Source organism: Oryzias latipes, chromosome 14 (genome assembly GCF_002234675.1).
Source record: "Oryzias latipes chromosome 14, ASM223467v1".
NCBI lineage: Eukaryota > Metazoa > Chordata > Actinopteri > Beloniformes > Adrianichthyidae > Oryzias > Oryzias latipes.
In genome coordinates, this window is record NC_019872.2 from 7,914,955 (window position 1) to 8,041,160 (window position 126,206).

Here is a 126,206-nt window from a genome sequence, read left to right on the forward strand (position 1 = left end):
ACCTGGTTCCTGAGCCACACTGCATCCTCTACACACACCAGCCACGACTCAACATCTGGAAAAGGAGAGCACTTTATGATTACAATCGCTTCAGCAGAAGCACACATGTACAACTCACCAATCTTTTCCAAATGTAACATTTAAAGTGGAGACACACCAAGTGCAGACTTCACTTCTCCGCAGAAGCCATCAGGATTTTCTGCAGCTGAGTGAAACAGGGGCCCAAGATAAAAAAAAACCTGATGTGCAGAATAAAAGTCAGATGTTGAAAGCAAGGAGAGGAAAAAAAGCAACAATAATAATAAAGACATTACGATGAGGATGTGGAAAGAATTCTGTGTGGTGTTTAAATTTTCCCCAGGGACACAAATACAAGGCTTTATGCAAGTAGTGGTCTTACTTCAGTCAGAAAAGTTTTAAACCAACAGGATTCTTAAGGTCAGAAAAATTATTCAACATCCTTTAAAAATATTTGCATTTCTAAATTGTAAACGAATAAGACAAAAGCTGCATATGTGAGCTCAGCTGATCATAAACTCACTAACATACCAATCCCCCTTAAACTTAGCTTTTCAAATGAAGTGTTTAATTAAACATAAAGATGGGATGTAAATAGACTTTATTGAGCTTTAGATGTGGCTGGCCTCACCACAGTCAAGAGTATTGGGAATAGTGCAGCAGGGACAAAAACTTCCCAACGCATTACCATAAACTCTCACACAAACAGGTTAACCTAGAAGAGCAGGAAAATTTTTATTGTGTATAATATAAATGTATAATTTTATATTTTCCGACCCCACGACCCTGAAAGGGATGCAGGGGGTAAAGAAACTGGATGGATGGATTGTGGAGAAATTCTATTCAGCTTTTTGATAATTTATTTGACCTATGGCTTTCAGTTTTCATGTAATTGAAATAATAATAATGTTGTTTTGTCAAAAATCAAATACGTTTTACGTCAGAATACAGAAGGTCTCAGTAATAAAAAAAAACATTCATTCTGGCTTTTATTTAGAGCACATTTATTCTAGAGAACTAATTTTGGGAAGTAAATATGGAACATGTTAAAATAATTCACTAAACATTAGTCTGAACATGACTCTGAGTTATATCTCTGGTTTTCTATAATACATTTTTATTAAAAAGTTAGCTAAAGAAATAAACAAGGATCTGCAACAGGTCCTGTGTACTCACTCTGACGTCATTTACGTGCATCCATGTCTTTATGACATCAGGTGACACCCCGAAGACCAGCAGCACGCTGCTGCAGCGGCGTTTAATCCTGCTCTGATGATCTCTTAACACAAATGTACACAACAAAAAAAACACAGTTACCACAGCAGTCTGTCCAACATTTCTCACAGTTCTGATGGGGTGTTTGGTACCTTGGTAAACTGTCACACCACACATACAAGCTGCCAACATAAAGACAGGCCAACAGAAGACAGCTCAACACACTCACCCAACACTTTCTGCGCTGCTGCACCAGGAGGAAATTTGAGGCCAGTAAACTCATTGTTATGTTCAAGAAACCAGTCAGAGATGATGGAAGTAGCCATCAGAAGATGGTTACACTGTGGTCATAAAGGGATGGACATGGTCAGCAACAATGCTCAGGTAGGCTGTGGTATTGTAACCATGCACAACTGGTACTAAGGGGCTCAAAGTGACTCAAGAAAATATCCCCTACATCATTACACCACCAGCAGCCTGAACCATTGATACAAGGCAGGATGGATCCATGCTTTCATGTTGTAGATGCCAAATTTTGACTCAATCATCCCAATGTCACAGCAGAAATGGAGACTCATCAGACCAGGCAACGTTTTTTCCAATCTTCTATTGTCTAGTTTTGTTGATCCTGTGACTTGCAGCCTTGCTTTCCTGTTCTTGGCTGAAAGGAGTGGCACCTGGTGGGGTCTTCAGCTGCTGTAGCCCATCTGCCTCAAGGTTGGATGTGTTGTGCATTCAGAGATGCTCTTCTGCAGACATTGGTTGTAACCAGTGGTCATCTGAGTTACTGCTGTCTTTCTATCAGCTGGAACCTGTCTGGCCATTCTCCCCTGACCATTCTCTGAAAGCTCTAGAGATGGTTGTGGTTGAGATTCCCAGTAGATCAGCAGTTTCTGAAATACTCAGACCAGCCTGTCTGGACCAACAACCAATATTTTTTGAGAATTTGAAAACTTTTATTTTGACACTTTGAAAACATTTTTCGAGTTTTTTCCACTTCCAGTAAACAATGTGCGAATTTATTATCTAATTAGTTTTACCACTCTATACGTCTTACCTTCCAAATCTGAAGTGATGATCTATAATTGACTTCTAGTCAGCTCATCACAGAAAGGGACTCCATGTAAAATATTGCAGCAAATGTTAATACAGTTTCTATTACCAATGAGTGGTAATGGTTATTGTTGGAAAAAAAAACTCTTTTTACAATTGAAATAAATAAGCAATCAAATTAATTTATTTGTTTTCACACATTCAAAAACATGCAGTCAGTTAAAACACAGAAACAAAGGAACACTTTCATTTCTCTTAACTCAGTAGATGTGAACATGACGTTCTGACAGGCAGTAGTTTGGTTCAAGTAACTTAACTGAAACAAAGCTTGAAGGAAAATCCCAGTCCAGCATCAATCAGTCCATTTTTGGACTATTTTTACAATAAAATAAAAGGATGTTCAGGGTCATCCTGAATTTGGAAAATTGTATTTTGGCTGCACATACTCTGGGTTTGAGTCACAATGGATTCAATTATATTATTCATTATGAACTTTATAATATTAGTTCATTTTTTTGGGTCCAGTTTGAACAGTTTTTGGAATAAAATGACCTTAAAGTAATCAGTTAATTTGGGATGAGCAAAAGTCTCTGCAAACTGTTTCTAAATAAGGCATTTTTTGGCTGAGTTTAATTTCATGTAGACGAGACTAATCAATACCATTCCTGAAACAAGAAAAAAATCCCAAACCAGTGTTTGAATACTGAATTATGTCATAACAATACACACAAACAAAACACATTAATTGCACACAAAATTGTGCAATAAATGTGACAAAATCTTTTTTTAATAAATAAAAATGGATCATCAGAGTCAAAATACTATTACACTGAGAAAAACTTAAAATAATATAACTTTTCAAGAACAAATTGCAGCTTTTCTTTTCTTTGGGAAATAAAAGGCACTCTGAAAATGTAGCTATCTGAAAAATAAGCGATCATTTTCCACATTTACAAAAAGTATTTTTCAGCTATTTCTATGACACCCTAAAAACCTGACCTTGTCATTGTAACACACATTTTTCTTTGTTGCTGTACTTTCTCCTCCTCATTTCTAGACCTCGCTCCAAGCGCGCATCCTCCTCCAGGGCTCTGCAAGCACACATGAAAATCAGTGTGAGCTTTCTAAAATCATGTCTGTAACACAGCAGTTATTCCCTTTCAAAAGAGGTAGTTAAATTAAATCACTTAGCTGTGTAACATACAAACAACAGTGTAACATATCTTTGGTTTTCTGAGCACGAACTCACCCTCTTTCCTTTGCATCGATGTCTCTGATGATCTCGTCTCGTTGGTTGACGAGTGACACCAGCTCCTGGAGGAGAAGCTGTTCTCTCTGCTGCTGGTTGGGTGACTTCTGCCAGTCTGCAAAACAGAAACTTCATATTATACTTAAAAAACAACAACAGAGATCTCAGAGTAATCACACTCAAGAAAATTGTGTGGTTGATGCCAATACTGTTGACATTGGTGCGGACCACTTGGATCTATCCTATCTTAAGAACCTGCTAAATCCTTGTTGGGGTCATGAGTTTGTTGGAGCCAACTCATCTACTGTTGGGTGAAGGCGGGCTACACCCTGAACAGGTCACCTGTCTGTTGCAGGGGCCTCACACACATTCACACTAAGGGTAATGTATGTATGTATGTATGTATGTATGTATGTAGCATGTTGTTGCTCAGTGGGAGGAAGCTGGAGTTCCTGAAGAAAACCCACACATGCACAAAGAAACATGCAAACTCCCCACAGCTTGTCAAAAACAAGCCTAAAGTCAAGCCTCTCCAATTCATTTCATGTTTAGAGCTTTGGTTCTAATTGTTATAGGATATAGAAGTGACTGGTTTGTTATGTTGAAATTTGTGTTAAATATTTTTTTTTTTCCGGAACAGTACAGACTGCTGTTAGTTTTGTTTTGAGGATGAGCTGGACCCTCTTTGCCATTGCAACTTCAGATGCAGAGGAACGGATGGGAAACTCAGAGGGTCAAACAGAAGCAAATGATGACAAGGGGTCCACAAAAAGAGCTGTTAAAGGATGTGTCATGGTCACAAAAATTAACACTTTTTTAGCAGACATTTCTATTCAAAATGAAATATATAGTTTCTATTTTAATTATTTGCACTGCAGTTTGGTGACATCTCTGAAATATTATACACATTGTTTGTAATTTATTGAAAAGAATCACCTAACAACAAAAATAGCTATGTAAAGGTGTTGCGTGGCTATGGGTTTTAATTAGGGTATTCCATATCAAACTTTTTTCCTAATTATTCATAAAAATGAAAGTTTTATGTCAATGAACTCAGGTGCATATTTTAATCTCTGCACAGTAAGAAATACTATAAGTGGACACCATCTATGACCAAACATGAACTTGCTACTCACCTTCAATGGCCATCATGACCCGCAGCTCTCTATTCAGAAGCTCAAATCTCCTTTCCAAATCATGCTCTTCTTGCCTGCAATGAGTAGAATATCAACTAATACATTGGATCTATGAATGAAAAAAGAACAATTAATGTATTTTTTTCAAATACAAACAATAGCTCCAGGTTATCCTGTCTGCGTATCAAAGCGTTCTTCTTGTTCACCAAAGTGAACCACTCCTGGATCAGCCTTTCCTCTTCATCACGGTCACTTCCTTTGTAAACATAAAATAACAGGCTTGACAACAGAATTTTTTTAAACACAAATCATGTAGATACTTCTTCACGGTTAAAAGGGTCAGATACACACATTTGTTCATATTATCCCAGCTTTTTAGGCTGATTTGAAAACCTTTTAGGTTTTCACCACATTTCAGCCTCGTTTAAAGAAATCCTTTCCACGTTTTTACTGAAGAAAGGACAGCTTATGAGTTCCTTAGAATGTGTGGATGATTCTACACTGCAAATTAGTTAAAGGATAGTCTCATGAATAAAGTAAAATTCTTTTTTTTTCATTCAGCTGTTTTTTTTTTGTCTGTTAACTTTATAAATATCTGTTTCTTTTGGAGATTTAAAGACCCCAAAATCGTGTTTTTTGGTATTTTTTAACACGTTCTTTTTTCATGATGGACATAGAAAACAAAGTTTAAATTTATATGTCGGAGTATTTCTTTTTCCAAATCATTGTGAATCAGGAGCACACAAAAAATGTCGTTTGAAAAAGCTTGTAGATGTGAAGTAAAATCTACAATTAGCAGGCCACAAGCTCCCTGCTCTGCTCCATTCTGATGCATCCACTTGTAGACGACTAGATCCATGTACGTCTCTGTTTCACTTGTCCGAGCTGGCATCTGGATCAAAACTGTACTGCTGGATAGCTCCAATATTGCTCACCATTTTCTTTTAAAACGTAATTTTTTGTTGTGGTTGTGAGGGGCTGTAAGCGAGCAAGCGAGATTGTAAACAAAGGGATAGTGGGAAGGAGGGGCAGGCTAACACCGTGCCAATGTTCCCGTCCACAACTTAGAGACAGATTTCTAATATACTACTATATCTATAACTGTACCCTAAAAAACTATTCAGGTTCTTTTTTCTTTTGGGTAAAAACACCATAATGATAATTAAAAAACCACTGGGAGCAATTTGCAAAAGATCAAAAGGTGATTGGAGTGTGTCTTTAATCAGTTTCTGCATGGCTTAGTCCACATTGGCCGAAACTGGCTGTGACTCACCTGTCTCCATAAGATTCCGCAGTCGCCTCTCCACCACAGCTGCTCTGCTGTCAATGTGCTTTTGCTCCGCCTCCAAAGCTGTGAGCTCGCTCAGCACATACTGGCTGGTGTCCTGCAGACACTGACCACAAGCCACACACATGGATGCAAACAAGGACAACCATGTGTGACAACAAGAACCAGGCAATGGATGGGAGCCACGACGTGATGGTGACAGGCGAAGCAAAGCAGTGTGGGAGTTAAAAAAAAAAGTGAGGGGAGGGGAAGAAAAAAAAAAGGAAAAGAGGGTCAAAGATTAGAGAAAGCCCAAAAAGTTGGAAAATTACCAGACATGAAATTGTTGTGACCAAGATGTGATTTAGTTTTTTCCTCAGTTTCATTCAGAGACATAGCTTCACCAGTGAAAGAAATAATAAAAAAGGGCAAAAAAATGAAATGCAGAACTGACCATAGTCTCTTCTTCCTGTTTATGAGGAAGAGTCTCAGCTGACCTCTGCAAATCTGAAATTACGAAAGGACAAGTACATAATTAGACAGTATATGGTACATAATTCTTACATTTCTGCTGGACTCATTACTCTGAAACTAACCTCTGTTAGTGTTTTCTGAAGAATTGCTCTTTGCATCTCCATCCTGAAGGTGACAAGTATTTAATGTCAGTAACTAACAACAGTATAATGTTATACTGTATGAGCTTAAAAACTATGTTTTTGTGGTTGAACACGTCGTAGATGCTTTTGAAATTGGGGAAAGCAGTTACCTGAGCCTGTGCACCTTTTGCCACTCTGGTGATCGACCTCGGGGGTGGAACTGGAGTTATTGACTCCTCCACTAAAGGTAAAAATGTGAGTCCAAGTTGGTTTATTTGCCTCCATTAAATATGTAGAAAACATACAATCAATAAGCTTAAAGATTGGGTCATGCCTTTAGCCACACGCTTGCTTCTTGGTGGTGGGACAACGAGGCTGCTGCTTCCCCCTTGCTCCAGGCTCACACCTTCAGTCAGTCTGGCCATGCAGAAAGCTGCAGCATCGACTTTGGTGGGCGCCATACCAGAGAGGGCCAGACCATAACTGGACTCGCTGCTGTTTTGTTCTATCTGCAGGACACTCAGCTCCTGGTTGGTGAAGTGGGACCGGATCTGGCTGAGGTATGTCATAACTATAAGCCTGTCGGGGACGGACAGGAGGACCATGTCTGACGGCTCCATCAGACGAGATATACCCAGTGCTTCAAAACCATCAAAAGCCTAATGAGATAATGACAAATGAGAAACACTGCAGTTAGTCTGGAACTGTCCAATGAATGTCCTCTAAGTCATGGACTTTTATATTTATGTAACCCCTCAAGTATCTTTATTTAGATTTGAAACTTGTTAAAAAATACTTTTTTATTCCTTTTCTTTTGTTGCATTCATAATAGGTTTTGTCATTTATTCGTTGTATTCTTGCCTTTTGGAGTTTAACAAATCTACATGCAACTCAGCTTTAAGTGACAATTTGATTTTTTTTAACTGTTAGGAATATTTTTCAGAAATAATTAACCCAAACAAAAAGCGGTTTTGATTGGCTAAACTTGTTCACCTAAAAAAAGAGAAAAGAAACAAAGTTGTAAAATAAATAAAAAATAGATTTTATTTATAAATAGATCCTTATTTATAAAAAAATTGCAAACTTTGTTAAAAAGAGCTAAACGCATTCATCCCTTAACATCTGGTCCTCACCTTCTTATTGTTGAGTTTGATGTCATGAGAGTCCAGCTGGTCAAAATCTCTGATAAAAAACAAACAACACACAAAAAAAACAGAACAATCATGTTGAAAACAAAATGCATGTGCAGTATTGAAGATAAAGATAACAGTGAGATGACAAACATTTTGTCCGGATGGAAGTGGTGCAGGATGGCACAGAAGGCCAGCCCATTTCTCCAGGATGTGCTGAAATTTGTGACCTTTACCCCCTGGTACCCACTGGTGACACTCTGACACCACTGCAGCAGCGACTGACTCGAGGTTACCAAGTCCTGGCACAGATGGAGGAGAAAAGTGTTATTTTCTTTCGTGACAGGGTCTGTGTGAGCGTAACTTTTCTTCTTCTTAACCTCAGCTGTATCAGTAGTCTCCTCCTCGGTCACCTTCACAGGATCAGAAGTTTTGACATCTGAAGGTTCCTCCTCTTCTAATGTAGGAAGCCGAGAAGTATTGATCTCACAATAGGACGTGATGATGGTGTTTACAGGCTGCCTCATCCCTCCACCATCAGGAAGATCGGATGGTTGGTGTTTTGCCCTATTGAGAGAGCAGAAAAAGCTTAGATGAAGGACAGAAGACAGTGTTTGGAAGAAGAAACTGCTATTTTGTTGCAAACGAGAGCAAGCGTAGCACATGAAGGAACAGGCTGAGCAGGCAGAGGTCAACAATGATTTGATGTTAGAGGTTATGAGACAAAACATGCAGGATCCAGCAATGGCTGTCGTATATTTATGTGTCTTCGTTTCTTCAAAATAGGTTGAGAAGCATAACTTATGCTGCTTAAAATGATCGAGCATCCCTGTGAACTTTCTTTGGCTTTACTTTTCAGACAACACAAACCCCCATCTTTGGATGACAGATCAGATCTATTCCACTGCATATCTTTGATTCCTTTTGTTCATGTCTTTTGCCTCTACATCCTACATTCTGCAAAGTGACTTCAGGCCTTGTTCAGGAGACTGCAGTGAACTTGATCTGGTTAGTTTTTCACACCTTTGTTTGGTTTGCTAGTAAATCACATCTTTTAGAGTGGACCATCTACCTAGAAAAACTTGCACTGTTTCAGCAGCTGCTTATTTGGGGCGCAAATGCCCAAAACGACTGTCTGAAGAATAAAAAAACATAAATGAGTACATTCTGCTAGATTTGATTAGTCTACTTAGATATGTTCATCCTTTTTTTTCGTCTGTTTTTTTTTCATTTAGAAATTTCTTCCAGTTACTTCCCTTTGTCTTTTGCATGCACTGGATAGCTCATCTGCATTCACACAGTAAAGCTACGTCCAAACTGTCCTCGGTAACTTACGTTCAAGTGACAACTTTCAATGAAAAGTACACGTAAACACACAACAAAACTCTCGTGTTCACACATCGCTATGCAAGTTTCTAAGACCGTTTTCAAGCTCTACGTACAAAACATGCAGCCACTGAAAAAACGCTGCAAGTTAAACCAGGTTGAACTTCAACCAATCAGGTTTTAAAGTTGGGCATGGAGGGGAAATTAAATTGAAATTATATGATACTAAGTATTTTAGATATCAGAATAGAGCTTTGAAAGAAAAAGCCTGGAGCAAGATTCACGAGATTTGGACGGCTTCAACATTTCAGACCAAGCTTCTTCCAACTGTAGGTTGCTGACATGCACTAGTAAACAGTAAAAGAAGAATAAACCCTTCCCTGCTTTGCCACTGTGAACACAACGGGCTTAAAGCATGTTCAAGAACCAGCATTTGGATTGTTCTTGAACGCCTGTCACATGTCCAGTGTGTCCGTAGCTTAAGTGAACCACAACAAGGTTCACTTGAAACAAATAGAGACCTTTGCATTTACTAGTGTGACCTGCATCAGAGGTCAAATGAGTGTTCACATCTGTGCTAACAAAGGAGACCAACTAAGAAAACAACTCTGGTCCAGATAAGAACAGAGTGTGAAGAAACCAAAAGTTTTGTCACTTCAGTAAAGTTTGCTAGTTGGTAAACAAACATAGGTTTTAGACTGCCTTTGTAAAGCACAAATATTTCTTTTAAATATTTAGCACAAGCACAAATATTTCTTAACAATCAGCCACAATGTCAGCCATGCAAATGTGTCATCTCACAGAGCAGCACGGCTTTACTGCCACTGCTGACTTACACTTCCTTCTCTTCCAGAGGCTCTTCTGTCTCATTTAAGGATATTTCCTGCAGAAGATCAAAGCAAGCAGCAATAGATTGCTGACTCTGATAAACATGACAGGTGGGGATGTTTGATTGGCTTGTAGGCTCTGTATCATCATAGTCTATATCACCAGGAGTTGGAATCAGTCTTTTCAAACTCCGAGGGATAGAGTGAGGGGATGTGTCGCTTGACATTTGGTGAATTTTCAACAGAAGGAATCGTTCTTCTTCTCTAAGCTGCTGTTCTTTGGAGAGACTACAGTGAAAATTGACCATCTGTGGATGATCGTTGTCCAATGTGTTTATGTCTTTGTTTGGGTGAATTTCAAGAGCTTCCTGTGAATGTGTGATGATTTTAACATCATCGTTGTGTCTTTTGGTTGTTGTTGACAGTTCTTCCTTATGAGACACAAGCAGATGTGTAGGATGTGAATCATTTGCCTGATTGATTACAGGAAGTTGAGGCGAGTTTGGCTGACTGGCATCAGAGGTTTGCTTGACAGTTTGTTCACTGCAGGGGGCTGAAGACAGCCGTTGGGCTCCAGCTGGAGACTGGCTGCTTGGGCTGAAGACAGAAAAGAAGAATTCATGGCTGAATGTACAGACTTTCAAGCTTCAGGCAAAAGCGATCAGCTATAGATCCAGCCTGTTTCCAGGTCATGCTCCATTCCAGCTTGGCAGAGTTCAGGGATTTCTTGGAAGAAACTTGAGAGTTTCAAGGGTAGATAACCACATTTTTACTTCAAAGCTGGACGGAAAAGATTTTCCCCCACGTCCCATTAAATGTTAGCGGACCAAAGGTCTTGCTATGTATAATAACAACACAAGTTTTTAAGGAGCTCCTGAACTGTTTGAATTGGACCAAACCCAATCCATTCATGCTCTGAGCCACAATGATAAATGAGCAATTGCTTCTGCCAAACCCATGTAGACTTTGGTGGTAATGAAGAAAAATGCAAGATGTGTCCAGTGCAGTCCTGTTCCCCATTAACACAATTCCTAACAAAAAAAAAATCATTCGTAATGATCAGTTACTAAAGATCACTTATATATTTATGAGTAGGCATTGGAAGCTTAAATACCCTCTCCGATAATAAATACAATGCATTGTGGTCTATATTCGCCAATCTAGTGAGCATCGATGCACACTGGCCTTTCACAGAGACTTCTGGGGAGTTTCAAGGGCACTTGATTTATTTGGTGAATGGTGAACGCACTATATAGTGAACAATGTGAAGGAATTCAGACACAACCTTGATGTTGCTTTATCCTGTGCCAATTAAATACAGCACATTTAAAAAAAATAATTTTAAAAGAAAATTGATCAGAAATTAAAAAAAAATCTTTTATTAAAGCTAACAATGGGAAAAACCATAACTGTCAGGGTCGCCACTTAAAGTAAAGTCTTTTTAGAGCGATATGGGTGAACCTTGGGTTATGGGGGAGGAGTTCCGGCTCCGACCAATGATGTTGGCCTAGCCTATTTTCTACATCACAAATTAGCTCTTTTTCAAACTGCATGTTTTCATCTGCTCCTAAATGACCACAATTTGAATAAATAAATTCTCAGAAATGCAATTATGAGCTAATTTTCCTATTATTTGTCCACCATCATGAAAAAACACCCTACAAGAACATGTTAAAAGCACCAAAAACACAGTTTTCATCTGTGTGAGTATTAACAGTTTTTCTCAGTCGCTTTAGTACAATTCTCAGATCAGAATGAAATTCCCAAAACTATTTGTTCAATCTTCACATCATGATGTCACTTGTGCACATCATATAAGCAGTTTCTCATTTCTTTGAACAAGTTGCAATTGCTTTGGTACATCCATGCAAATGATTATGTACAATTCTCTGCTCTTTGCTACATTATCAATTGTTTATGTCATGTTGATCAAAATGTATTATATAGTTCACTGTGCAATAGTCTTACTCCTCAAAACACTTAGTCATTAGTTCATCGTATAAGTCATTAACGGCAAAATGGTTGACCAAGTTGTCATAATGTGACAAACATATTTCGCTGCATTGCAAGAGAGGATATTCGCTGTGATGTGGATGAGAATTTGCGGCCTAACATACAGGAACGACAAGAGGTGTAGGAATACCACACCAATTCCTACTGCACTGCCTGTACTGTTGTACAGAATATTGTCCTATATTTTTTTCCCTTTGTGTTACTGTTTGCAGTGGGTTTTTTCTATGTTGGTATGACATGGTCTGTCAACAAATTACAATATGAACAATAAAAGATTAAATGTGAATCTTGTCCAGTCTCTTGGAATCAAACAAAAAAGGTGAAACTTACATTTTACAATAATTGTCATCCAAACTTTAGCCATAGTTTACATCAGAACCTCCCTTTAAAGTACACAGTTATATTGACAACATGACTAAGTAATTTGACTGTCTTGTTCGTAGACAATGACACAAGGACTTGACATTCTGATGGCACTGACATGTTCAATGACATGAAGACTTAGTTTTGAGAGATGCACTAAAGATTTTGAGCAAGTTACAGGCTTTTGCAAAAAATCCATAGTGTTTTGCTGTTTGTACAAATTGTTTTGAGAAATGCACACACGTATTTGCAAACTTCAATTCTGATCTGAGAATTGTACTAAAGCGACTGAGAAAAACTGTAAGTAAGGTTCATAATTGTTGATTATGCATCACTGATTTTGTAGTACTGTTACAGTTCGATGGGTTCTAAATAAGCTCAAAGAGAATACAATACAGCAATGCTGTTCTTTGGGCTTCCATGCAGACACACAACTCTGCAGAGGCTAGGCTTCGCACACCAATGCCAAAGTGACTGTGGGGACAAAAAGCTCACAGGCATGCTCACTGATTCACAGGAAGAAAAAGGAGACCTCTATTTCTCTTGTGTGGCCAGGTTACTCACCTCTTTCCCTGTTTCTATTGCCCCCCCCCCCCCCCCCCCACACACACATTCTTTACTCACCCTGCTCCCACATCCATATACAATTCATCCAGCCAGATGGAGCCCAGATCCTCCTGTCCTCTTTCATATTCTACTTCCTCCTCCTCTTCTTCTCTCAGCCACACAGGGATGCTGCCATCTTTAAGACTGGATCCCACTCTTTGGTCTGGTTTCAGATTCGTTTTTTCCACTGGTTTCTGAGTTCTGGGCCCAGGTCCAGCTACTCCAAGATCGGGTGTTACTGTACTCAATGGTTGGGGTTCAGATTTGTGCGGTCCATTGCTGCTCTGCATCATTTCATCACAAGTCATATCATCAATTTGTAAGCACTGAGCTCCTTTTAGTTCACTCAGGAGAGGTGGGACATTGGAAAGAGACTTCCTCCTTTCTTCTTGGTTCATTTCAGGTTCCAGCACCATCCTCTTCCTCTGTTTTTCCTCCTTTTTATTTTCCTTTTCTTCAGGTTGAATTTTTTCCACATTGTTTTCCATTTTCCCCAGGTGAGCAGATACCTGATCACCTGGCTGATACCTTTCTTTCTTCTCCTCCTTTTCCCCTTCTAGTTTACCTTTTTCAACATTCCTCTCCTCTTCTCTTTTATTTCTTTTTACTGTGTTCTGCTCATAATCCTCTGTTTTAAGTCTTTCTTGTTCCTTTTTCTCCTCCTTTTCCCTTTCCAGCCTATCTTTTACGTTTTTCTCCCTCTCTACTCTTTCAAGTCTTTCTTTTTCTTTCCTTTCCTCCTCCCTTTCAAGATTTGTCATTTCCTCCCCCTTCTGCTTTTCCTCCCTTTCCAGTCGGTCTTTTTCTTTCTCTTCCCTTTCGAGTCTTTCTTCTTCATTCCTCTCCTCATCCTCCTTTTCCAGCCTTTCTCTTTCTCTCCTCTCCTCTTCTTTCTTTTCCAATTGTTCTTGTTCCTTTCTCTCCTCTTCTCTTTCTAGTCTTTCTTGTTCCAGTCTCTCCACCTCTTCCCTTTCCAGTCTCTCTCTGTCCTTCCTCTCCTCTTCCTCCCTTTCCAGTCTTTCTTGTTCTTCCCTTTCCAGTCTTTGTCTTTCCTTCCTCTCCTCTTCCTCCCTTTCCAGTTTTTGTCTTTCCTTCCTCTCCTCTTCCTCCCTTTCCAGTCTTTGTCTTTCCTTCCTCTCCTCTTCCTCCCTTTCCAGTTTTTGTCTTTCCTTCCTCTCCTCTTCCTCCCTTTCCAGTCTTTGTCTTTCCTTCCTCTCCTCTTCCTCCCTTTCCAGTCTTTCTTGTTCTTCCCTTTCCAGTCTTTGTCTTTCCTTCCTCTCCTCTTCCTCCCTTTCCAGTCTTTCTTGTTCTTCCCTTTCCAGTCTTTGTCTTTCCTTCCTCTCCTCTTCCTCCCTTTCCAGTCTTTGTCTTTCCTTCCTCTCCTCTTCCTCCCTTTCCAGTCTTTGTCTTTCCTTCCTCTCCTCTTCCTCCCTTTCCAGTTTTTGTCTTTCCTTCCTCTCCTCTTCCTCCCTTTCCAGTCTCACTCTTTCCTTCCTCTCCTCTTCCTCCCTTTCCAGTCTTTCTTGTTCTTTCCTTTGCTCCTCTTCCCTTTGAAGTCGTTCTTGTTCTTTCCTCTCCTCCTCCTCCTCCCTATTTAGTCTTTCTTCTTCTTCCTTTTCCAGTCTTTGTCTTTCCTTCCTCTCCTCTTCCTCCCTTTCCAGTTGTTCTTGTTCTTTCCTCTCCTCCTCTTCCCTTTGAAGTTTTTCTTGTTCTTTTCTTTCCTCCACTTCCCTTTGAAGTTTTTCTTGTTCTTTCCTCTCCTCCTCTTCCCTTTCCAGTCTTTGTCTTTCCTTCCTCTCCTCTTCCTCCCTTTCCAGTCTTTCTTGTTCTTCCCTTTCCAGTCTTTGTCTTTCCTTCCTCTCCTCTTCCTCCCTTTCCAGTCTTTCTTGTTCTTCCCTTTCCAGTCTTTGTCTTTCCTTCCTCTCCTCTTCCTCCCTTTCCAGTCTTTGTCTTTCCTTCCTCTCCTCTTCCTCCCTTTCCAGTCTTTGTCTTTCCTTCCTCTCCTCTTCCTCCCTTTCCAGTTTTTGTCTTTCCTTCCTCTCCTCTTCCTCCCTTTCCAGTCTCACTCTTTCCTTCCTCTCCTCTTCCTCCCTTTCCAGTCTCTCTCTTTCCTTCCTCTCCTCTTCCTCCCTTTCCAGTCTTTGTCTTTCATTCCTCTCCTCTTCCTCCCTTTCCAGTTTTTGTCTTTCCTTCCTCTCCTCTTCCTCCCTTTCCAGTCTCTCTCTTTCCCTACTCTCCTCTTCCTCCCTTTCCAGTCTTTCTTGTTCTTTCCTTTGCTCCTCTTCCCTTTGAAGTCGTTCTTGTTCTTTCCTCTCCTCCTCCTCCTCCCTATTTAGTCTTTCTTCTTCTTCCTTTTCCAGTCTTTGTCTTTCCTTCCTCTCCTCTTCCTCCCTTTCCAGTTGTTCTTGTTCTTTCCTCTCCTCCTCTTCCCTTTGAAGTTTTTCTTGTTCTTTTCTTTCCTCCACTTCCCTTTGAAGTTTTTCTTGTTCTTTCCTCTCCTCCTCTTCCCTTTCCAGTCTCTCTCTTTCCTTCCTCTCCTCTTCCTCCCTTTCCAGTCTCTCTCTTTCCTTCCTCTCCTCTTCCTCCATTTCCAGTCTCTCTCTTTCCTTCCTCTCCTCTTCCTCCATTTCCAGTCTCTCTCTTTCCTTCCTCTCCTCTTCCTCCCTTTCCAGTCTCTCTCTTTCCTTCCTCTCCTCTTCCTCCCTTTCCAGTCTCACTCTTTCCTTCTTCTCCTCTTCCTCCCTTTCCAGTCTTTCTTGTTCTTCCCTTTCCAGTCTTTGTCTTTCCTTCCTCTCCTCTTCCTCCCTTTCCAGTTTTTGTCTTTCCTTCCTCTCCTCTTCCTCCCTTTCCAGTCTCAGTCTTTCCTTCCTCTCCTCTTCCTCCCTTTCCAGTCTCTCTCTTTCCCTACTCTCCTCTTCCTCCCTTTCCAGTCTTTCTTGTTCTTTCCTTTGCTCCTCTTCCCTTTGAAGTTGTTCTTGTTCTTTTCTCTCCTCTTCCCTATTTAGTCTTTCTTGTTCCTCCCTTTCCAGTTTTTGTCTTTCCTTCCTCTCCTCTTCCTCCCTTTCCAGTTGTTCTTGTTCTTTCCGCTCCTCCTCTTCCCTTTGAAGTTTTTCTTGTTCTTTTCTTTCCTCCACTTCCCTTTGAAGTTTTTCTTGTTCTTTTCTTTCCTCCACTTCCCTTTGAAGTTTTTCTTGTTCTTTCCTCTCCTCCTCTTCCCTTTTCACTCTTTCTTGTTCTTCCCTTTCCAGTCTTTGTCTTTCCTTCCTCTCCTCTTCCTCCCTTTCCAGTCTCTCTCTTTCCTTCCTCTCCTCTTCCTCCCTTTCCAGTCTCACTCTTTCCTTCTTCTCCTCTTCCTCCCTTTCCAGTCTCACTCTTTCCTTCCTCTCCTCTTCCTCCCTTTCCAGTCTCTCTCTTTCCCTACTCTCCTTTTCCTCCCTTTCTAGTCTTTCTTGTTCTTTCTTTTGCTCCTCTTCCCTTTGAAGTCGTTCTTGTTCTTTCCTCTCATCCTCATCCTCCCTATTTAGTCTTTCTTGTTCTTCCTTTTCCAGTCTTTGTCTTTCCTTCCTCTCCTCTTCCTCCCTTTCCGGTCTCACTCTTTCCTTCCTCTCCTCTTCCTCCCTTTCCAGTCCTTCTTGTTCTTTCCTTTCCTCCACTTCACTTTCAAGTTGTTCTCTTTCCTTCCTCCCCTCTTCCTCCCTTTCTAGTCTTTGTCTTTCCGTCATCTCCTCTTCCTCCCTTTCCAGTCTCTCTCTTTCCTTCCTCTCCTTTTCCTCCCTTTCCAGTCTCTCTCTTTCTTTCCTATCCCCCTCTTCCCTTTGAAGTTTTTCTTGTTCTTTCCTCTCCTCCTCTTCCCTTTCCAGTCTTTGTCTTTCCTTCCTCTCGTCTTCCTCCCTTTTCAGTTGTTCTTGTTCTTTCCTTTCCTCTACTTCCCTTTCCAGTTGTTCTCTTTCCTTCCTCTCCTCTTCCTCCCTTTTGGAACTCACTCTTTCCTTCCTCTCCTCTTCTTCCCTTTCCAGTCTTTCTTGTTCTTTCCTTTGCTCCTCTTCCCTTTGAAATCTGGGTTCTTCTTTTCTCTCCTCCTCCTCCTCCCTATTTAGTCTTTCTTGTTCTTTCTTTCCCAGTCTCTCTCTTTCCTTACTCTCCTCCACTTCCCTTTCCAGTTGTTCTCTTTCCTTCCTCCCCTCTTCCTCCCTTTCTAGTCTTTCCCTTTCGTTCCTCTCATCCTCCTCCCTTACCAGTCGTTCTTTTTCTTTCCTCTCCTCCTCTTCCCTTTCCAGTCTTTTTTGTTCTTCCCTTTCAAATATTTCTCTTTCCTTCCTTTCCTCTTCCTCCCTTTCCAGTCTTTCTTTTTCTTCCCTGTCTTCCACTTCCCTTTTTAGTCTTTCTTGCTCTTCTCTTTCTAGTCTTTGTCTTTCAGTCCTCTCCTCTTCCTCCCTTTCCAGTCGTTCTTGTTCTTTTTTCCCCTCTTCCTCCCTATCTAATCTTTCCATTTCGTTCCTCTCATCTTCCTCCCTTTCAAGTCTTTCTTTTTCTATTCTCTCTCGTTCCTCCCTTTCAAATCCCTCTTTTTCATTCCTCTCTTCATTTTCCTTTTCCAGTCTTTCTTTTTCCTGACTTTTCTTTTCTTCCTTATTTAGTATTTCTTTATATTTTCTTTCAGTTCCCTCCCTCATTAGTATTTCTTTATATTTTCTTTCCTCCTCCTCTTCTGTCTTTAGACTCTCTTTTTCTTTTACATTTGTGTCCTTTTTTAAAAAGTTTACCTTTTCTTCCTCATTTTCTATCCTAAATGTTTCTTCCTTATTTCTTTCCTCCACCTTGCTCTCTTTCTTGTTGCCTCCTTTTATCCCTGTTTTTCCTTCATCTGTATTGTCCTCTACCTGCTCTCTGTTTTGTTCCTGTTCAATGGCAGCCTGTCGCAGACTCTGTACAAAAGTCTGTTTGCCTTTTCCTTGTGGTTCCAGAGACAAATCTGTTTCGGATATCTCCTCTTCAGAAAGCATCTGTTCTGTTGTTTCGGAGAGGACTGTGGGTGGCGACATGCCCACATCTGTGACACACACGGGCTCATCATCTTCATACAAACATGGCTGGTCTTCATTATCTGTGAGCAGGGGTTCTTGTTCTGGTGAGGCCTGCAGTTGATCTGCTTTAGTTGTGTGCAGTAAGGAGGCCACTGTCTCGTAGCTAAGGGGCAAACACGGGGACAGGAAAACCGTGAGACAAGGCTGACCCTAAAACGACCACAGCTGAGCCCTGAGACAGGAGGCCAGACAGCAGGCTTAATTAAGCACTTCCTCCACAGACTTTGTTTTAGTAATCAACCAGATTTCTGTATTTTATAAGCTGTGCAAAACATACTGGCACTAAAATTCCCTCCAGCATGATTAAGAAAGCAGATAAAATGCATCCTGGCAGCAAACAGAGCTCAAATAGGCAAAAGACATGTTTACCTTAGTTTTTTTTACTATGCTTATAAAAAGGAACTTCTCTATGATCAGCTCAGATGTGCAGTATTTTCTTTAAGCAGAGTTGGATTGTCGATTTAACTATGCAACTACATGTGTAATTGACACCTCATTAAAGATGCATTCTTTATCTAATTAACTTTATGGCTTTATAGGAAAAATAATCACTTTCTACTCAAACATTAAACTGAGCAAATGGGGGGAAATGTAAAAGCAGAGAACGAAAAAATATCCACATATTTAAATCAATAATCTATTAGCACATAATGGGATTAATGAGTGTTGGCATGAGACTAGCAGTTATTGTGAAAATGTTACTAGATTAATATCTTTTAGTCAGCATGATGTGGGTGTATGTTCACTAAGAAGACTGGGGTTTGTCCATTGAACGATTTACATAGCTTGGAAACCCATTCCGATCAAGTTTTGATCTATTGTTAAAGCATTTCTAGTGGAATTCCAATTAGGATTATGCTGGTTTTAGCTCAAATTAAAACACCTGCCATTTTTTAGGATGTAATTTCGGCAGAGGGGCAGACTTTTAGTAGAAAATCATCTTTGAGTTGTTGGCGGGACCATTTTAGAGGAGCAACCCCCCGCCCCCCTTCCCCTCCCCGTTGCTGAGAGCTCGTATCAGAGAGCTTGCGGTCTGCCCAGCGTATTTTCTACGTCACAAAAAAGAGTTTTTTTTTTTAAACTGCATTTTTTATCTGTTCCTGATTTAAAACGATTTGAATAAAGAAATAATCAGAAATCCAATTTTAAGCTTTGTTTTCTTAATATAAATACTCCTTTAAAAATGCCACAAGAACACATTAAAACCCCCAAAAAACATAATTTTCTTCTGATCCTCCTTTGCCTCTGAGGTCTCGAATAAATATTATCCATCTGCAAAAAGATTCCCCAAAAGATCCAGAAAAGCGGGACAGTGGAAGAATTCAATTTCTGTGCAGAGCAAGAATAAGGCCTCTCAATATTAACTGGTGCCAAAAAGGCCAAATACATTGATGAACCCTGGAGTGTGGACATAAAAAAAGGATGCTGGGAAAATAATTGATGAAAAACAACAGGGCTGATATGAAGAAACACACCACTCAAATCCAAAATGAAGACCAAACTCAGATTGTGAAACATGGTGGAGGTAATGCCATGGTTTGGGTCTTTTCTATAGTATTTGGGCTATAAAACTACCAGCCCAAGTACTAAAATGATTATGACACAGCATGAAACTAACTGTAAGAACACAAGTTGTTCTGCCACAAAGGAGGTGTCTTGAAATTACATGACCAGAGGAAATTGTTCAGGGAAACCCATCAGAGACCCAAAATCATAGGCACCAAATGACAAAACCAGTTACTGAAAACAGAGCTTTACATGCTACAGCCATTCACAAATACTGTATGTTACTGGGGATTATTTCTCTCCAAACGGTTTTTTTTTATTGTAAAAAAAAAAAAATAAAGTCCTTCACAAAAGCTTTTGGCTTTGCATTCTGCTTCACATAAATGAAAACACAGGCAGGCAGAGAGACTCACCCCCTGTACAACACTCCCACCATTGCTGACATGAAACCAGCAGATGACACCTCCTGCTGCTCTGCAACACACACTTCTTCCTCTGTGTGTGCACATGTTTGGGCACTAGCACAGAAACACACACAGATGCATCACACAGAAACACATCTTAGTGCAAAGCTCGGATCAAATGGGCAGGTCATATGAGGTTAGACATTGATTAGGCTGCTGCACTGTGAAAAGATGTTAGCCAGTGCATATGCAGAGTGGGTTTTTTATGCAGTGTCACATACAAACGGTCACTGACTCACCCCCCTATTATACCCTCCTCCTTTTCCTGTTCCTGTATGGGGCTTTCAGTGCTTTCCAGTCCTCCTGTCTCTGCTGTGGTCTCCTCCACAGCTGCCCACAGCTGCTTCTCTGCTTCGCACACCGGCTCCTCGCTGATCACTAAACTCTCTGCCGATTTGTCCTCATGAACTTCCTCATGTTGTGGCTTATTTGATGGCTGGAGCTCTTTTGCCTCCTGTAGGTCTGACTCTGATTCCAGCACCAGGGCTGGCTGCTCACCAGATGGTTGAGTGGGCATTTCTGGCTCCCTGGGCTCCTCTGGAAGTGATGGTGAGCTAGGCTGAGATACTTGTGGGACTTTCTGATCAGTCTCTGAATCTTTCACATTTTGAATATGCTCCTCTTCACGGGTGTCCTCTTCAGCTTGTAAACTGCAAAAGAGTTAAAAGAAAGTGAGAACAGTTCATTTTCCCATCTGCAAAATCTTTTTAAAGTCAGACAATAAGCGGTGCGAAAAAACAAAACCGCAGAGGTTGGGTTATAGCAGAGAAGCCGACATGAAGATGTCCCCATGTCCATCCTTACCCTCTGCACAAAGGTTTTGCACTCTCCTTGGCAGAGATGGTTTCATTTTTTCTCTCTTCTAGCATTTTCCAAAGAGGAATCTCTGCCTCAGACAGCATTTGTGGAGGTGTCAGTGGGCTAAAAACCTCCACAGTTACTGGTTTAATCTGAGCAGCAGAGCCTGTTTTCATTTCAAGTTTATCAATGTTCAAGAGCGAGGGAGGAGTCGGGCTCAGACTGGAAAAAGGAAAGAGAAAGAGAAGAAAAAAGACAAAAGAAGTAGAGATTGAAAGAAAATAAATCAGAGAAGACCACCCATAATAATTTATACAAATAGGTTTTACAATAGAAGCTGGTAAAAGATAATCAAGATAAGGACAGAAAGTTTAAATGTATTTATATTTAGGACTGAGGACTTGATTTTTGAGGGGTTATTTTTGCTTAAAGCCTATGAAATTTTAGAAAATTAAAGATAAAATGCATCAGTAAACATATTTTAATGTGATTTCACACACAGCGTCCTCCTCACCAGTACTGGAATTTATCCTGACACAGATAGAAATAGTGGATCAAACATCAAAATTGGAAATTATAATGACCCACTCCGAGGAAAATCTAATTTTTGGTGTTTCTTTGTACTAAAATGCCAATATATTTGCATTTTAGTACATCTTTTTCAAAGGGGTAATGTTGTTGGGGTTGTGGGGCTGTAAACTAGCCCCTAGAATATATGAACATATATGCGTGACAGGCATGGGTGATGGGAATGGAGGCTGGGGTTGCTCCATGCCAACAGTCCCACCCACAACTCTGAATTTCTTTTGAACTACTGCTGCTTTGCAGACACTATATCCTAGAAAATGACAAAGGATTTTTTAGTTTGGCTAAAATGGCATAATCATGATTAAAAGACCACTGGGAATGATTATAAAATAGACCAAGAGATGATTGGAGGGAGTGGGACATTAAAACATTACTGTCTAGTCATCCTGAATTTAATTTATCTATTTTTAAATCAAAATCAAAACCTCTTCAATTAGGAATACATGGATCTGAAAGTATTTGATTTTTTTTCTTTATTTTAATTGATTCCAAAAGTTTAAAAAAAACTTTACTAACAAGTACTGAATATTTGTCAGATGCAAATTGTATAGGAAAGGTGAGCAAAAAGTCACAAACCATTTAAGAAAAAAATCCCAGATTACTTAGCAGAAACAGAAATAAAGACTTAGTGTGGAAAACAAACGAACGCATTGATTGAGTAGTGATGAAATCTGGCACATTCCACCAATCTCTTCATTACAGAAACAACAGTTTCTGCCTTAACACAAAAGAATAACAGACAGAAGGAACCAGACCACTAGGAGAACAAAGACCAACAGGCAAACCCGACCTCTGTAGGAAACTCACCGCTCGTCTGAGGCGGAGCTGGATTTAATAGATGATGGACTGGACATCTGTCTGTCTTCTGACTGACTGGAGGTTTGTTCAGGCAGCTGCTCGGTTGTAATACTGGTTTTGGCCAGCAGGGGGTAGTGTGAGGCAGAAAGTTGTGTTTTTTCATCTGAAGGTGAGTGGGAGGGTTTCAGAAGGAAAGAAGCTGCAGTTGTCATCTTGTCCTCATCTGACTTGTTGAACTCCTTCCTGCAGAGCTGACCTTGTCTCTCCTGCTCCTCTCGGTTTTGCTTCTCCTCCTCCTCCTTCTTTTCTTCGTTTACAGACATCTGCACTTCGGCCTTCTCTTTTTCCTCTGCCTGCCTCCTTTTTTCCTCATCTTCCTCGGTTTTCTTAAGGTCGGCCTCTGGTCTGATCTGCTCTTCTTGCAATTGTATTCTCTTTTCTTCGTCTGTCTTCATTTGTTCCTCTTTTTTTCTCCTCTCCATCATCTTCTCTCGTTCTTCTTGTAAGAGTTTCTCCTTCTCAACCTTTTTCTTTGCTCTTTTTTCCATTTCTTTCAGTTTTCTCTTATTTCTTTCCTCTTCCTCTTGGAGACACTTCCTCTCCTCGTCATCTTTCCTGTTCTTTTCTCTCTCTGTCTCCTCTTTTAGTCGTTCTTCCTCCCTTTCTTTCGCCTCTTGCAGAAGAATCTCCTCCAACCTTCTCCTCTCTTCCTGCTCCAACAGTTTGATCTTCTCCTCCTCCCTTCTCCTCCTTTGCTCTCTCCTTTCCTCAATCATCTGTTCCTCCTCCTCTATCATCTTCTTCCTGAATCTCTCTCTCTCAAGCTTTTTATCCTCTTCGATTTTGAGTTTCTCCTTCTCTTTCTCTTCCTCCAGGAGCTCTCTTGCTCGTTCTTGTTGCCTTCTTTCTTCCTCGTCCTGTCCTTTCTTTTCTTTATCTCTCTTCTCCTTTATAAGTCGTTCTTCTTCTTGCTTCATTCTTTCTTTTTCCCTCTTGTCCTCCTCTGCTTCCTGCAAAAGCCTCCTCTTCTCCTCTTCTACCAGCTTCCTCTTTTCCTCTTCCACTTGTTTCTTTAGCACATCTGCCTCCCCTTGTTTGTCCTCCACCATCACCATTGTTGCCCCGGCTACCTGTTCTGTCACTGAAGGCTTTTCTCCATCTTTCTTTTCACAAGTTTTCTGTTCAAGACTGCAGAGCAGACAAACAATGATCCTTATTCAAAAGTTTGTATGAGAAGCAAAAAGCTTGAAAACCTTGAAAACGTATTAATTATCACTTTAAAGTATGGCTCCATTAAAAACAATACTCACCAAGGAGGACACCTTTTGATAGAATCGTACTTAGAGTTATCCTCTTCCATAAAAAAGCCCCCTGAATTTTGACCCCAGCTAAACGACTTATTAACGTCAAATTCAGGCTCTGCCACGACACTCCTAAAGGGGTTTGAAGCTGACATTTTCAAATCGGTTCTCCCCTCAGCATGAGGCTGCTTAGCGGTGATAAATGCTGCTATGACACTGGTGGAGGACAGCTCAGAGGTGGAGGAGAATGGCCAAGGAGGGGGCGGAGCTATAATCAGCTCTGAGCGGGAGGGACTAGAAAATAAAACATCAGCAGTCAGGTTAAGAGCAGGGACAGCAGAGACTTTCAAATACGGACTGCATCAGGCCACAGACAAAAAAAGAAAGAACAAAAACGCAGAGCTGATAATAACTTACATGCGACATGAGACAAAGATAACAAAAGCGCTGAGGATAAGAAAATAGCACACAGAAGATAAAGTACAATGCTAGTTAGTTCAAGGCCAATTCGATTAGTGAGACTGCAAGCAGGATGTGAAGTATTCATGTCAGGGGTGGGCAACTTTAGGCCTCAAGGGTCAGTGTGGCCACATATTTTCCAGACATCATTAACCTACTCATGGCCGATTACCTGGATCAGGTGTGTCCAGCCAATCAGAAGACACCAGAGTGGGGTTAGAAAACAAGCACCCCCTGATTTATGTTGTCATCCCACCCTATCGTCTACTTTATTCAGACCACTAAAACGATAAAAAAGAGCTAAAATTCCATGACATACAAAAAATGTCAGAAACTTTTGTTAAAAGATCAAGAATATACAAGTTTTGTTTTTTTAATTTGGCACTAAAAATATTTGTTAAGGACTTTTGAAGCTTTAAGCATGATATTAAGTTTGTTTACCAAAAAATGTACTTCAAGAAACAGTAACTAAACTCATAAAGTCACAACAATAATGACTAAAATGTTGTAAACTGAGATATCTGAAGAGATTGGGAACTTTTGAAAGTTTTTTGCCGGCATTTCCATATTCTTCATAATTTAAACACATCACATGAATAAAACTTGCTTGAATTTTTATAGCTTTTTACAGTGAATTTTCCTTAGTGAAAGTAATGTACTTCAGTGTACTACAAATACACTTAAATAGACTTCGAGGCAGTATACTCAATGTTAACTTTTTATATACTATGTGAATTTAAAATGTTCCAATTCAGCCTGAAGAAGTATTCAGTTAGTATACGTCCTACACTACATGTACACGGACTATAGTAGACTTGCTAAACTTATACTGTAGTATAGTTTAGAAAATAAACTTCAAGTGTACTACTTTTTGTTCAGGGATGCTAACATCTGCATGCTTAAGATTGTATTTACTTTGTACTTGTGAATTTATTTTTTAAAGGAAATAATGTTTAAAAAGTATCAGAAAATAAAAAATGAGAACAATTTGTCAAAAATGCTAAAAGAAAGTTGAAGAAGGCCTCACACACACTGCCCTGTCACGTAATAAAACTGATCTAAAATCTTATCAGACCTCTTAACAGAAATGTTCCCTCCTTATATGCAATGACGGCTAAGCATGAAAAAGTGTATGATCTATCTATCTATCTATATACCCAGGCTGTGTCCCACCAAAGTGGGGTAGCCTAGACAGGGCACACATTCTTACCTCCCTCCTTCTCTTCCCCAAACCCTCCTCCTTCAGTGTGTGCGTGCGTGTGTGTGTGTGTGTGTGTGTGTGTGTGTGTGGGTGTGTGTGTGTGTGTGTGACTGGTCTGAGGCCTGGTCTGTCATACAAAACAAAAATGTTTTTGTATGAGTATCAACTAAAACTGTCCTGCTGTGCATCAGCAGGACAGTTTATTTGCACATTTACCATAGAACTACTTATTTTTTCCATGATTTTATTAAGAGTACCCCATCTGTGCAAACTATTTGACCAACAAACAACACAAAAAAGAGCACTAATGTCAATTGTTGTAAATTTAACAATAATTGTTACAAATCTATATTCGAACAGACCCACAAATCCACAGGAAAACTAGAGCAACTCATGGTATTGAAAGCTAACTCTTCAACCAAACTCTGCGGCTTGCATGTTACAATCAAACACGTGCACTGACTTCCTGTGAGGCCTCAGCCTTTAAGCATGCAAGTAGAAGGCTTCCTCCAAGTCTCTTCCAGCAGAGAGGTTTCTCAAAAAATCTTTAGTATCTAAGTCTGGAAATAACAATCTTCCTGTGCCATGCCTGCAGCCCATCTCAGTTTGTGGAGACATTTTTCCCAGAACAATGAGATAAAATCTAAACTTGTTTTAGTTTCTTGTAAATCTTCAGATGAAAGCAGTTCTGTTTTCTTGCTGGCTTTATAAGAGACTAGCTCTACTGTCTGCCTTTGCCCACACAGCTCCTATATCATTAAGGGACCTCACCTGATCTTTCCTTTGCTTTTTTCTTTGCCCATCTTCGAATCCAGAACTGGATAGTCAGATATTCTGCTTTTTTCCTCTTTATGGTTTTTCTGGGGGCTTACAGTTGTTTCTTCATCCACCCGAGGAAGAGAGAATGCTGGCCCTGTAAACAAATAGGGATTTATTTTTAATTTAATTTGAAAGGAAACTTAGAGGAAACAGATAGCAGCAAGATACTCTGCCTCATGTACCTGATTGAGCGGAGAGGCTCTGAGCAGGTGGAGCGGAAGGAGGAGTGACAGTACGAAGGGAGGAGATCAAACCAGGTTTGGAAAGAGAAGAGGAAGGGAGTGCAGGCAGTGAAAGGCCAGCAGAGCAGATGGGATTCTCTGGGTCACAAAGAGAATCGAGATCTGGGGAACTCAGTAAAGGGACGGGGGCAATGTCGCCCGCAAATGGAACAGAGCCAAGCCACAAACCCTGAGCACCTAAACACCATGGAGGAAATGCATGAAAGATGATCAGCAGACAGAAAAAGCAGAAACCAGGTGAAGATCACAGGAAACAGAAAGGTAGGTACCTGACTCTGATGTGGACAAGGTGGGGAGAGGTGGTGCTGAGGCGAGGGGTGAGGCCTCAGCAGACAGAGGGGAGGGAGAGGTGGGACGGGCAACAGGTTTTACCACCTGAGGTTGGAAAACGTGTGACTGTCCTGGTAGGAAGAGGGGTAATGACAGAGTATGGTAAAGGTTTTGGACTGGAGACATTATAGACAAACATCCCAGTCAGAACAGAGGCTAACCCAAGAAAGAAGCAGAGTCAGTTGCAGTCTGAATATCTGGGGGCCCCCGCTGGTGTGAGACAGGAACTAATGAAGCAAAAAGAGTGAAAAAAAAAGAGGAAAACTATGTGATAAACACTGAAGGTGGAAACGCAAAGCAAGGACGCATGCACTTAAAGACGGAAAATCGGGGCGGGATTACTCCACACCAACGGTCCTGCCCACAACTCAGCAAATTTCTGATGAACTACTGCCGCTTAACAGAAACTATGTCCTACAAAATGACACAGATTTGGGGATTTTGGCGAAAAATGGAAAAGTCATAATTAAAAGACCACTGGGAATGCTTTTCCAATAGATCAAAAAATGATCGGAGTAGAACTTTAAACAATGGTGCTACATAACAAGGACAAAAAAAAACAAGTATCGATAAGACCTTTTTTATTGCTGTGTTTTATTAAATGTGCTACTAAAATATGTTTTTTTTTATTGTGTGCTGCGTTATCATAGTTCCTTTTTCTTATTTTAAGTTGGTCACACAGAACCACACCCTAACTTTTTTTGCAAATTCAGGATTTTCCTGTCTCATGTGCAGACGCACCGAAAAGTCACGGTCAGCTTCAATAAATAGAGGAGAGTTGACAAAAATTAAATCTGCTTAAACCCGTCAGTGAACAAATATGTTTACTGTTTTTGAAATAATGAACAGCTGTTTGTCTTTTGCTGTTTCTCTGACAGATACTATTCAATGCCTACATAAGAAAAATTGCGATTGTGTGTTGAGGTGTTGCTTTTTTCTTAACTGTTGGGCCTCCAAAAAGAACATCTACATGCATTTAGTTTAGTTTTTTTTTTCATGACAGTACCCTGTGAAAAATTCCCACAAAAAGTTGAATCTCATTGTGGAAACATAAGGAAAACTGTTAGTAAGGAACACACTGCATGCCTATCTGCCAGTCAGATACCTTTAGCTGAACCTGACTGGAAGATTTTGGGCAGAGAAGGAGGCTGAGAGATGACCCATGTGAGGGAAGGCTGAGCGGAGGACACAGCGGGTTTTTGGGTGGAGGGATGTTTAGGAAGAGGCAAATGGGAGGAAGTGGAGATGGACTTATGGGTAAGAGTGGTGGATACAGTCAAATTTGGCATTTCAGGGGATGAGGTTGCAGTTTGAAGTAATGATTCGGGTGAATCTAAGGGGAAATTAGAGGTTGACTTTGGAGGAATTCCATCGTAACAGGAGATCACTGATGATGAAGGGGAAGTAGAAGCAGGTATGAGGTGATCAGGAGGTGGAGGAACATGGTGCACACCAGTTGGAGCGGACATCTTGTCAACAGGACTGGTTGGAGAGTCAGCCACAACAGAGGCCTCTGGAGGAGCAGGGATGGGGGATTTTTTATGCTTGGACCTGGGCGAGGGCTGAGGGGAGGGGCCAGGGGAAGGCTGCATGTCTGACTGGAAAGCGCCAGCGGCGAGGGGATGTCTGGAGCGACGCGGTGAGGGACGAGGGGCGATTGGCAGAGGAGGGCGAGAGTGGACTGCAGAAGTTGAAAAACCATCACAGCATCCACAGGTTGAAAATGAAAAGACAGAAGAAAAAGGCTCATGAAGGAGGACTGACAAAGAAAACAAAAAAACAGAAAGGGTAATGGAGATTATGGAGACAAATCTTGTCTTGTGACCTGCATGAACTAAAGTGAAAACAACACCTTTTTTAAGAATTAAGAAAGCTTGTGAACAATGTTGACCTTACATATTTTAACACAACATAGTACCTGGTCTTATAAAATCTCCACTGGCTTATTGAAGTGAAAAATAAAAACAATAATTTGAAATACAAGCCAATGCATCGTTAGTGTTTAAGGCAACAATGGATTAAGATGGGGATGCTTTTGATTTACCATAATTATGGTTTTAAAAGTTTGTTATTTTGTTTTGTCAACCTTGAATCTTTTTGTAGATTCTGGTTACAAAGCATTTTTTATGCAAAGTTTTAAAAAAAAAGATAGTCCAGTGAAAAGTTGTTTTATTTTTCATTAGTTTGACCACTATTGGTTTCAGAACTGATTAGAGAATTGATTAGTGTAGTTGTTTTTGTGAATTTAATCAAAATGTATCACTTTAGGTTTTTTTTGTGTCAACAAATATTCTGCTGATGAACTCAGTGGACTTGGGTCAAATTCACATGGAATTGAAACATTTCACACTTTGATTTAGGAAAGTAAGTCTTAACACTGACTCTCAAGAGCAAAAAAACCTGCTTAGAAATATTGTGAAGCTTCTTCGGGGCCAGTTTTACCCAGGAGGAAAAAAAATAGCAAAGATGAAACCAGCTAGTAAGTTTTTATTGCTTTTAACTATTGTTTTTTTATTTATTTATTTTTTATTTATTTATTTATTTTTTTTATTTATGCTTTTTGGTTCTCAAAATTCAACCTCTAGACTGTTTTTAATTCCTATAATGAAGATAAAAATGTTTCATTATGTTTTAATTGATTGATTTTAAGAAATAAAACATCAGAGACAAGTGTTTAGTCAGGGTAGATCATGTGAGCTCTAATCTTGCTTCATTTTCTGCTTTTAGAAGTTGTCACATCTCAAGAAAACCAAAACCTTTATGTTCAGCAAAAACAAGCCCCTAGGAATATGTCAACATTTCTAAAGATTTGAGACATTTTAATGAGTATTAAATGAGCAAAGAAAGTCTGTCAATGTGGTAAGTAAAGTGGCCTTACAAAGAATTCTTATTATAAAAAACATTCTGGTCTCAATTCTTATTGAAAATAAAATTCTAGTTTCTAAGACGCGCTTTCTTAGACTAAAATTATTTTGAATTTGAAAAACTTTCTTGATAGAACTAAATCTCTCACAAGTCAGAAAATAAGATGTTTTTTTCTGAATCAAAGGTAGTTTTACTTTCTTAAGATTGTGTTATTCCAGTGTGTTTTGCAGAGCAGGAACTATTCTTGCAGTAGGGGACATTTTTCTCTTTTGATAGGAGGAGTTTCCCATAACATGAGCCCCAGAGAGAGTTAAGGTGGTATGGATAGCATCACGAGGAAGGATAGAGGAGGTAGTATTAGGAGTATGTGAAATACTGCATACAGTTTCTGAGAGAAAATGCAGACAGAGCTTGTGTTCATGCCTGCTCCTCTCCAGCAAGGGAAAAGCTGAGAAATAGAAAGAAGAAGGTGGAAATACCTGAAGCAGAAATGGAAGCTCCAGCAGAGTGTCGCTGGTCAGGAGGTGGGGGAGCGGGGCGGTTTGGACGGGTAAGTGTGTGTGAAGCAACTATGACATCCACAACAATGAAAAAAAAAAAAAAAAGATCCAGAACAGGAATGAGAAGAAAAAGGGAAAGCTTGTGCAATGTCAGAACTAAAAAAGAGCTGCCTACTTGTTGAAGTCACAGACTTCCTATCCTCCTCTTCATCGCTCTCGTTAAAGTCATCCAGGTTGCCGATATCTGTGGGTTTGACGCTCATGAGGCTGGCAAGGCTCTGCATGTCTTCATCACTGAGAAGAAGAGATTTTTTTTCTAAGCTTTGATTTTCTACTGTGCATAAAGTAGACCAAGTTCTGATCAGTTCAACTCAACGTATTTCACCTATTGAAGAAGTACCATAAGAGCAAATGGTGTGGCAACTCTAACCCTTGTGCTATCTTAGATGACCCCACCCTTACATTGACGTGTTCTCCCTACCATGACAAAGGTGGATAAAGGTGGAAAGATTTCATGTAATCCATGGAGACCAGTGAAGATCACAAATCATTGAAGAAAAAAGGTTCAGAGCACTGTCTAGTGGTATTAGATGTCAAAGTGCCTAGGATAGCACAAGGGTTAAAAAAGGTGTGTGAGCAGTAACACAGAGGGAACCACTCACGTGGCTTTTCCCTCTCGAACGAACACACATGAGAGTGACAGCTTGAGAGTGGCCTCCACCACTTTGACCGACAGGGGCTTGAGGTTCAGCGTCAGGTCGGTCTGGGTCGGCGTTGGACTGGCAAAGCGTTTCAGGTTGATGTCAGCAGATGCCAGCACCTTACGGTGACCTTTGTTTTCCTTCACACAATCAGTCAGGGAAAATATGAGGCTCTGTTCTCATCGATATGAAATGAAATAAAGCTTAGCGATACCCACCCCTTCTATGACAAACGTCCATTCTTTGTCCTCAAACTCTTCAGCATTGGCTTCCTGCAGGCAGCAGTGATAAAAGGTTTTCTTTGTTTAGTCAAACCTTCTCTATTAATGTTAGTGATGAACATCCGTGTAACAGATGAAGCAGTATAATTTTAAATTCGATTAAACTCAATTTTTTTCCCCTCTGTTTTGACTTGAGCTTAACTTATTTAGAAGAACACAATGATATATGTTGACTCTTAGTTATACAAACAAGAAAGAACTTCTTGGTAGATGAAGTTAAAAATATTTCACAATATATAAAAAATAAAATGAACTGCTTTAAATAAAGTAAAATTCTTTTTTGGTTTCATTTAACACTTTAGGTTTCAAATGTAAACCCAGTGTCCTGAGTACAATAATACCTTAAAGAGGGTGACTGAGATGTCGATGTTTTCTGGGACGGGCCACACCACCATGCCTCTGTATGGGTTCTTGATCCCGGGTTGCCAGCTGTGGAGCTGCACAAGAAACAGCATGTGAACACAGCCTGTTGTTTATAGGTGCACTCATTCTCCAAGCAGTACACCTGAAGTAGGGTATATATTTGTGGTGCATCAGGGACTTTGAAATTTGAATGTCAGAAATTTCCTACAGGACAATTTCAACACAATTGTGTGTAGATTTTTTTGTTATTCTAACTAGCAACTCAAAATGACAGCACATCCATAAATAAAAGTATTTTTGCACTTGGGAAGTCTAAGCTAGCCCCCGGGCAAAGACACATCAATGCAACGTGTTTTCTAATTTACAGTTAAAGTGGAATTGATTGGTTGGGTTATGATTACTGGCTGGGTCATGATATGAATCACTGCCTTTAGCCTTGGTTCAATTCTTAATGAGACACACACAATGACAATTTCACATAGCAGCACAAAGCAGTGCAGGAAAAATACAAGAATGTAAAATTACAAAAAGAAAAAAACATTGCCTAACACAAAAAAGATAAAATAACCAATACTTCACAACAACTTGTGTTTAAATAATGTGTATTTGTATTTGCTAATCATGCTGACAACAGTTTTTAATTTTGCCTTAAAAACATTATAATTTGTGTAAATTTCTTGAATCTTTTGGAAATATTTATGATGAATTATATGATCTCAAAACAATTACCCTCTGTGACATTCAAATTTTAACCTGCATTTTAATATGCAAATAAGATAATAGTTAGAGGTTGCAAATAGCTGACCTATTTTAAAAGTCATGTATTTGTCTAGAATTGGTAGATATGCAAAGTGGATACGATGTGCGCGTCCATGAGACGTCAAATATGAAGACCCTAAATTCATTTTGTCAGTTAATGCTCTGCAGTGGGCCCAGTTTTGTACAGCCCAAATATGAAGTCTTTCCAGTTTGTTCATGAAACTCCTACTGGCCGCCTGTGTTTCTCCACACTGAGGTAATGTGGGTCACACTTCTGAACAGTAAGCCAACTAAAAGACTGCAGCATGTGGTGTCCAAGGAAGTTAATGGACTTGTTTAGTTTCACTAACTGCTTGTTACAGACTCTTTAATGTGTCAGATTTTGAATAATTTTTAAAAATGGAGAAAATTTAGAAAAAACGTTTTCTAAATATTACACTGAGTTTTAAATAAAAAAAATTAAGTTGAAAATAAAAAATAAAAAGTTGAAATCTTAAGGTCATAAACTGAAAAATGGAAGGAATTACAGCAGCAGAGGGTTCCTACAATAAGACAAACATTTCCTAAAACGTGTGTTTTTTCACCTTGGAACACATGCGTCTGTTCCTCCTCGTCCACACCACTCTCAACTTGTCTGGTTGCCTTGACAAACACACAAACACATAAAAAAGTTAATGGAATATTGCCTAAAGCTGTCAATCAAAAAATTATCCTTATTTCACACATTATTCACACCTAAACTCAGCAGGCAAATGATTCAAATGATGCAATTCTTTCCAAAAAAGATTTATTTTGGATTACTTTTAGGTAAAATCACCAAACAAAGTGGACACTGTGGAAAAATAGGAAACACAGGTTCTTTTACAAGGTCTTATGACTTGTCATTGCTGAGCATTAGCATGCTAGAGGAAAAACACTGTTAGTGGTGTGACAGACTGTGTTTACAGATTAGGCTTTGAGCACATGATGACATGCTTCATTTGTCTATAGCTCTATGAAATTAACCAACCAAGCAGGCAGCTGTTTATATGTAATTAGGCTACAGAGTATGTTTTTGGTAAACATGTGCCATTGCATAAGGTTCTATTGTATGTTTCTGTCTTATTTGACACAGGAAGTGAAACAGGAAGTCGTGTCGATGAGACCGGCCTAAAAGAGAAAGAAGGAACAACCTTAACATATAACCCCAACATCACACATGCAGATGTTGTGCACTTATGTGGAACTAATCATACGCTCCACAAACTTCAATACCAGCTCATATATATGGCTTTCTCCTGAGTCAGAGCTCAATATGACTTTATGTGCGCATGTGGATATGTGTTAGTGTCAGAAAGGGGAACAGAAATAGCCTGGTCAAGAAAGAGATAGGTCCATGGTAGGAAATGAAAATGACTAGTAAAGTCATCAGCATCAAATACTATTGTTGGCATAATATTGATTTTAGGGAATATTATATATTCCATTGTTACTTTGGAACACACCTCAAAGTCAGTTTTATCTCCTACATTTGAAATTAATACAAATGTTGGACTTCATTTGATGTATTCAAAAGGACATTTACTTGCAGCTGTTTCCTCAGAAAAACTTTGCACTTACTAATCGCTGTCACATGAAGCTCTGCTAGTGTGGTATAAAAATAGTCTTGTTGCAGACTCTTTAATTTTGTCAGTGCCTCTTCCCTGTCGCTGCAGAACAACCATCATTTTCAAACCGTTGTCTTATCTTTGACTCCCTGCTGTGCTTCTGTTTCCACTAAAACATGTTGGACCCTTATCTTTCATAGAACTTAAACTAGCAGAAAATAGCGACTGTAATCTGGCATTTGAAGCAGCATCATGTATGACGAGACCATGTTTTTTCCTGGAGACATTCCACATTAAGTTGCGATTCATCACTCGTGTAGCAACGCTAAAAATCAGTAAAAGAGGAGGTTATCCGCTTAGTTTAAATTCTTCATTAACTCTTCTGCTGCTGTGAAAATATTTGGCATTTTGCAGAATTATAAAAAGTTGAAATGCTTCGTGGAACTGTGTGTAAGAGGTGTCTTAGTGGCTCAAACCTTAGAGCTGAACAGGGAAAAAAAGCAGAGAATAAAGTGTATGCACACATGCAAATGGCGAAGAAAAGAAAACCTCCTGTGCTAGATTGTCGAAATTAAAAATTGTAAGAAACTTTTAAACTATTTAGAGACTTTTAAGTTTATTTATGTTTTTATTTTCTCTTATTTATCTTTAGCATTTTAATAGTTACAACCTGACTTCTGTTCATATGTTCATAACTTTTGTTTATATGTTCACATGTTCAAATCTGTCAATAAGGTCTGATTAAACCTATCCTTGACAAGGGGGCCCTTCAGCAGTAATAGTGTGTTTCTTATCAAGGATGTAATGACCAGAGTCATTCTTTATCTTTTAATGTAACCTCGACAGATAAGAAGGTGCAGCTGAGCCGGGACTCCCATGTGGGCAAAGGTTTAAAGATCGTGGAGAAACGTTTTCAGTTAATACAGCAACAAGAATTTTTAAAACGTAACCTGAAAAAAAAAATTCTGTTGTTGTTTAATTTTAAGCCATCAAGTTGACCCTTGTACTATATTTTACAGTTTATGTCAGAATGAAGTAGTGCTGCATAATTTAGCTGCTAAAAGTTGGACAAAATTATACAACAGCAAACAGATTCATGTATAGTGATTTGAATTTTAAGTTAATGATGGCTGATGTTGACAGTGCTGAGCCTTTGTTGAATCCATTCGATTTGCCACAAGTTCAGACCTGATTTCACTTTTAATTTAAAAAAAAATCATACTTTTTGGTGAAGAACAGTTTTCACTTGAAGAATGAGCAAAATGAAATTATGAATCCTTGCAATATAACATGAAACTATTTTTTTAACTAAATGAATTGGTTCAAACCAAATTGATGTTTTGATTCAGTGAACGGGGTTTAGATATGCATTTTAAGTGAACATAGGATTGACTCAATTAATATTATTTTTTAAAACTCTTGGAACATCGTGGACTCAAAAATAGTACTTTAATGACAAAACGCCTTAAGGACAGGCTGTGTTTTGTCACAAAGAAATCCACAGTTGTCAAGGCCGGGTCTCGAACTCGCAATCTCTCTCACTACTGAAAACTCAAAGAAGGACGACCTCACCTTTTAGCGTAGCGGAAAAAAACTGTCAACAAAAGTGATTGTAGCCATAAGTATGAGGGGCCGTATGAATGTGAATGGTTCAGAATAAATAATGTCTTATACGGCCCCTCATACATAAGGGCGTCCCATCATAATGACAACACGCAGAAGAGAAGGTTGTTTAGATGATAAACAGACATCGGAGAGCAAAATAGAAGCCGTTACCATTTCTTTGTACATTCCAAAACCAGTTCCTGATACGAGGCAACAAACTGAAACTTTGAAGCCTTTTTTCCAACTCGTTGTAACCGTTTCCACACCGAAGCCATGGCTTTAGTTGGTTAAAAATAAAAATGTGCGAAAGTAATCCAACTTTTGTCGCGGATCCTCCTTATTAGGACCTCCTCGTTGGTCTCTGGTGATGATGATGATGATGATGAAGATCTCACACTAGCGGTTCCTTGCGCTCATTTGAACTGAGGCGCACAGCCCGCATGCGGTGCGTCAGAAAAAGAGGAAGCAAAGGGGAACCGAAGCCCACAGAGTGACGCTGAAGGCTTGTCTTCTTCTCTAAGTCCACATGGAGACAGAGCGGCTTGCTCAACGCAGCCCTGCTTCATCTAGAAGTCTGCCCTCCCTCCGTGACAGCACGAAAGGCAGGGACAGGATATGCAAAAGGAGTCCCTGATGGAGCTTTAGGCTATGCAAAGTTCTTATCTGGAGTGTGAATGTTCAGTGGTGATCAGACTTTGATCCTACAACAACCTTATCAGCTGCTGAATGCTGCATTTAATCTTCTCTGCAAACCCTTGTAGGTCTGAAGGTGATTGTTTATAGATTCCTTTATGCTGATTTGGAACCAATTAATGACTAAGGTCAGGAAAAGTGAAGGGTTTGTTCCTGTTTTCCAGTCAGATCTGGGATTTTCCTCGCTGAGACAGAAGTTTATTTTTGGATGGAAGGATGGACAGAGGCAGCTGGGATGGAGGAGTGTGGGGCAGCAGCAGGGGGAGCAAATGTGGCATGACTCAGAGCTGGTCTAATATTACACCATGCAGGCTGCTCTACATTATTGTTGCAAGCATGCCACAAAAAAGACAACAGCTGATAGTGTGGTGCGCCATGCTCTCCTGGTTTATGGGATCATAAGTTGCAGGAATCCTGAAGTGATGAGTCGTGCATGTGCACAGACATGCATGAGACACGCCTAAGTTTAGGATTTCAAAAAAGGACAATAACTCCCATGGAAGAGACACAAAACAACTACCAAATATGAAATGCACGTCATTTGGGCTGTTTTACACCATGCTATTTATTTTCTATGTGTTTATAATAATTTGAACATTTGTAAACCCCATTTAAAATGATTGTGTTGCTCTTTTACTCTCGTTAGATGTTTTTGTGTCTTTCTATATTTGTTTCATCAAGAAAATGCATTAAACCACAAATCCAAACCAAACCTATCACTTCAGTAATAACAACAGTTTAGCATCTAGTTTTGGCTATTAATTCTCTGCATTGTACCACAAAGGCGTCTCCCGTCTTGTGTTTTGATTGCCCTTGTGGACCGGGTAGTTGTGTTAGTTTCTCTGCAGCTGGGAGGTATTTCCTTGCTTTAAGAGCTGATCTCACTGCAGTGCTCATTGTGCTGTAGCTCCCCCCTCTAACACGCCATTGTCCTCAGCAGCTCTGCTCTCTGGTATCCACTATGATGTCTATTTATTGTACCAGTCACTCACTGAAGTGCCCTGACAGTGTTTACAGAAACTGGGTCCATGTAAATGTTCATGTATGTCTGTGTGTGTGGGTGGGTGGGGAGGGGGAGGGGGGGGGGGTCAAACTTTCACTTTTTACTGTCTTACTGACAGAAAGCAAAATACTTCCAGTTGAACTGGTATGAGGAATGAGAGGAAGTCACAATAGAATAGAAAAGAATAGAACAGAATAGAATTTATCCCACAGAGGGAAAATTACCTTGTTGCCATAGCGCCAATAAATAGATAATAAACAACACTAAACAATGTAATAATTTAACATGTAATAATTAAAATGTAATGTTAAGCATCACTCCAAAGGAAACAGTTTCCAAAAACACAGCTGCTTTTTAGGTTGAAGGCGAAGGGAGCATTGAGAAGGAGCTTTTTCATGAAACAGCCCCTGCTGGTCATGATCGGTACTACAACCCTGGCATTTCAAATCAAATCAAATCAAATCAAATCAACCTTTATTTATATAGAACCTTTCCAACACATGTCACTCAAAATGACAAGACAAACAATGCCGACAACCCACCCCACGCACACACAGACACACAATACACACACCATGATAAAACGAGTGATAAAATGATGGAATGGTGTCACATTTTATATATCTTTAAAATCGACAACACAATTGTTGTGTTGCTATTTCAAATGAGTAATTCAGCCATATATAATGGTTAAAAAATACATTTTCTGTTTTGGAAACTGTTTCTGAATGTAATAAAAAAAATAAAAGTCATACTTTAACATCTGCTCTAAAACTACTGTGTTTTTTTCAGACAATAAAACAAATGCAGATCAGAGGAAAGTTTTTCATTTTGTAGCCACAAAATGCAAACTTGAAAAAATAAAATAAAATCTCAGAAAGTGCATAAAAGTTTTTTGTAAAGAACATCATGTCTGCCAGCATAAGATGTTTCACTCATGTTAATGTTACGCCATCCAAGCAGTTATTTTAGGAAGCTTTAACTACATTTCATAGACACATTGTTGGTTCAAACTGACATGTTGGAACCAAAGAAGGGTCTTGTAAGATGTCTGGGGAGAATTTCCAGGGTTTGTGTACCTGACTGTGACACCAATCACAGCCAGAGAGTCAACACACAAATGTTGGTTACACCGGTTTGAGGGGCATGTCAGGGCAGCACTTTAAGCATTTCTCTGCGAATGTTTGTTTTCTGGTTCTGCAGTTTAAATCTGTTTTCTCCTGAAACTGCATCATTCCAAAAATGATTGGTTGATGTCAATAACAATAAAGTTGTCAGTGGGCTGCTGGAAGTTTGAAGCTGGGGTAGCTTCAGTGCACTGGGGTTCTGTCCTCTTTTCTCATCTACTTCTACTCTCCTTCATTCCTCTATTCTGGATCATTACTTATCATTTAGTTCTCCATGCCTCTGTTTGGTGCATCGTGATTCATGTACTGTCCCTCTTTCCCTCTTTCCCCTCCTGGGGAGTGGGATTGTTTCCAGATTCCAGTTGGCTCATCTGTGCTCCTGTACCTGACCGTGTACCTCGTCTCTGGCTCGCTTCTACTACTGCTCCCACACCTTCATGTGGACACCCCTGAGGTTTTTTCCGGATTCCGTTTTTTTTAGCAGTTTTACTTACCGCCAAGGGGGGTCTAAGGGCAGGGATGTCCAGTTTAGTTTAGTCTGTTTAGTTAAAGTTTTAGTATTATCCTATTGAATTCTATGCATTTATGATCCTTTTTGATTGCATGTTTACCTTACAATTACCGGCACAAAGCCCATCGAGACGACTGTTGTTGTGAATTTGGGCTGTCCAAATAAAATTGAATTGAACTGAATTGAACAATTCAGTCCGAAAAAATCAACTCATCCTTCCTGAGGTTGTCATGAGCTCATCTTGTGAAAAGTTAACATCTTGACTCTTGATTTGAACAATCTACTCTCTTTATCTAAACCAAAAAAAGGGTTTTATTGAGTTTAAATGCATATTTCTCTATCTAAGGAAAAAAACATAATCTAAGGCTTTCACATAAGAGCATGAGGGAAATGATAATTTGACCTAAAACAGATAAACACAACAAAAAAAAGAACACTGGACACATGATTCAACTCACACACTTTTATAGCCTTCCCCCTGCGTTAATGATTTGTTAGCACAAAAATTCTTGGAAATATGTCTTGTGACTCAATTCTAAATCTAAGAGAAAGCAGCATGTTGGAGCATGTGATTGACGCAAAGCAAAAAGGCAGATCTGATCAGGCTCGCCTCCGACTTCATCCTCATTTAGTTGTTGCAGAGACAGAGATGTGACGTCATTTGAATCCCTTCAACCAATGACAACAAATGCACAGTTTTAGTCCTTCAGCTTCTCATGTTTGATGCTGAAACCGTGACAACTGAAAGACCCAGATAACTTCTACATTTGTTTTTCTTTTTACATGAACCTAAACAAAGAGTGTGGGAATTAGGTGAAGAGACATGTGCTAGCAGGCTGGAGGAAAGTGCATAAAGGGGCCTTAGGTGTGAGGCAGAATACAGATGGTGCTGTGAAATGGAGGTAGATGATTCGCTGTAGTGACAGCCAATCATCATAACATGGAATAAACTAAAAATAATAAAATAAAAAAGACTGTTTTATAATTTGTTTATTATGAAAATCTCTTTTTTCTAGAACAAAAGACACTACTGTGGTGACTCAGTCTGTTCATATTAAAAGTTAGTGTTCAGAGACCAACAACATCAGCAGAATTTCTCAGTTTGGTAATAATTTAAGACGGAAATAAAAAGTTTTCCTCTTTTAATCCACAGAAGTGGAAGTCACACAAACTGACAGAAGGCAGTAAATGTTTTGAAAGAACACGTGTTCTATAAAGATGTGCTGTAAATGCCAAACGAGAGATATGCAGAAATATAAAGGCTGCCTTTAGTAGAAGAAAAGCAGTTTTCAGTCGGTCTGGTTTGGCCCAAACTTGCACCGTGTGTAAACAAAAGTCCAAAGACTTGATGAAATACTTATAGGTTAATTTTAACCACAAACTTTGCTTCTGGATGAGAGAGGTGCTGTTATGTCATTTCTATCAGATACTAAAGGTGATATTTGGTAGGGAAATAGTTAGAATTACACCACTTGTTCAGCAAAAAAAAAAAACAACCTTCGTGGATCTTTTTGTAGCCGTTTCTTTTCGCTCCCAGACGTGTCTGACAGTTGAATTAAGGGGATTTAAGTTCATTCAGTTCCATTGAATCTCTGAGTTTACACAGCAGCATCTTTATTGTCCTGTTTACAAAGCATGTTAAACACGGTTCTTAGACGTCGTCTTGTAAAAACAAACCAAATTCAGCGTTTGAACAGGTCTGGCTTTATTTTGGGGCATATTTAGAAAACCAATTCCCTTTACACTGCATGACTTCTTCCATATGAAGTGCCGTTTATTGACGTAAAATCAAATGCTTTAACGACTAAAGAAATAAAACATTAAGTCGTGAAACTCATCTGAGCATTGCTGAACCTCATTTATCTGAAATTCTTAAGTCAAATAATTTACAACTTGAGTCAAACCCAATACAGGACAGAGTGAGATGGAAAGATGCCAACGGGGTTTTGGAGGAAGTCCTGCTGAAGAAGCAGCGTCTTCATCAGTTTGCTTTGGTGCTCGTCCTTCCATCCTGTTCGACTGTCTTTCATCTGCACAGATTCTTCAACAATGACTTTCGTGCAAATTTTGGGTGCAGCACTAATTTGAGGAAGACATATTTGAAACATTTAACACAACTCAAAAGAAAATTAAAAATATATGGATTTTATTTCTATTTATATAGTAGAAGTCATGGATGACCGTCAGCCAGCAAACTGTAGAAACAAGTCCGCTTTTCTCCGCAATACATAAAACATTTCACTGATTCACATTTTACTGGTCAGATATTTTAAAACCTTTTATGAATAATCGATGAACTTGTCTAAGATAATCACACAGAAATGAAACAATAGGTTTTTGTTTTTTTTTGCCCACTTTTGAATGAATCCGATTTCAGGCAGATGTTTTGACTTCAACGGGAAGCGAAGGTTTGGCCGGACTGGAAAGCTAAACCAGAGTCAGTCCTCTTTAAAGAGAGGCAAATAGAAACACTGTTCCTATCACTACGTGGTTAACATCAGTCCACTGGAGTTACTGGCTAAGCTCCTTGAGGCTGCGCAGGGAGTTGGCACAGCTGCTGATGAGGCTGCAGAGCTGGATGCTGGCCTCCAGAGATGCCGAACTCTGAAGCTGGGCGGTGGCCCAGCGAAGTTTCGTGAGAACAGCCTCCTCGGCGTCTTGCAACACCGGGCTGAAGACGGAGCTCTGTGGGGGGGCTGGGGGGCGAGCAGATGGTAGAGGTGTGGCGGGAACAGGAGCTGAAGGAGGAGGCACAGCTGGAGGAGGAAGAGGAGTTCGCCCCCCTGCAGCTGCTCCCTCGCAGTGCTCTGGTCGTGGCTGAGGAACTGAGCCGCTGGCTTGAGTGCTGCTGCTGCTGCTGCTGCTGGGACCGTCATTAACTTCAGGTGTCTGTGCCGCAAGCTGCCTTTCTCTGACTTGAGACAGAGCTGCTTGTGCGTTCAGAGCTGAAGTAAAAATAATAATAATAGTAGAGTTGAATTTCCAGGAAAGCAGAAACAATGGGTGAATTCTAAAAACCAATAGTCAAAATAGGGTGTCAACAGGGAATGCTTGATAAAAGTCGTTTTTGGAACAGGATTTATTACCCATTTTACAACATTTTGCACAGCATACAGGGAAATTTCTCCAACAACGCCATGCTAAATGTGCACTTCACCATGCTCCTCATGAGGCAGCAGATAATGTTAGTGTGCTGGTTACTGTTCCAAGATACTATCTCACCAGATAATTCAAATTTAGCAGTGGTCATAACCACAACCAACTCAAATACCACATGGGTAGAGCACTGTAGGAAAGTTACACTCAGATAAAATACAATGAATAAGATGAAAGGCTATACTATAATGATATGTACAAATCCATGATTGATTCCCCACATTAAATGTCCAGTTGTTGAGGTGCAGCTATCACTTAATTGGGTTTGGATGATATTGGTTTGCATTTGGGACAAATTGTGGGGTTGGTCCAGCTGGAACCGAGAAGGTTGGTGCTTCGTTTTAAAGATCCACTCCGAATATCTATAGAGCTGTTTTAACAGTATTCCCGGTGAGCTTTTGATTATGACTATGCCATTGAAAGAACTGTGTTGTTCTCTGGGACAGAGTTTCTGTAGAGCTGCAGTAATTCACTCGAATTTCGCCTTGTGGTCGGGCCTGTCTACATTCTCTCCCTAGCTTACAGCCCCTCACATCCCCAAACTACCATTACCGGTGCAAAAAGATCGTTGCGAAATATTGGAGCTGTCCAGTCGTTCAGTTTTTAGCCAGATTCCAGCTCGGACAAAGACGTAAAAAGGTTCTAGTCGTCTACAAGCGGACGCATCAGAATGGAGCAGAGCAGGGAGCTTTTGACCTGCCCATTATAGCTTCTACATCACTGCTACAAGTTTTTTGTAATTAAGAATTTTCATGATTTCCTGAGTCATAACAATGCGAATAGAGAAAAATACTCAGAAATACAACTTTAAGCAGAATTTTCTTTATATATGCCCTCCATATTTAGAAAAATACCACAAAAGAGTGTTAATAACACCAAAAACACTTTTTTTTAAATTGGAGCGGGTCTTTAACGACTTTTAAAGATAATCATTGTAGATTTTCAGACCCAAGAACCCTGCTGCAGGAGCTATTACTCATATGAGAACAGGTTTGGTGTACCTGGATTATCCTTGTCAATGTCAGAGTCCATCTCCTGACAGGAGACACAATAGTTTTTCTGCTGTCTGTCCTGAAGAAGAATAGTCTGGAACCACAAACAATGAATCACGTCACCATTTTCTGCACGCTTTAAAGCCACACAGACTCCCCCTTAACTCACCCCACACGCATCGCAGCAGTCCCCCAGCATTTTGTAGCCTTTCAGAAGGTAATCCCCCATCAGCCGGCTGATCTTGTCTTGCCGCTCCCTGCGAGCTTGAATCACCTTCATCTCAGCCTCTGTTGGAGGTTCCCACTCATAGTCTTCATCATCTGCAGGTCAAAAACTGTTACTTTATCGCATCTAAACAGACGCAGCTAGAAACAACAGCACTTGAACGGTGCTAAAAGAAAAAAGTCTGCTTATCTTCTTTATGCCAGCCCTACTAGACCAACTTAAAAATGTTTTTTAAAAAGCAATATTTTCCCTCCCTTGTCAACACGTTTTTAAGTTACATTTTTTTCTTTATTATTGGTTTTCGAAATGTTACCACATGATTTCCGTGAGGAAATGACAAGCTAGCTAAGCTTACAAACTAACTAACCGTAATGTCTAGACGCGTCTATAAACAGAGCGGGGGCGGTAGCCCCACAAAAATAAGATCAAAGAATCATACCATCAAAAAATAATAAATGCCTTTTTTTGGTTAAACACCAGGCTGACGGGGGAAACGTCAAAGTTTGCACATTGATAACAGTTAAGTTTACAAACCTCCATTCAAAGCCATGTTGCCTCTGTGCTACACGCTGTGCGTGATGACGTATGCGACGTCACGGGCCGTCGTCTTGCTCTTCGCTGATGAGAAACTGTTTTATCGCCCTCTAGCGGGGAGATGGTAACTGCACCTTTTTTATTGACAAAATCCAAAATTACAAATTTTTTCACATAAAAAACTGAAATGCAAAGCATAAGGCAGTGTAGCTTGTTAAAAATAGAAAACTAGAACAAAGTCTAAGCAGCAGATAAAAAATAAAGTAATAAGTAATAAAATAATAAAAAGTACATATATTATAGTTTAGTAGCAAAAAAACTAGTGTCAAATAAAATTAAAAGAAACAAAGGCATTGATCCACATAAACTAATAAATTAAAGAGTTATTGCTTTCTCATTATGGACTTTTAGAGGGATTTATTTAAAAGCATAAGATCGTTTTTGAAATACACAAAATCTGGCTTCTCTTTCAGAAAACAACATTTATAAATACAAAATGTCCCTGAAATAAAAAAAATGTGTTAAATACAAACGTAATATTTTTTTTTTTCTTTTTTGATACAACCAAATTAAATGTTAAGGTATGAATATTTTGGGATTGTGCTTTTGTTGAAAGCCACCTAAAATAAATCATTCCAGAAAATCCATTAATCTTATTTTGTTTATTGGGATTAACGTTCCTTTGCTGGAAATTCAAAGTAGGCAGGGGGCACCCTGGACAGGTCGCCAGTCGGTCGCAGGTTAGAGTGTCCACAATCACACACACCCACATTCACACCTATAGGGACAATTTAAATTAACCAATTAATGAAGCACATGCAAGAACATGCAAATTCCACACAGCAAGGTCCCCCATTGATGTGTGTTTTTTAAAGAAAGTTTGGGACAGAGTTTTCCTTCTGACAGGAAGAGGAAATAATTTAGCAGTCAAGGAGGCTCTTAAAACTTTATTATTGCATTTTTTATTTATAAATTCTTTATCATTATCAGAAAAATGACAGATTTTACATGTTTTCATTTGATTTTAGAAATTTTATTAACAATTAATTCAATATTGTTGGGTGTCGGGTTTCTTGTGATTTTATTTATTTATTTTGTTTTATGTTTTCTATTTATAGTACTATTTTTTATGTTACTATTATCTTTTTTTTAAATAAAAGCACTTTGAGATGCTTTGTAGCAGGAACAGTGCTGTAGAAATAAAGTTGAATTTGAACTAATAAAGTATCTCCCCATTGGTTTTTCCACATCTTCTCTTGAAGAAAAAATATTTGCGTCTTTTGTTCCATACAAACTAAAAATAATGCTTTCTTTTTGTAATGTATTTAAGTCCTCTTGAATTAATTAAATGAAAGAAAGTCTTGAACATACGAACATAATGAAGAACTATAAATGGATCAAACAGGAATGCAAACTTACACTAAAGATTTAGCTTAGTGTAAATAAGAACTGACAGAGCGGTCCCTCTGATAACTTATCATCTCAGTCTGATCACTGCAGAAACTCCATGCTCAACTTCAAGAAGAGATCTGGGTATTTTCTATCAAAGTCTGCTTTCTTGTTCTGCTACCGTGCCTCCTTCACCTTCGACCACAGAAGCCTCCTCGCCTCTCAGATAAGATCTGCAAATTTGATGCCTTTTTTTTTCGTGCAAACTTCACAGTTTTTAGAAAAGTTTCCAAATCACATCTCTGCTTTCTCTCCTCACAAACTGGATGATCAAGTGCCTCGTGCCTCTCTTTTTCCGATTTCTCTGGTTCCTTGCATTTTTCCTTGATGGTAATTAATTCTTCATGAAGTTTGGTCAGTTGTTATTCGAGCGACTCCACTCATCTCTGCTAGGGCGACACCGTGTTCCTCCATCAACTATTTTTTCCGTTTTACTTTCTTGTGCGTCAAATTCATCAGACAGTGTAGTTACCGCCTCCAAAATCTTCATCAACATTGAATCCTCCTCATCAGACTGTTTTTTTGTCTTCCAGCTTGTTCTTCTTTCTAGCTTGCTGCTGAAGCTGACTTGGAGTGGTCGGTGGGTTTTACTCGCCATTTCCTCCCAATAATCGTGGTTTGTTTGTTTGTTTTGTTGTTTGTTTGTTTGTGGAAGTTATCAACTTCTCCACCACAAAGAGAAAAAAACTGAATAAGCTGAATGGGATTTCAAAAATGGTTTGTTTTTGAAATGCTGAGGGGAAAGCAAGGATAGCACCTGAAAGCCGCCGCGCTGCTCAGAGCGCCATCCTGGCCGAACCCCCGGTAACTGCACCTTTGTGCACTATTATTTTAAAATAAAACCCACTCTGGTGAAAATTGTGTTTTCGGTGATTTTATCAGGCTCTTTTTCTCAAAATAGAGAACATCTATACATTTAATTAAGATTAAACAGTATTTGTCAGTATTTCTTTATGTGAATCAGGAGCAGATGAAAAAAAAAGCTTGTAACTGTGACGTAGGAGCTACAGTCTGTGGGCCATAAGCTCCCTGCTCTGCTCATTTCTGATGCATCTACTTGCAGACAAATAGATCCATTTATGTCTTCATTTTCCTCATCTGAGCTGGCAGCAGGCACAAAACTGTGCCTGGATAGCCTTTTTCTAAATTATGGGTTGTTTGTAAAAACAGGTTGAACACAAAAACATAACTCATTTAAAATAAAATGGAGAAAATAAGGGAAAGAAATACATTTTACAATTTTATTTTATTGCTCATGAAGGTGTGTGGTGAGTCCAATTTACCATTCTGGTTTAATTCAACAGATTCATTTGTTTACAGTATTTAAAAGCAACATAAATCGCATGGCTTCATGAAAATGCTTAATATTTACTGCATCCTTCAAAAAACAAAAAAACAAAAGAACTTTAGCACATCTACTTAACTGTGGGGAATCTTCCAACCTCATTTACTTTAATTGAGCTCATAAACAGTCTCTAAAGCTAACTGACATGGTTCAACTACAAAGACTTTGCAACAAAAGGAACGCAAGGGGACTGAAAGTTTGTCTTTTTTTGTTAAAAAGTAAAATTTTTTTGTCCATTGCTTTTTCAGGGAAACATTGACTTTCTTCTTCCTTTTCCTTCTGTGCAAATCCCTTTTGTTTTCTTCTTTGCTCTCTTTTTGGTGCCTGTTCCTGCAGGGTAACGTCTGGTCTGAAACAATATAAAAACAAAGAGAATTTAACTTTGTGTTGTTTATGACATCACTGCACCATAAATGGGCATTGTTTTTGAAAAAACTTTATTCAGAGTGACATTTGAAGAGTGGATCATTTTTCTCAACTATTGAAAAATCGTACCTTTTACAGTTTAGACATTAAAAAAAATATATACTTTTACTCCGTGATGCATTTAAAGGGTTTATTAAACAGGTGGTTTGCATCATTTTGTAAATCGTATCTAAAATTGCCGGTCTGCAGCTCCACCAATGAACAGACTACCAGCTAATTTAGTGCAAAAGAAGTTAAAATAATGATGTATGTTTGCATTTATTGAAAACTACATGCGAAAAAAACTTCAAATATAATATATTTAAAAAAAAAGTTAACTTGGAAGGTTTGTATGTGGAAGGTTTTAGTACTTACAGAGGTGTGTTGTCCCTACTCTGCTCAGTTTGGTTGGGTTACATGAAAAACATTTTGAGGAAAAATGGAAAACATCATTAGTGAAAGTAAACTAAAAGTCCTAAAATAATGTGTGCGTTTTCAGAAAGTTACCTGCGGGCTTTGGGTGCATAAGGTTGAGTGGCAGTTCCACTGTTACATCACTGCAAAGGAAAAAAATAAAAGAAGGAAATGATTACTAAACTAGAAAAAGTGACAGTCACTAACTAGACGTCTGCTGTAAACGATGATGCTCACCTGGCAGTAAGGCCACCCAGCAGACTGAAGGCGAGAAAAACACGGTAAATCAGCGTTTACACCTTTTAATCTGCTTCCTTTTTTAGTTTCTGTGTAAGAACCACAACCAAACAAACTCACCCTCCTCCGGCCACCATGAGGTTAATTTTAATCTTGTAGGAAACCAAGATGCCCAACACCTCTTTCTCTACACCTGGCCGTATCCTGCAGAGGAGGAATTACAAGGAATTAAGGGATTAACAGGTTTAATTTGGTGTGTGAGCATTAGCAATCAAACTACTGACTCCAAACTCCAAATGGCTTAAAACAGTAAAAGGAAGTTTCCCCCGTCTTTTTTTAGTAAAACATTCGGGCACTAACATGGTGGTGGAGGCCAAGTTTGTGTCCTCGTCCTTCAGCCGTCCATCCAGAGCCAGACCCCTCTTCTCCTTGTTTTCGGAGAGAGCGGGCTTGATGGTCAAACAAAGGTCAGCAGTGCTGGATGCATCTACTGTCTCCCTGTATGGAAAGAAACAAGATAATCAGATTTGAGCGCACCAAACCAAACACATAGGTTTGAAGACATTTGACTTATTTGATTTCTCAGTACCCAAACTCCTGGTTAAGAACAGTCTTGGTATATTTGTCTGCTGAGTAGAGGACGATGTCAGTGGTTTGGTCCACTGTTAGAGGAAAAGGAAAAGGTCGTTAGCGTTGTAAGACAATGACGGGATTCATTATGTTTGAACAAAACCATATTGGTCATAGAACCCACCAGTGATTTTAATTTTCTTGACTGTTTTGTTGCTCTCGTTATTGATTTTAATTTTAATTGGGATGTCTTCACCATGAAAGTAGAGCTGTGGAAAAACAGGACACACCTTTCTGTTTGCATATCCATCCATTTGGGACTCTAATGCGAAAATGAACAAACATCGGTGAGCTTACATCTTTCTCCATGGATGCCTCTAGGTGAACGGGTTTGTCAGACATCATGAAGCTTTTGCAGACGTCTGCCTTGGGCCCAGCGCCGACCTGAGAGGGGGCATACTGGATTTTACGGACGACGAGGCGAGCTGTATCCCTGCATAGACAGAGGGAGAGAGCGTTACAAGGAGATCGAAAGGTAGGAAGAAATGGACACTTACGGCTGGAACTAAACCTGTCCACTCACTTCTTATCAATCTTTTCATCCGGGTTGTTCTTCTCCTTGGCAAGGTAAGTTTTCACTTCAAAGTCAACTCCACAAGCCTACAAAGTCAGATGATATGTTTTCTTCTTTCTCACTGCAAGTGTATGGGTGGAGAAATGTGCATAGTCGAAGAAACATTTAAGAAAGCTTACCTTTCCCTTGTCATCAGGTCCAGGCTGCAGAGAAACTGAGCATGGCAAGTTGGTGGGAATCTGAAGAAAGAAAATAAAAAAGCTTTTATTTTTCAATTTTTACCAGTCATTAAACTTGGAGATTAAGAAACTGTATTCATGTGCCTTTAAAATGTCTAAATCGTCACAATTTTACATTTGTTAAAAACGACTTTTTTTTGTTTTGACCAATGGGGATATAAAATTTTTAAAGCTTGCTTACTTGTATTTTTTTGTAAAAAAGTTGCCTAATATTTAAGAAAAAGTGCAGCAATCTAGAGTACAAGAATTTATTCTTTATTTTTACCCAAAACTTGTCATATTTGCACATCCCTGAGCTCAGGTGTATCTGAGTTCTCACTACATACTTCGAAAGAGAAAGGGTAGGAATTGTCTCCAGCTTTCTTCAGTAAGGTGTCATGCATGGCGCTCAGCGCTGGTTTGCTGCTTTCCGGGTAAATCTGTATCTGCTGGATCCAGATGTCCTTCCTGAAGCACAGGCCCATCACATCCAGGTCGTCACTTCCATAACGGAAGGCACAGGCCATCTGCACGAAAGCTGTCCGCCAGAAAGGCAGCAGACATCTCAATTCAAACTGTTCTTTCCAATGAGAGCTGCAGGTTTAAAGTATTTTTTTTACCTTTTCTGTCTCCAAAGTCTGTAGTGTCCACCTTCACAACACCATCTGAAACAGAAGTGTTTATAGTTAACATTCAACATGAACGCCAGCAAAACAGACACAGCAAAACAGAAACTCACCGAGTTTTTCCACAGAGGACACGTGGTCCACATAGTCTCTCTTTCCCAGGTAGAGGGTCAGCTGTCAAGAATAAAACAACAAACCGTTTATTTAAATAATGATTGATGAAACATACAAAAAAAACCGAGGAGAATACAAACCCCTCCGTTTCCACTGGTCTTCTTGAAAATCCTGTAATGAAACAAAGAGAAATACTACTGTATATCTTGAGTTATGCCAGTTGAATTAATCAGTCATGTCTGCTTCAAGTTTACTTTCAATTTGTGCTTAAGCTCCCTTTCTTTGATATGTCATTAATAAATATAAAAAGGCAACAATTTACTAGGCACCATATAGAATTTTGTTCTGCAATAACCCACGAAAAGTATGAATTTGCTTCAGATGGAGAGGCTGAAGTTTATTTCCTTGCTTGCGGCAGGAGGCCCAGTAATTCCTCATTCTGCTTCATCCAGTTAGAAATAGCTAAGCGTGGAGCCGCTTGACCTCATCCTGCCCGGATTGAGAGGCAGAGTCAGGTGAAGGAGCGTCAAATGGTGCTTCAGCGTCTAAAACAGGCGATTACCTGAGCGATCAGAAGAAGCTCCTTACAGTTTTAATGTCTTTCTGCCACATTAGTAATATCACCACAAACTACATGTATTTTTTCATCGAAATACTCATCTTATCTTTTTTGTTTTTACTTTTTAAACCTTTTGCACAAAGACTGGACTTCATTGTTTTTTGAAATACCAATAAATCTTTTTTTAAAATGAAAAAAAAAAATCTAACATCTATTGGTGATACTTGGCTGTTAATATATGATGTTTTAATGCATCCACTTTGGGGGGTTTATAACATTTTGAACTGTTGATCTTCACACTTTGACTTATATTTTAAGTATTTTAAAATGATGTAAAAATTCTCAAAAAGGGGGAAGAATCTCAAATTACAAACATTTTTAACAGGATGACATTTTTTTTCCAACTCACATTTGTTGCATTTTTTTTTTTGATGCATTATACGCAAGGAGAGGCAATTGAGAGAAAGTTGTTTTTGACATAAAAACATACATTTACGGTGAAAAAAAATCACTTACTTTGCCATGACTGGAAGATTAAAGATGTATTCTGTTTGAAGACAAAACAAATGATGGATAAAAGTGAAGGAGGATCCAAGTATTTGTCATAAACTGTGATTAAGACATTCATCACCTTCTGTCGGCTCTTTAGCACCTTGGGTGACTTTTTTTGCGTTGAGGCTACAGCAGGTTAATCCTTTCTGATAAGATTACGCTGCTGGTGTTAAAGAGCATAGCCAAAGCTGGGACTCTCTATCTGCCAACTGGCTCTGCTCCATAATACACTCCTTACAACAAACACTCAAGATCTACCTTGACATCTTCATTATGTCACAATGTGGTAACCACTATAATGAAGTAGAGGAGGCAAACTTAAATGACGGCAAGAACAATCAAAAGGGATGAAGCTATTTTAGCAAATTGGGTTTCTATTTCTGGATTTGAGATGCATCAACAGTTCTAAAAGTATTCATCTGTACGACTCAAGTGACGCACAAACAGGTTAATAAAATAATACTTTCCTTGGTATTCATTTAAAGTTCAAGAAAATTGTTTTTACTTTTGAGCACCAACTAATTCTTGAACAATGTTTGCTCATCTCTTTTACTGAGTTATATAATATGAGATATGTTTAAAATGTCCATTTATGTTCAAACTAAAGTGTACGTTTGCGTTTCCCAGTTTGAATCAGTCGTTTCTAGCAGTTAAAAAAAACCCATAAAAACGCAGTTAAAAAAAAGTTTCTTAGGTATTTATTTTTTCCCTCTAAGTATTTACAACAAGATTGTACAACAGGTTTAATCTTTTTCGGTTTAACATTTTCCACAAAAGAAAATATGCATCAAAATATCAAAGTCAGTAGTTTGAAGACCATATCAAAACAATGCGTTATCAATAAACACTTCACATACTCAAAACTGGAGGAAAAAAAACATAAAATGTATAAAACAGTGTTAAGAAACAACTACAGTGATGTTTTTGTCAATCTAGTTTCAGCACCATGGAGAGATACAGCATTACTTGGGTGATCTACTCTCCCTATTGGAATGAATGACCAAAATGCACTGCAGCCAAAACTATGTGGCTACATAGCAGTCAAATATAAACAAAATGAATGTCTTTTCTAAAGACATTATCATCAGAATTCTTAGCCGAGCGTTTTTACAAAAATGTTAAAATGACTTCTTAAATAAAAATCTGCCATTTATAAAGATTTAAAACTCCTTTAAAGACTTAGAAGAAGGCAATATTATTATTATAAAATGTGAAAAACATGATGTCTAATCAAAAATAAAAAATGCACAGAATTTCACTCAGAATCCCAGTTTTCCCTTTACCCCTCCACCTATGTGTCCCTAAAGATGTAGAAGTCTTACCTGCTCTGGGTTGTCTGGACCTGTGGCAGGGTGTGTCAGGGATGAGTGTGGGTTCTGAAACACCTGTTCCCCCTTTTTATACCAGCCTCCCCCACTCCTATCATTCAGACTTAACCAGTTCAACAGGGCTGCCACCACCTCCGCCATAATCCAGTTAGCGGGGAGCTTTTTAGGGTTTAAAAATGTCACAAAGTTTAGATAAACAGCCGCTACACCTCTGTGGTTGTGCTCCAATAATCCGCCGCTTCACCAAACCGTTAGGAATAAAATCCACAAATATATGAAACATATCAGCGATGATTAAGTTTTTAATTTTCTGAAATATATACGTTTAAATGATGTAGAATGTCTTTGTTTTTAAAAATAGATTTGTATTTTTAACCTAATCTGAGATGGACTCATCAAGAACAAACTTTGTTAAACTCTCTCCGTAGAAATAGCATTAAGAGTCATTTTAAATAAAATAAAATAAAATAAAAGGTGAAGATGTGTGAATTAGAACAGCATAAAGAGTTGGTCATATGTCACATTGGGAGAGTTTTCAACAGAAACCCAGTTTTGATTTTGTAAAGTGAGCTTGACATGCACACTCCTAATTTTAGTAAAATGTAAAAATAACCCGTATAAGCGAGCTTTTCTCTGGAGCAGAGTGGAGATTCCCTGTACACAAGTCTGTCTGGACTGAGGCGATTAGCGACGCCATCACGTTACAAAACAGTTGATTGACGATCCAACGTAACTTCAAGGTAAGCTGTCTTGTTTAACACCGATTCAGTAACGTGCCAAAGGGGATCAGCTGCATTTTCTTCAACCTTTAAAACCCCATGAATGCTTTAACAAGACCACTTTAACAAGCTCACGTTAAAAAGAACAAAGACAGAACTGCAGAATTGCAGTCAGTTCTAAAGGATGGTTAAAAAAACAAATAAGAAGTGTCATTTGGATTCAAAAAAATGATTGATTAAAAGGGGAAAGGATGTGGCAGAAGGCATAAGCTGGTCTTAAGCCAAGAAATAACTGACAGGAGACCATCCCACCTCACAGGGCAGCAGGGGTCACTGTGTTGTACTGATAATTCCTTACCATGTAGTGAGCGTCTACCCACAGAGAAATCTTTTCAAGCAGTCACATCACTCAGGATCATTTGTGTTTCTTCACAAATTGAGACCATCAAACTTCCAGGGCAAAAGACTTTTTTAATAAAACACAACATTTAGATTTGAAAACAATCTCAGTATTTGTAGACTACACTTATAGTATTCACGTGGAGTTCCTTCAGGTAAGTGTGTGCCTCTTTGGCAGCACACAGACTCAACATGACAGATTCCCTCTGATAAAATCTTCTTATTTAACAGATGCCAAATAAACAGGCTCAGGGTTGTGTGGAGTCTTTTTAACAAGTTTACTGGAGCTATACTTATGTAAAATCCTCTAAGTATATTTAAGGAGGATGATTGACATTTTCTGATTACATTCATCCTATTTTATTTGTGTTAGCACCTGCTGCAAAATTCTGCAGTGTGTGAAGTAGTGGAATGGTGTTCATCGTTCCGAGGCAGAACACATCCCGTCTCTGATTTGCTTATGATAATTAAATGTGCACAGAAAATAAAAGAAAGTTATACCAAGAAGGAAAATAACTTGCTGGCAGCAAGTTGCTGCTTTATGTCATTCATCTTAACCCTGGAGGACCCATAGGTTCAAATTTGGCCCTCTTTTTTGTTTAATTGCTTTTATAGTGTAATTTCATTTCCATTTTTTTATATTTTTACTTTTAATTTTTTGGCTGCCGTTAATTGCTGCTTCCCAAAATGAACAAACAAAAACCAACTTTGTTTAACTTTTAAAGCCCTGAAGAACATTGTTGGGTGCTCAAGGTTGAATTAAAATGCACATTAATGCTCAAGTTAAAATGAACAAATAAAGAAAGCGTGGGGATCCGTTTTAGTGTGAAATAATGTCTATTCTGTGTCACATTTACTTAACAAGCTTTGTGTGTTTCTATCAACTCTAATCACTGAACAATATTGAAGCTTCAATAAATGTAATACTTTTAAAATTTAAAAACCAACCTGCCTCAAACAAAATTCTGAAAACATCAGAAATAGATGCTGTCAAGAACTGAAGCTGTAAGGACCCAATATGCAGGACAACCAAAACCTAAACATTGAATTTAAAAACAAAAAGAACTTGACAGTTTAACATGTTGTTGTTTCTCTTTCGGCTTTTCCCATCTGGGGTCGCCACAGCGAACGAGTCGCATGGGAAACTTGGCAATGTTTTACGCCAGATGCCCTTCCTGACGCAACCCTCTCAAAGCAACCGGGCTTGGGACCGGCATAGAGGTAGAGAAGGGAACAGGGAGCAGCCCGGAGTTGAACCTGGGTTTCACGGATGGAAGGCACTGCAAACCAGCACGAGCTAAACCGGCTCCCAACTTGACAGTTTAACATGATGAAGAAAATTAAAAAATGCAACCAAGGGGTTGACAAATCAGCTAAAAGACACCTTAATACTCTGAGGGTAATCACGTGAACTGAAGATAGCTGTGGATGATTCTGAAGCTAAATGGTCACACAATGACAAAAAGAAAGTATTAACAGATAAGACAGACATTGGAGGACATTTATTTTTTGGGTATGTTTGTCCATCCCTTTTAAATTTGATCAATCATCTGGACTAAATGCTAATAGTACATATGAATTTAGCTTTGCGTGAGTTTTCTTACTTCCACCGTCCAAAAACATGCTTCACGGGTTAATTGGTTACTCCATAGGTCTGAATGTGAGTGTGCATGATTGTGATTTGTGGCCCTGCGACTGACTGGCGTCCAGAATGCCCTCTGCCTTTGCCCACGAGTGGCTAGCATAGGCTCTGGCAGCCTTGTGACCTCAAAAGGGATGGAACGGCTTTAGAAGATGAATGAATGAATGAATGAATTTAGCTTTGTTCAATGTTCATAGTTGTTGGGTAGCTTCCAGAAAACCATGAATTGGTGAAGTGGTGATTTACAAATGAATAGAAATAAATGGAATTTTACTTCACAACAGTCAAACACTGCAGACTGAAATCTCAGGGTTTTGTTTGTTTGTTTTAAATAAATAAAGTTCTCGACTGATTACTTTATAATGGGTTGTACAAAAACAGACTGTATTGACATTATCATTATTGTTATTACTACTACTACTATTATTTTTATTAGAGGACTCTATTTCTGTTGCTCCACAGAACAGAAGTCAAAATTGTGACAAATCCAGTGACTGTTTCGGTGATAGTTAGACCCTTTAGTTTCCCCCATAGACACCTTTACATCTGCATTTCCTGTTTTATCACGCCACCTAAAGGATGTCTGAAGAAAATCCACTTTTACTTTTTTGTTTCAATTAATTGACGCAAAAAAGAATAAACAAAATAGATAAATAAAACAGTGAAACCATTCTTAAATTCAAAAAAGTGCAAATGCATCAAATTATTTATCTTATTATAAATGTGAGGATATTTTTATCGTTTGCCTAACTTTTTGTCATTTTTATTTATTAATTAATGCCTAATTTAAACAATATTACCCACACTAATATGATCTGGTACCACTCTGGATTTGACGTCAGGTGGGGGTGTGGAAACCTGCCCTCCCGCCCGTCCCGGTCCAGGACTACGTCGCTGAGGTGCGCACTCCGTTATCCCGCCTCGGCCCGCCCGGATACTGCAGTGGCGGCTCACCGGCACGTCGCTGCGGCTGCACGCGCCCCTCACAGCACGTCCCACTGCGGTCGAACCGGGCTCGGATCGACCACAGCAGAACCGGCAGGACATGGCCGAGTCCAACCCGATGAGGGGGTTCCCCCGTCTGCGCCGGGCCGCGGTAAGGGGGGGTGTGGGAGGCGGGGAGGATACTGCAGCAGAGGAGACTGGGATACAGGAGATGCGGCGAAACGGAGATGCTAAATATACGTCAGAGGCAGAACCGATTCCCATGAAAGTTCAGCTTTAGAGTGGGATTGTGAGCTGGGACAGGCCAATGACAAACCTGCATGTCTTAGAACTGCAGGCACGGAGCAGCAAGAAGCTGCATCAGCGATGCAGACGCGCAAAACCCGCCACCTATAGAAGTGTGTTGTAGGTGTGGAACTGGATGATGTTGGCTTTTGGTACCGAGATGCACTGCAGATGATCTCAGTATTCTCCATTACCCATTTAAGCTTTTATACGTTTGAGAAATTCTATATATTCTGTTTTTGCATAAAAATCTGCTGAAGGTTAAGCAGACATAGTGTGGAAAAGATCCCTAAACTAGGCTTCTATGTGTTTTAAACTTGGCTCAGAGATATGTAATCATAAGCGCTGATGATTGGTTGTTTTTAATATATGCAAACAGGATGGCAGTAAGGACAAGTTTGCACCAAACCAAGCAGGGTAGCACAAAATCTGGTGTCCTAAAAAATGTCGATCAGCTAAATAAACACATACTTTCAGGAATGGTGGAGCTTTTTGTTAATTGTTTGCATGTTTTGCAAACCAGGAAAAGGCTCAAAAACAATGTTTTTAACAAACCTTTTCACAAAAACAGACCAGAAAGTGTGCAGACGCACAGGTTCACTGATTGATGAGTGATCATTTAGCAGAGCAAGAAGAGCTGAAAGTGCAACTAAAGCTAGAAGATTTGCCAGACTGACACTGAGGGCTGCTGATGCTGTGTGGAGCTCTACTGGTTCTCCTGATGAACAGTAGCAGCTGTCAAGCATGCAGACTGACAGCCAAATACCCCAGATACCCTTTTTGTCTTCTACATTATATCAGGGAGGCGGAAAAAAGCAAAATGTGAAGTTTAAAAGGAGGTGTCCATCACAGGCTATTTTTTAAAGATCTTTATGCTTCTCATCACAGGAGCAGTTTTTATTTGCATGCTTTATGGGGTTTTCACTTCTTTTTCTGTTTTGGTGCCATAATTAAATACAAGTTTATGTATTACAAGATGTTTACTGTGCAAAGAAGTGTCTGGAGAATCACTTAAGTGGCAAAAACAAACAGCAGAAAAGAAGAAAACAGATTATCAGATTGAGGTTACAGATTTGAATGCTCATTAAGCTCAATGTGATCTCTCCTCCAGTCTTGATTTTCAAAACCAAACCAGGTTTTAATGTAGAAAGCAACTTCTTAGCTTACTGCTATTTCTAACAACCCCCCCCCCCCCCCCTATGTTGAAGGTCTTCTGCATACTTTGAGGAAGCTGCTTTCACACACTTGTTTTTAAAACTTGAATTTTGGAATTTAAATTTGTTGCATTGTAAACAGTTACCACGTGAGAACATAAAACTTGTATTGGCCATATTTATTCAGCTATGATGCAGCAAAGTTTGTTTAGTGCAGGAAATTAGTCCCCAGCCCAAATAAAGTACAGGGCTGTGTGAGGTAGGGCATCTGGCGTAAAAATCTCTGCCAAACCACGTGTGTGAATCTGTGAAAGCTGAAATGCTGTGGTGATCCCTGAAGGGATATGCAGAAAGGTGAAGAACAACAAGACTTGCTGCAGAGATTTGACTCTTTTTGGAGTTATCATCAGTACTTTTTTTAACTAATTTTATTTAAAATATAAAAATTTACTGAAATATTTAAATTAGTTCTATTTGCAGACGATACGGATATTTTCTGTGATGGGGACGACTTAAACAAACTGTTGGAAGATGTAACTAAAGAGATGAATAAGTTGAAAGTATGGTTTAATATTAATAAGTTATCATGGAATTTGAGCAAAACAAAAATTATGTTGTTTGGTAATTGTAAAAGATATATGCACATTGATGTAACGATTGATGGGGTAGAACTTGAAAGAATATATGAATGTAATTTCCTTGGTGTTTTAATTGATGACAAATTAAGTTGGAAGCCACATATCAAATACATACAATCAAAATTGTCTAAAAGCATATCAGTGCTAAATAAAGCAAAATTTGTCTTAAATCATAAATCACTTTATATTCTATACTGTTCCCTGGTTCTACCTTATTTAAACTACTGTGTGGAGGTATGGGGAAACAATTATAAAACATCATTACATTCACTGTTGATACTTCAAAGGAGGGCGATACGAATCGTACATAACACGGGTTACCTGGATCATACACATGCATTATTCCTACAATCAAAATTATTGAAACTTACAGATCTGGTGGAGCTGCGTACAGCACTAATCATGTTCAAAGCCACAGACAGCATACTACCAGCAAATGTACAAAAATTATTCATGAAAAGAGAGGAAGAGTACAAAAAGAAAACAGAATTTTTAAATTTACAAATATAGAAGATGTTTCAGTGTTTCTATTTGTGGAGCAAAACTGTGGAACAAAAGATGAAATAAAGCAATGCCCAAACATAAAACTGTTTAAAATAAGATATAAAAATATGATTTTAAAACGATATTCAAATATATGGGATGGATATTAGATGTATATATGTATGTAAGTATACATATGTAAAAATAGGCATGTGTAGATTATTCTTATTTTAATATGCGCATGGTATTTTTCAATAATAATTCATGCTCAGTATTTATGACAATACTCTATGAAAATTATTATACTTTATAGCTACATAGATTATATTATAAAACATTGTATATAAATAAAGAAGCTGCTTGCTATTTAATATTGATGAGGAATAGGGGGGGAGTTTTTATAAGTTTATACTTCTCACTCCTTTTCGAATATGTATAATTGTATAATTGTTTAATTGTATAATTGTTTATAATATATGTGTTCATATATGAAAAAAAGGGGGAAAAAAAGAAAATAAGTTCTGTTTGTATTTATAACGGTGATTTCTTTCTCTCTTTTTTTTTTCTTGAGCGTGAACGTTTTCTTTATATTCTCTTTTTTTAATGTGTGTGTGTGTTTTATATATATATATATATATATATATATATATATATATATATATATATATATATATATATACATATATATATATATATATATATATATATATATATATATATATATATATATATATATATATTATTCAAAATAAACTTGTTTCCATTTCCATTCCATTCCATTTATCTTTTCGGATTTCTACAATTTGGTGTTATTGCCTATATTACTTTTTTTATTATCTCAGAACAAAATTGATAATTTAATTGGTTCACTTCTAGATCTCCGTGGTCATCTTTGTGCCACTTGTTTGATTCCTCCATTGGGATATGTCAAAGACTGCAGCCCTTTGAATCAGAGTGAGATTGCTAAATAAATATATTACTAAAACACTCACACATACTAAAAGTACTCATAGAATTATCTAATGGTGGGATTTCAAAAGGCATTTGGCAGCAATGGATCTCAATTTAGGGACACATTTTTATTGAACGGAAACACTAATTTAATACCACTTTGCAGGAGTTACTCATCAGTGTGCAATCCATCACTGATGCAAAGGACTGGACACGTCTAATGACCGTGTTCAGTGTCACTGTGGGGAAATTGTAGTTGAATAAATAAACTCACAAATGTCTCCTTTAACATACACATGGCAGGGAGGTTTCATTTGCCTATCCTCTTTCATCCTTTAGGAGAATTGTTATTTTATAAAAATATGGATTTTGTTTTCCCTTTAACATCCTCTTAGCTGCTTAAATGTATTTATGTTTTTAGTTAATATTTTTAGCTTATGATTAAAGTTCAATTACCTGCATCATCCCATAGTTTTATTTATAGAAGGTAAGAGATGCTTGAACTGGTTTTCTTCTGTTTCAGACTTCATTTCCAGGTAACCTGCATCTGATCTTGGTGCTCCGCCCTAGTAGCTTGTTAAGTCCCGCCCCTAGTCCGTCTTCCAGCACTGACCTGGGCTTTCGCTTCAGCCAGGATGATTTCCTGTTAAAGATGCCGGTGAGCATTGATTAAGAGTGAGAAGTATCTCTGGAGCCTCAGGTGAACGTCACTCGGGCTCCACCGTTGGGGTGTCAAATCTCAGGTGTGTTTGACAGGTGGTGATGCTGCGCTCAGTTGGAGACTTGCTGCGCTACATCGATGAAAACCACCTGGCATCAGACTTCAGTGCAAAAGTGGAATACTGCCAGAGTGACTGGCTCATCCTTCGCTCGGTACGAACTGATGACGAACACAAGCTCTGCTAGACTGCTGAAATCTGAGGCATCCCTTAAAAGTCTGTGCATTTGTATCTGCAGTCCATTGAGAGCTTTGCTGTGACGGTGAAGGAGATCGCACAGCTGCTGCAGAGCTTCGGATCTGAGCTGTCTGATACTGAACTTCCAGATGAAGCTAATGCCATTGAGTTCCTTCTCCACTCGCACACTCACAGATACAAACAGATGAAGGTAACCATTTGCTCTTGCTTCTCTCTTCTGTTTTTGTGACTGACGCTGACTTTATGGGGCTTTCTTTTGTCAGGATGACATCCGGGGTGTGCTGAAAGAGGGTCGCCTTCTGTTTTCCAACCTGGAAACAGTTAAAGCAGCTAAAAAAGAAATAGAGGAGGAGAGAGAAATACAAGCAGATATGGAGACTGTTAGGAGGTGAAGTTCCCCCCTCCATAAAGATCAATTTGACGTGTTTCAGAAAGTAAACCATCTGTTGGCATGTGTGTTTTAGGCTCCTGGCTCAGCTCAGAGACATGGAGGAAGCATTTGACGGCTTCTTTGACAAGCATCATCTAAAGCTGCAGCAATACCTCCAGCTGCTTCACTATGAAATCAGCTTCCAGCAGGTAAGTAATTAAATCTTTATTTATAAAGATTGCCGTGGTTTCTGCGTGACACTGGACTGCTGTTTGCTTACAGATGGAGGAGGTGCTGGAGCGTCTCTCCGCTCAGGAGAAGGAGATCGCTTCTGTGGGAACCACAGTGGTTCAGACAGAGCAGCTCCTTAAAGATTTGGAGACGTTGGACAATCATGCTCAGGTTAAACCCCGCACACACATACAAGCTTTCACATGTCAAGATGAAGGGATGAAAATGGTTTGAAAATACAGTTATCAACTAAAAGGATCTTTGTCAAACTTCTTATTTCCTTTCCCCTTTTAACCTCTTATTACCTGGCGTCCACATGCATGGAGATCACAGTATGGGTTGTTTTACCACAGCAGTTACTTCTGTGACGACATGTTTAAAGGGTTAGCTCAAACATTAGCTCAGATGTAATAGGATCTTGTAAAATAATTTTTAAAAAAACGTCCTGCCATGGTAATTTTTAGACAAATACAGTTTGGAATGTACAAGCATCCATTGTGCTCATATTTATTAGGCACTGTAATCCAAACCATGTACAGTAATTTTTTACTTAGTTTCTAATCAATGTTCAAATTTCCTTTTTTTTAAACCTATTATTTTTGATTATGAAAGAAAATTTTCTAAAATAACCAGAGATTCTGACTAAATGGGACAAAGCAAACATTATATATTTAGTTCTATAACCCAATATTTGATATTTTAATTTAAAATATTGAATATATATATTTACCTCAGACAGTGGGGTTTTAAATACATTTTTTAACAGCAACAAATTGAATTTTCTCTTATTCTCAGTCAGAGTGAGTCAGTCTTTCAGATCAATGTAGAGGATTTTAAATTATTAAATTTATAGAAAAGCTTCAGCAGCTCATTGAAATTCTGATGTACAGCTTTCCTTCTGCAGTTGAACTAGGTTAGGTTTTGGACTTTGACTCAGCCATTAATCCATTCATTTTTCTAGCCAGTCTGGTGTTGGTTTAGCAATCTGCTTTTGGTCATTTCCTTCCTGCTTGACCTAATTTTGACAAACTCTAGCTGTTCTGTGGTTGGCCTCCTCACTCGGTCCCAGCAGAGCGATCACAGCCTCTGGGAACAAGGTCAGGGCAATTTAAGAGGAGCTACTAACTTTTATTCATTATTGTACACATAAACATACACCTAACTGAAAAATTGCAAGCCTATTGTTTGTTGAGTCTAAGGATGTTCGATTAAAAAAAAAAAAAAAAGATTTTCCCTCTTTGTGCTTTTAAAAAAGCAGAAAGAAGCTCTCTGATAGAACAATTCATGTGTTCCTGTTAGGAGGAGATGGCTCGAGCCCAGGTGGTGATACTTCATGGCCATCAGTTGGCTGCCAACCACCACTATGCCCTGGCTCTCATTGTCCAGCGCTGCAATGAGCTGCGACATCACTGTGATGTCATCACCGCAGCCGTCCGGACCAAGCGAGCTTCGCTCACCCGAACACGGGACCTGCTGCTACGTCTTGAGGAAGTAAAGATACCAAAGCTATGCATCCTAAAGTCCACACACAAACTCAGAATAGAGTGAATGATAGTTATGGTATTTGTATTTGTATTGTATTGGTATTGGTATTTGTGTTCCACTGTTTTTTTGTTGCCACTTTTATCCCACATGTCCTGTAAGATTCTGATTTTAAATCAAATGACCTATTTTGTCTGATCTTAAATACACAACAGGCCGATTTGTGATAAATTAACAATGATCTATTTATGAATTTGCATATCATAGTTCTGTTTTTTTCCAAACAGGCCCTTCGTTGGTGTGATGAAGGCGCCTATTTGCTGGCCAGTCAAATGGTGGACAAGTTCCAAACCAAAGAAGGAGCTCAGGAAGCGTTGCAGTACCTGAGCTGCCACCAGGAGAGGGCGCCATCTGCTGTGAAAAACTGCCAAGACTCTCTGAGTTTTGATTTTGAAGCTGTACTCACTCCACAGCTGGAGGTACCTGACCGCCACTGCAGCTGCCACTGTCTTAATGTCACAGTACTCATGAACATTACGATTTATGATTTGTTTACAGTCCCAGATCAACATGGTAACAGAGAAGCTAAACTCAGTTCAGTCTATGATCAGAAACAGAGAGCAGTGTTTGAGAAAACTGGCAGATGTGCAGGTTCGACCCATACAGCTGGTGGCTCCTCGGCCTGAACCGGACCAGACTGTACTGCGTTGTAAATCTCCCCTTTTCTCCCCTAAACACGGTAATCCCTGCATAATTTCTGCTCTGGAAAGTTTAATTTAAAATGATAACTCACGGTTTGCTCTTCCCCCCAGATATGCTGCTTTTATCTTTTTACCACTCAAAGCAAAAGCTTTTGGGTTAGATTTCTTAATATTTGCTGTTTTCTCTCCTTTTTAGGGGTTGATTTCAGTGTCCTAAATTCTAAGTTTTCCTTTGACCTGCTACCTGGGAAAAGAGCCACAAAGAAAAACAACAGCCAACGCAAGGTTTAAGTGTCAATATATACTTTATAAAACCTTAATAAAACCTGTTAATTTTTTTTTTAATATATTTTCCTGTTTATAATATAACTGTTCCTGCAAACCACTGGCTCTATGGTGTGTTTTGTAATTGTTCCATATGGCTTGTTTTGCAGATTGAGGTGATGCATGACTACCAAGGCAACCGCAGCAGTCTTTATGGTCCCATCCCAGAGACTGATTCAGAAACAGAAGACAATCCCGAGCAGGTCACGCGGTAAGGAGGCTTTAACCACCAGTCTAATCCTGGATCCAAAACATGACTGGAAATAATTTTTTTCTGTTGTCATGTTCCAGTCACATTATGAAAGAACTGATATCTACGGAGAGGATCTATGTTGATGAGCTGCTCTCCGTCCTTCTGGTGTGTTAGATTTGATCCAATATGATCATCTTTGATTATTATATTTTGGATTCCTAATTTCTTATGGTGCATCTCCTGTTTCCCTCTCTTCATCCATCAGGGCTACAGGGCAGAAATGGAGGACCCCTCCATGTCTAATCTCCTGCCTTCAGCTCTACGCAGCCAGAAAGACGTTCTGTTTGGCAACATGCCAGAGATTTACCAGTTCCACAGCAGGTGAGCCACACATACACACACGCACAGACTCACAAACCATCTGAATCGCTTTCTGTCTTTTCACTGAAATCCAGTTTCATTTGATTTACCTCTTGCTGTCTCAATGTAGGATCTTTCTTCAAGATCTGCAGGATTTCCTGGAGACGCCAGAGAGAGTGGGCTCTTGTTTCCTGCAACGGGTGAGTGAACATGATTGATGAAGACTTTGGAGTTTTATCCCTTTCATAGATGTTTTGCATTTGTGAAACAGTGTCCACAAATGAAAATATGTTTTGCATCTGCAAACAAAATGTGTGCATCTGTAAAAAAATTAAATCATTTTGTGCTTTTGTAGTATCACTTTGTCCTTGCATAAAAGAAGTGGTTGTAAAAAATATTTGGGCTTTCTTCAGCACGTGCATGTACAGCACTCTTATTTTCACAAGCAAAATCTATTTACATACAGGTATATATACATCATTTTACAGCTGTAAATCACAAATGAAAGGAATATATCTCCATATTTAAGGAATTCTGTAAATCCCTATGAGTGTGTTTTGTGTGTTTGAGCAGAAAGACAATTTCCAAGTGTATGAACGCTACTGCCAAAACAAACCTCGCTCTGAGTTGCTATGGAGACAGTGCTCTGATTCGCCCTTTTTTCAGGTAATTACACATAGCTGACATAATGACCCCCACTATTTAAATCTTCAGCATATTTCACATTGTCAACATTGGATTTTGGACTCAGTGATCAGTTTGCAGACATTCTGGGTTTGATTGCCCTGCAGGAGTGCCAGAGGAAGCTGGACCAGAGGCTGGGTCTTGATTCTTACCTGCTGAAACCGATCCAACGCCTCACCAAGTACCAGCTGCTTCTCAAGGTTTTAGTCGTGCACCACACAGATGAGTTAAATGCCCATCACATTGTGTTCACTTAAGTGTTACGAGACCTTAGAAGTGCACATTTGCATTAACTTAACAGCAATTATATGATGCATAAGACCTGGAAAACACTTGTCTAATCAAGCACAGAGAAAATTAAATTATTCAATGGTAGGAGAACTGGAAAAACGTTTGCTAATTATACTTTGATCAAATAAAGAACATACTCCTCACCCATCATCTGGTGCGTCTGCGTTTTCTCAGGAGCTTCTGAAGCAGTCCACAGTGGAGCAGTACCGCAGTGAGCTGCAGGAGGCTCTGAGCTCCATGCTGGAGCTGCTCAAGTCTGTCAATGATTCCATGCACCAGATAGCCATCACCGGATATCAGGTGACAACAAGCTAGAGGATCAAATCCTGCAGGGTAGTCGATCACATCGCCGGATGAGGGACTTGTGGTCCTTCTCATATGTAGTGTTTGTTGTAATGTGATGCCTGCTGATTGTAATTAAAACAAACCCCACTACTTTTTTTGCTGTTATTTACTGGTCGGTGTGTTTTGCGTTGCTGTGTGGGGTCAGGGGGAGCTCAGCCAGCTGGGCCGTGTAGTGCTGCAGGGAAGTTTCACTGTGTGGATCAGCTACAAACGGGCGGCGGTGCGAATGAAGGAGCTTGCCAGGTTCAAACCCATGCAGCGACACCTCTTTCTCTATGAGAACGCCCTCCTCTTCTGCAAGCGCAGGGATGAAGACAACCACGACAGGACGCCTTTCTACAGCTTCAAATCCTGCCTCAGAGTAACAAAACACACTTCAGTCACTCCACTGTAAACACTGGGCTACATTAGGATCAGATGGAGCAGTTTTCTAGTTGCAGACTCATCAAACTTATCTGTCTATTCCTTAAAAACTCACTCTGGGACAATCACTCTGAAATCGTGTTTATAATGTGTTCTTGTGGCATTTTTCGGATTATGGAGAACGTATATAAAGAAAATTAAGCATTTCTGAGTATTTCTTTATTCAAATTGGGATGAAGTAGGAGTAGATGAAAAAAGCCATCAGAATAGGTTTGTAGCTGTGATGTAGAATCTACTACGGCAAACCATAAGCTCCCTGCTCCGCTCCATTCTGATCCACGTTCGTCTTCATTTTCCTAGTCTGAGCTTGCATCTGGCACAGAAATGTTTGGCTGGATAGGTCCAATAATGCTCGCCAGTTTTGTTGCAATAGTAATGTTTTGTTGTGGGATGTGAGGGGCTGTAAGCTAGCAAGTGAGCGTGTAAGCAGATGTTGGGAAGTAGAGGGGGACTTGCACTTTACCAACCGCCCACAACTCAGAGGCAAATTTCTAACGAACTACTGGCACTCTGCAGAAATTAACCCAGTAAATCGACACAGGTTTTCTAAATTTGGGCTAAAGACACTATAATCATAATTAAAAGACAACTGGGAACACTTAAAATGGATCTAAAGATGACAGTAGTGGTACTTTAATAGAGGTGCTAACAGTAAAATGTGTCCCAGATTTGGTCATTTTAATAGTTACAGTGAAAATAATGTGTTTCTTTATACAGATGAACACAGTTGGACTCACAGAAACTGTGAAAGGAGATGTGAAGAAATTTGAAATATGGTACAGCGGCAGAGAGGTGGTGTATGTAGTTCAGGTATTCAGTCTTTCATATACCATCTTCTTTATTTATTTATTTATTTATTGTTAAACTTTCAGTGTCAAAGGAGGTCATGCTTTTGTATTTATGTGTGTCTGTCTCTTCAGGCGCCTACTGTGGAGGTCAAAGTTTCTTGGCTCACAGAGATTCGAAAAATTCTCACCAACCAGCAGAAACTGCATCAAGGTTTCTTTCTTTAAGATGATTTGTTTAAGTTTTTTCTCACTTTTTTGTCTTTTAATGAGTAAAAGTTCAATTTATTTAAAAAATAAGAGTTTATTTGCTTATTACTTCTCACTTGATTTCCTCTTTTTCTTCATTTTATGTTTGCCTTAACTATTTTTGTGTATTTCCATTTATCATGGTCTGTTTCTCTCCTCTTTTTGCCAGATGAGCCTTCCTGTCTTTCTCTTTCAGACAACCCTCTCTCTGACAGGTGCGTCTATCTGCATGACCTCTGTTTAATATACAAAAAACAAGCAGAAGACAAGCATACAAAATCAATTTTTTACATAATTAATCAATAATTACATTTAGAATTATTATTGACTTACATTTTGCAAAGTGTTTTGCCATTTAAGTAACCTATTAATGCATAGAGACTTGGTTGCTCTTTCCATCTACAGTATAAGTATTGACCCTTAAACTACTTATGATTTAATGACCAACTTGGTTAAAAAAAACCTGATTCATTAAATCAAATTTATTCTTGAAACAGTTTCATAAAAATATGTTTTGATGTAATCTTTATATATCATTTTATAGAATTTTATATACTGTAATTCTGCCTTTTTTTCAGTTGAAATCAACATTGTCTGTAGGAATGTTTTTTACAGCCAAAAAATACGTTTTTAATTATAATTCGACAAACAGATGTCTCTTAATTGAAATCAAAAATAAAATCTGAATGTGAACGTGTGAGTTGAATTCAGTTGATTGAGTATTTCGGCAGTGACAGTCAAAAACCTGTCAAGGCTATAGAATAAATGCTCTAAAGGTTTGTCAGCTGCAACATTTCATGGTTTGTTTGAGGAGTTACATCAAATAACCACAATTTCTTTTTTGTTGCATGCCTGCCTGCATGTTATGAGTTTTATGGTTGTTTGACTTTTGTGGGTGTCAAAGTTCATAACAATACAGTTCATTATTGAGAAAGCTTGTTGCAGTATTTTGCCTTTCAATGTCCATAATATTTCACTAAAAGATCAAGATACGTGTTGTTACTCAAATCTAGGGCCACAGACATCAGAAAGATGACTGTTAAAATAAATGATTTGTTTGTATAAATAATTCTAAGTCACTAAGTATTTGCGAATGATCCCTTTTGTGCCATTTTTAGCCAATATTTTCATTTTTCGAATTCCCTTCTGTAGTTGATTTCCTTTCAGGATGTAAGTCATAGTGGAAATCAGTTTTAGCTAATTGACTGTGGATGCGGTACAAGCTCATATGTGACACAGTGAATGCTGTTGTTCGTTCTGTTTGTTGTGCCCGTATCTTTTGTTTCCGTGGTGATGCTGTTCAGTGCATCAGAGGTGTGTGTTTCTTGGGACGGCCCGTCGGTGGGAGGCTGCTCAGCGTGTCTCCCTGTTCCTCACAGTTCCTCTGCCACAAGTCACTCTCACAGGTTTAGGGAGGAGGAGTCTACTTTCCTAAGCCCCACCCACTCTGAGCCCGTGGTCCATTCACCTCGACGCAGTAAGTCACTGAACCAAATACAAAAAGGGAGGATGTAATGATGTATTTTGATGTTGGCTAGAGGCAAAACACAAATTTAAATTTTCTGTTGCATGAACATTCCAACAAAATATTTCCAGTTTATACATGTATTTTTTTTTTTTTAAAGAATGCACACAGAAACCCTTTAGTCTCTGGTGGGTTAATTTTGTGACACTGCAGAGCTGTCTGTCATCTGCATCTGCAGGCTGGCCTGTCACCGCTCACTCAGTGGCAACCTGTGAGGGTCTGGAGGACTGGGGCTCGACAGACCTTTCTGCCCTGTCAGACTCAGAGGAAGAGGATCAACCCGCCCAACTAGTGAGACGACGTTAATTGAGGAGAATAAGATGTGCAGAAAAACCATATTTTGTCATGTAAACTGAGAAGGGGATTTAAAAAATGTGATCAGAGCAGGACAATGCTCATCTATTCATGTTTTTTTCCTCCTGTTGGGTGATGGGATTAGTTTTTGACAGCTCCACTGGGCTTTTTGTGACAAAATTGACAGTTTGGTGGGAAAACAAGACGCATTCTCTTTGGAAATCTTTTCTACTGCTGTCCTCCTCTATTCTCCATTTATCAAAATGAACTGAACTAAAGGTATTCATACAAATGTCTAAAAGTTCATTTTTACTTGACAAATTAAAGGAATTTTTTTTTTCTAAAATATGATATTTATTATTTAAGTTGTCATGTTGCTGCTCTATACTCTGAGCAGAAGTTTTTATGCAAACCTTTTTTGGGGAAATAATGCTGGTATTGACTTTAAAAAATGCATTTCATTTTGCAGGAAAATATCAAATTAATTCCGATCAATTGGATTCAATGGATTTTGAGCTGGCTTCTGGTTTTTTAAAGTTAATTTTAACTAAAAATATATTTGAAAACCATTAAAACAGGAGTGAAAAACACATGTCAGCACCTTACATTGTATTTTAAATTATGGGGAGAGAATTTTTTTAAACCTATAAACCAACACAGCACTGTCATGGTCAGAACACGAGACGGACCCAGATGCTGGAACCCAGTACGAGGAGACAGGTAAGTGGATAAATGTAATTTAATGTCACTGAATATGGCGAAGGCTTGGAGGAGCGTGGCTAGGTCGAGACTAGAAGGCGTGGCTTTGAGCGTGGTGGAGAAGCCCGAGCGAGCTGTAGCTCTTGCTGACAGAGGTGCAGCTGCAGCGCTACTGGAGATCTTGAGAGTGGTGTGACTGAAGGTCTTGAGGAGGGGTGTTGCTGGAGTTCTTGTGAGTGGCAAGGCTGGAGGACCAGTGTAGCCGGAACCAGTGCGTGCTGTGGCCGAAGAGTGTCGGCGTCTGGGAGGTAGCTGCAGCTCAAGGTGGTGTAGGTTCCAGGTGACAATCGTGGCATGACAAAACCTGAGGCACAAGACAAAAGAGGTTAGCGTGGTTCTAGACAAGGGAGCCAGACGTGGAGCACTGAATGACTAGGCACCATCAGGGTTAACGAACTGGCGAAGACTCTTGGAGTTGGGTCTCCTTAAGAAGCAGGTGAGTTGATGAGTTGATTGGTCACAGCTGGAGTCAGGAGCAGAGCAGGGCTGGAAGGGGGAGGAGACCGGCAGGCACCATGACAGTACCCCCCCGTCAACGACCGCCTCCAGGCGGTCCCGGACGCCGATCCGGGTGGGCACGGAAGAAGGCAGTGATGAGGGAAGGGTCGAGGATGAGAGAACGGGAGACCCACGAGCGTTCCTCAGGCCCGTACCCTTCCCAGTCCACCAAAAACTGGAAGCCACGGCCACGGCGGCGAACGTCCAAAATCTTGGAGACCGTGAAAGCCGGAGCGCCGTCAATGATACGGGCGGGCGGAGGGGAGACGGAAGGCGGGCACAAGGGACTATCGACAAAGGGCTTAATTTGTGAGACGTGGAATGACGGGTGTACCTTAAGGGCTGCCGGCAACTTGAGGCGAACGCAGGCAGGGTTGATGATTTTTTCAATAATGTAGGGGCCAATAAAGCGGGGAGCCAACTTCCTGGAAGTGGACTGCAAAGGGATGTTCTTGGCAGACAGCCACACCTTTTGACCGACCTGATAAGCGGGTCCCACCACCCTGCGACGATTGGCTGATCTGCAGTTTCGTTCATTGGTTCGGAGCAGGGCTTCTCTGGTCTGGTTCCACACCCGCTGGCAACGCTGTAAATGGTGTTGGATCGACGGAACCGCCAGATCCAGTTCCTGAGAAGGAAACAATGGAGGAGAATATCCGAGCGAGGCTTCAAACGGTGAGACCCCTGTGGCAGAGGAGATATGGGAATTATGGGCGTATTCAATCCATACAAGAAACTTCGCCCAGTCAGTTGGGTTTTGGGCAGCCAGACAGCGAAGGGATGCTTCCAGCTCCTGATTGGCCCGTTCCGCTTGCCCGTTGGTTTGGGGATGGTACCCGGAGGATAGACTGGTGGTGGCACCCAGAGCGGAACAGAAGGCCTTCCAAACTTGGGAAACAAACTGTGGACCCCTGTCGGAAACGATATCGCTAGGGATCCCATGAAATCGAAAGACATGTTGGACTAAGATATCAGCAGTACTGGTGGCGGTAGGTAGTTGGGGCAGTGGAATGAACTGAGCAGCCTTGGAGAAACGGTCAACAACAGTGAGTATAACTGAATGACCTTGGGAAGGGGGTAAACCCGTAACAAAATCAATGGCGATGTGAGACCATGGTCTGTGCGGCGTAGGCAGGGGCCGCAACAGTCCTGAAGGCGGAGAGTTGGAAGATTTGGACCGTGCGCAAGTAGCGCAGGCGGCCACGTACTCACGCACATCCTTCTCCATATTCGGCCAGAAGAACCTCTTCCTGATGAGATTGAGGGTGCGGTAGATGCCTCCATGACAGGCTATACGGGAATTGTGGCCCCAAACTAGCACGTCTGACCTGAGAGAGGTGGGAACGTAAAGGATGCCGTTAGGACAGGGATCATGGTCGGGTTCCTCACCTTGGGCATTAATGACCCGGTTCTCAATATCCCAGGTCAGACTTCCCACGATGCAAGTGGCAGGGATGATGGAAGCAGTATCATTAGGTCCGTCAGTGCTGAATTTCCTGGAAAGGGCGTCAGGTTTGACATTTCTACTGCCTGGCCTGTAAGTAATGGTGAAGTCGAAGCGATCAAAAAATAAACACCACCTGGCTTGGCGAGAATTCAGTCTTTTTGCGGATCTTAAATATTCCAGATTTTTATGGTCAGTCCAAACTATGAATGGTTGTTTTGCCCCCTCCAGCCAGTGCCGCCACTCTTCCAAAGCCAACTTGATGGCAAGCAACTCTCGGTTACCCACGTCATAATTTCGCTCTGCAGGTGAAAGCTTCTTAGAAAAGAAAGCACACGGTTTGAGTTTGCCAGAGGATGCTTCACGTTGGGAGAGAACAGCGCCAACCCCAGTATCGGAGGCGTCAACTTCGACCACAAACTGTCTATTCGGGTCAGGTTGGATGAGAATAGGAGCCGAAATAAACAATGACTTGAGTTTGTCAAAAGCAGCCTGTGCCTCTGGGTTCCAAATAAAAGGTTTGGAGATGGAAGTTAACTGAGTGAGGGGTGAAGCAATACTGCTGTAGTTGCGTATGAACCGCCGATAAAAATTAGCAAACCCCAGAAACTGCTGCAGCTTTTTACGTGACTCCGGTGGTTCCCACTGAGTGACGGCTTCTATTTTAGCGGGATCAGGACGTATGCTGCCAGCCTCAAGAATATAGCCGAGGAACTGGACAGAGGAAGCATGGAACTGGCATTTCTCCGCTTTAACAAAAAGTTGGTTCTCGAGCAATCTGGAGAGAACCAAACGGACATGGTTTTCATGCTGCACGGGATCAGGTGAGAATATCAAGATGTCATCGAGATAGACGAAAACAAAACGATTAATGAAGTCCCGGAGGATATCATTAACAAGTCTCTGGAATACTGCAGGGGCGTTGGTAAGACCGAAAGGCATGACGAGGTATTCATAATGACCCAGAGGCGTATTGAATGCGGTCTTCCACTCGTCGCCTTCTTTAATGCGGACTAAATGATAGGCATTACGTAGGTCGAGTTTGGTAAATATGCGGGCCCCCTGCACTGAATCGAACACGGAGCTGATAAGTGGAAGAGAGTATTTGTCCTTAACAGTAATTTGATTAAGTTCCCGGTAATCGATGCAGGGTCGTAGCGTTTTGTCCTTCTTAGAGACGAAAAAGAACCCAGCACCCACCGGGGACGAGGAGGGTCGAATGTGACCGGAGGATAGAGCTTCATGGATATACGACTCCATGGCTGCCTTTTCAGGACCAGACAGGTTAAATAAATGTCCTTTGGGTAGAGTAGCCCCAGGCAGGAGTTCAATGGCACAGTCATAAGGTCTGTGCGGAGGTAAAGAATTAGCCTTGAGTTTACTGAAAACGGTTTTAAACTCATGATAGCACGGGGGTACTGACGAAAGATCAATAAGTTCAGTAGTTACGTTGACGTCGGAAGGTACAGTAGGCATAGCTGAACGAAGGCAATTAGCTAGACAAAAAGCACTCCAGGTAACCACTCGGTGAGAGGCCCAGTCCAAACGTGGGTTGTGCAGCTTAAGCCAAGAATAACCTAAAACCACTGGATTTTGAGGAGCATGCGTGACATAGAATTGTATAAACTCGTGGTGATTGCCAGAGGAAACGAGCTGAATAGGTCTAGTGCGGTGAGTGATAACAGCGAGGTGCTGACCCCCCAACCCTGTGGTTTTAACTGGGTTTTCTAAAGGTTCCACGGGCAGCGACAGTGATTTCACTAAATCAGAATCAATAAGACTTTGTTCGGCCCCAGAATCAACTAAAGCATGGATTTCAGTGACAGCGGACTTGAAACATAGCTTGACAGGAACATAGAAAAAGTTCTTGGACGTGGGAAAAGCAGTCTGACCCGCCCGCGGCCTGTCGTCTAGCGGGGGGTCTTGGAGTTTAAACGGAGCCTGCATTGAGAAACCTTATGATTCGGATCACCGCAGTAGAAACAAAGACCTTCGTCTCTACGCTTCTGACGTTCTTCAGCTGACAGTTTTGAGTGCCCAATCTGCATGGGTTCCTCGGAGCTGCTACGTGACATGGCCGGGGAAAAACCAACTGGATCACCCGGGGGTGCATGTGGTTTAGCTAATGGCGGCTTGCGGGGTTGTGAGTTACATTCGTGTTGACGTTCTCTGAGGCGGGTATCAGAGCGTAGCGCAGCAGCCACAAGATCTTCAAAAGACTGAGCTTCGGGCTGAGTGCATAAATGATCCTTGATGGCGTCATTTAATGATTGATAGAAGATACCACGAAGTGCCGGATCAGACCAGCCTGCTTCTACCGCTAGAATACGAAAGTCAATCACGTGATCGCTGACAGATCGATTACGTTGGTTGAGCCTCAGTAATCGTCTGGTGGCTTCTTCCTGTTTTTTCGGCTGATCAAATACGAGTCGGAACTCACCAATGAAGCTTTCGAAGGACAGATGAGTGACGGGATTGGCGGCGAGGAAAGCTTGGGCCCACTGTAGCGCTTTACCTCTGAGTGAGTTGACTAATAAAGTTATCTTGCTGTGATCCGAGTGGTAGAAACGAGGCGCTTGTAGAAACAGGAGTTGACACTGCAGTAGGAAACCCCCGCATGCTTCGACGTCGCCATGGAACTGCTCTGGCTGGAGACGGAAGTTTTCCGGAAGTGAGGTGGAACTAGAGACAGGCGGATCGCTGGAAGGTGGAAGTGACGCTGGAACAGCAGAGACGGATTGTTGCCCGGTTAGTTCTAGCAAGGTTTGTGTCGCACTTTCCAGCCGGCAAAATAAGTCTTGGTGCACGGAGGCCATCTGTGTAAGCGCTTTGGCTTGATGCTCCAACATGACGCCCTGTTGTTTGACTGCCAGGCGGAGTCCTTCCGGGTCAGCTGGGTCCGGATGATGGCCAGTTCGTTCTGTCATGGTCAGAACACGAGACGGACCCAGATGCTGGAACCCAGTACGAGGAGACAGGTAAGTGGATAAATGTAATTTAATGTCACTGAATATGGCGAAGGCTTGGAGGAGCGTGGCTAGGTCGAGACTAGAAGGCGTGGCTTTGAGCGTGGTGGAGAAGCCCGAGCGAGCTGTAGCTCTTGCTGACAGAGGTGCAGCTGCAGCGCTACTGGAGATCTTGAGAGTGGTGTGACTGAAGGTCTTGAGGAGGGGTGTTGCTGGAGTTCTTGTGAGTGGCAAGGCTGGAGGACCAGTGTAGCCGGAACCAGTGCGTGCTGTGGCCGAAGAGTGTCGGCGTCTGGGAGGTAGCTGCAGCTCAAGGTGGTGTAGGTTCCAGGTGACAATCGTGGCATGACAAAACCTGAGGCACAAGACAAAAGAGGTTAGCGTGGTTCTAGACAAGGGAGCCAGACGTGGAGCACTGAATGACTAGGCACCATCAGGGTTAACGAACTGGCGAAGACTCTTGGAGTTGGGTCTCCTTAAGAAGCAGGTGAGTTGATGAGTTGATTGGTCACAGCTGGAGTCAGGAGCAGAGCAGGGCTGGAAGGGGGAGGAGACCGGCAGGCACCATGACAAGCACAATTGAGAATGATTATTTTTACATTTTAATTTTTGAAATGTATGTGTTACAGAAAAAATTCCAAGAGCTATTGATTGTAACAGATTCTGTCTTTTGCTTTAGGTGTCTGGAAGGTACAGAGTGATGGTGGAGAGTAGCATGGCCAGCTCTGATGATATTAGCTTTGAATGTGGCGATGTCATCCAGCTGCTGCATGAGGAATCGTCAGGAATGTGGTAATCTTTTCATGAAAAAACTGCAGAATTCTACTGCAAATTTAACCTTAAAAGTAGAAAATGAAAGTTAAAAAAATGTTTTTTTTTATGCCTCAGGAGGGTAAAGAATATCAGTCGTGGTGAAGAGGGTCGTGTTCATCCTGAGGATTTGCACAGGATTCTGGGAGAGACCAGCTGAGAGGCAATCATAAGAAATGTATGATGACACAGTGCTTCTGATGAGTGCACTCTTTTTCTGTTTGTGTCACTTATTTGGCCCTCTCGTTGCTCGAACACCCCATTGCGCTCACAGACCTCCATATTCCATCAACATGCTAAATAAATGTGGGCGTCTGACTCAGCTGGCTCAGACTGAAGCACACTAACAACAGCAGTTCCCTTCAGAAGGCTGTAAACACCAGAGTGGAGCTCAGACCGCTGTACTAAAGCACATGAAAGCCGTACGCCTTTTCTGACAGACACTTGTTCGAACAGTAAAGAGTGGCTCTCGTTCATATGTGTAAAATGGACTTTTTCTTTAAGGACTTGTATAATTTCTATTTTCTTATTAAAAATATATCACAGAAAGCAAACATATCGTTTGTGTGCCAAACTTCTAAAGCAGCTGTGAGATGTACAGAAGACATACTGTAAGTTTCATCGCTTAGTAGCCTTTTTTTTGGAAGCCTCCTTTTAACTACAGAAGCTAGCTTTGTGGTTAAGAGCACGTGTGGGAAAAATTTCCCCCTCTCAGTGACAAATGTGAGCAGTTTTAGATGCATTAAAAAAAGACAACAATTATATGCTTTTAGGTTGAGATTAGGTCAATGCTTTCCTCCCTATCCCTAAATAACTACTGGAAGAATGTACTCAAAAAAGTGAAAAGAATCAACAGTGATGCTATATTCTTTTCAACTTGTAATGTCAGGTAAAACATTTCTGAGAGACGCATGAAAAAAAAAGGGATGTATTTTACCTTCTTTTTGTTTAAGTCCCACGCCAATCATCTTTTGATAGATTTTAAAAGAGTTCCCAGTGGTCTTTTAAGTATGGCAGTGCTGTTTTTCGCCAAAATCCAAAAACCTGTGTCTTTCTCTAGGACATAGATTCTGCACAGCGGCGGTAGTTTGTTAGAAATTCGCCTCCGAGTTGTGGGCAAGACCATTGGCACGGAGCAACACCGCGCCCCTTACCCTCCCCATTGCTGAGAGCTCTGAGCAGGGAGCTTGAGGCCAGGCCAGCCTATTTTCTACGTCACAAATAAAAAAGAAATACCCAGAAACATAATTTCAAGTTTAATTTTCTTATATGTCTTCCATCATCAGAAAAATACCACAAAAACATGTAAAAAAACACCAAAAACAAGACTTTTATCGGAATGCTTCGTTAAAGAAGATGAGAGAAACTTGCCAGATGTTACAGTGATGACTTGCATTTGTTAGGAATCCATAATCTGTTTACCAAAAAGAGCGTTTCAGACCAGATTCTTTTCTATTTTGCTTTAGTTAAGCTCACAAACATTAGCCTGCAGAAACTACTTTCACAATGTCTTCAAAAAGTGCAAAATGGACATCCCTCATGCAGGCTATGATCAAACCATGGAGGATGTTCAAAAAGACAGGAACTTAATCTAGCTAATCATATTCGTATCATTTTTCCCCCAACTTTAATCCATTTTACACTACTGTTACAACATCAGCAAAGTTCAATGCTCGTTAAAGATCTCTATTTGAATTGTTCCAAGTGTTTTCATGAAACCAGGGGAGCTGAACTGATGCAGAAACAAACGTGCCAGAGGGAACACGCAAATTTAACTGCCTGTTTTAAGGATGCCCACTCTTTATGTTTCTGCATTGTGACTCTGAGCTTGTTCATCAACTGTTAAGAGACTGTCAACATGAATTGTGAAACACAGTCATCAAAAAACAGCCACTTTACTGCCAAAAAAAGCCATGGGTTAATTAATCTCTGTGGGTAGACCAACAGATAGAAAGGATAAAAAAATCGGTATTTTTAAATAAAGTAGTTAGAAGCTTAGAGCCTTCATACTCATAAAGTGGCAACATTTAGAAAGATGTATGCAGTATTTATTGTTTCTTTAAAGCACTGAACTGTAATCAAAGGTGATAACACTAATTTAGAGATGTAGATTCAGTTGCACAGTGTTAGCAGCCATGCTGGGTTTATTATAGTTATTTGATAGTGTCATCAGTTATCAATACTGTTAAATAACACCTGATCATGCAGTTGAATGGAAATCTCAATGCTGGCTGTGACCTGAACTATAAATTCAACATTTCAGTTAGGGGTCAGTGTGCTTCCTGTTGTACCACTCTGTTTGCTGCTTTTGCTCATTTGCACTTTTTGATATTTTGATATTCATACAGAAAGCGTGTATTATATTGCATAATGTATATGATTATTTTCTGAAATATAAGCACACAAATGATCAGATTCATCCTGAGTGGCGTGTTTTGTTAAACCACTGTCTCATGCTGCAGACTTGCTAATTTAACCTGACATTACATGAAAAAAAGAACAGAATCACACCAGTGACGTATCTAATATGGGAAACCTAAAAAGGCAAACCAAATGGGTGGGAACCTGGCAATCAGCTAAAAGAATCATGGACTTGAACAGACAGAGGGGGTGATTGACGGAAACCCAAGGAGTTGTGGACGATTGAAACTGAAACCGAGTGACTATGGGGAAACAGAAAACCTAAAACAGAATGTAACATGAGCAAAAAGAAATAATGATTTAAACATGATCAAAGAAAATGAAACACAAAAAATTACAAATCAGTCTGTTATGAAAAAGCAAATAGATGGGGGGGTTCATAAAGCTTGAGATGATTTATACATATCTGTTGTCATCTCTTGGATTCAGGATGAAAATAAGAAAGAAGTGCGTTGAGCACAATGATTGCAATGACAGAGCAGAGTAGAGGGAATTTGTGGAGTCCACCTACCTGCTTAACATAAAAAGCCCCAAAATTTGACAATTTAGAGGTCTAATAAAGCACTATAAAAACACCACCTCCCTCCTCTTTTTCTCTTTCTCCTCAGTTGTAATGAATAGAAAATAAAACACTCAAGTTTCGATGTAATGCTGGATGTTTTAACGTTGGAATCAATAGGAAATCTGAAACCAGTGATCTCTTAAAGAACTGCAACATTTGCTTTTAATCCAAAACGGCTTGGAAAAATGCAAAGCATTGCACTGTTAACTTTTTGAGAAATTAATAATTTTACTACCAATTGGGGTAAACTGGAGCTTGTTTTCTAGCAAGAAGGACACTGCCTGTGAATCCAGAAGTAGAGACGAAAAAGGGACATGGAATGAGTCCCATACAACCTTACAACCTAACTTCATAGTTTTGGTTAGTTTGAGAAAGCCAGAAGACTTGGAGAAGACCAAAGAAAGCAGAATTTGAACCAGATACATTTCTGTCATGTGATATGCACTACTCACTAGATTGCAAGCAAATAAAAAAGACTGTTGTGAACACAAGCAGGAGAGATTGAATTAAAAAAAAAAAGGATCATACCTTACTCATACTTCAGCCAGACAAGACAAAACCACTGATCACATAAAATCATTTGGTAAATTTGGTGAGTGTAAGGGTTTACGTAGTTATCATTTGCTTACACGCTATTATCACCAAAAAATGATTGTGTCTCAGTTCAGTCTCACAGTAAGAAAACACTGACGTCCTTTCTGACTATACAAGACATGATGTTCCTGTACTGCTTGATTAAATGACCCACTTTTATGTTGTCAACACCGGCCACCAATCAAACCAGACTGGATACAGTGGGAAGGGAGAGTTCCTCTGTGACAGCCTTGCACTGTGACAGACGGTTCTCCTTCTGCAGAAGTCTAACAGAAACTCTTGTTTCCTGTATGGTTCTTCTCTTTGCTAGGAAACAGTCATGACCCTGACAATGAGCTTATTCTTTCTTTGAAAAATAAAGATCTATTGGGTTCTCTTATCTTATCCCAGGAATTCAACTTTTTATTATTTGGTGAAATTAAAGAGGTGAAAATGGTAGGCTTTATAAAATTATACATCAGCTGTTTATTCTACTTAATGCAACGCATCCATCTATCCATTTTCACCCACTGAGTCCGGGTCAAGGGGCTGCTGGAGCTACTGTGAGGCAAAGGCAGGGTACAACCTGAACAGATCGCCGGTCTGTTGCAGGGCCACAATCACTCACCCAAACACACTCGCATTCACACCTAGGGACAATCCAATGACCATTTAACCTATTGAGCATATTTTTGGATGGTGGGAGGAAGCCAGAGTCCCCAGAGAAAAGCCACGCATGCACGGGGAGAACATACAAACTCAGAACATGCAAACTCAGAACATGCAAACTCCACACAGAAAGGTCCCCCATTGGTGTTCTGTTTCAGGTCCCCCAGCCGAGACTTGAACCAGGACTTAAACTGATGTAAGGCAAGGGTACAAACCACTCCAGTAGTAGAGAGTAGACAATAGGGATTTATTGTCATATGCACAGCTTACACTGACATACGAAATGCATTCCAGTACAACCCAAACAAGATCAGACAGACAACAGAAATACACACATACAGTTCAAAGTTGACTAAGCGCATTAAAGGCCATGGTAGGTGAACCTTGCTTAAAAAACAGTACCAAATTAAACATTTATTAGAAATTGGACAAGGGTTTTTATTTCTGAATGTTCCATAAGAAACATGGAAAAACTCAAAAGAAGTAGTTTTCTTTTTTTGGGAAAACAAACTGTAGCTAAAAGTTCTGCAACAATTTTAGATGATTCTGATTTTCAGAAGGATTCACAACAGGAGGAAACATCAGGTGGTCATTCTGATTCCTGTTTTCTGTACAATCCAGGGGTAATAATGCGAAACCCTTGTGTAGATGCCATACTTTCCTTCTTTGGCGCATTCCTCCCCCCAGCTGACGATGCCTGTCAGGAACCATGTGCCCTTGTAGTTGGTGGCATGTGGCCCGCCACTGTCTCCTTTGCACGAATCTTTCTGTTGGTCCCGGAAGCCAGCACAGAACATGAAGCGTGTGATGTGGTCACTGCTGCTTTCCTTACACACTTTACGATCCACGTAAGGGATCGCCAGTTTCTGAAGCTTGGTGGCTTCTGGGCCGTAGAACCTCAGTTTTCCCCATCCACTCACAAGGGAGCTGGTGGCCTCCTCCACAAGGGTCTCTATAAAACCTTTTGGGCCAAGGCAAATGGGGCGCCTCTGGTTGGACAGCTCAACGGGACTGGCAAGTTTCAGTAAGGCAATGTCATGGTTGTAGTCAGATATCCTAGGATCATAGGATGAGTGGACGTGCCTCTCTGCCACCGCATGGTCCCTCTCAGGACCCTCATCCACGTTCACATCATGTTCACCTAAGAGTATTGATTACATTTTCAAAATAAAAAGCTTTTTTCTTGAAAGCACGAAGTTGCATTATCAATGGTTTTCATACCAACTCTGACAAAGAAATCCGGTCCCATGTTGTTTAGACAGTGGGCAGCAGTGATGACCCATAAGTCACTGAGCAGAGATCCACCGCAGAAGGGCTGTGCTCTTTTCTGACTTGGCGGGCGGGTCATCAATGTCACCTGCAAGTACAAAAAATATCAGAAATCTGTGCCCACAAATCTTCACATTTCTGGTACTTGAGGATTGTTTCTAGAAAAAAATGTCTTATTTTTATGTGAAATTTTATGTGAAGTAAATTATTTAAGCTTCAGTTTAATTAAAAAAAGATACTGGGATTGCTATTTTTTTCTCTACACTGTATTTATCCCATGAAGGGAAATTCTTCTCCTCATTTGACCCACCTGCAGCAGTGAGCTGCAGCTGAGCCCTGCTCGGGAGGCAGTAGCGTTAAAGGTCTTGCCTAAGACCCCTCACTGGGTGATGTTAACTGCTCACCATTGATATGGTAATTGCCCCCAGTACCATTGCTCATTCCCCTGCGGAAATCGAACCCTGGTTTCCTGCATGGTAGCTTCCCACCTTACCAACCGAGCTACCCAGCCGGCATAACTTTTTACTACATTGCCTGTTGAACATCCAGGTTATAAGATTGTTGCAGGACCACACAGTCCCACACACAAACCTAGGTTAACTAGAGTCCACTCTTAAAGCATGTTTTTGGAGTGTTGGAGGAATGAGCATGCAAACTCCAACTAAAAGGGTCCTGGCTGGGTTTTGAACCAAAGCCACCATGCAGCTCATGGATTCTTCTTCTGAGTACAAAAAAGTTAACCTTTTCCCTCTTAACAAAATAATGGTTGCAAATTAGAAGGCCAAAGGAAGATTGTACTTATAATATTTATAATACTTATAACGTTAAATCAACTAAACTTGAAATCTCTATTAAGAGGTTTTGTTTATTTGAGACGCACTTGACTTAAAATTTAAATTTACACAAACAACAACATAAGTGAGAGCTTATTCAGTTGAATAATACTAATACATTAAAACAACAAAAATGTCAAAATGCAATTAACAGTGTACTGCAGCACTACTACTCACACTAGCTTGCATTCTTGTCAGCACATTAGTATTTTCTTTTGTCATTTGTGCAGAAGCACTTGGATTCTCATCTGTCTGTGCAGGCTTACCTTAATATATATATTTAGCTTTTATATTTTTTGAAGTCATTTATTTTATTTCTCAGCTGATCATTGCTGAAAATCGTACTTAATGATGAACCACTGCTGGAGAGCAAAGAATATTTAAATACAGTTTTTCTTATGACAGCAGCATCAGGAGAGTAAAAGAAATATTCATTCAGACCTGCCAAGGAATTTCTCCGGGGTACGCCACATCGCCTCCTACAATCCTCGTCTGAGTGACTTTTTTTAGTTTGATGGGAGCCATTGTGGGGAACCCCCATGAGTAGTCTTGTTCTGTCTCAAGGGGAGTTTCTGCGGTGCCTTCTGCCACACCTTCAGCTTCAGTAGAGAGACCTGAATCTGGCTTCACAGAACGCACTTTAACCCTCGCCTTATGGGAGACGTTAACCGTGTCTGATCCATTCAATAAAAGGTCGAAGTAATCACTCAGCTGCATCTTATCGTCATCATAGTAGTCTTCCTCCTGGGGTGCGGAAGAATTTTGTACAGATCTGGGGGTGAATGTGTTGTTGGAAGTCTGCTGTGTTTGGATGGACCTGGTGTCAGAACCAGAGGACCGACTCACACGACCACAGCTGAACTCCTCTGAGGGAAAAAAAAATCAAACAAACCAGATAGAATCAACTATAGCTGGTCAGACAATATTAGAAATCCAAATTGTGTCATTTGAGTCTTTTATATTAAACCAGGAACAAGATGTTGCAATTTATAAAAATAAAGTAGGCATTGTTCTGCTTACATATAATTTTGTATGTCATATTTTGATTAAATGCTTGTACCGGTAACTGCTTTAAAAAGGTTGGTAATCAATCTTCAATGTCCAATTAAAAAGTAAAAGACTAATATAAATCTAACCTAAACCTTTGATTTGTAAACTGATAAGCAGTTTTTGGCTGTTTGGAAAGTTGAAAACAGTTTTTATAATTTTTCTGTCGTAATGGACTGAGGGATTAATCCTGTTGCAAGTTTTAGAACTTTCTTTCCATTTTGTTTTCTTCTTATTTTCAGTTCACTCAGAAGAAGAAACATACAGTTTTAAGGCATTGATCAATAGTAATAACAGAAGTCCGAGTTACATATAGATCTATATAAAGGAGACTAAACGCTTTTATGGGGTTGTGTGGTGAAGCAACCTGGTTGTGTGGAAAGAAAATAGAAATAAAAATGCACAGATGAATACGACCTGAATAATTATAAATGCTCAGTTCTGCATACAGTTTCTTACCAGTTGGTTCACAGCTTGCTTTATCTAGACCAAGTTTGTAACCAGCTGCACAGTAACAAACCGCTCGCCGCGCCTGCATCACACATAAATGCATGCAGCCACCATTGTCGATGGAACACCTTTTTATTTCTGTTATAAACAGAGAAAAAAAATCAGACAACAATTTTATAAAAAGAACAGTGGCTCATTTTATCAACCAAAGTCTTTGATGTCTTGTTTGTCGTGCAAGTCTGTCACATTTACCAGTTTCACAGTTTTTGCCTCTGAAGTTGGGTTGGCACCAGCACACGTAAGAGCTCATCCCATCTTTGCACACACCTCCATTCAGGCAGGGCGGAGGGTCACACTGGTCACCGTCTACACACCACACATAACAACACACTCCACAGTATTAGTGCAGAACTAGCACAGGGTGTGGAAACTCACGTCTGATGTTCCTCACCGATATAGCTCGCCCAAAACTTCAACTGAAACACAAACACTGATGTTAAAGGCAAATCATTTTCACTCATTTCTATCAAGCAAGAAGACAAATCTAATGATACGTTGATGCACAACCTACAGTTTCCTCATCATTCTCAAACACCTCCCTGGCTTCTTCCATAGTGCAAACCTCCTCTTTACATTCACGCTCCAGGTTATCTTTCTGGAGAAATTCCTCAAGATGGCCGGTGTTGTATCTGCGCTGGCGATGAAGCACCGTGTGGGCCATCTGCTGGGACACAAACACTGCCTCTAAAAAGGCAGCATATCACAACATGAACAATTTTCATCATCATGTGAATGTAATTCCCAAGTGCTTTTTGTAAGGAAATTGAAATAATGCAGCGTTGATCTCCTCAGAATATCATATTGAACTACGTTGCTGCAGAATCTTCTGTAACTGAGTTAAAAAAAGGTTATCAATGTATTTCTGTTAGAAAAAAGCTTGAGCTGACCTAACCATTTAACCGTTTAGTGTTATAAAAAGTAAAAATTCCCTGTCTTTGCATTTTCATCATGGTGTGTATTTAATTTTTTTGTTCCAGCATTTTGTTGGTGCTTGCTAATGTCCCATTTACCCAACTGCAGACCGATGAAACACATCCTCTATCATTTACATCTAATATGCCATGGAGACACTTGCCAGGACTGATGCAACTTGATATCTGCCTGCTTATACGACCCTTGCCAACTGGGTCATTGACCCCACTTGGTAGATCACACTTCATTGCACCAACACAGTCTTACGGATGTTAGCCCTTTTCATTTGATTAATTCCTAAAATCTTATTATAGTTGATGAACTGCTTAAAAGCCAGTCAGACTCAGAAACCTCAAAACTTCCTACAAGTGAATTTTAAACTGAGATCCATCTTGATGGGGACTATGGTGTAAAGTTCCCCCAAAACACACACATTACTGGTCATGTTTCATTTAACCCTTGTGCTATCTTAGATGACCCCACCCTTCCATTGACGTGTTCTCCCTACCATGACAAACGTGGATAAAGGTGGACAGATTTCATGTAATCCATGGACACCAGTGAAGATCCCAAATCATTGAAGAAAAAAGGTTCAGCTCACTCTCTAGTGGGTCTAGATGACCCGACTCCCAATGGTAAAGTGCCTAGGATAGCACAAGGATTACAATCTCCGACTCCGTCTCAAAAGTATAGCGTTTTCTTTTTTTCTCCACGTGTTTCCATGGCGACTCCGGAAATCGGCGATCCATTGAGAATGTCTTTATGTACCTGCTGTGCATGTGCATTAACCCAGGGTTACCAAGTCGAGCGTAATTACACTAACTCATATCCGGTCTATTGGAACCGACATACCCAGAGTAAGCAAGTTCAGGCGGATTTCAGCCAGAGTTCAGGGTTAAACTCAGGGTAGTTTAAACATGCTTTCCGGAATACCTCCCAGGTTTAGGTTAACAATCATCCACAGCTGTTTTTATTCCAGGTAATAACCCTCAGTGTTTTTAAGTGTCTTGTTTTCAGTTGTTATTTGCTTTGAACCCCTATTTGTTTCTCCGTGTGCTTTTATGTGTTCCAAGTTTATATTTTATAATGTTTCTGCCACCAAGCCTGCTCTCCTGCAGATTGGGTCCTACCCCACCACTGACATTGTTACCTTTTTTGTTTTTGTTTTAATTTTTTTATTAAAAATGAAACCTTGGACTAAAATTAAGTTCTTAAAATAAATAAAACAATAATATGATTTAATAAAATAAAATACTGTGTACACCCACAAATTCCTGGTTTCATTAAGAATTTAATCAGCGTGTCCAAACAGTTTTTTGCTGGAATAACCTTCAGCCCCGAGCCAGATGAAGTGAGTGTTGGGGTTTGACGGATGCATAAGACAGATAAATAGTTCAAAATGTATTATTGCATCAGCTCAGATTTTTCCTTGATTAAACCAAAAACTTGACTTGTATAGGGCTGGACAAAAATGATGGTACTTCCATAAAAGACTGAGAACTAATTGCCCAGGGGGTCATGATGAACTCAGCTGTTTTCCTTTAATTGACATTCAGACAATCACAGTTGTTTTCAAACCCATAATCAGTCAGTCTGCCTATTTAAAGGGAGACAAATAGTCACGTTGCTGTTTGGTGAAAAGGTGTGAACCACACTGAACCTGGACAACAGAAAGCCAAGGAGAGAGTTGTCCCAGGGCATTAGAAACAAAACTATAGACAAACATCGTAAAGGTAAAGGCTATAAAACCATCTCTAAGCAGCTTGAAGTTCTTGTGACGACAGTGGCACAAAAGGTGAACTCCTGGATCAAGGTATATCAGTGTCAAATCGCACCATTCGTTGTTGTTTGAGCCAGATTGGACTTCATGGGAGACGACCAAGGAGGACACCACTGTTGAAAGGAAATCATCAAAAAGCCAGACTGGAATCTGCAAAAATGTATGTTGACAAGGCACAAAGCTTCTGGGAAAATGTCCTTTGGACAGATAAGACAAAACTGGAGCTTTTTGGTAAGGCACATTAGCTCTATGTTCGTAGACTCAAAAAGGAAGCATACAACGAAAAGAACACTGTTCCCACTGTGAAACATGAAGGAGGCTCAGTTCTGTTTTGGGGCTGCTTTGCTGACTCTGGCAAAGAGTGTCTTGAAGTTGTGCAAGGTCAAATAAAATCTCAAGAATATCAAGGCATTCTGGATAGAAATGTGCTGCTTAGTGTCAGAAAGCTTGGTCTCAGTCGCAGGTCATGGGTCTTCCAACAAGACAATGATCCAAAACACACAGCCAAAAACCCCCAAGACTGGCTAAGAGAAAAGCGTTGGACTAATCTGAATGAGCCAAGATCTGAATCCCATTGAACAACTGTGGAAGGAGCTGAAACATGCCATTTGGAGAATACACCCGTCAAACCTGAGACAACTGGAGCAGTTTGCTCATGAGGAGTGGGCCATAATACCTGTCGACAGGTGCAGAAGGCTCATTGACAAATACAGAAACCGTTTAATTGCAGTGATTGCCTCCAAAGATTGTGCAACAAAATATAAAGTTATGGCTACCATCATTTTTGTCCAGCCCTATTTCATTAGGTTTTTTTTTTATTAATTCTGTTGATCAACAACTCAAAAGTAATGATTTTGATTTTTTCATTTTCAATAAATCTTAATTTATTGTTACTTTTGTACATTGCAAGTCATCTCAGTGATCATTGTGGAATTTCTTTCTTTAACTGAGTGGTACCAACAATTTTGTCCACCACTTTATGAGTCATACTTCCTAACTAAAGACTAAAGTCTATTTTCAATGAGGGGTTTGTAAACTTCAAGGATATTCACTTTTGCATCTCTAGGTTTGGGTCATGGGTGTGGTCTGTATGGAGTCCTAAACTGTTCATAATTAAATTAATAAATATTTCAATTAATAAATAAATATGACCTTGTGCAATCACACAATCAACCAATATGGACTCAATACTGGAAAACTGGCTCCAATGTTAAAAAAGAAACATTTTCATTTAAATAAGTGGAATAATAACGCCATAATCAGTGACTCGGACTTAATAAAAATCTGATCGTGAATCTTCCTGTCTCTTTCCTCAGTGATTCCTCTAGCTCTTGACTTGGATTGTCCTGTTGTTTACCTGTATTTTCCTGTGTGATCTCAGCTCTCAGTCCGAACGTCGCCAGCTGTAAACCCAAGGCGAAAACCAACAGACACACTCTGCAGGTCATTTTGTCTTCGTCAGTTGATTCTGATTTTGAGAGGAGCTGCTGCCGTGCTAAAAAAGACTGAACCACCACTCCAAAGTACAACAAATACAGCACTGTTTACTCACCTTTGTGGCCAATGAGTGTGTGTTTGTTTGTTCACTTGTGCGCGCGAGCTGGTGAGGGGGATAAAAGGGTTAAAGGACAGTCGATGAGAATTAAAGAGTCTATTGATGAGATACACTCTAGAGATATATAGAGGTCTAAATTAACTGATTTGAAAAAAAATCATAAATATATATATCTAGTTCTTGCTGTTGGACATAAATCTGAGCAACATCAAATACTGACAGCTGATGGGACATCTGTTGCATGCGTGTGTGGGTGTGTATGCGGGTGTGCATCAACATTTGCACTGAGATTTACCAGCTGCTTGTTTGTCAAGATGAGTCTTGTCTGATAAGAAGCTTTGCAAAATGCCTCATGTCAGACCTTCAAACGGGGGTGCAAATACAAACTTTCTTAAAAAACACACAAATATGCATGCACACACAAGCCGGAGTTACTTTAGTCTGTGAGAAGAAGCATATATCTTCCAAAAAAATGCATGAAAAGGTAAACAAATGACGTAAGAACATGTGTGACTGAAGTTCATTTCAAATGTGATGATGTTTGAATGCAGGTCAATGTTTTTTTTACATTACCAAACAGATCTTCCCAAGCACAAGGAGTTTAAGTGCAATTTCTCATCTTCAGAGATGCAACTGAAGCTCACAAGGTTAAAAAGATCAACCAAACAAGCCATCACACTCCAATCATCTTTTGATCTGCTGTAAAGGTGTTTCCAGTGGTCTTTTAATTATGATTTTGGTGTTTTTAGCCAAAAGTTGTAAAATAAAAACAGCGGGGAAAATAAGTATCGAACACGTCAACATTTCTCTCAAAAAACATATTTCTAATCGAGCTATTGACATGAAATTTTCACCAGATGTCGGCATCAACCCAAGTAATGCTCACATAGAAAGAAATCCAAACATTTATGTCCATAAATGAAGTTATGTGTAAGAAAGTGAAATGGCACAGGGAATAAGTATTGAACACGCTTACGGAAATTTATTTAATACTTAGTGCAAAAACCTTTGTTGCTGATAAGAGCCTCAAGACGCCTCCTGTATGGAGAAACCAGTCGAATACATTGCTCAGGTGTGATTTTGGCCCATTCATCCACACAAACTGCCTTCAAATCTTCAAGGTTCCGGGGGTCTCTTCTGTGAATCTTTCCAAAGATTTTCAATTGGATTCAAGTCTGGTGATTGACTGGGCCATTCTAGCAGCTTTATTTTCTTTTTCTTCAACCAGTTGAGTGTTACCTTGGCTGTTTGCTTGGGATCGTTGTCTTGCTGAAATATCCACCCTCTTTTCATCTTCAGCAGCCTGGCAGATGACAGCAGATTCTGATCAAGAATGTCTCGATACTTTTCTCCAGTCATTATTCCTTCAATGATATGAAGTCTACCAGTACCACATGCTGAAAAACAGCCCCACACCATGATGCTCCCACCTCCAAACTATGGTGTTTTGGGGGTGATGTGCGGTGCCATCTGTCCTCCAAACATGTTGTGTCTTATGACATCCGAAGAGTTCAATTTCGGTCTCATCTGACCAGAGTATCTTCTCCCAGAATGTTATGGGTTTATCCAAATGTTGTGTCACAAACTCCAAACGAGCTTCAACATGCTTCTTCTTCAAAAATGGAGTCTTGCGTGGTGTGTGCGCATGGAGGCCATGGCGGTTGAGTGCATTACTTATTGTTTTCTTTGAAACAACGGTACCTGCTGATTCCAGGTCTTTCTGAAGCTCTCCACAAGTGGTCCTGGGCTTTTGGAGAACCCTTCTGATGATTGTTCTGACTTCTCTGACTGAAATCTTGCGAGGAGCACCTGGCAGTGGCAGGTTTATGGTAATGCCGTGTTCTTTCCACTTCCGGATGATGGCCCCAATGGTACTCACTGGAACTTTCAGAAGTTTAGAAATGCGCCTGTAACCAATGCCTTCAGTGGGTTTTGCACCAATAAGGTTGCGTAGGTCTTTGGATAGCTCTTTGGTTTTACCCATCATGCAATGCTTCTTGTCTAACCTTGCTGGTGAGAAACCTTTTTAAAATGCATCAATCAGGACTATACCAGCTGATATTTCTTTGCACTACTAGGGGGCAGGTTAAACTTCTGAATACTGACAAACTCCAGCTGCTTTCTTGGCTCACCAGACCTTTTTACCCCTCCTTTTATTCATGTGTTCAATACTTATTCCCTGTGCCATTTCACTTTATTACACATACCTTCATTTATGGACATAAATGTTTGGATTTCTTTCTATGTGAGCATTACTTGGGTTGATGCCGACATCTGGTGAAAATTTCGTGTCAAAAGCTCGATTAGAAATGTGTTTTTTGAGAGAAATGTTGACGTGTTCAATACTTATTTTCCCCGCTGTAAATAAATAATTGTGTCATTTTCACAGTTTCCGAAAGTGGCAGGAGTTCATTGGAAATTTGCTACCCAGTTGTGGGCAGGGCTGTTGACCCCCCCCCCCCCCCCCCCCAGCTTCCCATCATCCCTTTGTTTAGTCTCTCCTGCTATCTTACAGCTCCTCCCAACCACAACCTGACATTTCTGGTGCAATAAAAATAGCGAGAAACATTGGAACTATCCAGCCATACAGTTTTGAGCCAGATTCCAGTCCGGACGAGGAAAACAAAGACGTACGTGGATCTAGCTACTACAAGTGGATGCATCTCACTGGAGCTGGGCAGGGGGCGTGTGGCCCACCTATTCGATATTTTACATAACAAACACAATCTTTTTCAAACTACACTTTTTTTAAACGAAAGCTGCAGTTGCATCTTCATAACGATTTGAATAAAGATATACTTAGAAATGCAAAGTTCCTTATTTTACCTTCATTATTAGAAAAATGCCACAAAACGTGTTAAAAACACAATTTTCATAGAAGTGGGTCTTTAAGAAGTTAACTTATCTTAAATCATTTTAAATTGTTGGATATAATTTAAATTCAAAAAATATTTTATGAGTTATCTGCCAAATACCTCACCAATTAAATATCAGCTTAATAAGTGCTGATTACCTTCTTTAAAGAGATCCTGAAGGTTTAGAAAAAACAGAAGGCGTCTTCACTTTTTTTGTCTTTTGTCATTCTCCAGAAAATATTTCTGCTAGGAAAAATCTGAGCTGATGCAATAATACATTTTGAACTATATTTCACTTGTGTTTTTTTGCTTTCATAGATGCTAAATGAAGGTTATTTTGGAGCCGATGCATATTCTCATTGATAGGCATTCGGAGGGGGGGGGGGGGGGGAATACATGGTAGCTCATAAGAGAAAAATAATGTCTGTAAAACAGCAACATTACAAGCTCAATCATCAATATATTGTTAATATGAAGAAAAAAAGACACACATTTGAAAATATAGTTTGTTTTGTATTTATGCATTAAGAAACATTTCAGTCAGCTGTGACAGTTTAGATTATGATATTGTTGGTCAATCTTAATCTGATGGAGTGTAAAATGGTAAAAAGTTTTCTACAAGTTCTCCTTTGTGGAGAGAAAACACATTGTTCTTTCTAAGATCAACAGAAAGGAAACAATTGGATCTTAATGAATCTGCCACAGGGCCACTTTTTGCCACATAAACAGATTTACTGCAAACTCAGCAGACCAACAATATGCAAAAGAGCCAGCTCATCAATGGGTCCTGTTGGAAATGGCTTCATGTTTTTCAACCTGCAATCGCTTCAATAAAATGAGTTTTTTCCCCCATATTTTACTTCTTGTTGAATCCAAAGAGACCAAACTTACGTGATCTGTAATTTATGGCGTCATTTGGATAAAAATTGACTTTTCCAGAGGATAAAATTTCTTTAATTTTCTTTAGCCTGAAGCGGCAGTCATAAAAAAAAGTGTTTACTGCTTACGTTTGTAGGAAATAAAAAGATGATAAAAAATGCCTGAAGAGTTTTTAATAGCAAAAATAAATTAAAATCTTTGATTAGCATTTTTATGAACCTTTTCAATTGTTTGTGACTTATTTTGTCATTTGCAAATCCCCAAATTTAAAATCTAAAATGCAGTATTTCATTTTTACTTTTTTTTTTTTACTTGAGACCATATAAGATCACAACAAACAGCGTTTAGGAGTGAAGATGTTTAAAGTCCTCTGATGTTTTGTTACTTCACAATAAAACCTGTTAAACGCAAATGGATTTTATTACTAATGAACATCCGCGTGTTTGCGGCTGAATTGGCCATGTTTAAGCAACTCGAAACTCCTCATGATTTACATTTTACGTCCGTGACCGTGAACGACCCCTGCGTCGCTCGTGCACACTACCCCCATCCGTTGTCCCTCAGCGCGCACGCGAGCGTACACCGGGCGCGCGCAGAAGCTCGGGGGTCTCTTTGATTGAGTCCGGCTCCGAAGCAAAAGGGGGAACTGGCGGGTTTGGACCGGAACGGAGAGAATTTGGAGATGAGAAAGTAAAAGCTTTTTCTTTCATCTTTTGACGGAAGTTTTCTTCTGCGCGCAGCAGAAGCGGAGGAGCTCCTCCATGAGCGGAAAAACGAAAAGCAGAGAGGATAAAGACCATGCCACCAAAGGTGAGGGGAGAACCCGCAGGAGGAGGAAAAAAAGAAAAACATGAGGGGAATCCTCACATTACCTGCGGAGAGCATCATTTCATGTGCATTCTTTCTTTCCTTCTTGTTTCTTTTTTTTTCTTTTCTTCTTTGTAATAACAATGCTCATGTCGGGTGCAGCTTTGTGCTGATGCTGAGATCAGCACGTTGCGCTCACTTCCATTGTCCTCCTTTCAGCTGAACGCACCTGCGTGGACGTTTTAGGAATTTAGGTTATGATGCGAATCTCAAGACAACATTTCCCTGCCGCGCGATTTCTGCGTAGATCTTCTAAACTTTCGTTTAGGTTTCATAGATTACATTAAAACATTTGCGAATTTGAGCTCACTGTTCCGTTCAGAACATGACTACATCTCACAAAAACCTCCTGTAGTTTTAATGAATTGGGACGTTTCCATACAGTGAGACATTCCTCGATCACTACAGCATCAGCGCGCGCGGGAGGCAGCGCAATGAAAACTGGGAAACTATCATTGCCATGGAAACAAAAAGGGAGTTGCCCTTTAAGATATGATCAGTGATGGTTTTATTTCTGAAATTAACTTTGTAGGATTTCATGGAAGTGCAAATAAAGAAATTAGTTGTCAATTAAATTAAAAGAAAAATAACACGCGGATTCACAATTACCGCAAAACTGTTGTTGATATTTACCGAAATAAGGTTCTATTAAATATTAATTTGCTATTGAGATTTTTTTTAAATACATTATTGACTAAATGAACAATTTGCACTATAGTTGTTGGCAATATTACTTTAGAAAAAGTCCCTAAATGTGCATTTTAGCTATTTATTTAATATAAAAATATGAAAAAACATGGGAAAAAATTACATTTATGTTATTATATAATTTAATTAATTAATTGTTATTAATTAATTAATGTGTTTTACACACAAATAAAAAAAAAATATATTGAAAACGTGGCTACTTTTGAGTCCTTTTGTCTGTGTTTGCATTGTTGGCATATTTACTTGACAAAATTCCCAATTATGCACATGTTACCATGAAATTCAATGCAAAACTTAAAAAAAGCCATATAACAAATATTGTGAAAACTGGCTACACAATTTTTACAGATGTGAAAAGAGACTGAGTGAAGGGAAACCACGTGGCCTTGACACGAAGAGTTAGACTACACTCTTTAACCGCTAGATGGCAGTAGAGAGCTTCAAGATTAGACATCAATATACAGAACTGACCAAGTCAATAAATAGCAGGAGGGTTATTTATGAGACAAAAAAAATCATTATTTCTTGTTGTGGAGTCCAATGTTGGTTGTTCTTTAATAATTCTCTTGTGTTCTTTTTATAGTAGGGAATAATTATGGTCTTTATAAGGTTTACAATGGAAATCCTAGCATCTTTTGACTATGAAGCAGATTTGTAAGGTTTCCCTAAACATTACATGCATACTTGTATTCAGGCACTGTAACAGAGCAGGTGCCTTTCAATGCAGCTGTGCTGATGTTAAGCTCAGGAGAAGTGTGGTCCTGGTCGGCAGCCAAAAGAGCATTTAGTCATGTCTAGTGATGCTGAAGTCGTTTTGATGAATGTGGTTTGTGGTGCATAGGCATTTAGAGTGATCAGGTTAAAGTAGAAAAGTGCTACATAAAAGCAGACTGATTTACAGGTTTAGGTTTAAAGTTTAACAATACAAGCTTTTAAGTCTGTTTTGAAACATCCTCCTACTCACATGCATATTTATCACAAACATTTCCACAAGTTTGAGTTTCTACTTACACTAGTTACATTTTCTATGTCGCCACCTTGTGGATTATTACTGACATGACATGTTTGAAATGACATCTTGTATTTTGACATTTTTTACGTGAAAAGATACAAAGTTTTAATTATGAATATTTGACTACCATAAATAAACTTTAGCTACCTGTTGTTTTTGGTCATGGTTCACTCACTTTGGTTATGTGTGACATAAGCCAAAGAGACAATTGTTTTTAATATATTATTAGTTGTTTAATTCTAATGAAAAAACAGTTAAAACATCCTAAAGCAAATGATTGGCAAAGATCTGCAGGAAAATAAGGAGGAAATCTCCATCCACATGCCTAATTCAGTATAAAGTCATTTCCTGGTCAAAGAGAGTTAATGCATTTTTGTGTGGTTTATTACTAAACCATTACAAGCCTTTTCTCTGAAATGCTGCTTGTGGAATCTGAGTGAGATTTTAAAGTCCTAATTAGACACAGGGTCTCATGGAAGATGCTGTCTCAGATAACTTACATTTGCTCTTTTATCAGCTTTACTGTTGAAGTTGCTGAGTTTGCACATTCTGCAGCAACATCCTGCTTTGCTGTCTTCAACGATTTTTCTGTATTCTCGGTGCTAAAGTGTTTGCAGCAGTGAATTCTCTGTCTGATATTCTAGCCCAGAAACATGATCACATGTGTGAAGAGCACCTCTGGTTTACAGGAAACATGAAGAATGCTGACAATGTTGTGGTTGTGTGCAGATGTAACATGGGATGGCATGCATCAAAGATAATTGACAGGACAGGAAGAAATGCTAAAATATCACGAGCTGTAGCGTTTTGGGTCTGTCTTGTTACAATAGGCATTAAAATATCAAGTTCATTACAGATCAAGATAAATATTTATGATACAGAGTTTTTTTTGTGTTTGATGAACTGATTTTGTACTTCAAAGCTTCTAAGTCAAGAACAAAATCAGCAAATTTAGTTGCCAAGAAGCAATTTCAGGGGCAAAAACATGTATTTTTGGTCCACTTTAGCATTTCTTTGATGTCACTCCCTTCCATGAGTGAAACTATACTTGTCAATATTCCTAGGATTTGGGAAAAGAGTGCTGGCTCCAACTCTCACTTACTAAGCCAGATCAGCGGGGCCTCGAAATGAATCATTGATGACTGGTTTCAAAGGCTTAATGGCCTCTAATGTTCCATAATGATCTCCTGTCAACGCCATGTGCCTTAATGGATCCAATGCCGTGGAGACCTCTGTGGTTTAAATTTCTGCAATCCGTATTTGAACGTGCAGTGCTCATCGGGATAAGCCATGAGCACAGCAGGGCTGCGGAGCTCCACGTTTGCAGCATGGCTTTTCCGCTCCGCAGATCAGCCTCAGGTAAGGCTGGGAGGACACGCGCCAGTGGGGCTCGCTTTAACTCTCTCATTAGGAATTGTAAACAGAATTTGGAATCATCTGAACTTATTACCTTCAAATATGGATGGAAACACGTTGAATACAGTAGGAAGGGTGCTGCTTTACAATGAGCTGGACCTCTCTTAAAAGTTTCTAGTCTTCGTTAAAAGTTCTGTGTTCTGATGGAGCGAGCTGCAGTCATTTCTTTCTGAGACTTTTGAACTAAAATGCTTTATTTTGGTTTAAATGGAATCAATTACGGTTATCTTAAAGAGTGCTGTCCGTGGTGCTGAAACAGGACGCACCCTTTCTCTGAACTGTGAGAGCAACTTTTCAAAGCCCTTGAATCCAAAAGTTCACACTATGTCTAAGATTTTACATCTTGAATCTGGTTCAAAAAACGAAAAAACATAAATCTTTGAATTTCATGTAAAGTAACTCAAATCACTAACAGCACGCAGGAGGAGCAACTTCTGCTTTAAGTAACACATTTAAGTCTCTGAACTCTAAATTATCCTTCCAGTAGTTGATCTTTTATCTAACCTTAAATATTTTCAAACAGTGTTAAAATGTAAAAATAATTTTATGTTGGTTGTGAGGAGTTCAGGTGATAAGTGCATTGCATTCTTTTTTTAGATAATTAAAAGCCTATTTGTTGCATCTTGATGTTGCTGTTCTACAGTGGAGCTATGCAATTTATAGTCATATTCGTCCATTAATATTAACATGAATAATAATGTGTGCAAAGCACCACTCTATTCTTTTAAAATCCCTTTGTTGTTAATTAAACTTTTAGTAGAATTACTTTGTTATTTTTATTTATATACTGCAGTGCTGGAGCCAAATCTTAGGAATTTTATCTTCCAACCAAAATTCCGGTGCAATTTGTGACAATGTTCATTTGCTGATCTTCACATATAACCGTTTGACATCAAACATTTGTAATTTCTTTATTTCTTTTCATTTCCACAAATCGACAATAACAACCAATCTTACACAGTTGAAATACCGGGGAAAGGAGAGGGAACAGAAAGAGGAAGACTTGTCTCTTTTACATTTTTGGATGAACAAAGACAATAGCTGTTGCTGCAGGTGAAGTCAGAATGATTTTAGGGGGATTGCAGTGTTCTAGTTGAGAGGGATAGTCCCGATTTAGCTGTTTTTTTAATGGTATGAAGGATTTCTTGTTTATTTTTTGCAAATATTGCCTCACAGCTTGATCATTGGGTGAATTTCTTGAGGCTTCAAGGCTTTCCTCAGGTGACCTGCTGACCTCACTTTGTGTCCATCACTTTATTTCCTCTTTGGCTCATCCCAACCGTCAATTATTCCCCTCCTTTTCATTTCTGTCGTGTATTCCTCGTCTTTGCGCCCCCCTCACGAGATAACAGCATCCACCGGCTCCACCTGCTGTTCAGCGCCAGATGCCACATGCAGGTCGACCTCCGCTCAGTCTGTTGGCCCTTTGTCCGCCTCCTCCTCCTCTTTCTCCTGTGAGTTGCATTTGCCATGCGCCATCGCAGCTGTATCTGGCTCCGACAGCTGTGCATCTGTTTTCCTGTAGGGACTGTGCCTGTGGCCAGCGGGCATGAAGCGGCTGATTGCTGCTCTGTGTGCTTTTCCATTCCTGCTGCAAACGAAGCGTCTAGAAAGACGTCGCACCCAGATGGAAGTGCTCCTTCTGTTATTCACATCCTTGCAAGCTGCAGGCTTTCAGCTTTCAGCAGCCGCGGACCTCTGCACCAAATCCAGATGGGAGCCCCCTCTTTCCTCCACCCGTTCTAACACTTTGGCCCTCTACTTTTAACATGCTGTTTGCCTCCCTGTGGCTTCACACAAATTCGATTTTCCCTTTCATTACGCACTTTCTGCGCGTCTTTTTCTCCTCGTTTAGTTCTCTTTCACTCTTCCTCCTTTTACTCTAATCCAATTCAATCTCCATCTCCCGCTTCCTCCCTCACAGGCACACTCAATATCTCATTTTCTCCCCCCTCCTCCCCTCTTGTGTTATTTCTCCTCTCATTCAATCACCTGTCGGCCAGCTCCCTCTTGATTTTTTTTATTCTCCAATTCATTAACTTCCCTCCAACCGCCTCCCTCCTCTTTTTCCTTTCCATCACATATCAGCGGGACATGTAAATATCACGCCACGTGGGGGCACGAGGGCTACAGGTGCCCTAAATGATGAAAGAGCATCCCAAACCTCTCAGCCTCCTCCGACACCACCTCCTGACCACGCACACCCCCACCTCCCCCACTCGCTCATCTTCTTCTGAGCGGGTAGGGCTGCAGCAGTTTTATGAACGGCTGCACCAGGATCGCTTCCTGGCGCGCGCCTTTCATTGACAAACATCCAGCCTGCTGCATTTCTGTCAGAGACAACGCTGAGGAACGGAGCATCGCCGAGGGAGAAGCACAGAGCAGGAGGTGGAGACGGAGAAGGAGGAGGAGAAGAGGAAGAGGCTGCAGTCATCATCAACAGGACCCGGTGCCGTTCACAGCAGTTTGGAAGACTCGGAGTCTTGGAAGTGTTTCGGACTGGACGTGCTTTTTTCATTCCGTCTTCATTCTCCTGCAAACCTCAGAAGAATCATCAGGGTGGGGGCAGTCAGACAGCTTTTGCCACTTAGCCCCCCCTCTGGGGGATGGGAGGCGGCGTCGTTAACAGTCAATCACAGGCGCAGTACTGGACCTCTTTAGCGAATTCCATGACGCGCCCGGACGCGCAGATGGAGGATTCTTGTCACCTTTTAAGATCAAGGAAATCTGCGAGCCTGCAACGGCCGGTGTGAGATGAGAACTGAGTCGTGGGTGGCGTAGACCCCCAGCTCCCCTTCCCACCCCTCTCCCGGCGCGTCGTCCACGAACACTCCCTCCACCCGGGACGCACAGTCTGGTTTCTCTTCATCGTGGAAGCATGTCCCGGGCAGCGGCGATCGCCAGCTCCCTGATCCGCCAGAAGCGGCAGGCAAGGGAGCGCGAGAAGGCGAACGCATGCCGCGGCAGCAGCAGCCCGAGCAACAGCAAAGGCGCAAACGACAAGCCCAGCAAGCTGAACGTCTTCTCGCGCGTCAAACTGTTTGGATCCAGGAAGAAACGGAAGAGAAAGCGACCACCAGGTCTGGGGGAAAAGGGGGGGTTGCCAGTCCTCAAAACCCTGGAGCCACACCATCTCAGCCATCATCTTCATCACCATCCAACACCATTTTGCCCTCATCTCCAAGGCAGGCTCATCCTTCATCACTGTCAACCGTTTCAGCTCTGTCTCCTTCTGGTTCTCATCCATCCACGTTTCATGAATCATCAAACATCTAATTTTGTATTTAAAAAAAACTTTATTTCATCTCTCATGGAAGTTGTTCAGGGAAAAGCAACCGTGTGACACCTGTCAAAAAAAGCTGGTTTAGATTTAACTAAATGACTCTTCAACTCCTCCAGCTGTTGGAGTCTGCTGTATTTGATAGATGAGAGTATAATAGTTGGACTACAGGTAACATGACTCCTCTTTTCCCTTTCAGAGCCCCAGTTAAAGGGCATAGTGACCAGGCTTTCCAGTCGCCAGGGCTTCCAGCTCCAGATGCAGCCCGATGGTACAGTCAATGGAACCAAGGATGAAGACAGCTCTCATGGTAAGTCCAGTCATAATTCTGCCCAAATTAGTCAAACATTTCTAAAAAGTTTCATTTGTTCGTCTTTGTGAAGTCTTCACACACTAAAATCTCATTCTTTTCTGGGTTATTTTAACTTAGGGACAAAGAAATCTCATAAATTGGGTTAAAATGAAACCACTATAATGTTAAATATTAATATTACTTCAAAAAGTAACCCATATCCCAACATGAATAACCCAAAAACTGGATTTGAAGCACTAATCCAAGAATGCAGTAAAAGTAAGTAATTTCTAATCAGTTAAATATTTGATACAATTTCTGACATCAAAGTTGTTATAATTGTTATAGTGAATACCTTGCAAAAACTCTTAACTCCTATATCTACCAGAAGAAGAAAATCAGCCTTTCACTCTGAGGGAGAACCAATCCAAAATATGTAATCAAATTACAAACAATTTGCTTTCTCATGTACGTTTGCACAACATCAAAGAGTTAATAAATATGTCAAATGATATTTTTTTCTATTCTTTCTTTACAAAAATGTATTTTTTGCAGCAAAGCTCAACAGGTTAAGGTGCCATAAATTGTATTCTCATCATCTCACTCTAAAATAACAACAAAGATGACTGAGATTCCCTGCTGAACAGTAAAGATGATAAAAAAAAACAATCTTCATATTTTTTCCTGCATTTTGAGAACAGTTCTTCATATTCAATCTACCACCGTCATGTCCTTTTTTTAGACTTCTATGCCAGTTAAATTTAAATTGATAAACAACTTTACCCCGTAGAAAGGTGTGTGATCTGGGGAATTTGAATTCAGGCAGTCACTCGTAACGTGTCAAGTGCTCGTCTAATTAGGAAGAAGAGCGCCTTCCTTCAAATGTCAGGTGCCAAGGCTGCAATCTATTTGTGTTAAATATTTCCCGCTTCGATGAACTAATTATCAGTACAACAGCAGTTTTCCAATCGCAGAAATAATGAAAAGATAGCAGATGGTCCTGGTGAACAGTCTCTTTCACCTTCTCCGAGCGTCTTCTTCATACGCACAGACCTGGACAACAATGGGTGATTAATACAGCTAATTGAAGCGTGTTGTCACAGAACAGACAGTAATCACTCTTCCTCTCGTGCGCAGTTGGAGTTGCCAGAATCTCACATGAATCTGTTTGTTTGTTTTCTGAGGCCACCGAAAGAAAGACATGGAAATGCCTTCCCCTAATTCAATGAGAGACGTACATCATGTAAAATTACGACCCACATGAAATCAGTCACCCGCGACTGGGTTAGAATGGATAATCCCTGTAATCCACATCTCCATACAACTGCAGTCATTAAAAAGGACATGTTTGCTTGAATGACTAATAATGAATTAGTCAGAAAATCACAAAGAATAATTAAATCTGTATTACAGTTCCATTACGTATTTACACTCTACTATCACTGCAAATGCAGTGGAAAAAAAAAACCCAACAAATATCACAGGGCAGACTTTTTTGAATATCTTATATCACCAAAGGAAAAAAGAAGATCTAGGGGCTGCAAAATGCTGAAAAAGGGGCAGACATAATCAAAAATATTTTTCTCAAGCAGGCAAATCGACAGATAGGGTTCTCATAGTTTTCATGGACTCAAATGTACTCAATAAAGTCAGGTTTTAAACAGTTATGCTGTTTTGGCACAGTGACTTTTGCAACAAACCCGTTGAATATGCATTTATGGTTCTGATTTCACGCTCGATGGGGTTTATGTACGCTGTGGTGTTGGTGGGATGAAAGGAGAAGTCTGTGCTCCACTCACTTGTGTGAAAAATTGTCCATCTGTTATTCCTTTTTTACTGGTAAAAAGTCAAGTTCACATTCATCTGTTCAATAGATGAAAGCATTCTATTACGGTTTGATTTTGCAGCTAATTGAGTGTAATGATTACAGTGTATTTTTCCTATTTAAATGGCAATTTAATATGTTGCTCCAGGGAAAATATGTCTTTGATTTTACTATTGATGATTGTTTACAAACAAGGTAAATAGCTTAAGCATTTTAGTTTGGTCCTTCCAAAAAGCTGTTATCTAACCACCTCTAGTGGTTTGTCCTTCCTTATGTGATCTATATATTTCGATAATTTAGCCATGTTGTGTTTGTCGTTTGGGTTTTTCAAGAACCAAACTAGAGCTGAATTTGAAGAGATGGAGTTTTCTGCAAAAGCATGAATTCTTCACACCAACGGGAAAACGTTTTCATAGCTCCCTGGCTGCAGCGGCGCGCTCGCTTCTGCACCTGATTTATGGCTGCCATAAATCACAGATCACCTTATTCATTACACAGCCAAATATTTTTAATGCTGAAATCGACTCGCATCATGCATGACACAAAACCTGTTTGTTGACAGCTTTTTCCAAACCACTGGGCTGCATCACACGTCTCTGTGGTGGATCAAATCTACAATGTCTTTCCTCTTCTGTTATGCTTGTGTCTTGCTACTCATGATATAAGGATTTTCTGCAACTTTTACAATTTCACTGTGGTGCAACAGAGTAACATTGTCTTCCACCTCATGTGTTGCTGGTTAGTAATAGATGGTGAAACAAGTCGGTGGCAGCTGTCACTCAGTCGATTCCACGATCCCAACATAAGAGCAGTGCACCCCTGTCTTTATTCGGCCTGTTGCTCAAAAAAGCCAACAAATGTGATTTAAAAAAGACCGCTGCTAAAGAGTGACACTTATATACACTTTTAATAAACTGCTTTACATTTCGTGCAGGTTTTGTCCTCTCTGTTTCAGACTCTTGGGTAATAGCAGGTTAGCTAGTTTGGAACTCCACACTAATTGTGCATTTATTTGTAGCATCTCACCCACAGAGCAGAACACTCCCACTGAAGCTGTAGACACACACTGGTTTGCACGGTTTAGTGAATCTGGGCTTCAATCATTCTGATAGCTAATATTTTAGAGTGTAAAAAAGACTGTTATGATTTCACATAATTATTCAAATTCATCAACACGTAAATATTTTCTACACAGCAAAAGCAGGCCCCTTAGAAAAAAGTCAAAAGTTCTAACCCCATTGGCCAATTTACTTTAAATAAGTAAAGAGATCTTGTAATGCGCCTGTGCGAGAAATTCTGCCAATGTAAAAGTCTTACCAAGAATTCTTATTTGAACAAAAAAAAATGTAGCACCAAAGACATGTTTTCTCAAACTAACAATTTTTGTTATTGAAAAACTGTCCTGATAAGATTATTTTTCGTCCAAGACAGAAAATAAGACCATTTGTGTAACCCTTGTGCTATCCTAGGCACTTTAACATTGGGAGTTGGGTCATCTAGACCCACTAGACAGTGCACTGAACCTTTTTTTTAATGATTTATGATCTTCACTGGTGTCCATGGATTGTCCATGAAATCTTTCCACCTTTATCCGCCTTTGTCATCTAAGATAGCACAAGGGGTTACATAAGAGTATTTTTACTTTCTGAAATTCAGTTTTTACAGTGTAAGTTGTAAATTTACACTGTAAAAACAAGGATTTTGCAATAGAAGCTTCTCCCTCATAACCGTAGAAACCCAGACCCCCAACTGTATGGTGACTTAGCTCCGCTGTTCATCCACCCATGTTTTCCCCCTAATTCCGTCCCCTTTTTAAATATTGATTGAAGAAATGTTGCCAATCATTGTACAAGAATAAATGTGTCCATAATGGTTAAATGGATAATCCATGATGACAGTCAGGTTCAGTCTGTAAACAAGCCACTGTGGCCAAAAAACTGTCTTATGGTGAATTTCCCAGTAATGAGATACCACGGAAACACACGTGTCATGCTTGGCTGCTAATTACTGTGTTTACCATAAAGTCACATTACTGTATAAGCTTGTCAGTGGCAAAGATGAGCATTTTTTATGGAGACTGGGATAAATGTCACACGGCATTAGGTCCGGTCCCTTTGCAGCAACCTCAGACAAAATCCAATGAATTTGTACATTTTTTCCGTGCTTGTTAATTTCAAGTGATGGAGCACAGAACACAGCTTAGAAAAATAATTGAACTTTTATTTTTGGCTTTATTTAAGGTGTTAATATTCTAATTTCTGAAGATCAAGGGTGGAAAAAGTTATATGTTTAATGACAGATAAAGAATAATAGGGATTGGAAATAGAAGTACTATTTTTTATATACTAAATGTTTGGAATCAGTCAATTTTTGGTGGTCATATAACGCCGCTACTGTTCTTAGCTTGGTTTTTGACTAAAATGATTTACAAAATGCAGCAGACCAGGGCTTAAGGAGCCAAATTCTACCTACAGCCATGGCACACCGGGTCACTTTCACTAATTAAAAAGAATCAGTGAATCAGAAAGCATATTCTCTCACCTATCAGAGGGTTAGATTAACTGCTTGTGTTAAAAAAAAAGATCTGGCTGTTCTGATGACAATTTAAGTTACTCATCAAGTAAATGATGCTGTTTGTTGGGATTTTTCAAGATTGTCACAAGTTTGATAAAACACTATTATTGTACCAAAAAAAGGCATATTTTATTTGAATGAAGTAAAAACTAAACAGGAAAGAGCATATTTGTGGCAAAATGGTGGCGTTGTTCATATTGATGAGAACTGTTGTGCCCATTTTCTGTGTGTTTTGTGCAGCTGTGTTCAACCTGATCCCTGTGGGGCTTCGTGTCGTGGCCATCCAGGGAGTCCAGACAAAACTCTACCTGGCGATGAACAACGAAGGCTTCCTCTACACCTCCGTAAGTCCCCACATCACCATGATGGCGATCAGAGCACAGCTCTCCTCCGTTTGAGTAATGAAAAACACGCTGGCAGTGACAGCAGAGCCATTATCATCTTATCATCACATTAGCACCTTAACTGCCAGCGTTATAACTGCAGGGTGAAATGATGTCGTGTCCGAGCCTCATCCGTCTCTCACGATTGATTTCAGATCCTCCCTGAGCCTTCCTTTGTTTCCACGCGGTCACTCTTTGATTGAAAAATTTCTCTGTAAATTGCTTCTCATGTTGTTGCCAGCTCCATGTGCACATACAGTTCATTTTCAGACAGGCCAGAAGGCACGGTTAGCTGTAGAGCTGTGCTCCAGGCGCCTCGTTTTAGCTCTTCAGCACTGGTGGTGGGTGGTGTGGAAGCAATAAGAAGAAGTACGAGTGGAAAATAACAAGAACTCCCAGCAATCTAAACAAACAAAACTGCAAGACCAAAAAAAAAGCCCAAACCAACAGAGGAAATATAGAAAGAGTGAAAACTTCAAAGTAATAACCGTGCCCCCGTCAAAGAAAAAAAAAAAAACGTTTCCCACCAAAATATCTGATCTATCACATCCAGCTTCTTTTTCTGTCATAACTGTTATCACACTTCATCTTCAGGCCTGATATTAAAAGCTGTATTCAAACCAAGCCACAAAAAATATTTATATATGTGGAGAGACACATAAAGCCCCCCTCAAACATCACCAATGCCTGAATGATAACTGTTAAAGGCCCTTTCTGTATCTCTGATTGCCCCGGCAGCCTGGGAACCATCTTTCCCAGTGGGCTGGTTGGTATTCAAGGGAGTAGCCAGTTGCTATGGAGATGCAGGAATAAGGAAATGCAAATGTCTGCTTTCCACGTTGGTGTGATGTGTTCTTGGAGCCTGCAGATAATAATTAAAAGAGCCAACCTGGTGATGTATGTAATGGAGGTTCTTTGTTTTTGATGCAGCTCAGTGTCCTCGTTTCATGACTCCCTTCTCCTTTTTTTAAATTTTTTTAACGTTTCCCACTCAGGAACATTTCACTCCGGAGTGTAAGTTCAAGGAGTCTGTCTTTGAGAACTACTACGTCACCTACTCCTCCATGATGTACCGGCAGCAGGCCTCTGGACGGGCCTGGTACCTTGGACTCAACAAGGAAGGCGAGGTCATGAAGGGGAACCATGTGAAGAAAAACAAGGCTGCAGCACACTTCATACCCAAACCCCTCAAAGGTAATGCACGACTCGATCCTGGGCTGCTCAATCCTGGTTCTCAACATCTACCACCCTGCCCGCTTCCTGCTCTTCCTGCACCTTTAGATACTCATTACCTGGATCAGGTGTTCAGTCAATCAGAACTCAAAGGCAGAGTGGTAGATTTCAAGGATTGAGCACCCCTGCACTTACCTATTACACAAATGCTACATCAATGGCTCTATTTTAAGACTCTCGTCTCACTTTCAGCTCCAAATATGGCCTCCATCCTGAGGTGGTCATCTGATTGAACAAAAGTTTTAGAATAAGCTGTTCTGAGGGCTGCTGCATGGCATTTTTTTCTTTTTTCTTTTGAAAAGTCATACAAACGTCTGGGGTGCCAGCTGGGTTTGTCGAGCTGTTCAAGAGCCCAGTCTTGATTGCGAAAGAATAAAGCCCCTTTGGTGTGGGCTTCGTGACTTTGCAGACCTTTCACACAACGCTTTGTAACACTGACGGATGAAGAAAGCGTGTTTTGAAGGAAAGACGTAAATGCTGAAATGAAGCCTTTATTCTTTAAATTCAAAGATAGTTTTTTCTATCTTCATTTGGCACAAAATCTTGTGTTTTTAGGGTTTAAATGGGAAGGCAAAGTGCGGGGATTTAGTTTCACAAAGCTGTTTTCTTATTAGATTTTGCCTCAGCTCAGCAGAATTTATCACTGCAAGACATTTTAAAGTTTGTTCAACGTGCAGGCCTCACATCCTCACATGATAGTCCACCACTTTTCTGAGGCCAAACCAAAATTGTCACATTATCGCTTAAATTGAGCAAATTCTAAGAAATATAATTTTTTTTAATCTATGTTAAAAGGGATCCTATTGCTTTTATGATTATAGTGTTTTAAGCCAAGATTTAAAAAAAAAAGCGGTGTTGTTTCCCAGGACATAGTGTCCTCTATCATCAGAAAAATTCCACAAGAACATGTTAAAAACACAGTTTTCATCAGTGGAAATTTAAACAAAGAAATTTAAATCCCAGGAAATTTGCAGAAGAACATCAGGATTCCTTACAAACTAATAATAATGTCACTAAACATTATTCCTACGGGGGGAGAAATATGAGAAAAAAGCCTCAGTGTCAGATTGTTCTATAGCGTTGTTGTCTGAGTCATTGGTACACCCTGGTACACCAGGTTTGACACAGCGGCACAAAGCTGCTTTTAATAACAGAAAAAGCCCTGAAAACCCACCTGAGCAAAGAAGTAGCAGAAATGTAGCTAAAGAGTTGGAGGCTTTCCGCCTGGGATTTTAAGGAGAGCTCCTCTAAGCCACGCAGAGGGTCAGAAATTGGATTTGTGCGCATCAGCCAAACAGCTTCTAACCGGTTCTTATTCGCTTCAGTGGCTTTTAATTGCTTGTTTGATTAAATTATTCTTTCTGTGTTAATTGTTTATGTTTGATCAATGAACAAGAAAACATAATTTACTGCACTCAAGTGGACAAAGTGAAGTTAGAGGTTACAGATGGAGTCTTCCTCTCAGAGCTAAATGTACTCTCACCGCCTGAATGTGACTTTATTTTAAGTGGCCGATGAGATGAAAAGCACTCTGAATGCATATTAGTGGTGGGTGATTTCCTGATTGTTGTTGTGTGTTTTTTCGTTTAGTGGCCATGTACAGGGAGCCCTCCCTCCACGACCTGACTGAACTCTCACGATCAGGCAGCGGCACGCCAACCAAGAGTCGCAGCGCTTCAGCTCTCCTCAACGGCAGAGGGAAAACGCCCAGCAACAATGACTTATCCTAGCCTCTCCACCCCTCACACATTCACACAGTCACACACACACATGCACACACAACTCAGGCTGTCATGCCCACACATCCGGTTTGTGAGGGGTAGATGAGGCGGAGAACAAAAACAGAGGGAGAGGGAGTTTTCCACTTCTCAAAGCCCACTGTGACTGACTGTGATGTAAATAAATCAAGGACAATCAATCGGTCTGGCTCTGCTGCCCCGGCCTGCAGAGAACGACAGGACCTCTGCATCTCTCGCCCTTCACTTCTCTTCTCTTCCTGCTGTATCATAACCAGATAGTCCGAGAGGAGGAAGGGAGACCCCCGGTCCCAGCGCACGATAAACAGACTGTTACAGAGAACCAAAGAGTCCAAGTGTTAACTAACTCGGTTATTGCTACGAAGAGGCAAGAGGCCAGACAGATCCAGGGAGTTGCAAAAGCAGGAAGAAAGTCTTTATTCGACAGGACGCCATGTTTACACAGAGCTCACGGGGTTAAGTCATATTTTCAAAACCACGTTCCTCGCACACTGAAAAGGATCTACCATTTGTTGGCATGCAGGTGTCCCTGAGAGTGAGGTGCTGGGTACATAGTGTGCTTACAGTGTTTGTGTGGGTATGTGTGTGAGTGTGTGTGTGAGCACTGGGAGAGATTCTACCTTTTTAAAATCTGTTATATATGAGACGAACCTCCTGAGGGCTTTAGCAGGTTATTCCAAGGTTTACTGTATATGCTTCCATGCTTACTTCTTACAAGCAATGCTCTTGTTTCTCTTTCCGTTTGATATTGTTGTCCCTTGCTGTTTGTTTGTTTGTTGTTGCATGGAAGCTCGTGGACCTCTGCTCAGTAGCAGCATGCTGACGGTCCCTTTTATTTTTTCCCCCTCTTCTTTTTCCTCCCGGTCTTAAGTGTTCCTGACCACAAGTGAACACTAGTGAGCCAATAGTGTGATACCAGAACACTAGTGAACCAATGTGAGATTGTTCCAACACTGCTGGACCAATTGTTTTGCACCAGAACACGAGCGGACCGTTGGTGTCGGCCCGGCGTTTTGGCGAACCAATGGGAGCACAGATTAACTCCGTATTTTTGTTCCTGCTGTGGACAAACTAGAAATGCACTAAATAAACTCTTTGTAAAGAACTATCGCCACTCTCCTGATTTTTATTATCAGATGAAAAATAAAAGCCTTAAAGGTTTCGATATATTTTTCACAAGTTTTGCCAAGTCAAATGATTCTACCTTAAATAAAAAAATTGTGGGATCTTTCTAAACTCCATGATTTATTTAAATCTCGACCAGTTTTTTTTTTTTTTTGCTGTAATGAGAGAAAAGCACCTTTTGAAAGAGTCTATATGTGCCTTCTATTGTATCAGTGAGAACTATGGTGAAGCATATCGACTGTGTAGTTACTACATATTAAAATATTTATGTTGTGGATGGAAACGCTTTTTCGGAAGAAAAATGAGGCTTCTTTGGTGAATCAAAACATGCAGCAGTGAATACATTTTAGTTTATCATTTTATTTTATTATTTAAATTGCAAAAAGTGAATTGAGTAAAATGGATTTTGTTAAAACAGCTGCTTTTCTATGGTTTGCCACTAGGGGTCGCTTTTTAACTGTTAGATCTCTTGTTTTATATATATATATATATATATATATATATATATATATATATATATATATATATATATATATATATATTTTTTGTTTAGAAATTAGATGTGAAATAAATAAAGAAACAATCAGACAGATTCTTAAAATAGTGATAATTTATTTACTCCCCCTTTTATGTTCTAATTGCAGTAACAAGTAAGAAAACTCAGATGACAGAAGGTTTTCTAGGGAGAATAAATAATCTTCATAACATTTATACAATCAAAAAATACAAAAAAGATAAAGTGCAAAAGTTAAATAAGTAAAAATACCCAAATGATGGTTTAAACCAACCACTTCACATTGACACAATAAACATGTTTTAGAACAACTCAAATTTGAGACACTTTTGGTTCAAAAATGATCATTTTAGATATAAAGCATTTTAATCTTTGGAGGAAAAAAAACTTTAACGTTTTAAGTTTTGTGTAAAGATAAAGGTTGGAATATTCCTGTAACTCTTGAGTTTTTGTAAGCATCTTTGCAGGACTTTACTGTAAACTGTAAACACACATAAAATGTTTTTTCTTTATAGTGGTTTACTTCAATACTGAAATGGAAAATCACTGTCATATTTACAGTGCTGGGATGCTTTCTTAAAACCTTTTTTTTATCGTCCTTTCTTTTTCTCTTTAGTGTCTGTATGGTTTTTCTTGGCCTTTCGTGTTCACATCCTCTCGCTGTTCTTTGTTCTTTCTTTTCTGACAGTCTGTTCAGTTTAGGTCCCCTTCTTCGACTCCCACTCCTGAAAACCACAAGGCAGCATACAATTATTATCTCACCATACATACAAAGAAATGACCATAACAACCTTTGCTTTCAATTAACAACATTGTTTATTCTTTACATTTGCATCAGCTGTAGATTTGATTTCTTCTATACTCAAATTTGAGTCAATTTTTAGGGATTTTACCTCTATCTTTTTGTATTTATTCCTTGATTGTTGTGTTTCTTTATTTCCAAATGCATCTCTTGTCTTGTGTGTTAAGCACTTCACTTGACTTTAAGTTGTTTTAAGTGGATTTTAAATAAATGTTACTAACAGATTGATAATCCAACAACACCCCCAAGTAAAACAGCATGGAACAAAAACTCTTTGGCTGTGAACACGATCAACGGGAATCGGCAGAGTATTGCAGCTTCTCATCTCGGCTCATCCATAAATGGTCCCGTGTGTTTTTGCTCATGTGGTACAAACATGTTTCGGTTCCCACCTTTGCCTTCTGCATGACACTCCCCTTAGAGGAGGCGTAAAAAGATGGCGGGCGTTTGCGGAGCTCAGACGCAGCGTTAACAGGCACAGATTCACTGTAAACTTTTTCCTTGTTGTTTCCCGACGCCTGAACACAGAAACAGAAAAAATGAATACATAACAGTCAGATTTTACTCTTTAAAAACTAAAGCAGAATTTATATTTGTCAGTTATATGCTGATGGAAGATTTATTTGACATTTTTTTGTTTACAACTGTATCTCCTTCATCCGCAGTAGTTTTTTGCAAGAGGATTTCTAGAAGCTTTAAATAAGATGCGTCTTTGCTCACCTTTGGGCAATTATCTTTATTATTCGGAGGAGCCAGCGCTCCTCTTGCCAGAGATTTCTTCAGGTTTTCTTTGACTTCGGTCAGTCTGAGCTCCAGCTCCACCCTCTCCTCCTCTTTATCTTTGCACAGAGTCTCCAGCTGAGCTAACCGCTTTTCTGCATCGTGACCTAAACACACAAGCACACATGACATGAATGCGCTCTGCTAATTGGCTCTGCCTTTTTTTTTTTTTGCCTGCATGTGCTTTTTGGCTGACCTGGTCCACTCTTCACCTCCTCCTTCAACACCTTTTTCTCCTTGCGGAGGGAGATCAGTGTGTTTCGGAGCTCCTGTTTTTGCTTCTCTAGCTCTTCTTTTTGTCTCAGGTATCGTTTAGCATCCTCTTCTGCGCGCGTCTTTCCATAGCGTCCATACTGAACGACATCTGTGGGAAGACAAAAGCAGAAAAAACAAAACTCAACATGACATTTCTTTAAAAGCAGGTTCTCGGTCATTCAGCAAAATCAAGTGAAGGCTGCCAGCTGCAGGCACATTTTCTTCCATGTAATTTTTATAAAGCAACCTTTATGAATTATGAAATGAAGGAGGCTCACTGGAGGTGTGTCTCTTAATGGTAGCCTGCTGCTCAGTCCTCTCGGAGTCCCGGCTGGAGAAGGATGCGTGACGTCTCACTTGGCTCGATTTGCCTTCAGCATCCTCATCCTGCACCACAGTGTGACAACAATTACCAACACAAATGCAATAAAGCAGTATAATAGCATACTTCTCTGAATGCTTGTAGGGATTTTGTTTACTACGTCTGCTGGGAAATAAATATTCTTACCTCAATACTTTCATAAACTTCGTCGTAAGTTCTGGAGTCTATGCATGTGGTTGTTGCCCACCTATCAGAAAAAAGAACACATAATTGTAACGTGCTTATGCACGGTAGTTTAGAAAAGGAAGGTCTAGGTGAGAAAAATGCTCTACCTCTGTTAAAATAAACCTTTGCTTTTACCTTTAACTCTGTGAGCCCCTGTTTACAGGAGGCAGAGTCAGACAGAAGGCCAACACCTCAGGGAACAAAGGGTTAAGCTTGTTTTTCAGGTCAAAAACTGATAATCTGTTGCATTTCATCTTAGTAACATTTAAACAACTAGATATAATAATTCTGAACCTGTAAATTGTATTAAATTCAATATTTTAGCAGTGATACCCAGACCCAATAAAAAAATTAAAAAAAAACAATGACAAAAAAAATATATGATATTTTAAAGGGACTCACAAGAAAGACTGTCTGGCAGCGTGCCGGATATCTGTGAGCGTGTCCACATCAATGTAGTCGTAGTGTAACTCAACAGGAAGAGCAGGGCTGCCCGTCTCTGCGAAGAGAATACCCAACCAGCGGCCAAGATCTTCAGAGCAGCTGGCCTAACAAACACAAACACAAACACTGCAGGTTCAACAGGAGAACTGCCCTCTGCTGCCATCATATGTTTGACTGCTCTATATGGTTCTAAATCTTTAGAAATGTTTGCATTTTAAGACATTTGTAACATTATTGTCATATTTGTAGGAGTTTATTTTACAGCCAATAGTTAAGTTTAGGTTGACTTTTATTTTGGAAAAAAATAGAATTTTACAGAAAATGAGATGGTTTTATTTAAAGTGCATAACAAATGTAGTAGCAGTATTTCAACACACACAACCGCCATCTGGTTCATTTAGATCTACAATTTTTTGAAGGAAGTAAAAAATTTTTTTTTACGTTTTTATAGCTTTTTTTAAAGTTTGTTTTTGTTTTTTTACAGGCGAATTACATTTTCTGGAGATTCAATGTGAAGATTGTGTTTGGGTGGCATTTAGAACCCAAAACAGTCTTTTGAAATATTCTCTAAAATCAAACCAGAAGTGGATTCATCCCTTTAAAAAAAAAAAGTTCTTATAAACCAAAGCATCATGCAGAAAAACACCAAAAGAACAAAGAAAATAACTAGTACTGACTGATACGCATTTGAATCCCTTTGAATTTCATAAGACGATAACTCTGAGATGATGCAGAAGGACAGCTTTAAAAGTGCTGAACCGTCAATCGGTCTGATCTTTCTCGCTCATCAAACTGACAGGGATTTAAGAGGCATTAGGAAGAAAGCCCAACATCTCTTTGTGGTTCAACAACATGGATAGATGGAGGCAACCACACATTAAAACCCCAAAGCCTCCAGAAGTTTTAGTCTAATGTCTGCATCCAACCAGCTTTTGAGGACCATCAGAAGCTGAGGATAAAAAATAAAAAAGATGCTGCCCTTAAAGTGATCTCCATGTTTTTGACATTTTGATCAGATAAATTAATGTTCTTAAGCTAATATGTGTTTTTTCTTTCACAAAGTATCATCAGTAAAACTCTTCCAAGTATTTTGATGAAATCATGCAGGATTTTAAAGCTCTAACATTTGCGTAAGTTTAAAGACAAAGTCCGTTAAAAACAATAGTTTCACAATCATCTGACCTCAAAACTTTACATTGATTTTTTTTTGTGCAACATCAAACATCAGTATTTATTTCTCCATTTAAAAAGTCTCAAATCAAACTAAGGTTTTACTTTTTAAGTTTAATATTCACCTTTTGGCTAAATACATTCTGTGTATTATAACTTTCAGGTGATTTTACATTTGTTTTAGTCTTTTTATCCACAATTGTATTCTGTAAAGTGTTTTTTGTTGAATTCATTAATTCCCTATAATTGTTATCTTCTTCCAGGGCGGCTGTTAATCTATTTTAAATAGGTTAAAATATAATTTCAGAAACTCCCAAGTAGGTTTTGACTTTTTCTTTGAGTTTGCACAATCTTAACAATATTGAACACAAATATTCATTTGTCAATCCTTCAATATATTCATCTAACCCTTTGGGGTTTTTTAATCAACGGAAAAACAGGAGAATGTGGAAAATCATTAAAATCTTCATGTTAGGAGCAGGAAAAATAAAACAATACGACTCTTGAATCTCTGCACCTCTAAAGATGCCAGTTCATTTCCTCCCTGCATGATGCGGAAAGAGAAGGGATGTTTGGGTCCGAGTCCGCCTGGCACCACCTCCGCCCTCTTGAGCGGCACCACGATGACTGGGGGCCGCTGATCTGCGGGGTCCTTCTGCAGGTACAGGTTCCCCCCTCGCAGCACGCACCACCGCTCCTTCCAGGCGCCACTGAGGCAAACGCTGAGATGGCCTGCGGAAATGTTACAGGCATTGTTGGGACAAAATGTTTAGTCTGTTGCCTAAATTGTGCAGAAAATATGTCCTCTTCCTAAAATCCACCTTTATTTTTGCTTTTTGAACAGCTGATTCTGAGCACTTATTATGATTTATTTGAACTTGCATAAAGATTCAGATTTTACACAGCTGTCAGTTTAAAAAAAAGTAAGAGCAGCAGAGTTGTTTTGCTGATTCCACAAGCATCTGTCAAACTAATCAAAACCAAAATCTAGAACAAAAAGAAAGTATTTCAGAAAGGCCCACGAGTCCCTTTATTACCTAACCAAAATAAATAAATAACCCCCCACTGTTCCTAAACCCTGTTCAGTTTAGGAGATTGCATCATCGCCTCCAGCTGAATGTCATGTACAGCGGTGTCTAGCTTTTCTGGTGACCGTGTTGCCGCGGGACAACTGTCTGAGAGCACAGTGAGCTTTAAAAACAGAAGCTTCTCTGGCTCTGAACCTCCATGAAAAATGAGTTTTTTTTACCACAACCATCACATTCCCAAAAACCAACAAATGATTTCCTTTTCAATCATTAATGATTGAGGAACCGTCAGGGAAACAGTTAAACAGCAGTGTTGTGATCAGTCTGCGCCCTTACCACAGCGGGGGTTGTCAGCACTGCCTGAAGATAAGGGAGCCTCTCCCGGCAAAGCATTCTTCTTTTTGGAAAAGGTGATGATCCGATTGATTTTCTTGCCGGCTGCTCGGCTCATCGACCCCGTCAGCTCGGAGAAGGCACCACGCTTCCCTCTGCCTGAGGCCAAACGCATGACGACTTCAAAGCATCAGTTACATCAAGACTTTTGTTTTATTTTAGCACTCTCAACACTAACCTATTGGATTTTTATCACAACACAACAGATAAATAAGACATCATCAGATCTTTTAGGTAAAAAAAAAACACCAAACCATTTGAAAAAACCTCTTTCCTGTGTTAAACTATGAGAGTTCTGAAAGGTCCTTGAACCAGGTGCAGCGGCGCTCTGTTCACCCAGCTTCCTATGATGTCAGTGGGACACAATCGCAGGAAGACGACAGGAAGGATGTCCTTTCTGCTCAGGCCTCACTTCCTGTCTCCCCTTCTCTCTCCAGTATTGGAGACACTTGGCGAGTAAACAGGTTGTAGCAGCACTGACAAAACCCGTTTGAGCCCTTTTTTCCCTGACCCCACGTACCTGATCTTCTAGGGTTTATCATCGACATTTTGAGGCAAACAAAAGAAAAAACTTTTGAAGTTTTTATCTACTTCTGGAGAAAAGGCGATTTCAGGACAGAGAGGAAACATCGTATTTCCAATGGAGCCCATCAAAATGTATGCAAAAGACTGAGAATTACTTAGGTTTTTATTTAAAATCAAATCCCTTTAATCTATATTTCTTTGGACAGAAGTAAATGTGGTAGGAGATGCAAAATGCAGCTGCTCTTTAGCCCAACTTTTGAAAAACTACCAAAAAAAACTAGCATGTCCCAATCCGATGATTAGAAATCGGGTCGCTTCAGACTCGGCTGGAATCGGATGTTGTACCCTGATCAGGGACTGGATATTTATTTAATTCCTGCATATCATGAATGTTTTATTGGCATAAAGTTCAGGCGCATTAATTCAGTTGTGGAGCAAAGATATTCACAGATTTCCGACTTCAGGGTTCAAAAACTCTTTTAATAAACGTTTAAAACAGACAGCAAACGTCTCTATTGGTTTGTCTAAACGCAAACAAAAACCTAGAAGGTCACCGAAAAGAAAATAATCTCTCTGTTTAATTCCTATTAAGCCCACAGTGAGACGGCTGACGAGGGATCGTCTACAAAGTGCAAGCTGCAGGAAAGGGGGATCCAAAAAAAAGAAATCCACAATCTCTAATAAAAATGAATAAATGTATATGAGCTCACCATGAAACCTCATTTTTATTATATTTATCTTACAATCATTTTGAAAGTAAGTGGTTTATAGTTTATGCGAATTTTCAATTGAGATCTGAATCGCCTTTGATAAAAAATGTTCAATAGTTCTGAAGATCCCAAAGCTACAGTCACCAAACCTTCTGACATGAGACGGAACGGACTGTTTTTGCTTGATTGTTGAAGCTACTTCCCAAAAGTGCTCTGTTTAAGAGTGAAATGATAAAACAGGGTTAATAAAATCAAAATTAGGGACAACTTTTTATCTGTTTACAAAGATTGTTCTTATTTTTAATGTGTTACAAAAGAATCAGATCCGAACTCTGCATCAGCAGCAGATCCTCAGAATCAAATGACTCAAAATCAGGCACAAAATAAAAATTCTGATTGGGACATCACTATATACGTCTCTTTTTAGTAAGAACTTAAACCACTTCTAAAAACTTTAGAACCAAACGATGAGGTTCCTCCAAGAGCCTCCTTGATGTCAGAAGTTGGTAAAGTGCCACTTCTGAAATATTACGACCAGTTTACGGATCCAACTTAAGAATTACAACTTTATGAAGTAATCGCCTTTAAGGTTTCACCTACTGAGTGAGTCAGTGGTGTCCCGGCCTGGTCTGTGTCCAGTAGACTGACTGTCTGCTGTTGGCCCGCTGTCCGAGTCTGATGCCTGTTTGTCTGACTGCAGCATCTGGAAATGAAAAGTCTTTATTCATCATCGTATTATCCAATCTGTTAGCCAAATTGGAACATTGCAAATGAAAAAAAAAAAACCTTCCTGCTTGATGTCATTTGAGATTGTAAGACCTGTTTTTTAGTCAGCTGCTGTGTCCATGTGCATTCACTTTTCACAGAACATAGAAACATGGAATGATTCAGCCACCACAAAAATGCAATCTTCTCTACAACTTTGAACTAGAAACTAAATGAATTATTGTCATGTGGGTAAGAAAAGATAATAAAAAACAGCAAAATGAAATAAGTTCACACCAATCAAAAAGTGATATAAAAACTACCACACTGCCAAAACGGATTTTCTAAACCATCTGAAAATCCAGACAAAGTAACATGAACAAACCTTATCGAGCTCCAGCTTTCTCTGTATGATTGGAGACGTGGATCCATTGGGTCCTTCCGAGTGGTTGAACTGAATCCCAACATCATGGACGACCTGCAACAAGGAGAAAAGAAGCGTCACTACCAGAAACTCCCCCATTTTCACTGCAGTAGCAGTCAAACCCACCTTAAGCCATCGCTGGGCCTGTTCTTTACTCTGAACTGCCAGCACAAGAGCGTCACCTCCAGGTAGCGAGAAGCGCAGCTCGTGCCTTTTTTTCTTGCCTTCCTTCGGGACGTATATGACGTTACAGAGATTCAGAGGGAGCTCTGTGTGGGGAGACGTGTCCTTGATGCTCTTATAGCACTATAAAAAAAAAAGAAGAAAACGTTTTTAAAAAATCTACAAGGAAAGCCACATGATAAATTCAATCACTTTACATTTAAGAGAAAGTGTTGCTCCTCATTGGTACTGAATGACTTGAGAAGTAGTTGGACCTTCCAATTCCAAGGTTTGAATCAACATTTGTCATTTTTTGTTTTTTTTACCTGGAGTTTATTGTCTCTAATAACTACAAGTTGTTTAGCCCACTGGCCGAAGCGTTTTTTCCGCAGCAGGAAGGCACAGATGTGGCATTCTTTCACCGGCCCGTCCATGTTTTGCTCGGATGTCCACTTTTGGGACAAGTCCTGCCCCTTAGGCTCCTCCTCCTCCTCCTCGTAAGACTCATAGGAGCTGCTCAGAGCATCTGAGTCGTTGTCTGCGCAGCGAAAACAGAACGGATGATTAATTAACAAAACACCGAGTGATAAAGCATGACACACAAACACTTCTGGCCTCAGAATATCGCTGCGTAATTACGTTTCCAGCACGAGGAACAGACTCACTGGAATTTTTAGGAGGTCCATTAATCCTGGTGGTTGGGTAGTTCTTATCGGCGTCTTCATAGTAGGCGTCCTCCACAGAGTTCCTGGAAGCTGGGAGGTGGGGAGAGGGAGTGAACAAAGAACTTGAGGATTTGGTTTATTTATTCAGATCTGGGATTATTTGCATATAAACTACTGACAGTTCACCGTGGTGGTGAAGTACTGCGGACTGGATCCAGGATCTAGAGGAACAGCTTCTTCATAATAGTCATCAGGAAGCGGGGTGGTTGGCAGAGGAGGGGGGGTATCAGTTGGTGTCTGAAAATGTCAAAGTTCAAGTTTAAACCACGATTGTAGGCGAAAACTCAAGAGAAGCTGAGAAAAGTAAGCTATGTAGAGTAAATGACTTGCAGATTTATTGACATGATTATTCTCCTCTTCATCTTTATGTTCTTTCTGCTCCACCGGTGACGCACTGAGCATGTGCAAATTACAATCTGGGGGAAAAACAAATGATTGTTAATTATGTGCGATGAACGGAACGATTCATTTCTGGCTTGCACGTGTTTGAAAAAGCATTTTTACCAAAATCTTCAAACAGAGACTCTACAAAGCTGGTGCCGTTTCCATAGAGACAGCTGTTCATGTAGACATCTGATCCATTCACTGCAAAAAAACACAAACACTGCGTTAAAAATAGGGTGGAGTTACTGAAGCACTGGAATGTTTGCGCACATCGAAACTATCTCTGGACTTTCTTATGAAAAGAAATTGTGAATTAGTACAGATTTAAAATGTAGGTGAAAGATGGACACCTCACTTTCAGTACAGTCTGGGCCCACTATTACACACAAGCAGCAGGATATTCTGTCGGCCACCTTACTCTGACCTTGCCTCATTATCCTGCTTTAACTTTGCGTCTCATTATCCTCTTACATTAATCCTTTTATCCCCACCGACATCCTACAGAGCATGCTCCTTCTTCTGAGACAAAGCTCTTCATAGACACCTATCTGCAATCTTTATATATATCTTATATAATATATATATATATATACACACATTATATATATTTATATATATATATAGAGAGAGAGAGAGAGAGAGAGAGAGAGAGAGAGCGAGAGAGAGATGTAGATATATTGATAACAATTGTATTTCTGTAAAACACTTAATCCCTATAAAGTCCAAATAAAAGCAGCTGCAGCAAAGAAGATTTACAAAAGAATTAGTCCAAAAGAAAATACGAACTTATTAGGAAAAACTATTAACACAAAACATTTACAGTAAATCTAGGAGTAGGAGTGGTAAAGAAGGGGTCAAAAAGAAACTTATTCATAAAGACAAAGTTGTGCACATATTAATACTTTGTGCACAACTTTGCAGAAAAATTCTGAATACAACATTTAGTTTAACACGTCTGTTGTGAATATGATTTGTCTTTGTTTTGAATCAGTATTTTCCTCGTCTTGAATATGAAATTTCCCGGTCAACTCGCTGTCAAAAACGGGCTCACAGGCTTATACATTGAATCCCAAAGACATGGATTTTTAAATGTACGCATGCGTATTGAAGTTGAATTATTAAACAAAAATGAAATGGAACTTTTTAGAATGGTAATGACCCCATAACGGGGAAATGATGTTGTTACTATAACTATATAAAACAGATCGTGATACAGCGATCTGCAGCAGCATTTTGTCTGTGCCAGATGTCAACAGCTGATCGTGTAAACAACGCACCAGTGAATAGTTTCAGACCCACAAGTGGTGGAAATTAGTCCAGAAAGCATGAACTGCTTGCCTGTCATAATTAGTTGATATTAGGAGGATTCCAAAACAAAAACAGGTAAACTAACTGGCAGCCGACTGTTGCTGAGGAAAAAAAAATATTACATTAAATATATTTTTAAAAAACACGTTAGTAGGATCAGAATACCAAACTTTCCTTGTTTGAAGTTTCTTTCTTTCTTTTTAACCACCGCTACAGTTGGCCACAAGTTAGCCTACTTTTTCTCCATGTTCGCTTTCCGATTTTGTTATTTTCCATTTATTTTCTTAACCCACTTTATCCCTTTTGAGGATCAGTGCTGTTGGGCAAAAGGGGGGTACAAGTGGACAGATCCAGGGGCTGGAGCGAACGCGTCCCCCCACCTGTACCAAGCATGAACTGGCTGGCACCTGTCGCTGCCGGCCGCACCCCGCCACAACCCGCCACCGTTGGCCGGCAGGCAGACGGGGGAGTGGTGGCAGCAGGGAAGTGGGGATCCCCCCACCGCTGCTCGGGTTTTTCTTATTTTGTTTCATCACTCTCTTATAAAACATCTCTTTTTTTTTACTGCTTTTTCCCCCCACACATAATAAGAGGGATGGTAAGCTAGCAGGAGAGCATGCAAACAGACAGCTCCGTTATGGGTGACGGGAAGAGGGGTGGGGTAGTTCTGCACCAACAGACTGATGAAATGGGAAACACTGGGTGTGTAGCTGTGATGTAACCTCTCGTTATACCTGATAGCTGCAGTGAATCCAGAATGTTCCGTATGGAGGCCATCTTCTCAGCAGTGGCTGGACTGACCGTCTCACGATCAAGCATCTTCAGCAGACCGCTGAGCTCACTCACAAGCTGGTCCATCACGACTGGAAACAAACAAAACATTTCATTGAATAACTAAATACTTCTGGCGTGAAACCGTCATATGATGGTGAAATCTTGATGGTAAATTCATTTTTTTTTTTTTACTGGCTGAAATGCTTCTGCTGTTCCACCAAGTGCATCAAAAATCCTTTTAACACAAGCATGCCGTGCTGTACAAGCCGGGCGGAGCTGGCAGTTGGTGAAGGGTGTGAAAAGTCTGAAAGCTGGAGCTCAGCCTCGTCACAGCAGCTGACAGGGGGCAGAAATTCAACAGCTGTCCGCATCGGCATGGAGAGCACAGAGAACCGTCTTTGGTAGTAAGACATTTTAAAAGTTCTGCTCTGGCATCCTGTGTGCGTTTGTGTGGATGTGTACATTTGTTTGTGTGCTTGGTGACCTTGACATTGTTCCAAATGCCCTAACAAACACTCTCACACATCCTGCCTGCTGAGAGCCAACAAAGAAAGGCAGGAGGGAAAAGAGCTGAGCAGAGAAAAAGTTTGGTGAACGGGGAAAGGAAGTTTCCCTTCCTGACGGAAATGAAAACGCAAAAATAAAGACTAAAGACAAGACGGGATGCAGATAGCAGACTTCATGTAGCAATTCACCGCTTAATAATCTGAAATAATTCTTAAATGAAAGCTAAAACAGTCATAAGTATGATCCATGTCACTAAAGAGCTCACAAGTTTTCACATTTTAAACTCTGAACTGATTCATTTAAGGTGGATTATAATTAAAGGGTTCAATGCAGGAAATATGGAAAAGCAGAAAGAACATCATTAGGTGGACCATATTCTTAAAGGTCTTGATCAAGTTAGTATTTATTTCCTATCAAGGATGAAATATCTAATGTACTTTAGGTTTTATAACTTAATGAATGTATAGAAAGGTATTATGGATGCCAAACCTTTACCTACTTCTATGTTGACATTTGTGTAGAAAATCCTGGTTAAAAAGCCGACAGGACTTTAAGTACGGAAGTGTAATGCATCCAAATACATTTTTTTTTTTTTAAACAGTGCTTTTCATAATATAATTTTTTCGTGTATTGTATGTTTTTCAAGTTATTTAAAAAAAATGTATATAATTTTTTTTTTCAAGAACATTTTTCTAACTTTTCAATATAATTTTTTCTCTTTTTTGAGATAATGTTTTTTGTTTTGCGATACGTTTTTTAATTCATTCATTTATCTTCTATTCCGGTTTGTCCGTTTTGGGATCACGGGGCTGCTGGAGCCTATCCCGGCCACTTCCGGGCGAAGGCAGGGGACCCCCTGGACAGGTCGCCAGTCTGTCACAGGGTCACATACACCCATTTACACTCACATTCACACCTAGGGACATTTTAGAGTAACCAGTTAACCTCTGAATGTTTCTGGACAGTGGGAAGAAGCCGGAGTCCCCGGAGAAAACCCACGCGTGCACGGTGAGAACATGCAAACTCCACACAGAAAGGTTTCTCCTTGGGGGTTCTGTTTCGGTCCCCACGCTGTTTTTTGTTTTTCCCCTATTTTTGACTAATTCTTTTCCTTTCTTCACCCCTTAATTTTTTTTCTGGACACACTGGTTCATTCTAAGAGAAAGAGTAAAGTTATGAAATTAGGGATTTCTGTGGAGTTTATTTCAACAATAATGAGTACTTGGGATGCTTTTGAGATGAATCATAATGAGTTACTGAGAAATTGATAAGGTTTGTCTGGGGTGTTTTCGTGTACTTTATTGGAGCTTCATAAGCATTAACGTCAGGGCAAAGCTCAAAACAGGCGGATCCTATCTATCAAAAAACTCCAGCTGTACCTCATTTTCTGCATCACCACAGACAAAAATAAACACTCCATGATAGCACATAAACTAAACATCTATGTACGGACACATTTTAAACACGAAAAAAATTAGAACAAAGATCCCTCGTTTTGTTCTTTTTTCCAAATGAATGCAATACACTAGTTCTATCACTTAAAACTTCTTATTTCTGAATGAAGTTTAAAAAAAATAAAATAAAAAGTGTTTTGGTGAAAAAGCTATTACTAACAGCACACATGCAAAAAGTCCTAACTGTCCTGTAGATGGGAAGGCCCTTGGTTTTAAATTCTTAGGAAACAGAAGAAATAAGGAAAACTTGAAACTACTATTAAAATAGTTTTATTTTTCTTGATCCAGACTGAATAGAAAGACGGTTCAAGTGATAAAAAGCCTCAACTCTCCCACAAGACTCTTCCGGCGCCTTCATTTCAACAATCCTTCATTGTCTCTGCGAGAGCCAAAATTAGAGAGCCACAATGCTCCACAGGACCAGAGCAAACAACGGAATTGAAAACAAAAGAATTAGGGGAGTGGCGGAACACAGCTGCGGCGTCTTGATTCATAGGCAGCCGAGGTTTGAGTTTACCTCCAGCAGCTGTGTGAGTGTGCAGCTGTGGTTTTCACAAAAGGCTGTCAACAGAAGCTTCTGTCCACTCCTTAATGATCTGAGACCTCTCTGTCATCCTCCCTTCACCTCTTCCTCCTCACATTTCTGTTGCGCTTTCCGTGTAAAACATCTTCTACCGTCACAAACTCTTCCTTTGCATTTTTCATGGTAAAACGTACTCAAGCTACACATCTGTAGTTGTTGTGTTTCTACAATAAACCGATGCTTTCTGTCTTTCCATCAAAGTAAACGTGGCGCAGACTTTTGGTCTCCTAACGTCTATCTCTGTGCCGTCAAGGCCATCCTCTCTCTGAGGGCTGGAGGCATCACAGGCTGAGAATCAGCTGTTCGGGAGGCTTGTGGCTCCTCTCACCCACAGAGGGGTCATTGTTACCCCCCTTTCCACACAGACACACACCCACACACATTTCCTCCTCAAAGTCTTTTCCCCTACTTATAATTTATTTGGCTAAAAAACAGAAGGCACACTCCCCGGTCATTCACCTTCCTCCTACTAATAAACACACAAACACAAATAAATCCAGTGATATGTGTGTGCGCTCCTGCGTACATTTTTGTGCGTCTCCACACAGACTTCTGAAGGGGAGGAGAGTCATGGGATGCGGCCCATGCGACTATCATTTGGACTGATTTAGCCTGTTTGGTTGCAGCTCAGAAGAAAACAACTGCTGCTGCCTCCGTTTATCTCACCACACTGTGCTTTTGGACAGGAGGCCTGGAGATCAGTCCTCCAAACGCACGGCTTTCATTCCCATCCATTACACTACTGTAACCCCTCACTCAACACCAAGACTCACACCTCTTCTGACACCATTCATTTTTGGTAAAATTACTTTTTGTGCTTTACATGAAAAAGAGACAAATTTTAAGCCTGACGCAAAAAATAACTGCCACAGTTTATTATAGGAAGATCAATTCGAGCTTAAGAAGTAAAACTGGGTTGATTCATTTAAACCAACACGCAGAAGTCTCTATGTACAAATGACAATATGGATTTATCAAATCAATAAATCTTTTTGGTAAAAACTAGGGCTACACAATAAATCCCAAGTTATCGTCATCACGATATCAACCTGTGTAATACGCGTATCACGAAAGAAGGCGTAAACTGTGACCCTAAATGTTTACACACCAACAATTTAAAGGCAGCGTGATGTTTTAAGCTAATCAAATAAAACCCTTTACGCATTTGACCAATCAGATGGAGCCCTCCTGTTAGACGTGGGTCATTTGGAGTTTAATTTTACCTTTTTTTTCTAACCAAATTGTTGCCATGAAATAGAAATGATTTATTAGTTGTTTAGCTAGTTGTTCATGTATCACAAGTTCTATCGTTAACGCAATATTGATCACTAATGTCACACCTCATACCGTGCAGCCCTAGTAAAAACGACTCTGTTGGTTTTTAAATATGAGAATTTCGTAATTCTTTTTACAAGAAGTTTCATCTTTTTAATTTGAATCACTTTATGATATCTGGTTTTTCAACTAAACAAAATTGATAGATAGTTTTGAAAACTCCAAATCTATATTTAACCATACCCTGATTTTTGTGTTTTTGTTTTACCCAATCCCATTTCAAAGTGTGGAAGACTGTTGTTTTGAAGAAGCCGTCTTTGCTGTCTTTCTCAAAGTCTGAAAGAAATCTCTCTTCTTCTAACTTTCCTCCACTTTCTGTCCCCCAACTTAAATGGCATTCACTCCTCTCTCCAAAAAGGACCCCCGCGTCATCTCCAGACGCCCATCCTCTGGTCAGAGTTCAAGGCTCAGCGGCCCCAGAAGCTCTCGCTCAGACAAAGGTTTGCTTCAGAGACTCTGCATCCTGTAACTCAGATTTTCATGACAACAGTGTGTGGTGTCACACAGCTTTACATGGTTAGACGCTCCAGCCAACACTTTAAAAGGTTCAGTCGAGCAGTAAAAACACACAGCTGTGGAGATATAGTGCAGGAGTTATTTTTTTCACATTCTTCTAGTATCTTATCACTTTCATAAGATAGGAAACAGGAATGTGTAAGAAAAAAAACCCCAAAAGTCAAATATTAGACCTGATTACTGTGAAAACACTGGGGGTTACCTCCTTAAATAAGCCTACAAGATTGTAGATAACTTTCATTTTGGAAAGTAAATAAAAATCATACTTATTGCATTGTAACATTATCATGTCCAGTACTGAGGCTGAAGTTTATCTTCTAAATTCATGCAGGTATGAGAAACCTGCAAAGGGAAGTTGCAGCTCAGGGTTCATTCTAAGAAATCTTTAAGGACCAACCAGAGCAGGGTTCAAAATCTGAATATACTAAAAAAATGCAACATTTGTTCAGACAATTGGAAGACATATTTAAAGAAAATTAAGTTAAAAAATGTATTTCTGAGTTTGTTTATCAAATCAATAGTGAAACAGGAGCAGACAAAAAGATGCAGCTGGAAAAACCTTGCAGCTGTGATGTAGAAGCTACAATTGGCAAACAACAAGCTTCCGGCTCCACTCCATGCTGATAGAACAGAGTTGAATTTAATTGCTTGAAGTTCAAGCTTTGTTCAGTTTAAAAAATGTGTTAAGTTAAATGTGCTTTTTCTAAACATAGAAAATGTTTTTAAATTAAAATGTTTGAAATCAAATCCCATATATTCAAACAAGAAAACGTATTTTCTAATTTGGTAAAATTATAACTCCCTTTCAAATGAATGTTTCAATAAAGGTCTATAGAGATAAGATGATCACCTTATGTGTATAAAATAGACAGAATCTGAGCAAAAGGTTGCCTGTAAAGGCAAGAAATTTTAGTACACATTTCAAGAGCTTTTTTGAAAAACACTAAGATGACATATGTGCACCAAAGTTGACTGTTGACATTTAAATTAGTTATAAAGGAGTACCAATCGGATGTTCACTGTCCCTAATTCAATGTAGTGCAGGTAACCGCTTTGGGTCTACTTTTTCCAGGTTTCCCATCATTCCAGTTGTTGTAGTGGCGGAGTAGCACAGCTTCCTGCTGCAGCTGTGAACACAGCGACCATTGAACCGCTGCCTCCCTTCCAGCGGCGCAGCTTCCAGCGGGGCACGTCTGTGTTGGTATCAGATTGCATCACTTTACCTTAGGATACCTCCTCCATCCAGGCACGCTCACCAACCGGCGCGTGGCTGAGTGACATCACGGCCGCGAGCTCCAACAGTGGCGTAGGGCGCGAGGCGAGCTCGGTTTGTTTGATCAAAGAGCAAATTAACAAACCGTATATTTACTTTGTTTTTGTCTATATTCTCCTAAGTGGTCTTTTGTGTTAAAAGTCCCAGTCACGCTTTATTTGTACTTTTGTTTAGTTAACTTTAAAGACTGTTGGAAAGATTTGAGCGTAAAGTTTACTAAGTGATTTTCTAAGGCGTTGGTTGTCTAAAAAAATTTCTAGACTTCTCTCTGACTTAAATAAAATAAAATCTTACTCACCGCTTCTGCGTCTTGAGTCCATGCCGCTTTTCACCTCCTTTTTCGGTTCCCGTTGTAATCCCTCGCTTGTTTGAGTCAAAGTTCTCTACATTTCGGAGTTGTCCGCAGACACAGCGGCGGCTTTTGTCGTTCTGTGCGCGGATCAGTGAGTCAGAGTGGCCGCTACAGTTTACAGTTAGACTCGGCGGCCACTTGTTCATCAGCCAGGATCCCTCTGGGTCCTAGTGCCGGTACATAAATATTCATCTGTTTATAACATTCGTGTGGCATTTCTCTGATGATGGTGCACATACTGTATATCAAGAAAAACAAGCTTAAAATTGAAATTCCTAGTATTTCTTTATTCATATCGTTCTAAATCAGGAGCAGACAAAAAATGACGGAAAAATGATTATATTGTGACGCAGAAAATACACTGGGCGGGCCACAAGCTCCCTGTTTCAAACTCTTAGGAGCAGAAAGGGGAAGGGGAGCGGGGTCGCTCTGTGCCAACAGTCCCGCCCACAACTCTGAGACCAATGACATCTGCAGAAACTACACCGGCTTTTTTTTTCTTGCTAAAAACGCCATAATCTTGGTTTAAAAAAAAAAAAAACAACCACCGAACGCTTTTACAAAAGGTGATCAGAGTGGGTCATTAACTTTAAGAGATTTTTGATTTTAAAATTTGCAATTATCCAAAATTGGAAACTCTTACTGACAGCCTCTGTTAAAAAGTACGGAAAATGCTTAAAAAAAACTTTTGAAATGATAAATTAAAATCAGCTCACTTGACCCGAAATTATCATAATAGTCCAAAGCCTAGATTCTTGAGCAGAATCAGACAACTCTACACAATAATAATAATAATAAGAAGAAGAAGAAAACAATCAAAACCACAAAAATTTATCAAGAATACATTTATATTAAATAGTTAGTTTCTGAATTTAAAACAGTGTTATTGTAATTATTAATATTAATTATTGTTATTATATTATTGGTTATTATAATTAACAAATAAAACAAAATAATAGTATTCCTATACAATCCTATACATTCCTATACATCTGGTTTCCTTTTGTTGGCTCCTATGTATTCACAAACACTCTCTGCATAGCCAGCACATACATGTGGGCCTCCTCACATATGTGTCTTGATGGGGTACTGGATTAATAAACACAAAACAGTTCTGTTTAGGAGGTTTTTCTTCCTAAAATAAACCACTTGAACACATCTTTTTAAAAAGTGTTAAATAACTTCATAGAAAGGGCAAAATTAATTCAGTATTTATTACTGAGATTTAGACACACATTTTTCTCATTTTGTGTTTCTTTACTCAACCATCTTCTACTTTAATCAAAATTTTCCGGTTCACTCATTGCCCCTTTACCCCCTTCTATTTAAAGTAAACATATGTATAGAGTTTATCTTTCTTAATCAAATATTTCTAATTATAAATAAAACAAAATTGTATAATTTAGGATTTTACTGAGAAACCAAAACACAACCAATAATGCATGTGGCAAAATCCAGCCAGTATTGGAATGGTGTTTACAATCTCTAATGTCTAAACTGCACATTTTATAAACCCACATTGCAAATATGCATCTGATTTTTGTGTGACTTCTAAGTGAACATTTTGAAGAGCTTTATTCTCATGAGGTCATCCATGAGTGTGGGTGTCTCTAATTTTAAAAAGGTTCTGAATATAGTGATAATGTGAGC

At 39.8% G+C, this 126,206-nt stretch overlaps 7 protein-coding genes across 31 annotated transcripts; 2 read left to right on the forward strand and 5 right to left on the reverse strand.

Annotated features, from left to right (window-relative positions):
- Positions 1-2,448: 2,448 nt before the first annotated feature.
- Positions 2,449-35,715, reverse strand: LOC101157556 (trichohyalin). Of its 18 annotated transcripts, XM_023962885.1 has the most exons (32): positions 35,221-35,714; positions 32,443-32,500; positions 31,078-31,173; positions 30,674-30,727; positions 30,417-30,595; positions 29,930-30,048; positions 29,734-29,823; positions 27,495-28,070; positions 26,551-26,616; positions 26,329-26,460; positions 26,000-26,236; positions 25,770-25,911; positions 23,348-23,632; positions 22,047-23,225; positions 20,658-20,873; positions 20,093-20,503; positions 19,803-19,907; positions 12,818-17,986; positions 10,291-10,414; positions 9,827-9,873; positions 8,045-8,231; positions 7,818-7,966; positions 7,668-7,716; positions 6,869-7,193; positions 6,705-6,775; positions 6,535-6,577; positions 6,393-6,445; positions 5,945-6,065; positions 4,828-4,927; positions 4,672-4,745; positions 3,536-3,650; positions 2,449-3,377 (listed from the first exon to the last, which is right to left on the reverse strand). In XM_023962885.1, the coding sequence occupies exons 1-32, from the start codon at positions 35,322-35,324 to the stop codon at positions 3,290-3,292; spliced, it is 10,764 nt and encodes a 3,587-aa protein (XP_023818653.1). In that variant the 5' UTR covers positions 35,325-35,714; the 3' UTR covers positions 2,449-3,289. The 18 variants fall into 18 exon arrangements, with proteins under 18 accessions (XP_023818653.1, XP_023818650.1, XP_023818644.1 ...); XM_023962882.1 differs by having other exon boundaries at positions 9,827-10,414; positions 27,843-28,070; XM_023962876.1 differs by having other exon boundaries at positions 5,945-6,056; positions 9,827-10,414.
- A 4,349-nt stretch (positions 35,716-40,064) lies between these two features.
- sssca1 (Sjogren syndrome/scleroderma autoantigen 1) lies at positions 40,065-43,383 on the reverse strand. Of its 2 annotated transcripts, none has more exons than XM_004076144.4 (4): positions 43,292-43,383; positions 42,701-42,852; positions 42,541-42,625; positions 40,065-41,328 (listed from the first exon to the last, which is right to left on the reverse strand). In XM_004076144.4, exons 1-4 carry the CDS (start codon positions 43,305-43,307, stop codon positions 40,895-40,897), a joined length of 687 nt encoding a protein of 228 aa, XP_004076192.1. In that variant the 5' UTR covers positions 43,308-43,383; the 3' UTR covers positions 40,065-40,894. The 2 variants fall into 2 exon arrangements, with proteins under 2 accessions (XP_004076192.1, XP_020564373.1); XM_020708714.2 differs by lacking the exon at positions 43,292-43,383 and adding an exon at positions 43,197-43,277.
- Positions 43,384-45,967: 2,584 nt separating this feature from the next.
- arr3 (arrestin) lies at positions 45,968-51,761 on the reverse strand. 3 transcript variants are annotated; one of them, XM_011483200.2, is made up of 17 exons: positions 51,677-51,761; positions 50,319-50,349; positions 49,384-49,414; positions 49,243-49,303; positions 49,124-49,168; positions 48,851-49,041; positions 48,465-48,524; positions 48,295-48,371; positions 48,069-48,204; positions 47,896-47,980; positions 47,731-47,803; positions 47,502-47,639; positions 47,262-47,345; positions 47,142-47,165; positions 46,998-47,047; positions 46,866-46,885; positions 45,968-46,434 (listed from the first exon to the last, which is right to left on the reverse strand). In XM_011483200.2, the coding sequence occupies exons 2-16, from the start codon at positions 50,324-50,326 to the stop codon at positions 46,881-46,883; spliced, it is 1,068 nt and encodes a 355-aa protein (XP_011481502.1). In that variant the 5' UTR covers positions 50,327-50,349; positions 51,677-51,761; the 3' UTR covers positions 45,968-46,434; positions 46,866-46,880.
- A 3,518-nt stretch (positions 51,762-55,279) lies between these two features.
- Positions 55,280-75,559, forward strand: LOC101158297 (proto-oncogene DBL). 3 transcript variants are annotated; one of them, XM_023962570.1, is made up of 26 exons: positions 55,280-55,538; positions 59,422-59,556; positions 59,655-59,771; positions 59,856-60,005; positions 60,079-60,203; positions 60,280-60,394; positions 60,468-60,587; positions 61,716-61,907; positions 62,186-62,377; positions 62,457-62,637; positions 62,796-62,884; positions 63,034-63,134; positions 63,215-63,281; positions 63,382-63,497; positions 63,607-63,676; positions 64,050-64,142; positions 64,268-64,360; positions 64,626-64,751; positions 64,942-65,157; positions 65,937-66,029; positions 66,140-66,218; positions 66,423-66,468; positions 67,558-67,730; positions 67,957-68,069; positions 74,419-74,531; positions 74,628-75,559. In XM_023962570.1, the coding sequence occupies exons 1-26, from the start codon at positions 55,488-55,490 to the stop codon at positions 74,707-74,709; spliced, it is 3,048 nt and encodes a 1,015-aa protein (XP_023818338.1). In that variant the 5' UTR covers positions 55,280-55,487; the 3' UTR covers positions 74,710-75,559. The 3 variants fall into 3 exon arrangements, with proteins under 3 accessions (XP_023818338.1, XP_023818339.1, XP_023818340.1); XM_023962571.1 differs by having other exon boundaries at positions 67,633-67,730; XM_023962572.1 differs by lacking the exon at positions 55,280-55,538 and having other exon boundaries at positions 59,445-59,556; positions 59,642-59,771.
- A 3,441-nt stretch (positions 75,560-79,000) lies between these two features.
- Positions 79,001-86,639, reverse strand: LOC111948660 (coagulation factor IX-like). Its single transcript, XM_023962676.1, has 8 exons — positions 86,483-86,639; positions 82,945-83,117; positions 82,825-82,849; positions 82,626-82,739; positions 82,383-82,511; positions 81,318-81,742; positions 79,996-80,131; positions 79,001-79,915 (listed from the first exon to the last, which is right to left on the reverse strand). Exons 1-8 carry the CDS (start codon positions 86,571-86,573, stop codon positions 79,356-79,358), a joined length of 1,653 nt encoding a protein of 550 aa, XP_023818444.1. The 5' UTR covers positions 86,574-86,639; the 3' UTR covers positions 79,001-79,355.
- A 4,370-nt stretch (positions 86,640-91,009) lies between these two features.
- LOC101158789 (fibroblast growth factor 13) lies at positions 91,010-106,869 on the forward strand. Of its 3 annotated transcripts, none has more exons than XM_020708719.2 (5): positions 91,010-91,224; positions 97,897-98,007; positions 102,629-102,732; positions 103,767-103,965; positions 105,595-106,869. In XM_020708719.2, the coding sequence occupies exons 1-5, from the start codon at positions 91,176-91,178 to the stop codon at positions 105,732-105,734; spliced, it is 603 nt and encodes a 200-aa protein (XP_020564378.1). In that variant the 5' UTR covers positions 91,010-91,175; the 3' UTR covers positions 105,735-106,869. The 3 variants fall into 3 exon arrangements, with proteins under 3 accessions (XP_020564378.1, XP_020564379.1, XP_011481530.1); XM_020708720.2 differs by lacking the exon at positions 91,010-91,224 and adding an exon at positions 94,286-94,360; XM_011483228.3 differs by lacking the exon at positions 91,010-91,224 and adding an exon at positions 96,543-97,497.
- A 609-nt stretch (positions 106,870-107,478) lies between these two features.
- LOC101159036 (actin filament-associated protein 1-like 1) lies at positions 107,479-124,671 on the reverse strand. Its single transcript, XM_023962533.1, has 19 exons — positions 124,503-124,671; positions 118,497-118,625; positions 116,575-116,655; positions 116,401-116,486; positions 116,190-116,307; positions 116,011-116,100; positions 115,672-115,883; positions 115,310-115,489; positions 115,145-115,237; positions 114,655-114,757; positions 112,763-112,918; positions 111,916-112,130; positions 110,187-110,332; positions 109,746-109,806; positions 109,516-109,624; positions 109,179-109,346; positions 108,923-109,089; positions 108,595-108,720; positions 107,479-108,125 (listed from the first exon to the last, which is right to left on the reverse strand). The coding sequence occupies exons 1-19, from the start codon at positions 124,522-124,524 to the stop codon at positions 108,099-108,101; spliced, it is 2,289 nt and encodes a 762-aa protein (XP_023818301.1). The 5' UTR covers positions 124,525-124,671; the 3' UTR covers positions 107,479-108,098.
- Between the last annotated feature and the right edge of the window lie 1,535 nt (positions 124,672-126,206).

What these genes read in the sequence shown, in the direction of transcription:
- LOC111948660 (XM_023962676.1), bottom strand. Translation starts at nt 86,573, where the DNA reads ATGACCTGCAGAGTGTGTCTGTTGGTTTTCGCCTTGGGTTTACAGCTG. An exon ending in GTTTTGGGCGAGCTATATCG is followed by an intron (nt 82,740 to 82,824) that starts GTGAGGAACATC and finishes TGTGGTGTGTAG; the next exon opens with ACGGTGACCAGTGTGACCCT. An exon ending in AGGCAAAAACTGTGAAACTG is followed by an intron (nt 82,512 to 82,625) that starts GTAAATGTGACA and finishes TGTTTATAACAG; the next exon opens with AAATAAAAAGGTGTTCCATC.
- LOC101158789 (XM_011483228.3), top strand. Translation starts at nt 97,296, where the DNA reads ATGTCCCGGGCAGCGGCGATCGCCAGCTCCCTGATCCGCCAGAAGCGG. An exon ending in GGATGAAGACAGCTCTCATG is followed by an intron (nt 98,008 to 102,628) that starts GTAAGTCCAGTC and finishes TGTTTTGTGCAG; the next exon opens with CTGTGTTCAACCTGATCCCT. An exon ending in AAGGCTTCCTCTACACCTCC is followed by an intron (nt 102,733 to 103,766) that starts GTAAGTCCCCAC and finishes TTTCCCACTCAG; the next exon opens with GAACATTTCACTCCGGAGTG.
- LOC101158297 (XM_023962570.1), top strand. Translation starts at nt 55,488, where the DNA reads ATGGCCGAGTCCAACCCGATGAGGGGGTTCCCCCGTCTGCGCCGGGCC. An exon ending in GCTTCAAATCCTGCCTCAGA is followed by an intron (nt 65,158 to 65,936) that starts GTAACAAAACAC and finishes TTCTTTATACAG; the next exon opens with ATGAACACAGTTGGACTCAC. An exon ending in GACAACCCTCTCTCTGACAG is followed by an intron (nt 66,469 to 67,557) that starts GTGCGTCTATCT and finishes GATGCTGTTCAG; the next exon opens with TGCATCAGAGGTGTGTGTTT.
- sssca1 (XM_004076144.4), bottom strand. An exon ending in ACTGCTGCGATGCGTGTGGG is followed by an intron (nt 42,626 to 42,700) that starts GTGAGTTAAGGG and finishes TTGTGGTTCCAG; the next exon opens with ACTATTCTTCTTCAGGACAG. An exon ending in CATTGACAAGGATAATCCAG is followed by an intron (nt 41,329 to 42,540) that starts GTACACCAAACC and finishes TTTTTACTTCAG; the next exon opens with CTCTGAACGCACAAGCAGCT.
- arr3 (XM_011483200.2), bottom strand. An exon ending in GTCCTCTGTGGAAAAACTCG is followed by an intron (nt 49,169 to 49,242) that starts GTGAGTTTCTGT and finishes CTTCTGTTTCAG; the next exon opens with ATGGTGTTGTGAAGGTGGAC. An exon ending in CTCATGGTGGCCGGAGGAGG is followed by an intron (nt 47,166 to 47,261) that starts GTGAGTTTGTTT and finishes TCTCGCCTTCAG; the next exon opens with TCTGCTGGGTGGCCTTACTG.
- LOC101157556 (XM_023962875.1), bottom strand. Translation starts at nt 35,324, where the DNA reads ATGGCTTCGGTGTGGAAACGGTTACAACGAGTTGGAAAAAAGGCTTCA. An exon ending in AAAAGCAAAGGAAAGATCAG is followed by an intron (nt 23,633 to 25,769) that starts GTGAGGTCCCTT and finishes TTTATTTTCTAG; the next exon opens with TCCCTCCCGCTCAGAGCTGA. An exon ending in GTGGGAGTGTTGTACAGGGG is followed by an intron (nt 17,987 to 19,802) that starts GTGAGTCTCTCT and finishes TTTGCCCCTTAG; the next exon opens with CTACGAGACAGTGGCCTCCT.
- LOC101159036 (XM_023962533.1), bottom strand. Translation starts at nt 124,524, where the DNA reads ATGGACTCAAGACGCAGAAGCG. An exon ending in GTCTCTGTTTGAAGATTTTG is followed by an intron (nt 116,487 to 116,574) that starts GTAAAAATGCTT and finishes TTTTTCCCCCAG; the next exon opens with ATTGTAATTTGCACATGCTC. An exon ending in GGAGGTGAAGAGTGGACCAG is followed by an intron (nt 109,090 to 109,178) that starts GTCAGCCAAAAA and finishes TTGTGTGTTTAG; the next exon opens with GTCACGATGCAGAAAAGCGG.